The following is a 126318-nucleotide window of genomic DNA, read 5'->3' as shown; positions in this document are numbered from 1 at the left end:
ACACCCCCACTACCACAGCTATGCGTCTCGGACACCGCTTCCACCTCCACCACCGCCGCAACACACTCCGTTGGCTGACTCGCGGAAAACAAATCATCATCACTATGTTGTTCAGTATCTTCCTTCGCACCCGAGGAGATGTCTCTTAGGACTCTCAGGAAAGATGGCTTCCCGCTAGGAAGGGGGAGTGAAGACATAGATGATGGAATGGAAACGCTAGAAATACCCATATTACTACTGTCACTGTGCCAAGGAACTGTAGAGGATCTGGAATCCAACTAAACCTGGCTTGAAGCCATATCGTCAGAGTCTTCCTGCTGAGATGACCGCGAGCCGGCCAACCAGTCCACAATGGCCGTATTGTCTAAAGTAACCCGCCCACCGGAGGAGATGGACAAGTCTGGCTTGCTGATACTGCTACTACTACCAGCAGGCACATGGCTGCTGCTACTAGTGGAAATGGGCACATGTCTTGTGCCACAAATGCTGGTACTGGGTCTGGCACCAACAGATCCAACATTTGGACTGGAAGAGGACACGGCATGGGTGTTTTTTCCTCTACCCCGTCCTTTCACAACCTTTTTTTTACCAGACATTTCACTGCTGGAGTGCAGCAAGTTGAATCAAAAACCCGGGGATGAGCCCCTTCTAAAAGCGTATTCACACACTGGCTTGGCAAATGGCAATGAATGAGAATTTCTATCAGCCACGCCGCGGTGCACTCAGGGAATTGCTGGGCGTTGTAGTACTACAAAGGCTGCCTGTATTGCAAGTTGGATTGTTATGTTAACGGGGATGAGCCCCTTCTAAAAGCGTATTCACACACTGGCTTGGCAAATGGCAATGAATGAGAATTTCTATCAGCCACGCCGCGGTGCACTCAGGGAATGCTGGGCGTTGTAGTACTACAAAGGCTGCCTGTATTGCAAGTTGGATTGTTATGTTAACGGGGATGAGCCCCTTCTAAAAGCTTATTCACACACTGGCTTGGCAAATGGCAATGAATGAGAATTTCTATCAGCTACTGCACTGACTCAGGGAATGCTGGGTGTTGTAGTACTACAAAGGCTGCCTCAGCTGCCTGTATTGCAAGTTGGATGCAACGGGGATGAGCCCCTTCTAAAAGCGTATTCACACACTGGCTTGGCAAATGGCAATGAATGAGAATTTCTATCAGCCACGCCGCGGTGCACTCAGGGAATGCTGGGTGTTGTAGTACTACAAAGGCTGCCTGTATTGCAAGTTGGATTGTTATGTTAACCCATGCAACGGGGATGAGCCCCTTCTAAAAGCTGATTCACACACTGGCTTGGCAAATGGAGAATTTGTATTGCAATTTGGATGTTGAGAGTAGACTCCCGCTGTAGTGGATGAGCTCCTTCGATTGCTGGATTCCTAAAGCTTTCCCTAACTGCACAGAGATGCTATCCCTACAGCTCCTGTCTGTAAAATGGCCGCTGAGCTCCGTGCATAGACTTTTATTGCAGGCTTGAGCCCGCCCCTATGCTGCCTCCCGATTGGCTGGGAGAGCCGTTTGCAAGGCATTATGGGGTAGCCTGATGTCAGGTGATATTGTGAAATCCTTCATTTTACATCTAACATGTGGCAGGTGCCAAAATGTAGCCGGGTTCGGTCAAAACGGGTTCGGCCGAAACCGGTAAAGTTCGTATTCGCTGCGAACCGAACTTTTCCCGATGTTCGGACCGAAACCGGGTTCGGATGTCCCGGTTCGCTCATCTCTAATTACAGATCCTCTGTTGTTTTTCAACATGAGGTCAGAAGCTTTCAAATTCTACTTGTTCACCCTCAGGGGAGGAGAGTAAGACTAAAATAATGGAAAAAAGATAGAGGTATAGGAGGTGAGGGATATGGAGGCAGGAATGTACAACATTAGTAATAGAGTTATGACTCATAGGCTTGGTTTACATCTGCGTCGGGACTTTCCGTCAGGAGAACCCATGAACGGAATCCATAGGTTTCCGTTTGTATCACCAGTAATTTCAATGGTGACGGATCCAGTGCAAATGGTTTCCGTTTGTCATCGTTGTGTAAGGGTTCTGCTGTGTTGACGGAATCAATACCATAGTCGACTGCTCTTTTAATTCCGTCAAAACAACGGAACCCTTACACAACGGTGACAAACCAAAACCATTTGCACCGGATCCGTCACCTATGGTTTTCGTTTGTTTGGATTCCGTTCATATGTTTCCCTGAGGATAAGGTCCGACGGAACCCATGAACAAAGTCCCGACGCAGATGTGAACGAAGCCTTAGCTAAAGATCTTTGTCTGGGTTCAGAGTTTCTATAAACTATTCTGGCGTCAGTCTGTAACGTTATCCTATCAAAGTCACCCTTTCTTGAGTCTAGCTGGATTTGTTGGATACACCAAAACTACAATACTTTTGGATTATTGTTATGAATATATCTCACATGTCTCACCGATAATGTGTCTTTTCCTGTCATTATGACACGAATATGTTGTAAAATTCCTCTTCTCCACTGTTGAAGTGTTTTGCCAATATGGAACAGGTAAGTTGAGCCACATGCACCACTCCACTGGTCTTGCAGTTAATACATTGTTATATGCCATGTCCCCTTTTATTTTTCGGAGTCAAAAATTATTGTTTCGAAGATATATATGAGCAGATATAGAAGGGTAGTTTGAAAAATCCACCACATCTAGAACAAGTTTTTTTTTTAATAAACTATTTGCACTGGGTTTCTTTTTGATAGATAACAAGAAACTATGTACTAAGGAATCTCTCCGATTTTTTTGCTCTTCTATATGGGAAGAACTTCTTTCAGATCCGCATCATCAGTCAATAATGACCAGTGGCGAGTGAGGCTCTTCTTTATGTTGTGGTCTCCATCATCATAGATGCCAATACACCAGATAATTTTTTATTGATCAGTTTCCTTTCTCAGTTTTCCAATAAGTAATGTGTTTCTATATAAAAAATAGAGGAAGTGTTACCATAAGTTCGCTCACCACATGTCCACCACGCTTCTGTTGTGTTTCCACTGCGTTTAGTTGATGCAAGTTGGTATAGAGTAAATCCAAATGCTGTAGGTGCTCGCAAATACACCCAAACTGGTCCTGTGTCGACAGCAGGTGATCAAGGCAATAGTGGTGTATAGTAAAGGTGAATCCAGCACTCAAAAATAAAGGTTTTAAGGTTTATTTGGTCACATTAAAACAAAGAAGTTAAAACCAAAAAATCCCGGGACCACGCTTACGCGTTTCAGACCAGTAAGGTCCTTAATCATAGCTTGTGTTTCTATGTTGTGTTTTTTTTTCTATGAAACTATGTCTTATGGGGATATAATTATATACAATTTACTCCAGCACTTTTTATATTATTACTGGCATATGAAACACCTGTCTTAATAAATATTTGCTTGTGAGAATGTAAAACTACGTTCATATGTAGAATAATTTTTGCGGATGTTGCAGTTCCCGAACATCGGGGGAAGCAGGTACGAGAACAAATAGCTCTCCAATGATAAGTAGAATGGGCAGGTACGAATGATATCGGTTCTCTGTAAATACAGCCAAGCGACGCAGAGCACTGACTCATGGAAGGTCTGGTTTTGACAACCACTAGCTTATAACAGCACAGCAATGGTTGTTTCTCCTGGGAAGAGATTGAGGTTTATTAGCTTAATATCCATAGAAAACAAGCATTACAAAGCCTTACTTTGTGGGGGGTGGTTATATAGGTTGAAAAAAGATCCAAGAAATTCAACCTTTCTCAATCAATTACACGTCCTTCAGTGCTAGATTAGTTATAACCTTCAATGTCATTAATCAGGAATAAAACATCTAGTTCTTTTTTTTAAATGCTGACATAGTATCTGTCATATCTATCTTTTTGAGGTAGGGCATTCTATAGTTTGACTACTCAACTGTAAAGAACCCTTTCCTATATTGATGTCTGAAACACACAAAGAATGTCTCCTTTACATTGAATGTTCTAGTTCTTTACATTGACCCCACATATACACTCCTCAACATTGAAATTGCAACACCAAGGGCAAGCCGTAAGGTTATGCAAATCGAGGAAGTAGCAGGTGTCGCTAAGATCTGCAAATGATCACATTTTCAAGCACCTAACCCCAATCTGTGGCATGTGCGAGGGGCATAAAAGCCAGATTGAAAACAACGTTTTTTAGTCACATGAAACCTCAAAAATTGGATCAAGTGGTGTGGGATGATTTTGCGATGCCTCCTGTTTGTCGATGTGCCAGTTATCATCACTTGTCGCAAACTGAGAGGGACAGAATCCTTGAACTGAGAGACCTCGGTTTATCACTCCGGCAGATCGCTATGTGCCTTAGCCAAGATATCAGCACTGTTCAACATTGCGTGTCCTGGAGGTTGGGAGAACAATGAACGGGAATGACAGCAAGAGGTGCATGGAGGCGAACCTCTGTATAGATGGATCGTCTGATTGGAAGAATGGCGCGTAGTGATCCATTCTGTACCGCAAGTGAAATTGGACATCATATCCTAAGCCTAGGGCGGTAACCAGTGTTGACACAATCAGAAGGCGTTTGCACGACATTGGGCTAAAAGCCAGATGTCTAGCTACAGGTGTTCCATTGACCACACGCCACCGCTCTCAAAGGCTGTCATGGTGCACAGCAAGACTGGAATGGAGGTCTATCCTCTTCAGCAATGAGTCCCGCTTTTGTCTCGATTGCAATGATAGCCTGAGATCGGTCCAAGTGGGCAACGCCATGAAGAGGCCTTCACACCAGTCCTACTCTCGGGATTATGGTGTGGGGTGGCATAATGTACGGTAGCCGGACCCCTGTAGTCTTTATTTCAGGGACACTAACAGCTCGGCGTTACATTGAGCACATCTGGGACGTCATTGGTTGACAATTGCAAAAGGAGCTGCCGGCAGCCAATCTTGATGATTTGCGTGCCCAAGTACATTCTGGGTGGCATAACATTCCTCAGACAACCATTAATAACCTCATTGATAGCATGCCAAGGAGAGTAAGTGGGTGTATTTCTGCGCGTGGCGCTCATACGCGATACTGAATAAATTATGATGCTTGGAATATTTTGTTTCCATTTTTTTTACTATTTGCATATTATTAACATGTCTATCGATCCTGTGATTTCCACAATTCCAAAACTTTTCCATATTGGTGTTGCAATCTCATAGCTGAACAAGCCCAATTTTTATAGCCTTTCATTACAAGGGTATGTTCACATGCAGTGTTTCCAGGCGTATTTCGGGGTGTTTACACCTCAAAAAACGCCTGAAAACACGGAAGCTGAACGCCTACAAACATCTTCCCATTAAAATCAATTGGAAACACAGCATTTAGTTCATACAGGGTGTCTTTTTACGCCGCTGTTTTAAAAAACGGAGCGTAAAAAGAAGTAGCATGTCACTTCTTGAGGCGTTTTTTGAAGCTGATTTTCCATTGAACACTATGAAAAACACCTGAAAAGAAGCCTCAAAAGAAGCTCCAAATTCATTTTTAGCTTAAAAAACGTCTGAACATACGGACCTGTTTTCCCTTTAAAACAGCTCCGTATTTTCAGACGTTTTTGAGTTTGTGTGTGAACATACCCTAAGAGACACCTCCCATCCTTGCTGTAATTACTGGAGGAGTGGTGGGGCTGGGGAAGGCTTGCTGCAACTAATGGAACAGGGTGGTTGGTTTGGGAGAAAACTACAAAATAAAAAGGTCTTTTGGCTGTCGATTAGCTGTCACCGCCAAGGAATCTGCTGGCCGATCCCCATTTCCCTTGTAGTATCAATATGAATGACTCAGTAATACATGCCCTTCCCCCTCCAAGTCCTCTAGAGCAAGAAAGAAGGAGTGCTCCTTCTAAGACATTATTCACTTGCCCAAATAGTGTATCTAATTGCTCTGATGGGAAAACCCCTTAAGGGTATGTTCACACGGCCAAATTTCAGACGTATACGAGGCGTAATATGCCTCGTTTTACGTCTGAAAATATGGCTACAATACGTCGGCAAACATCTGCCCATTCATTTGAATGGGTTTGCCGACGTACTGTGCAGACGACCTGTTATTTACGCGTCGTCGTTTGACAGCTGTCAAACGACGACCCGTAAAAATACAGCCTCGTCAAAAGAAGTGCAGGACACTTCTTTGGACGTTTTTGGAGCTGTTTTCTCATAGACTCCAATGAAAACAGCTCCAAAAACGGACGTAAAAAACGCTGCGAAAACGGCGTGAAAACGCCGCGAAAAAATGCGAGTTGGTAAAAAAAACGTCTGAAAAGCAGGGTCTGTTTTCCCTTGAAAACAGCTCTGGATTTTCAGACGTTTTTGTTGACTACGTGTGAACATACCCTTAGGCTGGGTTCACACAACCTATTTTCAGACGTAAACGAGGCGTATTATGCCTCGTTTTACGTCTCAAAAAAGGGCTACAATACGTCGGCAAACATCTGCCCATTCATTTGAATGGGTTTGCCGACGTACTGTGCAGACGACCTGTAATTTACGCGTCGTCGTTTGACAGCTGTCAAACGACGACGCGTAGATGGACTGCCTCGGCAAAGAAGTGCAGGGCACTTCTTTGCCACGTAATTTGAGCTGTTCTTCATTGAACTCAATGAAGCACAGCTCAAGATTTACGAGCGTCTCAGACGGCTCGAAAAATGCGAGGAGCATTTACGTGTGAAACGAGGCAGCTGTTAACAGTCTGTCTTTTCACACGTAAATGCCTCTCGTGTGAACATACCCTTAAAAGGATCATCCTATCACAGAAATCTCTTTAGGATAAGTCTCTTACACAAGAACGCTCCTGACCACTCACAGTGCAGGGAACTGCAACACTGCTCTATTCAAGTGAAACAGATCTGTGGCCCCTGCCATCTCAGGATTGGTGGGGGTCCCAGACGTTCAGAAAGGAATATCCTAGCAATATGCCATTACTTTCTGAATGTTAAAACCTCTTTAAGGCTTCGTTCACATCTTCGTCAGGGCTCCGTTCTGACGTTCCGTCGGAAAGGAGCCCTGACTGACACATGAATACCGTAGTCGACTACGCTATTCATCCCGTCAAAACTACGGAACCCTTGCACAACAGAGACAAAAAAAACATTGGCACCGGATCCGTCACCATTGAAATCAACGGTAATGGAAACCTTTGGTTTCCGTTTGTGTCAGTCAGGGCTCCGTTCCGATGGAACGGAGCCCTGACGCAGATGTGAATATAGCCTAATGCAAGTCAAAAGTAATCTGTGTGTTGTCTTTGTTAGAGCTAAATAGCAGGTGTGTATTGTGTGTAAATTATACCATCAATGTTACCATTTATTTAGTACAGCTTTATTTTTTTTGTTGCAGAACATCATAAAATTTTAATCTTACTCCACATAACATGCCTTAAATGTAAGAATTAAAAAAAAAATCTAAATACACTTGTCCAAATATCACAATCAGCATCATAGTAACAACATTTGTGTACCTTAGGCCGGGCTCTCACGGGTCAGATACGCAGCGTAAAAAATTACGCAGCGTGTCCAACCTGGAACCCAGAGTACATTCCGTCCGAAAAATCGCGGTCGGGTTTCCGCTGCTGAAAGTTGAAGTAAAAAATGCTGATACTTACCTAGGCCGTTATGGTAAAGTGTCCCTCCTATGCAGTCCGGTCCGGCCTCCCTGGATGACGCTGCAGCAGTCACATGGGATGCAACGTAATCCCAGGAGGCCGGACGAAGAAACACAGACTTCTGGGCAAGTATGTTTTTTTTCTTTTTCCGTAGTTGCGTTATTTGCGGCGTAATCTCTGTGAATACACCGCAAAACTTGGCTTTCTGTTGCAGGATTTGAATGCAATGGTGAAAACCCGCAACGAAAAATCAACTAAAACGTAGCATAAATTGACATGTTGCGGATTAAAATTCTGCACGACAGATCAATTTATTAATGTTTACTCTGTGGTTTTTTTCCACATTTTCTAAATCTCATCCACTTTACTGCTACTGTAAATGCTGCGGAATCTCCGCACAGAATTCTGCAGTGTTTACACTATGTGGGAACCCGGCCTTAGTAGTCACTGGTCCCTCACCAGATACAGTATTTATAGTGCAAGTTCTATACAAGAGTTCCAGGGAAAATAAAAAGGACAGCATGTATTTCTTGTTATGTTTATTCTCCCCACACACGATAATACCTCCTTTTACTGACCTAAGAGCGACTCCATCATGCGAATAGAAACTTGCTTATGGACAGCAACAGATAGTATTGTTATACACAGGTCAACATCACTTTATAGAAGGGTCTTAAGAAACAGAAATATACATTCAGTTGATGGTGTTTTTTGGATGTGTTGTTTTTGTAAATCCTTGGTTACGATTCTGCACTGCAATGGCGGGATGGTAAAGCTATGGCGTTTGTCCCACTACAAGCTCCGTAGCCTACCTGGGGTATGTGTTTGTCCCAGGCAGCCACGAAGGTCAGCGTACCAGCAGGGGTTGGTCGTGGAAGAGGGAGAAGGGCGGTCCCTTTTTGGGTGGTGAAAGTCAAGGCAGACAGCTTAGAAACCAAGGGAGGTGTGCAGCTGGGAGCAGAACGCCTCAGCTCCAGGAAGGCAGGCTGTCCTTTGCTGTACAGGGTGGTGCATGACACATTTCACCAAAGCAATGAAGCGTGTGTGATTGTTTATTTATTGTGAGTGCCTGGAGTTTAGGAAGCGCACCCATTATAGGTGTGATGAAAGAGGCTCTGTCACCACATTATAAGTGCCCTATCTCCTATATAAGGAGATCGGCGCTATAATGTAGGTGACAGTAATGCTTTTTATTTAGAAAAACTATCTATTTTAAACCACTTTGAGCGATTTTTAGCTTCATGCTAATGAGTTTCTTAATGCCCAAGTGGGCGTTGTACAGAGGAGTGTATGACGCTGACCAATCAGCGTCATGCACTTCTCTCCATTCATTTACACTGCACTAGCGATATAGCTATATCGTTATGTGCAGCTTCATATACACACACACACACACTAACATTACTGCAGTGTCCTGATAATGAATATACATCACTACCAGCCAGGACGTGGTTTATTCAGAATCCTCACACTTCTGAATCTTTTCTGTGAGATTCCAGCAAGGCAAATGTAATCTCGTTTGAAATGACAGGTTACATCGTAATCTCACGAGATTACGTTTGCCTTGCTGTAAATCTCACAGAGACGCTACAGACGTGTCAGGATTCTGAATAAACATCACGTCCAGGCTGGTAGTGATGTATATTCATTATCAGGGCACTGCAGTAACGTTAGTGTATGTAGCTGCACATAACAATATAACTATATCGCTAGTGCAGTGTAAATGAATGGAGAGAAGTGCATGATGCTGATTGGTCAGCGTCATACACTCCTCTGTACAACGCCCACTTGGTCTAAAGTAAAAACACGCCCACTTGGGCATTAAGAAACTCATTAGTATAAAGCTAAAAATCGCTCATAAAGTGGAAAAAATAGATAGTTTTTCTAAATAAAAAGCATTACTGTCACCTACATTATAGCGCCCATCTCCTTATATAGGAGATAGGGCACTTATAATGTGGTGACAGAGTCTCTTTAAAAGTGGCTGTAATGGTACAATACAAATTACTCTAAACTTTGAAGGGAGTATTCCATAAAGACAACCCCTTTTCAAATTAATCTATGTAAACCTTTAAAAGGCATTTTTATTTTTTTTAAATAAAAAGGTCAGTGTGTTTTTTGGAACTTTCAAATTAATTTTTATTAAAAATAATTTTTTCTTTTTAAGATATAGCTGCTCTGTATTCTCTATACAGAACAGCTGTATTGTTCGCTGAATCCTGTACCTGTCAGGTCAGCAGGACTGACGGACTCAGTGAAAGCGGGTACTGTGTGTCTGACACGCAGGATGCACCTGTAATCTAAGATGTGATCGATTACAGGTGGATCCTGCGTGTCTCTTTCACTGAACCCGTCAATCCCACGGACCTGACGGGTACAGGATTCAGCGACTACAGCTGCTCTATAGAGAGTACTGTATCTCAAAAAGTAAATATTAATTTAAAAGTTGCACAAAACACATTGAAAAAGGCCCCCTGCACACGGCCATAGCCCCGGTCCGCGATTACAGCTACAGCCGGCCATGGACAGTCACCCGCATTTGCAGCCCGTGCCCCCTTCAAAAGTATGGGAGCACGGGCCGTAAAAAAAATAAAATAGGACATGTCCTATTTTTTGGCTGATGCTTTCTACGGTCCGAACACCTTCCCGTAAATATACGGTAAGGTGCCTGTGGGCAGTAGAAATTAATGTGTCCGTTGTAAGAGACTCTTTATGTTTACGTCTCTCCTTCCTGGCTCATAAGGAGGGTACTAAGCTGTCTATGACATACGTCACCCAACACCGGTCACCACCCCTCCGTTGTTTCGATTCTGACACAGAATCCATAATAACATAATTTGACCGTGGCAGCCAATACCAGGTTGGCAAGGGTCCGGAGCAGAATTTTCCAAGGTAAGTATATCACTAAGTTTATTATTTTTCAATATGGTGAACCTGCAGGGTTTTTTGTTTTTTTTTAGCCCTGTAACAAAAATTACGCATTGTGGAGTGGAGCACCCTTTTAAAACTAAGAAGAAAAAAAAAAACCACGACACCTGGCCCACATTTATAAATGTATTTGCGCCTTTTTTTGGCACACTTACACCCACGAATTTAACTGCAGTTTAGTATCTCAAGTCAGGAATTATTAGGCTAGGGCTATAGGTTGCACGGCCAAAGATCACTGGGTGCCTCACATGTAATTAAAGTCATTGTGACAACATCCCAACCCAACAGTCACAAGAAATCCGACCCTGCTAAATTCTTGTGGCTGCTGGGTCGCGGTAACCCATGGGTCGAAATGCAACCACCTTGGCTTTAACTAAGAGCGATGCCCACAGGAGCACTCAGGGATCTTTGGCCATCCGACCTGCTTAGCCCTGATCTTAAGCATAGCAAATGTATATATTACTTTTATAAAAGTAATTTACTTTTAAAGTGTAAGGATATTCAAACATATTTCAATCTCAAAAATTAGCAAAATCTTGGTAATAATATGAACAAGATCTGATTTGTTAGGAGATATCCCCGCATACCACAGAACGAAAAAAAGACATATAATAGTAAAATGATCATTACGTGGGCCTAAGATTCATAAATCTGAAGGTTTTTCAGGAATATGCGTTAGACATCATAAGAACTCCAGCCACTTCACTGCAGGTTGGGCAGAAATGCACAATTTCTGTCTAGATGTCCAATAGTGGGTAGGAAGGCAGCAGGAAGTTGTACATAAAACAGGCTCTGTCACCAGATTATTAATGCCCTATCTTCTACATAATGTGATCGGCGCTGTAATGTAGGTAACAGCAGTGTTTTTTTATTTAGAAAAACTATCTATTTTCACCAAGTTATGACCTATTTTAGATTATGCTAATGACTTTCTTAATAGACAACTGGGCGTGTTTTTACTTTTGACCAAGTGTGTGTTGTGGAGGGGAGTTCATGACGCTGACCAATCAGTGACAAATCAGAGTCATACACTTCTCTCCATTCATGTAATCAGCACATAGTGACCCTGTGTTTTTCACTATGTGCTGTCACTTACACCCACATTAACGTTACTGAAGTGTCTTGACAATGAATGGACATCACCTCCAGCCAGGACGGGATGTCTATTCACAATCCCGACACTTCGGTAACGTTTGTGTGGGATTTACAGCACAGCAAGCGTAATCTCGCTGTAATTGACAGCACAGCGTGATCTCGATGTGCTGTGTGAGTAAGTCACACACAAATTTGACCGAATTGTCGAGATTGTAAATAGACATCCCGTTCTGATTGGACGGATGTTTATTTACTGTCAACACACTTCAGTAAAGTTAATGTGTGAGTAAGTGACTGTACATAGTGAACAACGCAGGATCACTATGTGCAGAGTAAATGAATGGGGAGAAGTGTATGACCCTGATTGGTCAGCGGCATACACTTCTCTTCACAACGCCCACTTGGTCAAAAGTAAAAACACGCCCAGTTGGGCATTAAGAAAGTCATTAGCATAAAGCTAAAATAGGTCATAACTTGGTGAAAATGATTGTTTTTCTAAATAAAAAAACACTGCTGTAATCTACGTTACGGCGCCGATCACATTATGTACAAGATATGGCACTTATGTGGTGACAGAGCCTTTTTAAACTGTGTTCTCATCTATTTCACAGTACGGAAAAAAAACACAAAAAAAAAAACCTACACACACATGAAATGCTGTCATTAAAATCACCCATCACACATTGCTACAAAACACCCCCTCTACAAAGAGTAAATGTTTCTAATCCACAGGTTTATTATAGTCTTGATACCATTCTTCTTCAGAAACATGTGGAGATTATTTGCCTATTTATCTTCTTTTTGTACCTCCGAAACCTAAAAACAGAAAAGAAAATGGTTTAAAAACGTTACTATACCGAAGGAAGGTTAGTTTTATTGCTCATGCTCTAACAGCTGCCTGTGCATTTTACAGCCATGATGTTCAGGATACGGTGTCCGCTATAACACAATCCAACAGCAGAGTCAGTGGTTGGCGGGTTAGCCGATTGATGAAGTGACATGTAATGACACGTGGCATGTAGCAGCCGCTCTGGAAAATGCTCATGCAGCGGAAACACTCACTGTTCTATTCACTTCAGAAAGCAGAACCGAATTATTGAAAACCGCCAAAAACAAGTACACTGCGATCCTATTTCAGGATACAGATTATGCAAATACAGTGGCCACTAGAGTACATAGCTTAAGAAAAGCAATAGCACGTTTGGTAAGTGAATGGTATAAATAAATAATATTATTATTTTTTAAATTTTTATTAATATAGAAACATCTTTCCCCATAAAGTTGGCACATTAAAAAAAAAACAAAAAAAAAACTTTGTACAGCTAGAGCAACACCAAGACAACGTCAAGTGGTAAAAAAAAATATTATATACATAAAGTTTCTGTCTTTCTGGTCTAAATTGGTTGCGTCTTTAACCCCTTCCCACATACATGTACGTCGAGGGAAAGGTCCCCTTGCCACATTCTGGCGTGCCTGTACGTGATCGTGCACAGCTTCTGTGCCTGAATAATCTTCGCGGGAGGTCTGTGGTGACTGACCGATAACGGCTATACCGGATGGTTAACCCTTAAATGCTGCAGCCAATAATAACCGTGGCTTTTAGGTGGTTTGACAAAGGAAGGGGGCTCCCTCTGTAACCCCACGATAGTTAGCCACCAATTGGCTGCCATAGCAACTTGTGGCCTAACAAAGGCCCCCAGTCCTGCCATGGCGATATGCCTATTAGGCTACAAAATAAAGTAAAAAAGTTACACATATTTGGTATCGCCACGTTCGTAACTACCCCAAATATAAACGTATTACATCATTTAACCCGCACGGTGAACGCCGTAAAAAATAAAATAAAAAACCATGCAAAAATTTCTGTTTTCTTTGAATCCAGCCTTAAAAAAAAGGTGATAAAATGTGATCAAAAAGTCGCATCTACTCCAAAATGGTACCGATAAAAACTACAAGTTGTCCCGCAAAAAAAAAGCACTCCTACAATTGCATCGGCGAAAAAATAAAAACATTACAGCTCTTCAGGATATGGAGACACAAAAACAAATAATTTTGAAAAAAAAAAAAAAAGGGGTTTTCACTGTGTAAAACATACAAAGACTATACAAATTTGGTATTGTTGCAATCGCAACAACCCACTGAATAAAGTTAGTGTTATTTATACCACATGGTAAACGGCGTAAATGTAGGATGCAAAAAAGTGTGGCGAAATTGCTAGTTTTTTTCTATTCCCCCCAAAAAAAAAAACAAACAATAAATTCTATGTACCCCAAAATAGTGCTGTTAAAAATGACAACTTGTCCCACAAAAAACAAGACCTTATACAGCTATGTCGACGCAAAAATAAAAAAATGTGTATAGCCCTTTGAATGAGACGATGGAAAAACGTAAAAAATGGCTTGGTCATTAAGGTCTAAAATAGGGCGGTCGTTAAGGGGTTAAGAAAACCACACACAATGCATATTTTTATATATTGCTGTGCCATAGAAACTAGCAATCAAAGTCAACGGCTGCAGTCCGCCACTTATTAATCCATTTGCTATAACTGCCAGAGAAATGCATTTACTTAAAACTCGGATAGCCCCCCCCCCCCCCCAACATATTTCACTAAACCCTGAAGATACATGAGTAGCGAAACATGGTGGTGATAGTGTGGGGGGGGGGGGGTGCTTGCCAAATTTAAAGTGAAATTCTATGGCAGTTATAGCAAATAGATTAATTAATAAGTGGCAGACTGAAGCCGCTGACTTAAGAGAAGTTCACACAGAGTTTTTTTGCAGGCAGAAAATTCTGCCTCAAAATTCAGTTTGTAATCTTGAGGCAGATTTTGATCTGCCTGCACGCCGTTTACCGAGCGCCACAGGCAAAAACACATCGAAATACGCTTTCTCTGCCGTCGGAGACGTAAACGCCTGAAAATAGGGCATGTCGCTTCTTTTTCCGCTCGCGGGAAAAAAACCGCCTCCGATTGAAATCAATGGGAGGCATTTTCGGACGTTTTCCGACGCGGTTAACTGGTAACCATTTTGCTGCAATCTTTTGATAGCATAGCAAAACCCAGGAAATTTAGGTGTTTTTCACTTCCTCTGCCAATTTGCATTGTTCTTTTGATATTTGTGTGGTTCGTTCTTTGGTTATTTAACCCCTTAAAGGGGTTTTCCCATGAGAGACATTTATGACATATCCACAGGATACGTCATAAATGTCAGACGCGGGTTCCAGAGGTGGGACCCGCATCTATCTCTAGAATGAGGCCCCCTAAACCCCGTTCTAGCCTTATGTGAAAATAAATAAATAAAAAAAGAGAGGGGAAATGGGGGTTTTAACGTTATTTTTTTCAAACTTTATTTTTTATTCTTTCCTCACACACATTCTATTAATCCCCCTAGGGGACTTGAACAAGCGATAGTTAGATCGCTGGTTCAATACACTGCAATACTAATTTTTACAGGCTTCCACAGGCAGGGCTTAACAGAGTGAAGGCAGACCGGGGGGCCTTCATTAGGCCCCTGGGCTGCCATGACAACCATCGGCACTCCACTATCACATTGTGGGGAGGGGGCCGCCCCCTCTTTATAACACCTCAAATGCTGCGGTCGCAATTGACCGCAGAATTTGAGTTGTTAAACGGCCAGGAACAACGCGATCGCGGTTCCTGGCCGTTAGTGCCGGGTGTCAGCGGACACCCGAAGCAGATGAGCGGGCTCAGCATGTGAGCCCGCTCCCTACTTCTCCCCCTGCATCATGACGTTCATTTACATCGTGGTGCTTGAAGGGTTTAATAAAGAAAATATTTTAACTGGAACACCTTTACACAATAAGATAGTTGGGAAAAACAAAAAAGGCATTTTACCACTAGGAAATTCAATATTATATTTATTCCCGGTTGCCTGCCAACTACCAGGGTCTTCAAACGTGTCAGTTATAGAAATAAAGGGTAACACGTTATTTATGCTGCACAGTGAAAGCACTAATTTAAAAACGCAAAAAAACAATGCCGGAATAGCGTTTTTTTAATTCTCCCCCCCCCCCCAAAAGTGAATATATTTTATGTACCCAAAATTGTGCCTTTTAAAATTAAAACTCGTCCCGCAAACAACGGAAAAATGGAGATAAAAGTTCTGGCTTTTGGAATGCAACAATGAAAAAAAATATAGAAATAATGCTTGCTCATTAAGGTCAACATGGGCCTGGTTGTTGATGGGTTAATGATTTAGTGGCATTGTCTGAAATTACCAAATTAGCAATTTAATAAATCTGCTTTACATGTGCATTACCCCAGGTGCCTATTTCAAGGACAAGGCCTTGGAGAGGGATGCAGGATTTGCTTATCAACGCTGATCCACGGATAGGGAATGGGGTGGCCACATTAAATAAAATATACTTGGCTCAATAGTTAAATAATCATAATCTTACCTGATGCTGTTCTCACACCAGAGCTGTGGAATGGCTGAGCGCCTCCATGAACAGGTCCAGAATAGGACGGTCCACTCCATGTGTTGTGATAAGGTGTATATGGGGAATGATGTGTCCTAGTCCTAAGTAAACAAAGAGAAAAATAATTATAAAGCTACATACAGAACTCACAATACATGTATTCTCATCATAGCTATTGGACCTGGCTGTGGTAGTAATCACATTTTTGCTGGAAAACTCCTTTCAAATCAATTGAAAGGGGGTTCTCATTACTGAGATCATTGGTAGGAGAGCCACTGATCGCCGCAGGTCCGGTTCTTAAAACAGTTGCCATTGGCGGTCCACGTCGATGTACACTCCTCAACATTAAAATTGCAACACCAAGAAGGAAAAACTTTGGAATTGTGGAAATCACAAGATTGAGACGAGTTAATGATATGCAAAGGATAAAACAATGGAAATAAAATATTCCAAACATCTTAATTTATTCAGTATCGAGTATGAGCACCACGCACTGAAATACACGCACTTACTCTCCTTGGCATGCTATCAATGAGGTAATTATTGGTTGTTTGAGGAATGTTATGCCACGCTAAATGCACTTGGGCACGCAAATCCTAGAGATTGGCTGCTGGCAGCTCCCTTTGCTGACCAATGACGCTCCAGATGTGCTCGATGGAAGACATGTCCGAAGACGCTGCAGGCCATGGTAGCACAATTAGGCCACGCAAGCTGCTCACAGTAGCACGAACATGTGGCCTGGCATTGTCCTGTTGAAAAATGGCTTCTGGGACACTTTGGAGAAATGGCCGTACCACTGGTTCCACGTGTACCTGAAACGAAGACTAGAGGGGTCTGGCTACCATACATTATGCCACCCCATACGATAATCCCGGGAGTAGGACCGATGTGACGTTCTCTTGTGAAGGCCTCTACACGGCATTGCCCACGTGGTCTCCAGACCAATCTCCGGCTATCATTGCTTGCGAGACAAAAGCAGGAACTTGTCACTGAAGAGGCTAGACCTCCATTCCAGCCTCCACTGCCATCTTTCTGTGCACCATGATAGCCTTTGAGAGCGGTGACGTGTGGTCAATGGAACACCTGTGGCTGGACGTCTGTCTCGTAACCTAATGTTGTGCAAACGCCTTCTGATGGTTTGTGTCAACACTGGTGGTCACCCTAGGCTTGGGATGCAACATCCAATTCACTTGCAGTACAGAATGGATCACTACGTGCCATTCTTCCAATCTGATGATCTGTCCGTGCAGAGGTTCGCCTCCGCACACCTCTTGCGGTCAGTCTTATTCGTTCAGGTTGTTGTTCTCCCAACCTCTTGGACACACCACGTTGAACAGTGCTGACATCTTTGCCTAAGCGCGTAACAATCTGCCGGAGTGATAAACCAAGGTCTCAGTTCAAGGATTTTGTCCCTCTCAGTCTACGACAAGTGGTGATAACTAGCACATCGACAAACAGGAGGCATCGCACAATCATCCCACACCACTTAATCCGATTTTGGAGTTTGCATGTGGCCAAAAAACTTTGCTTTCAATCAGGCTTTTATGCCCCTCCCACATGCCGCAGATTTGATAATTTGCAGATTTTAGCGACACCTGCTACTTTCTCGATTTGCATAACTTTATGGCTTGCCCTTCTTGGTGTTGCAATTTCAATGTTGAGGAGTGTATGTAATAAATGGAAAACTCGAATCCACCACTGCCTGTTAGCGACTACCCACTCCGGCTCATAGATTGGAGGTCCCTGCCCTACCATTCACTATGTATCGCTGGACGCGAGGCTGTGACATCATCATGCCAGTCTGCGCCATGCCGCACAGACCAGAGAGGGATCTCCTCCACTCATCATTGAAACTGGGTTCAGTATGTATATTATTATTTTTATCAGGCACTATTAGGGGCAGCTGTGTGGGGCATTATACAGCAGGGGGGGGGGCTATAGGGGCATTATACTGCGTGGAAGTCAGTTATAGGGGCATTATACTATGTAGAGGGCAGTTATGGGGGAATTCTACTGTGTGGTGGCAGCTAGGACGAGCATTATACTCTGGAGGGCAGATTTAGGGGGCATTATACTGTGTGGAGGCAATTATAGGCCATTATTCTGTCTAGGGAGCATTATAGGGGCAATAAACTGTGTGGGGGCAGTGTTAGGGGGTATATTATATACTGTAGTATACAGCAGGCTCAGGGGATAAATATTAATTCAATAGCGTAGCATGCAAATAGGGGGTGTGACATGCATAAAGGGGTGTGGCCTAAATCATCATTATCAAGGTTACATGTTCAATTAATCGGCATTTTAATTTAGGTCACAATTGCCCAGCCCTACACGCTGCCAACATGATGAAAATGTATAGGGACGAGTGATCAGAGTAACGAGCCCTCATCCCTATACGTATGCAATCATTGCTCCGTGCGACAGAAGCAAACGAGCGCCGATCAAAGAGCTGCAGATTTTCAGGGTGGTGTTGCCAACAGAAGATCTGCAGCAGATTACAGTACCAACCATGTTGAGAAGATTTGTACAAATGTCACCCATATGCTGATGAACATTTTCCGCACAGAAATCTGGGCGTGCTGGAGATTATCGAATCCGCAGTATGCTCATTCTGTTCTGGATGTTAACTGCGGATTTCACCCTTTTAATGTAAAAGGGGTGAAATTCAAACATAACATGTGGATTTTCTGCAGAAACTCTCCAACAAATCCAGTACATATGTGGGTATCCTTATAGTCCTACATCCTAAAGATGTAAGAACAGCAGATATTTTGTGCACAAGTCAGCATGTCTGAACATACCCTTTACCAGGGATAACCTGCCAAGCACTTAACCCCTTAAGGACGCAGCCTTGTTTTGGCCTTAAGGCTCAGAGCCCATTTTTCAAATCGAACATATTTCACTTTATGTGGTAATAACGTCGGAATGCTTAAACCTACCCAAGCGATTCTGAGATTGTTTTCTCGTGACACATTGGGCTTCATGTTCGTGGTAAAATTTTGTCAATATATTCAGTGTTTATTGGTGAAAAAATTGCAAAATTTAGAGAAAATGTTGAAAAAATAGCATTTTTCAGAATTGAAATGCATCTGCTTGTAAAACAGACGGTTATACCACCCAAAATAGTTACTAGTTCACATTTCCCATATGTCTACTTTAGATTGGCATCGTTTTTTGAACATTCTTTAATTTTTCTTGGACGCTACAAGGCTTTTTTTTTTAAGATACCTCTTGAGTTCTGAAGTGGCTTTGAGGGGCCTATGTATTAGAACCCCTGATAAAACACCCCATTTTAAAAACTAGACCCCTCAAAGTATTCAAAACAGCATTTAGAAAGTTTTTTAACCCTCAGGCATTTCACAGGAATTAAAGCAAAGTGGAGGTAAAATGTGCAAATTTCATTTTTCTTGCTGAATTTCAATTTTATTAAATTTTTTTTCTGTAACACAGAAGGTTTTACCAGAGAAACACTACTAAATATGTATTGTCCAGATTCTGCAGTTTTTATAAATGTCCCACATGTGGCTCTACTGCGCTTGTGGACTAAAACACAAGCCCTAGAAGCAAAGAAGCAGCTAGTGCATTTTGAGTCCTCTTTTTTATTAGAATATATTTTAGGCAGCATGCCGGGTTTGAAGAGGTGTTGAGGTGCCAAAACAGTAGGAATCCCCCAATAGTGACCCCATTTTGGAAACTACACCCCTCAAGGAATTCATTTATGGTTGTGGTTACCATTTTGACCGCACAGTTTTTTCACAGCACGTATTTGAATTGGGCTGTGAAATGAAAAAAAAATTCATTTTTTCCAATAAAATTTAATTTGTGATCAAAATTTCTTATTTTCACAGGGAACAAAATACCCCATTTTGTTGCCCAATTTCTCCTTAGTGTGGCAATACCCCATTTGTGGCGATAAATTGCCGTTTGGGCCCATGGGAGGCCTCAGAATGGAAGGAGCGCTGTGTGTTCTTTGGAGTGCAGATTTTGCTGGTTTGGTTTTCGGGTGCCGTGTCGCATTTGCAGAGCCCCAGAGGTATCAAAGCAATGGAAACCTACCAGAAGTGACCCCATTTTGGAAACTACACCCCTCAAGGAATTCATTTATGGGTGTTGTGACCATTTCGACCCCATAGTTTTTTCACAGAACTTATTTGAATTGGGCTGGGAATTAAAACAAAATTATTTTTTTCAAATAATATGTAGCTTTGGCTGAAAATTTCTTATTTCCACAAGAAACAAAATACCCCATTCTGTTGCGCAATTTGTCCTGAGTGCGGCAATACCACATTTGTGGTGAAAAACTGCCGTTTGGGCCCATGGGAGGGCTCAGAAGGAAAGGACCACCATTTGGCCTACTGGGGATTTTCTAGTGCGAAGTCATGTATGCAGAAGCACCTGAGGTACCAGTACAGTTGAAACCCGCAAGAAGTGACCCGTTTTAAAAACTACACCCTTAAGGTATTCATCTAGAGGTGTAGTGAGCATTTTGACCGGAGACCTACACCCCATAAACTGTAATGTGGTTCTCCCATACCCTACATGTGGCTGTTATCAGCTGCCTGTGCACACAGCAGGGCCCAGAGGGGAAAGACGAGGGGGGATAAGCTGTGCGGAGTGCATCAGGGTAAGTAAAATTGGGGTAAATTATAAACCAAGGGATGTATGATAAATTTTAAAAAACACTCTTTCATACAGAGCTCTGGTTATTCGGGACACGTGTCACATTGATATATTGTGTCATCCCTTATCGCCCACTTATAGCAGACTTTGCAACTCTTTTGACTTTTTCCCTTCTTGCCAGTTTGGGGAACTTCTCCTGGAAAGTGTTGCCCTGGTACGATGCGTGTGGCCTCGCTTCCAGAAGTACTGGGTGCCCCCCCTACTTGGTCCCTAAAGATTAGGTTCTTGATAATCACCTCTTGAAATTCCAGGAAAGTTCCCCTCTGGCCTGCAGATCGATGTAGCACATACGCATTGTACAATGCCATCTGTATGAAGTGCCCGGCCAGCTTCTTATACCTCACAGCATGGCGCCGTAGGGTTTAACGATTTGATTTGACAAGTCCATCCCTCCGATGTACCTATTGTAGTCCAGGATGCAGTCTGGTTTGGGGGTGGCCTTTCCTTCATATATCCTAAATCTGTAGGTATACCCTGATGCACTCTCGCACAGCTTATACATCTTCACGCCATACCTTGCCCTCTTACCCGGCAGGTACTCGCGGAATTGAACCCTCCCTTTAAAATGTACCAGGGACTCATCAATAGAAATACACTTCTCGGGGGTGCATGCTTGGGAAAACCGGGCACTGAAACGGTCTAATAGGGGTCTCCGTTTATACAAACGGTCAAAACTGGGGTCATCTCGGGGTGGGCACGGCTCATTATCAGTATAATGTAAGAAGCAAAGTATTGCCTCATTTATTTATTTTTTTAGGTTCCAGTTCAGTTCTGAAGTTGCTTTGAGGGGCCCATATATTAGAAACCCCTATCAAACACCCCATTTTAGAAACTAGACCCCTCAAATTATTCACAACAGCATTTAGAAAGTTTATGAACCCTTTAGGTGTTTCACAGAAATTTAGAGCAAAGTAGAGGTGAAATGTAAATTTTTTTTTTGTCAGAAAATACTTTTTATACCATTTTTTTTATAACACAAAAGGATTTATCAGAGAAACGCAACTTAATACGTATTGCCCAGATTCTGCAGTTTAGAGAAATATCCCACGTGGCCCTAGTGCGGTAATGGACTGAAGCACCGGCCTCCGAAGCAAAGGAGCACCTAGTGGATTTTGAGGCCTCTTTTTTATTAGGCACCATGTCCGGTTTGAAGAGGTCTTGTGGTGCCAAAACATTGGAAACCCCCCAAAAGTGACCCCAATTTGGAAACTAGACCCCTTGAGGAATCCATTGTAGTTTTCTTGGGGTGCAAGCGGCTTTTTGATCAGTTTTTATTCTATTTTTAGGTGGCGTGGTGACTAAAAAACAGCAATTCTACTATTGTTTTTTTATTCTATTTTTTTACAGCGTTCACCGTGTGCTATAAATTACATATTCACTTTATTCTGCGTGGCGATACGATTACGGCGATACCAGATGTTTATCGTTTTTTTTTATGTCTTATGGCGTTTGCACAATAAAATACGTTTTGTAAACAATCATTCACTTTTTGTGTTACCTTATTCTAAGAGGCAGAACGTTTTTATTTTTCCATCAATAAAGCCGTGCGAGGACTTATTTTTTGCGTAACGAACTGTAGTTTCGATCAGTACCATTTTTCGGTACATGCGAATTTTTGATCTCTTTTTATTCCATTTTTTGGGAGGTGAAGTGACCAAACAATTGTGATTGTGGTACGGTTTATTATTATTTTCTTTTACGGCGTTCACCGTGCGGGATAAATAATGAAATAATTTTGTAGTTCAGGCCGTTACGGACGCGGCGATAGCAATTATGTATAGTTTAGTTGTTTGTTTATATATTTTTATTAATAATAAAGGACTGATAAGGGAAAAAGGGGGATTTTTACTTTTAAAACTTTTATTTTCTTATTTTTACACATCTTTTTTTAACTTTTTTTTAACTTTATTACTTTGTCCCACTAGGGGACTTGAGGGCAGGAGGCCCTGATCGCTATTCTAATACACTGCACTACATGCGTAGTGCAGTGTATTAGAACTGTCAGCTACTCACTGACAGCAAGCATAGTGGGTCCTGACGTTGTCAGGACCCACTAGGCTTCAGTCTATGGCATAGCCGGACGCCATTGTTTGGTATCCGGTTGCCATAGTCACCATCGCCTGCCACTATCGTGTAGCAGGCCGGCGATGGCAGCTTAACCCCTAAAAAGCCGCGATCTCTATAGAACGCGGCTTTTAAGGGGTTAATCAGCGGGGACACAGCGATCGGTCCCCGCTGTAGGTGCTGTGACAGCTGCTGTATGAGACAGCAGCTGTCACAGCTCCTGTATGTGTCGGGAGGACGGCCGAAACGGTCGTTACTCCCGAGACGTACTATTAGGTCATGGAGCGCAAACGATACAGCTACCATGACCTAATAGTACGTCCAGGAGCGGGAAGGGGTTAAAGGGTTATTCCCAACTGACATTTATGGCGTATCCACAGGATATGCTATAAACGTCTGATCGATGTGTGTCCCAGCTCTAGAACCCACACTTCGATACAAAAAGAGGACTAGCAGAGAGGGGGCCGCGCATGCTTGGCTGTTTCCGTAACTCCCATAGAACCACGTGTATGACCTTCATTCTCAATATAGGTGCAGGTCTCAGAGCATCTATCAGACATTTATGGCATATCCTGTGGAAATGTCTATGTTGGGAATACCCCTTTATTTGATTCCAGCATCCTATGACTAGTTGCATATGAACATATACTATAGACCATTACCACAAATAACCCTGGACTGCTTTAGATGGACTGCCACACACTACATTACTAGAACTTCGTCAGTGAGCATTCAAGAGCCAGGTTCTTTCGGAGGCCTCATGCACACAGCCGTGCCCGTATTCACGGTCCGCGATTATGGGCATAGCCGGCCACGGACAGCCACGCGCATTATCGGCCCGTGCTCACATATAAAGTAAGGGAGCATGGTGCGTAAAAAGCAAAAAGATAGGACAGGTCCTATTTTTGCTGAGGTTTTCAACAGCCCCTACACCTTTCCCCAAATATAAAGGAAGGTGTCCGTCATCAATAGAAATGAATGGGTCCATAATTGAAGTCCGTAATTACGGACAAGATCTACGGTCGTGTGCATGGGGTCTTAGGGGAGGGGATAGTAAGCAGTGTAGGCATTGTCATGGACTGTCTGGTGCTTACCTTTGACTGCCAAACAGGTAACCAAGTAAACCGCCAGTTCCCAAGCCAGACCAAAACCCAGGGCCTTGGCTCGCCTGGCTGCCAAAGGTGGATGCACCTCCAAAGTTACCAAATCCAGATGAAGCACCTGAATAAAATACATTAGAATTATATATATCAACTTTTTAATTACAGGATATTTTATACTCTGTTCAGATATAACTATAGTGGACAAGGAATCGGTGTCTCTGGATAGGAATCTATTTGAGCCAGAACACACTGTTTTATCTGCAATGCAAAGTTTTATCCCTTCAAAGGGGGGGTGTACATCTTTGCAGGCGTTTTATTTGCTTCAGTGTATTTAAAATACAAAAATGCAGAAACTTTGAAAATAGTCATGATTAAAAATGTCCCAATGTTCCTTCCATATACACTTCAATTTGCCCCTGTTCTAGTCCATTCCATCTGAACTAATGTATGTTACAAAGTAGAGGTTAGATGGAAGGGAGCATGTCTGCAGTATCATACTACTCAGGGATTGTTTGTAGTCTGTTACCATGGAGACACAAAGGCCTGCATAAAAGCTGTGGGATATTTTTAATCAAGCCTATTTACATCACTTTTGTATTTTATATGCATTAGAGCAATAAAAAATAAAATATATATATTTATCTCAAAGGTGTAGATACATTTTAAACATGTCCCCTTCTGATGCTGACCAAGAAAGAACCAGAAGGTGACGGCACGAATTCTACTGCTACCATTGCAAACTGATAAATAGGTATGTTCTCTTCCGAATTCATTTCTAGGTCTTCCCTAAAGAAAAGAATAAAGTAATGGAATTACCAGTGAAGCCAGACTTAAAGCCTGGAGGCGGAGGTGCATTAGCCTGGCTGTAGCTTTGGTACTCATGTCCAGAGTTATCAGGGTGCGGATGCTGTTGCTGACTTAAAGGCCCACTCAAAAATAACTTGTACACACCATAAGCCAGCCCCAAAATGACCAAAAAGACAATGACCCCACTGCCAGAGGAATGAGGAGTGTCCCAGCTACTTGATTTCCCTTGGAAAAATCCAGAACCAAATCCTGTAGAACTGGAGCCACTTTGAGATTTCCTTCGTCCTTCCTCTGTAAGCTCAAGGGTGTACTCCAACCCACAGGAGCCACGCAGAATGTATGGATCTTCAGGATAGTCAAAACCCTCACAGCTCACTTCTACTTTCCCGAATCTGTAAGTGTTGTCCATATCCACCTTGCATTCCCACTGGATTCCAAAAAACAAATATCAAACAAATGCATTAAAAAAAATAAAAATAATAATAATAATAATAATTTCACGGATGTGATCATTTATTGTACAATACTTTTCTGAATGTCACGCTTGGTCATCATCTTCTTTGAAAGAGGTCTGCCAAATGTATGCCTTCACAGTGCATGTCTCCGCTACTGAATGTATACTGGTATATTTTATTTCGTTTTTTGCATTCAGTTGTATCGAAAAACATACCACGTGTTTTTCAATAATTGAGGCAAAAGTATAGGGATTGAAACCGGCCAAACCTACATCAAAAGGGACATTCTGGTGGCATACGTTTAGCGATTGAAAGTCTATGGGTATACAATGGAAGAATTTATGAAGGTAAACAAGGGTTTCTAATCTTTACAATTCATAGAATCCATTTAATATTTTCAAATTAGCAGCAATTTAATTTTGAGAAAATCTGCAGCCAGGGATTTAAGATGCGTTGGGACTTTAACTGAGAATATTTCTGGCTGGGTGGAAAATCTTGTAAAGCCCTTGGTGAGGTGACCACCCAGTTATGTCCAGGACACCACAGACGTCCTCTGCAAACTCTCAGCCCTAGGTCCACTACCAGAGGGTACACTATTGGCAAGTATGGATGTGGAGTCTCTGTATTCTAACATCCCCCATGAGGATGGCATAGCTGCATGCCAACACTTTCTTCAAAAGAACAATCTAGCGACAGAGCCAGCCCTACAACTCATCAGGTTCGTACTCCATCACAATTATATATATCTGAAATGTATGGAAAGCGCTATGGGTAGCAAAATCTCATCACAATATGCTAACCTGTTCATGGCCAAACTAGAGGAAGAGTTTTTATCAACATGCGCAACTAAACCTCTAGCATATTTCCGGTACATTGATGACCTGCTGATAATCTGGACAGGTTCTGAACATGAACTGCTTTCTTTCCATAAAAACTTCAACAAGTTCCATCCTACCATCAAACTCACTCTCAACTACTCTACATCTCAAATACATTTCCTGGACATGACCATATACATGAGAGACAATACCATACAAACAACAATCTACCATAAACCTACAGGCCGTCCAGCATACCTGAGATGGAACAGCTTTCATCCGAGACACATAAAGAAATCCATCATCTACAGCCGGGCTCTGCGATACATACGGATCTGTTCAGGGTGCCCCTAGTGGTCATATACAACCCAAAAATGAACATCTTGAGAAAAATTGCTGCTGATCTCCAACCTATATTTAACAAAGACAATAAACTGAAGGAAATATTCCCGGATTTACCACTCCTTGCCTACAAACAGCCACCAAACCTAAGGAATCTCCTAGTCAGAAGTGCCCTCTCACCACCATCAGAGACTGGCACCTTTCCTTGCAACAGTAGAAAATGCAAGACCTGTACCAACATCTTGTCATCAAACACCAACCACATACCAAACACACAGCAGGACTATAAAATCACTGGCTCGTTCTCCTGTACATCCTCCAATGTAGTTTACATGATCCTGTGTACAAGGTGCATAGATAAAGGAATCTACATTGGAGAAACAAAAACTACAAACCAGGATGAATCTTCACAGACATACAATAAAACAGGAGGTGGATACACCCGTGGGAAAACACTTCTCTGGACCGGATCACAGTTTGGCAGATTTAAAAGTCCTAATACTGAGGGGTCATTTTAAAAATAACAGAGAGAAAAATTTGAGAATTCAAGATGATGATAACATTCCAGTTATTAACACAAGGCCTCAATCTAACACCTGGATATTGGAGCCACTACATGGACCCCTATAACCTCAGTTTTATTGCCCCGGCTTATCTTAAGGATGTATCACCTCATGTACTAATTGTCTTTGTGTAACATCTTAGGCTTCCTTCACATCTGCGCTAGGGCTCCGTTCAGTCTGAGCTTTCCGTCGGAACGGAGCCCTGACAGATACAAACGGAAACCATAGGTCTGTCGTTTTGACAGAATTAATAGCGCAGTCGACTACGATATAAAATTCAGTCAAAACTACGGAACCCTTGCACAACAGAGACAAACGGAAACCATTGGCACCGGATCCGTCGCCATTGAAATCAATAGTGATGGAAACGGAAACCTATGGTTTCCGTTTGTATCGGTCAGGGCTTCGTCCTGACTGAAAGCTCAGACATAACGGAGCTTTAGCGCAGATGTGAACGAAGCCTTAATTGTTGTGCTTTTTTCTGAGTCATTCATTTGTAAACTTGCCTGAAGAAGGAGCCTGTGTGCTCTGAAAGCTGCATATAGAACTTTTATGGTTGGCCACTAAAGGTATAATACCTACTATACTTTTGTCTTTTTACAAAAGTATTTAACATTTCATACATAAAGTGGACTAATACTTGTAAGTAGTGCTCTAACGTTATAATATTGACTGAATTAAAATATGTAATTTTAAGGACTATGGGGGGGGGGGGGCGGTGTAAGTTTACATACACCTGTGCATGGATGAGCTGGGAGGTATAAGGGCAAGAGAGCAAAAATTAGTAGAATCTAAGGTTGTCTGGGCATGGGGCGGTTTTTCATACGGATAATAATAGTATTTATTTACATGGCGCCAACATATTACGCAGCACTTTACAATTTAGAGGGAACATAAACAGACATTACATAGTGACAAAGCTAATTTACAATTCAGAAAAGAGCATTGAGGACCCTGCTCGCAAGAGCTTACAATCTATGAGGAATTAAGGGAGACACAAAGTGTAGAAGTGTTTGTTCAGTACAATGGTCAGGCCATCTTTTATGCACATGCGGTGGTAACATAAAGCTGCATGAGCCGGTCACCAGCCAGTATCCGTGTATGACAGACATGAAGAGAAGGAGTGTGAGGGAATCTTATTCTGACGACTAATGGGGCCAAGGAAAGAAGTCAGATTAGGGAATGTTATAGGCCTGTCTAAATAGATGTGTTTTCAGGGCACGTTTAAAACTGTGGATATTGGGAATTAATCTGATTGTCTGGGGTAGCGCATTCCAGAGGACGGGTGCAGCATGAGAAAAATCCTGGAGACGGGAGTGGGAGGTTCGGATTACGGTGGATGTTAATCTAAGGTCGTTGGCATAACATAGAGCCCGAGTAGGGTGGTAGACAGAGATGAGGGAGGAGATGTAAGGAGGTGCAGCACTGGGGAGAGCTTTGTGGGTGAGAGTAATAAGTTTGAAAGAATTCTGAAGGGGATGGGCAACCAGTGGAGTGATTGGCACAGGGTAGAGGCGTTGGTGTAGCGGTTGGTCAGAAAGATGAGCCTGGCTGCTGCATTGAGGATAGACCGGAGAGGGGAGAGTTTGGTGAGGGGAAGACCGACTAGTAATGAGTTACAGGAGTCAAGACGAGAGTGAATCAGAGCAACAATGAGAATTTTGGCTGTTTCCACAGTAAGAAAAGGGCGGATTCTGGAGATGGTTTTGAGGTGAAAATGACAGGAGTGAGTAAGTTATCAAATGTGAGGAGTAAAGGTAAGATCGGAGTAAAAAATAACTCAGAGACAGCGGGCGTGCTGCTTAGGAGTGATGATAGTACCACACACAGAGATGGAGACATCAGGTTTACGTAGGTTAGTAGATGGTGGGAACACAAGCTCAGTTTTAGAAAGATTCAATTTCAGAGAGAGAGGACATGATGTTAGAGACAGCGGACAGACAATCACTGGTGTTTTGTATTAGAGCAGGGGTGAGGTCATGGGAAGAGGCATATAATTAGGTGTCATCAGCGTAGAGATGGTACTGGAAGCCAAATCTGCTGATGGCTTGTCCAATAGGGGCTGTGTAGAGAGACAAGAGAAGCGGACCTAGGACTGATCCCTGAGGAACCCCGATAGCAAGGGGAAGATAAGAAGAAGTAGAACCAGCAAATGACACCCTGAACGAGCGGTCAGATAGGAGGAAAACCAAGAGAGAGCAGTGTCTTTAAGGCCTTATTCACACGAACGTGTGCGTTTTGCAGTTCCGTGTGTCATCAGTGTTTGCTGCGTGATTTTCACGCATATGCCATCCATATGACACGCGGTTTTGAGGTTTCGAAAAAGAAATTAAGAAAGTGCTTTTATTTATCGACTGTTGCGCAAATCACGAGCGACACACTGAAGTGCTTCCATGTGCTGCGTGTGATTTTCACGCACCCATTGACTTCAATGGGTGCGTGATGCGCGAAAAACGGCCAAGTATAGGACATGTCATGTGTTTTACGCAGCGGACGCACGCTGCGTGAAAATCACGGACTGTCTGAACGGCCCCATTCACTAACATAGGTCCGTGCGACGCGCGTGATTTTCACGCGCGTATCACGGACGTTAAACACGTTCGTGTGAATAAAGCCTAAGGCAAATACCTATCCACAGGATAGGTCATCATTAAATGATCGGTGGGAGTCCGAAAACCAGACACCGCACTGATCAGCTTTTCAGTTACCTCCGGCACTGGAAGTTATGCAGTGGTCGGTGCCAGAAGCAGATGGCTCCGTACACTGTATAGTGGCCGTGCTGGGTTACAGAAGTTCTTCTCCTATTCACTTGAATAGGAGCAGAGCTGCAGCACAGCCGCTATACAATGGTCAGAGCCACCCGGACCCTGCACCGATCAGCTGTTCTGGCTGCCTCCAGCACTGGAAGTCTAGCAGGGGTCGGTGCCGGAGGCAGCCAGAACAGCAGATCGGTGCGGGGTCCGGGTGGCTTGGACCACTGTATGGCATCCATGCTGCAACACTGCTGCTCTGCTGTTTCGATCATATACTGATGACCTCTCCTGTGGGTGGGTCATTAGTATGAAAAACCACCCCATGCCCAGACAACCCGTTAAACATACACACCACAATTTCCACAGTGGACAATTTACCTGAACATCAATGCCATCCCATCCTCTGTTGTGACACTGCACCACTTGTGGCATCATGGCACCACAGCCAGCACTACCACCAATGCATTTCAGCTGTGGGATAGGAGAGGAGCGCCGTGCATTGGTGTATCTGTCAGCATACAATGTGATAGCCTGGATATCCTTCAGCAAAACACGCTCTGGAAGAAATAAAATATTGTTTGTTTTTTACATGACAAATATCACTAGAACGTGTAAGGCTATGTTTACACACAGTGGAACTGCTGCGGATTTTCCTCACCACCCCTGCCGTTCCCATAGTGACGCATCCCTGGCCTACCGGCTTGTCTCTGTTGATCCAACCTATGTTGAGCCGATCCCCTGGGAGGACGATTTTTACTCATGTAATCACATGGGACGAGACATCATCACAGGCGATCGGTTCAACAGAGACTAGTCAATAGGAGCGCATCGCTACGAAGCCGCCAGGGGAGAAGTTCCAGGGCAGAAGTATGGTCTTTTTATCCCCTCTTTCTTTCCACAGAGGCAAATCCGGATGAAAATCTGCACCAGATCAAACATTTTGAATTTGTCGCAGAGATTTGTCCCTTGTGAACTGAACTCTAATGCATGCTCTCGATAATGAAGCACATACGTACGATAACATTTATGAAGCTGAACAATAGGCATTCAGCAGCTAAATATTTCAGGCCGTTTCAGACGGCCATAATACCGTGGCATTTTAATGTTCTTATTAGGGCATATGGAACCCCTCTAAGAGCCAGAGCAGATCAGCGGATCCCCCTCTCTGGCGGATCCGGACCCTTCTTGTAATACATGAATAGCCATTCATTTGAATATAAAGACGACATTTCCCCTGCAGTGGCTGCTGCAGGGGAAATGTATGACTGGATGTTACTTAGGCTTCGTTCACATCTGCGTCGGGGTTCCGTTCATGGGTTACGTCTGAGCTTTCCGTCAGGGGAACCCATGAACGGAATCCAAACTGAAACCATAGGAATCCGTTTGCATCACCATTGATTTCAATGGTGATGGATCCGGTGCATATGGTTTCTGTTTGTCACCGCTGTTTAAGAGTTCTGTTTTGACGGAATCAATGCCGTAGTGGACTGCACTATTCATTCCATCAAAACAACAGAACCCTTACACAACGGGGACAAACGGAAACCATTTGCACCGGACCAATCACCATTGAAATCAATGGTGATGCAAACGGAAACCTATGGTTTCCTGTCATGGGTTCCCCTGACGGAAAGGTCAGACGGAACCCGTGAACGGAGCCCCGATACAGGTGTGAACGAAGCCTTAGCCTGGCCATAACAGCGGATAGTCGGAAGTTTCTAAATCTGGACACGTGGCTATCAGTTCATCAGCAGGCGGTTTTGTTTCATCAGGGGTTCTCTTCATGAGACAACCCCTATAAGAGCACAACTGGACATCCGATTTAGGCAACCTGCATGCTTGCATCAAGGTTTACATTTCCACAGGATCTTCACTTTACTTATGCAATGTCCCACAATTGTTCTGAGGTATCAGGAAGCTACTTGAGGAATGGTCCGGTTATCATAGGGGGGAATTGTCGGCTATGTGTATGGAATGGAATGAGAACCTGCATGACACAAGGTGGGCCTTATTTGAATTCCTTTCGGTCTCACTCCTCCTCACGGGCACGGATGTGGTCTCCACACCTACGTTCTGTTAATAATAAAACGGTTGCGCATTTCCTGTGACTCTGATAAACCCATAGACATCATTCTAAACGAATGTCCAACCCTTCCTCCTTGCAAAAGCTTTTCGATAACCTGGATTTTCCCCCATTTAAAACGCCTACTATTTTTTCAGTGGTGGCTAGATCAATACCTCACGGTCAACTTCCACCTCACTTGAAATGAGAAGTTAACATTTTTAGAAAAAGTGAGAACTTAACTTAAAGTGTAGCTAAACGTTTCGATAACCTGCAGTAGATGTACATAAGAAAATTATTGAAATATTCAATTAACTCTAAATTTGCCAAATAAGTATGTGAAAATGTTTTTTGTAAACTAGACAGCCCCTTTAAGTTGTTTCAACAGACCGTGTGAAGGGTCCATTGAAAAATAGAACATGTCCTATTTTTTTCCGTTTTCACGGATCCCTTAATGGACTCAAGTCTATGGGGATCCGTGAAAACAAGACCCGCACGGGTGCAACTCGGACGTGAAAAACTGCTGTTTGTCACTTCCGAGTCTGCACTTGTTCGTGTGAATCTGGCCTTAGTAGGACCCGTCAGGATTTGTTACAAAGCGGATCCCTCGTACATCCTGTAAAAAAAGAACAAATATATATATATATATATTTATCTTTATCTTATTATATTTTTATTTTATCCTCAACAGAGAAAGTGCAAATAGCACCTGAGAACAAAAGAAAGATAAAACCTATATGTAAATAGGGCAGCGCATCAAAGACTTGGGGAGGGAATTTTGGAAGACAAAGGGCGGGGGGCAATAAACAGCAGAATTAACCCCTTAATGGCCAGGCCATTTTGCGCGTCAATGACCAAGGATTAGTTCCTGTTTTTTCACGGTCGCGTTCCAAGAGTAACTTTTATTTTATTCCGTCGACATAGCCGTATAAGTGTTTGTTTTTTGCGGGATGAGTTGTATTTTGTAATTGTACCATTTTTAGATGCTTATAACATATTGATTAACTTTATTTTAGGAGAGAATTGAAAATAAGCAGCTATTCCAGCATTAATTTTCATGTTATATATTTACACCGTTTACTATGCAGCGTAAATAACATGTTAACTTTATTCTATATGGTTCGGCACGATTACGGGGATACTTGATTTTTGCGGGCCAATGTGTAGTTTTCATTAGTACTATTTTGGGGTACATAGAACTTATAGATTAACTTTTATGTAATTTTTATGGGGGGGAATGGGAGAAAAGAGAAAATGTTGCCGTTGTTTTTTTTGGACGCCGTTCATCCGGCAGTTTAATTAATGTGTTAATTTTATTAGTCAAGTCGTTACGATCGCGGGGATACCATATATGTGCATGTGTGATTTGTTTTGACACGGTTACTAAATAAAAAGTTTTATTTTATTTTCACTGGAATATTATTTTTATGACAAACTTTATTTAACTGCTTGACATTTTTTTTAGTCCCACCAGGGGACTTCACTATGCGATCTGCTGATCGCATATATAATGCTTTTGTATACTCAGTATACCAAAGCATTATTGCATGTCAGTGTAAAAGGGCATGGCCTAACAGGGATTTGCTGAAGACAGACCTGGGGGCCTTTGTTAGGCCCCCGACTGCAATGGAAACCCGACGACGCCCCGCGATTTCATTGAGGGGGTGCCGATGGGGTGACAGAGGGAGCTCCCACCTTCTGTCAAACACATTAGATGTCGCTATTGACCGCTGCATTTAATGGGTTAAACTGCCTGAATCTGAGCGTGCTTTGATTGCGGCAGGAGCCAGGCTGTGTATAACAGCCATGCTCCTGCGGCTGATCGCGTGGGTACACTGGCAGTACCCGCGCCATCAGAGGACGGATATATCCGTCCTTTTGCGGGAACTAACACCTGCACAGGATGGATATATCCGTCCTTCGTCGTAAAGGGGTTAAAGCTTAGTTCATAAAAGTAATAACAATCAGAATACCGGTTATGGGTGTCTGGGAAAAACAAAACACAGCTGGTAGCCAGAGTATCCCCATGTCAACTGAAACCAAATCCCTCCGAGGAGCCCACTTTAGGAGTCGTATAATGGTTACCAAAGATCCTTGTATCGAAACTTCTTTATTCTAAGTTTGCAATAATACGTTGAAAGCCCCGAATATCTTTGTTTTCCAATAGTTTTCTGAAAGGGGATTGATTGTGATTTCCAACTTAAAGCAATAGTTCACCTTGCAGCGGAGAGAAAATGCATTAGCAGTCTATGTTGTTTCTTTAGAGACGTTAGAAACGCCAACCAAGGGGACAAGCTGACCTGGAGATTCAATTTATCTCGGATCCATCTTTCCACGTGCTCAGGACGCAGATACAGTTTAACCCAATGCTGAAGCAGGGAACCGTCAGCTCCCTGCTTCAGCATTATTTCAGAGGGTGCTCTTCCTCTCACCGGGGGCTCCCCGGGCACAGCGCTACTTTAAGCGCTGTGCCAGGGAAACCCTTGACGTCACTGTCCATATATGGACAGTGACGTCAGGGGCTCCTCCTGGAGCGGAATCCCCAGCCAGAGTGTCGGAAGCGCTCTGGCAGGGGATTCCACTCCAGAAGTAGCCCCTGGCGTCACTGTCCATATATGGACAGTGAAATCAGGGGTTCCCTCTAGGAGTGGAACCCCCGGCCAATGCTCTGGCTGGGGATACTGCTCCTAGAGGGAGTCCCAATGGCGCTATCTACAGGGACAGTAGTGCTATCTTCAAGGGTGTGTGGAACTATCTACATGGGCACTGTGGCACTAGCGCTATCTACATGGGCACTATCTACATGGGCAACGACACTTTATATGTGGGCAATGACACTAGGGGCAGCTAAGGGGGCATCTGTGTGGGCATTATACTGTATGGGGCAATTAAGCTGAAAGGTGGCATCTGTGTGGGCATTATATTTTATGGGGCAGCTATGGGTGAATTATGCTGTATGGGGGAATTTGTTTGGGCATTATACTGCATGGGGGCAGCGATTTGCTATTATACGGTGTGCGAGGCACTACGGGAGAATGATACGGTGTGGGCTGAACCGGGTGTGTATGGGCGGGGATTAGAGGCGTGGCTTAAAATAAATGTCCCCCTTTGTGATACTTGACAGTTGGGAGGTATGTGACAGGTATCCAAAAATGGCGATCACCTAACCGCTGTGGGTCAGGCTCTTGTCACACGGCAAACAAGTTGCTGCAGAAAGCCGCGGCCAGCTAGACATTTCACTGCAGGGGATATGTAGCGTCATGGGCAGCCGCAGTCCACAGAACCGGAGCTGCAGTTACACAGATCTTGGTGCAGAAGACCTGTTGATATGGGGCCTTTTGTCACCAGATCAATCCGCAATTCCGGAGTCTAGGAAAGCTGGGTAACAACCCTTCTGCGGGCATATGCCAGACATAATTACTGCGTCACTACTCATCACATATCCAAACAGACAAGCCTGCCCTAGTTACCATGCTGATTCCATCCATAGACGTCCGACAGCTGCAGTACAGCGAGTAGCGGCAGCATCAGTCCTACAGCTGCCATGTCCACGGTCGCTCTGAATACACCGGTGACGTCCGCCTTCTGGAGATGCGCGAACACTTTTATTGATGTCGCATTACACGAAGTTTCATCAGTCACTTCCTCTACCTGGAGCTTGTCAAACGTCTATTGGTCAGCGTCGGAATGGGGCGAGATTTACTTTACGTGTGTACATTTGTTAATAAAGTTATACAAAAGGATAAACAATGAAGGGCCATGGGGAAGGTGTACTTCCGGCGGAAGCGGTGTATAGAGCCGAGTATCAGCTGTCTTGTACAGAAAGCCACTGCAGAGCTGACCGGTTACAGGATAAGACTTAGTGCGCCCTGGACCGCTGTGTCTTCAGCCAGGAGAAGCTGCAATGGCTGGAATTAAAGGTAATGCCCCTTCTGCCGGACTCCTCCACCTGCTAATAGGTTATGGGCTAGGAATCCATTGCCCTAACAGCATCCCCTCCCATAGTCATTGTCCTCTTCTGTCTAGTGTGTATTAGTCCTATCCAAAAGTGACATGAAATATAAGGGGTGTCACCCAGCTTTCCCAGTCACCGGAATGTCAGATCTGCCTAGTAAGGAATGCAATACCTGGCTCCTATACAGCTACATTACAATCTGCAGTCCAGGGATCCATTGGACTTCGTGATCACTAGTAACGCTGAGACCACAGAAGCAGGTAGTATTGTCATTCAGGAGCGTGACCTATGTGAGCGCTGTCATGCTATGGATGAATTATGTAAATATAACGGAAAACATTTCCATTTTAGGACGTATATTAGCGGAATAAACTCTAAAATCTGTCTGAACTAGATGTGATAACTGTGGCTGATATTGCACTCTGTCAGTTACATGGGGCTGAGCTGCAATACCAAACATGGACAAGAGTGGTGCTGTTTGCATCAGAGTACAGGGTCAGTCCAGAAACTCAGAGGTATGGAAATTGCAGCTTTATTATAGGAATTGGTAGGGGACTGTGATCACAGGCCCTCCAAGTGTTACCATGTGACATGCTTCATTGACTTGTCAGACGAGCCAGTTTGAGAACTGTTCCGGCATTTCCATGGAGGTAAAAGATCTCTGGGTCAGGCCGTCTCTCCTCCCTGGACCTGATACAACGTGGGATAAACGTGCTATGCCTGCGAGTGCCTGACGTTCACCTCATTCATTCCATGGCTATGTACTAGTCCTTCTCCATGAATTAGAATATCATCAAAAAATACATTTATTTCAGTAATTCAATTCAAAAAGTGAAACTCATTCTATAGATTCATTACACACAGAGTGATCTATTTCCAGCATTATTTTTCTTTTAATGTTGATGATTATGGTAACAGTTAATGAAAACCCCAAATTTAGTCTCAGAAAATAGTCCTGCTGGAAAATGAAATCTGCATCTCCATAAAGCTTGTCAGCAGAGGGAAGCATGAAGTGCTCTAAAATTTGCTAGACGCTGCGCTGACTCTGGACTTGATATAACACAGTGGACCAACACTGAGGCTCAGTGGTCCAAAGTCCTGTTTTCAGATGAAAGTAAATTTTGCATTTCATTTGGAAATCTCGGTCCCAGAGTCTGGAGGAAGAGTGGAAAGGCTTCAATCCAAGTTGCTTGCGATCCAGTGTGAAGTCTCCACAGTCAGTGATTGTTTGGGGGCCATGTCATCTGCTGGTGTTGGCCCACTGTGTTATATCAAGTCCAGAGTCAGCGCAGCTTCTACCAGGTAATTTTCTAGCACTTCGTGCTTTCCTCTGCTGACAAGCTTTATGGAGATGCGGATTTCATTTTCCTTCAGGACTTGGCACCTGCCCACACTGCCCAAAGTACCAATACCTGTTGTAATAACCACAGTATCACTGCGCTTGATTGGCCAGCAAACTCGCCTGACCTAAACCCCATAGAGAATCTATAGGGTAGTGTCACGAGGAAGATGAGAGACCAGACCCAACAATGCAGACGAGCTGAAGGCCGCTGTCAAAGCAACCTGGGCTTCCATAACACCTCAGCAGTGCCACAGGCTGATCGCCTCCATGCCACACAGCACTGAGAACACCTCAGCAGTGCCACAGGCAGATCGCCTCCATGCCACGCCACATTGATAACACCTCAGCAGTACCACAGGCTGATCGCCTCCATGCCATGCCGCATTGATGCAGTAATTCATGCACAAGGAGCCTCGACCAACTATTGAGGGCATATACTGTACATACTTTTCAGTAGGCCAATATTTCAGTATTAAAATCATTTTTGATATTGGGTTTATATAATATTCTAATTTTCTGAGACACTAAATTTTACCATAATCATCAACATTAAAAGAAAACAATGCTGGAAACAGATCACTCTGTGTAATGAATTGATATAATATATGAGTTTTACTCTTTGAATTGAATTACTGAAATAAATTAACTTTTTGATGATGTTCATTGAGAAGGACTAGTATATTCTTGACTGACCTAATACATGATAACACCAATGCTACAAGTCAGTGAATGAATATCCTGCAGTTGTGGTGTTAAAAGTTCACAAGCTTCTGATTCTGATGTTCTTCAGGGGGGGCACAAAAATACTGAACTATGCCACAGTAAAAGCTTTGTAGTGCCTGGAGGGATTACAGCGGTCAGATGACTGCCTGCTGACTGGTGCCAGGCTCATCCGCTGATGTTCCCATCCGCCAATCTTTAGCTGCCGCCTGGATTTTATAATATATATCCCAGCGTGACCAGTTACATTTCTGTTTTACAAAAGTCTCTTCCCAGCTATGGAGACTGCCAGACAGAACTGTGGTAGGAATCTTTTTACTTAGTTTTCTACGTGTCTGATTAGGAAGAGGATTTTATGTTGGCCGTTCGCTTCTTTTACCTAGTTTAGAGCTGCACGATATTTATATATTATTATTATTATTTTTTTTTTTTTAAATAGAAGAATGAAATGGGTGTAAAATGCCCAAATATCCTTTTTATTTATTGATCGCCATAGCAAATAAAATTTCACGTAGTTTTTTTATTTCAATCTGTGTGATTTATTTCTTTATTTTTACGTCTTCCTCCTCCTATGAATAATTCTTTGAGATTAATTTTCAAAAATAATTGTATTTATTTTTTTATTCGCGTTTTAGCTCTAATCAGCCTCTCGTTTGGAGGAGCGATCGGACTGATGTTTTTAATGCTTGGCTGTGCGCTGCCACTGTATAAGTAAGTGTTCTTCATATTCTCGCCTTGTAAAATATTTGTTTGGTCCATGCTAATAATAATCTACACAGAGGTTGAAATAAATGGCTGTTCTGTAGGCTGTATGGCCCTCCATGTCATAGGAAGCCTCTTCTATGTGGCGTGAAATACAGCCGTGTAAACCAGTTCTAAGGAAAAGTATCCAAATGTATAGCTAAATCCTGTGACATTATGGAATGGTCCAAGCTTACCATCACCTGTGTGATCTTCTGATGTGTGTCTATGGCCTGTCGTTTTGGGAGATTTTTTATTTTTTTTTGTCCCCTTTTAAAAACCTTTCCACTTTTGGAAGCACGTTAACCTAGCAAAGTGTCATAGTCCTCCTCCCCCCATCCCCCACCCTCACGGAATACTTGTTCAGTTCATTTTGAGTAGAGAAATGGCTGACATTGTGGTCCTTGTTGTCCGTAGTACCTGCCACCCTGTGCTTATTTATGCCCAGCGTTCTCCAAGTCTTTGAATTTCCCGTGTTCGCATGAATCGGGGATCTATGTTTTGATGGCAGGATGTCATTCTCGGCTCGTCTCATCTGGGTTTTTTTTTTTTTCTTCCCATCTGCACAGTCAGTATTTGCCATTGTTTGTACTGTTTTTCTACATATTGGCACCGATTCCATACTGCATAGCAAAGCGAGTGGTAGATGACACCGATGCGGCAAGTAATGCGTGCAAGGAGCTGGCTATCTTTCTCACAACGGGGATTGTTGTGTCTGCGTTTGGACTGCCTATTGTCTTTGCCAGAGCACACTTGGTAAGTGCCTTCAACAAATTTTGCAACGTGGTAACACATCTATTTTTTTTCATTTTTGTAACCAGTGTGATTTCCTGCTCGTTTTCTACATGCGATTTCCTGTACTAGACCTAGAAACATACTTAACCCCTTAATGACTGGGCCTTAATAACCAGCCACCTTTTTTAGTTTTTACCGCTGTCTTTCAGCAGCCATAACTTTTTTTTTTTTTTTCTCATCGACGTGGCTTGTGTTATGCGGGAGAAACTGTATTTTTTTGTTGTTGTTGTTGTTTGGGGGTAGAAAAAAATGTATTTTTACAGCGTGAATATAGAAAAAAGCAATTCTCTGCATCATTTGTCTTGTGTTTTTTTTGTTTTTTTTTATCCCATTCACGTCAAATAACCTGTTAAATTAATTCTTCAGGTTATTACGGTCATTTAGATACCTAATACATGTAGGATTTTTTGTTTGGATTTAATGTAGAAAAATATATTTTATGCAAAATAAAATAACTTTTTTTTTTTTTTTTTTTTTAATCCTACTAAGGGACAACTTTTTATTTACAACTCAATTTTTTACTTAACCCCCTCAGTGACCACTAATACACCTTTTTCATGGGGGGTCACTAAGGGGCCTTAGGCTAGGCTGCCGCCATCAAGGCAGACCAGTCAAAGTCCTGCATGGGTGTCCCGTTCAGGCTGGAGCCGGGGCTCCTGCTCTAACAGCCGCAATCGAAGTTTACTTCGATCGTGGCCGTTTAACCCGTTTACAGAGAGGTAGCTCCCTCTGTCACCCATCGGGCCTCCAATGGGATGTCCTGGCAGCTGGGGGACTGATAAAAGCCCCCAGGTCGGCCCTCAGCATATGCCTATTAGGACGTGTCAGAGGCACGTCCTAATAGATTGCCTGTCAGTTTTACACTGACAGGCAATAATACTTTGGTATACTAAGTATACCTAAGCATTATAGCAGCGATCTGAAGATCGCACAGTAAAGTCCCCTAGTGGGACTAAAGAAATAAGTACCGTAAGTAATGTGAAATAAAAATTACAGTAAAAAAATGTTTTCCCATGAGTGTTTTTATTTAGTAAAAGTGTATAAAATAAATAAAAGTACACATATATGGTATCGCCACGACCGCAATGACCCAAACAATAAAGTTAATACGTAGTTTAAACCGTAAAAAAAAAACAATGGCGAAATTTCAGTTTTTTTCCATTGCCCCCCCCCCCCAAAAGTCATAATAAAAATTAATCAAGTCCCATGTACCAATCAAAACTACGTCCTGTCCCACAAAAAACAAGCCCTCATATCACTACATTGACGGAAAAATAAAAAAAAAATACGGCTCTTGGAAAGAGACTATGCAAAACAAATAATTTTAGTTCAAAATTATTTTTAATGTTCAAAAGCGGTAAAACATAAAAAACCTCTACGTATGTGGTGTTGTCGTAATCGTACAGACCCATAGAATAAAGGTAACATGTTATTTACATCGTACAGTGAACGGCGTGAATTTAAAACACATGGAACAATGTCGAATTTCAGGGTCTTTTTTCTATTTCCCCCCCCCACCCAAAAAGTGAATAAAAGTCAATCAAAAAAATTATATTGAACCCAAAACGGTGCCGTTCAAAAGTACAAATAACAAGTCCTCATACAGCTATGTCGACGGAAAAATAAAAAAGTTATAGCTCTTTGAATGCGACTATAGAAAAACTAATAAAATAGCTTGTAATTAGGGCCTAAAATAGGCTGGTCATTAAGGGGTTAAAATGTAGTCGCATACTCTTGGTTCTTTTGGATGTTACAAATAGTTTTCCACCTTCTTTAAAGGGGTTTTCCCCATGAAGGACATTTATGACACATCCACAGCATATGTCAGATGCGGGTCCCACCTCTGGGACCCGCACCTATCTCTAGAACGGGGCCCCCTGAACTCCGTTCTAGCTTTTGGTGCTAACGCTGCCTCCCGGCCACTTCCTGACTTTATGGTCCGCAGTTACGGAAACCGCTTAGCGAGCTACGCTGTTTCCGTAATTACCATTCCGTTCTATGGGACTTATGGAAGCAGCGTAGCTAGGTAAAAGCATTATTGACGCATCTCCTTTGTGTGTGCACTCCTGCGTTTTGATGCGGTTTTTGGCTCCGTTTTTTGAGCCAAACGCAGGAGTGCACACACAAAGGAGATGCGTCAGTCTTTTCTTTTAGACTTTTTCTTCTTTTTGGATCCACTTCCTTCTATAAGGCTGGGTTCACACGACCTATTTTCAGACGTAAACGAGGCGTATTATGCCTCGTTTTACGTCTGAAAATACGTCGGCAAACATCTGCCCATTCATTTGAATGGGTTTGCCGACGTACTGTGCAGACGACCTGTCATTTACGCGTCGTCGTCGTTTGACAGCTGTCAAACGACGACGCGTAAATCGACTGCCTCGGCAAAGAAGTGCAGGGCACTTCTTTGCAATGTAATTTTGAGCCGTTCTTCATTGAAGTCAATGAAGAGCAGCTCAAGATTTACGAGCGTCTCAGACGCCTCGTATATTACGAGGAGCAGCATTTACGTCTGAAACGAGGCAGCTGTTTTCTCCTGAAAACAGTCTGTCATTTCAGCCGTAAAAGCCTCTCACCGTGTGCACATACCCTGACTCACAAAACTGAGGCAAAACCTTTATCAAAACTGTGTGATCTGACTTTTAAAGGGGTATTCCAGCCACAAAGATTTACCACCTATCCACTCCCATAGTGTTCGAACGGAGCGGCAGCATCAACTCCGCCACTCCTCCTCGCCCCCTGCCATTCGCACCCCTACCGATTTTTAACATTTATCACCTCTCCAGTGGATGTTTGTGGTTGGAATACCCCTTTAATCATCTGGGAGTGCATTAGTCACAATGTTGGGCTCATAAATGGACCCCAAATTGCAGCTGTTATGTAAATCTGGCCTGTTTTTTGTACTGGTTGTAATGAAAATGCTATAAATTTCAATTTCTCTCTAGATTTATTGGGGATCGTGCGCACTGGTCCTGACAGGAAACACCGTCATCTTTTCTACCATATTAGGCTTCTTCTTAGTGTTCGGAAGCAATGATGATTTCAGTTGGCAGCAGTGGTGAAGTATGTACCAGAACTGAACTACAAACGGTCATGATCCTGACTCCAGCCAGTGAAAGGACTTGGCACAGATAAAACTGGCGCCGGCATGTGGAGTCTCGTCACATTGTTTAATCATGCTTTTGCCATGGACATGCAGAATGGCTTACCAGGATATTACGTTAAGAGGAAGAAAAAAAAAAAATCAGCATTCCTGATGATTTTTTTTTGTTTTTTTATACCGTCTTGGTAGCTTTATGTTACATCTTTTTTTAAATGATCTCTTCTTTTTAATACTGGGATTTTTTATTTTTTTTTTGGTCATTCCGTGTTGGGGGTTTCAATGCATCAAGTAGTTTTAAAAAAAAAAAAAATGCCATAGAAAATGCACTTTTTATTTTATGTCGATATTTTTATGTCTTTATTTTATCGTAGCTCGCCATGTGACTGAAAAAAGCATTGTATTTCTGATTTATTTATTTGAAGATGTTTTCTGTATGAAACGTTGTCCTACTTTGGTTTTTGTTTTTGACACCTGCAAATGAAATGAACTGGCTTTTTTCCCCTTCGTTAAAGGGCGGTGGCGTTTGTGGCTTCCGAGCTCATTTTAAATGGACACAAACAATGATTCTCGGATGAGGGCCTGGGGGTACTGAATACGCTGCTACTCTGAGCAAGGACTGTTCACATCTGCCATTTTCCGACCTCCATGAGGGTCAAAGTGCTGCATCTGTAAAAACGACCCTAAATGGGGCCAATATTGGGCTGGAATCACAAATAATAACACAGTTGATCCAAAAGAGAGGAGACATATCAGCCTTTCCTTTTATACTGTTCTTTCTTTTTGTATCGACTCCTGTGTTTGGCTAAAAGAAACAACCATGTGTGATTCCAGCCTAATATGGCCGCATTTTACACTACGTTCAGATGACAGATCTTTCACATGGACAAACCGCCTCCGATCGATTTCAATGGGAAATCCGCATTGCCGTTTTTTTTTTTTAAATTTACAGTTTTTGAAAAATGTGGCGGATTTCCAAGGAGCTAATCTGCATGCAGATCCACGGACCGTGAACTGGAAATCTGCATCAGCAATCTGTCAGTAACATGCTGATTTATTTATTTTTTCAATCTTCTGTTAGATTTTCTATATATATATTTTTTTTTGCCTCCCTAATCCGCCGTGTGAACATAGCCTTAGTCTGTATTATAGCAGCAGCGCTTTGACTCCTAGGAACCAAGTCTTGCAGCTGTAATACAGACCCTAATATTCAGCCACCTATATATTCAGTAGCCTGAAGCTTCTGTATCTTTAACCCCTTAATGCATTTTCATGTATGTGACAAGCGTTAAGGGCAAGTATGGAGTTCGCTCAAAGGCCGAGCGGATGTCAGTTGTATGTTACAGCCAACATCTCACTGCAATGGGAGGAATCAGGGCCCCCAGGTCCGCCATCTTTGTTCTCCAATTAAGCCCTGCCAGAGGGCTTAATAGGTTAAAGTTCCCTAGGGGGACTTAGAAAAAAAAATATGGGTGAAGGTGTTTTGTTTTTTTATCTCTCTAAAGTGATGTTGAAAAGAAAAAAAATTACTGAATTGGTATGGCTGCGTCCGTAAAAGTCGGAACTATTCCAATATAACGTTATTTAAGCCGCACAGGGAATGCTGTAAAAAAAATGAATAAAAAGTTGCATGTGCCCTTAACTGGTACCAATAAAAACTACAGCTCACCCTCCAAAAAAATAAGCCGTCCTCCCACTCAATTTACTGAAAAAATAAAAAAAGTTATGGCCCTCAGAATGCGGTGACAAAAAACAATTTATAAAGTGGTAAAACATAAACTAAATTAAGCTTAGCATTGCCGTAATCGTATCAACCCGTAGAATAAAGGTGACCTGTTGTTTTTGCTGCACGATAAACATCGTAAAAACGAAACCCAAAAAACAATGGCGAACTTCCTGTTTTTTGAGCATTTTACCTCACAAAATATATTTTTTCTGTTTCCCAGTACATTCTATGGTACATTAAATGGTGCCATGAAAAGCTACAATTGGTCCCGCAAAAAAACAAGCCCTCATACAGCTAGGAAGGCGGGGAGGAAAAAACTCAAATGAAAATGGGCCTGTCATTAAGGGGTTAATGGTTCCTATACTTGCATACATTTTACATTTGGTGGAAATGCACATTAAATACACATATTCCTTTGCGTGTACCATAAGAATCCGGATGTATGTCTTCTCCTTCAGATCTTGCTGGTTCGCGGGGTTAATCTGATCCAACAGTTACTGTACGATCTCTATATCTTTTACTAGAAAAATCCGAAGACCGACCGGAATCACATGATTATCTCATGAGGAGCTATTGCTGCCCGTGCCTCTGAATGCCAGCGTGCCGGGGTTAAATACCAGTGTCCTGATTTTCTTGGCGGTTTACGTGATTCAGTTTATACTGTAACGTTGTTGTATGAATTGGCTGAATAAAGCATTGTGTTTTAACAATGTGACCTCATATAGTTGAATGGTAGTTTGGGCTATATAAGTCATGTGCAATGACATTTTAGCATGATGAAAGGATTGAATTAGGACTTCCAGCATTAGGTGGGTTCTGTCGTTTTTTTTTTTTTTGCGCGCTTGTGTCCCGAGATGATCTGTTGAGATGCCATTGGCCATTATGGTTTGGTATTTGTTAAGGTATTTATTAATAATGCCACTTTTTTTAAAAACGTGTATATTTCTACACACACACACACACACACACACACACACACACACACACACACACACACACTCTCTGCTTTTTAACAAATCACTCACACAATCCCAGTGTATAAATGCAATCAAACCTAAAATCTAGGTTGCCCTAAAGTACAATATATTTTTACAGTTCTGACCATATAGTCCATATAACTGCAGTCGCTACTTCCATTTCTTATGTACTTCTAAATGGTGGACATTTTTCTGCTCAGCAATGTGTCAAAAGTGAATGTTTTTTTGTGTTGCAGCTATAGCTAACATTTTCATTCCTATCTTTTAGCTTGCGCGCCTGTGAGAGATGAGTGAATTTTCAGAACTTTTTTTTTGTTTTTTTTATCTGATACGATTTTATCGAACTGGCCAATAGATTAGATTTGGACCGAATAAATTTGTTGCCAATAGAAAGTGCCCCGATTGCCCTGAAAAGTAGTGGATGTCTCTCTGAACTATTATTATTGAAGATTTGGGAATAACGGGATGATGGTTGGTGATTCACAAATCAATGTAATTATTGTATAGCTGCAGCAGCACTCACTCGCAGCAATGGCTGCTTCTGGCTGCATAACACACTGACTGACTGCTATCTCTCTCTAAAATATATCTCTCTATCAAACTATTGTAGATCTATCTATTCTCTAAATCTCTTCTCCCCACGATGAAACACACTCCATGACACTAATCCACTATCTGCAGCAATATTTCCTGGTTGGGCTGTTTATAGTGGCTATGACATATGACTCTCATCCACTGAGTCATCAGTGACACACCTATACCACTCATGATTGGCTGTTCTAGAGGGTGGGCTGCCTGCAAGGCATTATGGGAAAGCCCGCCTGGCTGCCACTGAAGGTCATGTGATTCTTGTTCTCTGTCTTCTTCTGATCTGTAAAATGGTGTCTGCCATTTTGAGCATTCATGCAGACGGATTTTAGCATCCATATTACAGCTGCAAGTACCGACCCCACCGCAGGTTTATTGCCCCGGAATAACAGCCATCTGAATGAGGCCGAAGGAATGGTCATTGCTGTTGTATAGTATAAGATCAATGAAACACATAATGTATTTTAAATATAGAACAGCTTTGAATACCAGTCAAGCGATGTTGGTGTCATAGTCTAGCTACAAGAGTCAAGCCTTCACACCCCAAATCCATATATATATATATATATATATATATATATATATATATATATATAAATTTCAGGATCATGAAACGGTGTTTAGGGTTTCCCTCCTTCCTCTTAGTGTTACATATGGCAAGCTGCAATTCATGTATAAATGTCAAATATTCTACCATTGTTTGAAAAAGGCGCTATATATATATATCTATACACACACAAAAATACTTCACTTTCAGCATTCTCAATGACTGTAGAGATTATGTAGGAGTCTGATATCCCCCCCCCCCCGTCCATGACTATAGATCCCCTGTATATAGTTCCAGGTGTATGTGCTCTGTATAAGTACATTATGTCCTGTGTTTGCAATTCCGCTTCTACCACATCTGCGCAGCACAACCTCCTATTCAAAATTCTTTCGTCTTTTATGCTGAAAGAAACGATGAGACGTTCTCAGGGCTGTGCTGAATGGCTCTCGGCTTTCATGAAAAATAATGGCAGTACATGTTTTGTGTGTGACCAGCAATAGAGCCATGGATTGGAAGCACAGCAGCTGTTCACACGTTACAATTTCTAATGGCTTGCATGTATTGATTTCTTTTTATATTACTGGCTATAGCTTGCTATATACAAAGTCGTCGTCTTAGTCAAGATCTATTTATTCCATAGGCTTTTAGTTTTATCCCTCAGGCCCTAGATATAAAACACTAAGGCATTGAGTTTATGCAGACGCATCAATTACATGACCTATTATAGGGATTTTTCTACCATGATCTAATTTGACAAATCAGTATATCTTTATTAGATAATGTGTTTATATCCGTTATGAATGTCTGTATGGGTTGGCTTATTTATGGATCGACCGCTGCTTTGTTCAATAGAAAGTCTATGAGCCCGTACTCCGATACATCGGCTTTCCGGAAAAAGCCGAACAGAAACGAAGCAGCTGAGCGCTCACATGAACTCTTCAGCTGCTTTGTTCTAGCGATTGGTGGGGGTCTCAGTGCTCGGACCCCCACCAATACAAACTTCTACACTTTAATATTACATTTCTCTATTAGATCATGGAAATCATAAAACTTTTTCAATTGGAAAACCTATTTTAAAAAAAATGGTCCTGTGTGTAGATATTGCAGTTACATACTTGTTATGGCGCCCCCTAGTGTTCTTTTCATTTCCTTTACAAAAACTCCACCCTATGTGTTCAGTGGCGGTGAGGAGAAGAAGCCGCTTGTAGTGAGACCATTCTTATTGACCGACCTGCACTATAGCACGAATCACTCCAGGGCCCGTGTACAAGAGGGTTCAGCCTGAGCATGTGTGACCACCAGCACTGGACACACTAGGTGAACATTCTAAGAAGGAATCGTAAGAACACCAGGGGGCGCCATAACAAGGATGTACCAGCCATATCTAGACACAAGCCTTTTTTTTTTGGGGGGGGGGGGGGGGGGTGTTGTTTTTTTTTTTAATGATTCCAATAAAAATATATATTTTTTTGTGGCCTAACAGACAAATTTAAGATATTATAGTGGGATAACCCTTTTAGTAAACTGAGAAAAAAAATTCTACTCTCTCCCTGAAACAATGTGTATTATAGTTATGATACGTCTGTGTCCTGTACTTAGATATCCATGAGGGTTTCATGTAATATTCACTGAAATATGCTTATCCGTCACTATAATTACATTTTGGAAATAATAAAGATTACAATATTATTGTTTTAAGAGTTGTGCCTTATTTCCGCTCTAATAGATAGAAATATAGTATATGCTCACTGGCGCAGTAACTTCTCCCCACTCCTGGTACCACTCCAGACTGGTGGCGGTGGTATAATGGTGTAGGCCCCTTAATACCATTTAAGCATGGTTTATATGCCACAGCCGACCTGTGTTGTATAGTTACATGTATCCATTAACCCCTTCACGACTGCCATACAGCTATATACGTTCTAACTGCCGATGCCCCGTGCAGTTAGCACGTGTATAGACGGCGGCAGCCTGGAAGGGATTTAATGAGTGCAGAAGCTGCTTCAGCGTGAGCAGCTCTGCACTAATCTATGTGTCGGCTCTCTATACAAGTGCCGACACCGCTTTGACTTAGTTTCATAAAACAAACGTGTTTTTTTTAAAATGAAACTAAAGCTACAAGTGCAGATCTGCTAACAATGATGTAGTCTGTACTTATCCACCTCCCCCCTCCATCTGGCAGAAGCCGAGCTAACGGAGCCAGTGTGCTGCTATCTGGGCAGATAAGGTAGTAAAAGTTGTGTTTTAACTCTTTAGTCTTCTTCTCTCTCCTGGAGAGTGAGGACGGCTAAGGGTATGTTCACACGCTTAAAGAGGCTCTGTCACCAGATTATAAGTGCCCTATCTCCTACATAATCTTATTAGCGCTGTAATGTAGATTACAACAGCGGTTTTTATTTAGAAAAACGATCATTTTTGAGCAAGTTCTGAACAATTTAGATTTATGCTAATTAGTTTCTTAATAGACAACTGGGCGTGTTTTTACTTTTTACCAACTGGGTGTTGTACAGAGGAATGTATGACCCTGACCAATCAGTGACCAATCAGCGTCATACACTTCTCTCCATTCTAGTACCCAACACAGCATGTTTGTGCAGTGAAAGAAACTGGGCTGGAACAATGAGAAGTGTATGACGCTGATTGGTCACTGATTGATCAGCGTCATACACTTCTCTGTACAACGCCCAGTTGGTAAAAAGTAAAAACACGCCCGGTTGTCAATTAAGAAACGAATTAGCATAAATCTAAAATTACTCATAACTTGCTCAAAAATGGTTGTTTTTTCAAAATAAAAACCACTGCTGTTATCTACATTACAGCACCGATCAGATTATATAGGAGATAGGGCACTTATAATCTGGTGACAGAGCCTCTTTAACCAAAAACGTCTGAAAATACGGAGATGTTTTCAAGGGAAAACCGCACCTGATTTTCAGACGTTTTTTAAGCCACTCGTGATTTTCACGGCTGTTTTTCTATAGAGTCTATTTAAAACGGCTCCAAAAATGGATAAAGTGACGTGCACTTCTTTTTTGCGTCCATTTTTTTTACAAGTCCGTTTTTCAAAGCGGCCACGTAAAAAAAAACGGCCCGTTGGACAGAACACGGTTTTTCACATTGAAATCAATGGGCAGATGTTTGGAGGTGCTCTGCTTCCGATTTTTCAGTCGTTTACGGCCCGAAAAATGGCCAAAAACAAGCCTTTTGAACTTACCCATACTATTAAAGAGCTGCAACTGTGTGTATGTGTGTGTGTATATATATATATATATATAAAAGAATCAATGTGATGTACATAACACACGCACACGATAAATATATTAAACCACATTTTTAGTGATTTGTCTGCTCATAATAAAAGTTTAAAACATGGAATTAATTAATCGAATCTAGAAAATGAAAACCTCATGAGGCTTCTAAAAATAGTTAGAATATTCCAAGCGGTTGCAAAGATATTACCTATTGAGGGTATGTTCACACGTAGTCAACCAAAACGTCTGAAAATCCAGAGCTGTTTTCAAGGGAAAACAGACCCTGCTTTTCAGAAGTTTTTTTACCAACTCGCATTTTTCGCGGCGTTTTTCGCGCCGTTTTCACGGCGTTTTTTACGTCCGTTTTTGGAGCTGTTTTCATTGGAGTCTATGAGAAAACAGCTCCAAAAACGTCTGAAAGAAGTGTCCTGCACTTCTTTTGACGAGGCTGTATTTTTACGAGTCGTCGTTTGACAGCTGTCAAACGACGACGCGTAAATAACAGGTCGTCTGCACAGTACGTCGGCAAACCCATTCAAATGAATGGGCAGATGTTTGCCGACGTATTGGAGCCGTATTTTCAGACGTAAAACGAGGCATAATACGCCTCGTATACGTCTGAAATTTGGCCGTGTGAACATACCCTTAGAAGTGCACGTCAGAAATGGAAAATTTGACCTGGACACAGGGGCATCAATGATCCTTGGTCATGAAAGGGTTAATGGCCACAACTGATTCATCTTCCATCAGGGCCATATTACAAAACACACGTGAAACTGGAGATTTGTATCGTGAATGTTTGTCGGTTGCAACTGCGTAATGGATCGGAATCTCTTAACAAATGTTTCCAGCACCTTATTGTAAGGCATTGGTTGGAACATGGCGGTGCCTGATACAAGGTTATGTAGCGTCTAGATGTCTTTCTATCTATGCACATTTATAATCTACCAATGAAATATGAGACCGTAGTCCAGATACAAAACACTTGAAGACCACAAAATAACTAAAACAAAGTACAGCCATATGGAGTACCAGTTTATAGTGTTTTGCGCTGAGACATATATACTTTACAGTGGGTATCGGAATAGGATAGGACTGGCTAAATATCACATTAGATATTGCGTGCTACAGAGTGACGATGACCTGACATGGCTATAGTTGTCAGCAGTGTTCTGCCTGGAATAGTCTTAAGTATATTGTATGCTGTGACGGGACTAGATGTTGTAGCTATTCAGCCACATCCGTAGTGCAGGGGTGAAAATTAAAACAGAGCCAGAGATAGAAACAGTGAGGAAGAGCCAGAGAAAGATACGATCCAGAACCTGAGCCACAAATTTCCAATCTTGGACGACCTGCAATAAAAGAAATGTCAATTAATGAGGAGATCTCTGATTATATACAATTAGAGCTTCATTATAGTTTTCCCTGGAAAGAGTTTAACCCATTATAACTGGTGTGTAAGCATGATGGCTGCATAGGGAATCTAAACATGAAAGCAACGCTCGTTCCCAATAATTGCCCTGTGTAATCAGGGCAATGACCATCCGATGAACGAAGAGTGTGGGAGACTACGAACTACTTTACTAAAAAGATTCGATGCCTGCATGTTTACTTTTTTACACATTTATCCTAATTACCTGTTTTCTGTACAGCATGTTCATACATCATGTGCCCTATACTTGTCAGAGATGGAACGATAGAAAGTATAAACACCAGAAGGGGGCACTGTTATACAGATAATTTGGCTGTTGGGTTCATTAATTTTGAGGTGGGTGTGCCAAGTGCCAACTCTCACTATTCTTATCTTTCTGGATGTACACACAATGCTCTAGCATATCCCATGACGTATTTTAACTTCCATATTTTTTCGTGTACTAGAACATTTCTATCATTCCAGAGGTGATAAAGTCAAGTTTTGTACTTACAGGGCATTCGGAAAGTCTTCAGACCCTTTCACTTTTTTCATATTTTGTTATGATGAGGCCTTCTGCTCAAAAATAAAAATTCACGGTTTCCCCATCATTCTGCACTCAATACCCCATAATGACAACGTGAAATCAGAATTTTAGAAGTTTTGCAAATGTATTAAAAACTAAAAACTTTAATTTCGCGAGGACATAAGTATTCAGATCCTTTGCTATGACACTTGAAATTGAGCTCTGGGGATCTCCCATTTATCTAGACCATCTTTGAAATGTTTCTACACCTTGATTGGAGTCCATCTGTGGTAAATTAATTTGATTGGACATGATTTGGAAAGACACACCCCTGTCTATATCACAACTGACAATGCATATCAGAGCAAAAACCAAGCCATGAGGAGAAAGAACTGCCTGTAGAGCTCAGAGACAGGATTGTGTGGGGGCACAAATCAGGAGAAGGGTACAAAAAAAATGTCTGCTGCACTGAAAGTTCCCAAGAGCACAGTGGCCTCCATAATTCTTAAATGGAAGAAGTTTGGAACCACCAGGACTCTTCTAGAGCTGGCCGCCCCACAAAGCTAATTAATTCGGGGAGAAGGGCCTTGGTAAGAGGTGACCAAGAACCCAATGGTCACTCTGGAGCTCCAAAGATCCTGTGTGCAGATGGGAGAAACTTTCAGAAGGTCAACCATCACTGCAGCACGCCACCAATCTGAGCTTTATAGCAGAGTTGCCAGAAAGAAGCCTCTCCTCCGTAAAAGACACATGAAAGCCTGTCTCGAGTTTACAAGGACTCTCAGACTGTGCACAAAAGATTCTGTGGTCTGATGAAACAGAGCTTGAACTTTTTGGCCACAATTCTAAGCGTCATGTATGGAAGAAACCAGGCACTTATCATCACCTGCCCAATACAGTCCCTACAATAAAGCATGGTGGTGGCAGCATCATGCTGTGGGGGTGTTTATCAGCAACTGGGACAGGGAGACTGGTCAGGGTTGAGGGAAAGATAAATGGAGCAAAGTACAGAGATATTGTTAATGAAGTCCAGATCCAGAGTGCTCTGGACCTCAGACTCGGCCGAAGGTTCACCTTCCAACAAGACAATGACCCTAAGCACACAGCCAAGACTACACAGGAGTGGCTTAGGGACAGCTCTGTGAATGTCCTTGAGTGGCCCAGCCAGAGCCCTGACTTGAACCCAATCGATCATCTCTGGAGAGACCTGAAACTGGCTGTCCACCGACGGTCCCCATCCAACCTGACAGAGCGTGAGAGGATCTGCCGAGAAGAATGGCAGAAAATCCCCAAATTCAGGTGTGCAAACCTTGTGGCATCATACCCAAAAAGACTGGCGGCGGTTATCGCTGCCAAAGGTGCTTCAACTAAGTACTGAGTAAAGGGTCTGAATACTTATGTCAATGCAATATTTTCATTTTTCCTTTTCCATAAATTAGCAAAGATTACGAACATTCTGTTTTCACTTTGTCATTATGGAGTATTGAGTGCAGAATGATGGGGGAAAACAAAATAACAAAATGCAAAGAAATTCAAAGGGTCTGAAGACTTTCCAAATGCATTGTACATATAGAGAAAAAATTTGGACTCATCATAGAGCTCCTAATTAAACATTTTCTATAACATTTCATCCATAAAATCTTATGCAACAAAACATTTATTTGGTATCCACGTAAAAAAAAAAAAGCTTTTAACGTGTATCTTGGCCCTTCACTTGATCTTTTCATGTATCGCTAGCTCGACCATTTTGACCATCTTTACAATGTCATGTGTATTCACTGTTATGTGTTTTCTCTGGACTATGGACTAAACTTGATGGTTTTTTTTAGCAGAAAAGAGTGCCTGTTATACTCTGAAAGTTTGAATTCCTGTTAACAGTGATTTTAAAACACAAATCTGGAATTCTGCTGTGAACAAAATGAGTTTGCTGACTTTTTGGTTTTCAATGTCAAGGAATATAGTGCAAGCAAATCGAGAGTGATCCACATGTGAACCATATCATTTTATCTAAATAAAGCTTGGTCAGTGTACTGTGACAAGTTATACAGCTTTCTAATATACTTTGTGTTTCATTGTTTCAATTCCTCATAAGTTTCAAGATCCCTGTTTGCTGTCAGTGAAAAGAAACATTACCGTTTAAATCCAGAGGCTGGAATCCTGTAGTGATCGTGACAAAATGACACAGTTGATCAGCTTTTTTGTAAAAAGACATGTGCCTTTGTCAGCTGGACATGAGAAGGACAGGTTTTCAGGACAGGTCAGGTTTTCAGTCTCTAGATGAATAGAATCTGCTTGCTGTAAGTGAATGGAGTATTCACTTACAGCAAGCAGAGAACTTTGGAAAATATGATCACTTCAAAAATAACTTTCCATAATACAATGATTCAGCTTTATTTACATAAAACCAGAAAATCTTTTTAGGCTTTGTTTAGAAATCAGATTTTGCGTGTTGTTTTTTTTAAGCCAAAACCAGGACTGGAGCCTATAACGGAAGGCCTCATAAGTCTGCTCTCCTGGATCCAATTCTGGCTTTTGCTTAAAAAAATGCATGCAAAATCTGCAGCAAATCTTCCCTATGTGAACAAGGTCTTAAGGACCAAGTTAATCTCACCATGGCTGCATGGATTATTGACATAAGGCAATGATCACCATGCTTTACACTTACCTGTCTTATAAAATGTTCCTTTTTAACATGAGTTGAAATATATTTAATAGAATCAGATGCCTTTTCCAGGAAAATCAAAATCTGCAGCAAATCTTCCCTATGTGAACAAGGTCTTAAGGACCAAGTTACTCTCACCATGGCTGCATGGATTATTGACATAAGGCAATGTCCACCATGCTTTACACTTACCTGTCTTATAAAATGTTCCTTTTTAACATGAGTTGAAATATATTTAATAGAATCAGATGCCTTTTCCAGGAAAGCAATTAGAATTTTTTCTCCATCATTTGCTTGAATGTGTTTTCTTTTACCAGATATTTTTGTTTTGGCAGGAGGGGCAGTATTTTCTGAATCCAAAAAGGAGAATCGATCAACATGTCCCTTCATACATAACAGTCTTGGAAGCTTCTGCAAGAAAAGTCCTTTTACCCATGGAGCCATTGGATGGTACGTTGCCGAGGTTCGGTGGTGAACATTAATAACAAATACAGTTACAATTATTGACAATGTTACAAATATCATGATAAATAAGAGATACTCTCCTATCAAGGGAATTACCTTAGAGGAGGATGGAATAATCTCTTCAATAACAAGAAGGAAAACTGTAAGTGACACCAAGACAGAAGTGGAGAGGGACAACTTTTCTCCTTCATCAGAAGGAAGGTAAAATACAAGGACAGTTAGGAAAGACAATCCTAAGCAAGGGACTATAAGGAATAACGTATAGAACAGTGGCAAACGCCTCAAAACAAAAGAATATGTGATGTGTGGGTATGAGTATATACCGTCATTCCTCATACCTTTTAGACCTGTAGCATTCAGGATATCCCACTCTCCATTATCAAAAAAGTCCTTTCTATCTACATTTGCATCTAAAAGAATAAGATCAACCATGTTCCCATCATAAGTCCATGACCCAAATTTCATTGAGCAGTTCTGGCGATCAAATGGGAAAAAAGTGACATCCATATTGCAGGAGCTTTTATAACTTGCTGGTGGAGTCCATATTACTGTCCCGTCATATTTTATTATTGCTTTAGTCATCAGAGATCCCTCAAAACGTCCATCTGCACTAAAAACAAATGAGCAGAGCAAACATGTGAGTCATACACGCTGTAAAGTACAGGTCATACATTTTTTTATTTTTTTGGGAGATGTTAAATAGGTGATCCTAACCCCTTTTGGCCTTGAAGACGAAGCCAATTTTTTCTAATCTGACGTGTCACTTTATGTGGTAATACATTTGGAATGCTTTTACCTATCCAAGTGATTCTGAGATTTTCTCATGACATATTGTACTTTATGTTAGTGGAAAAATTTGTCCGACAAAAAACAACAAAATTTGGAGAAAGTTTGCAAAAATGTGAATTTTTTTTTAATTTAAATGTATCTGCTTGTAAAACAGATAGTAATACCACACAAAATAGTTACTAATTAACATTTCCTATATGTCTACTTTATGTTTGCATCGTTTTTCGAACATTCTTTTATTTTTCTAGGACGTTACAAGGCTTAGAACTTTAGCTGCAATTTCTCACATTTGTAAGAAAATGTCAAAAGGCTATTTTTTAGGGACCAGTTCAGTTCTGAAGTGGTTTTGAGGGCCTTATATATTAGATAGACCCCATAAATCACCCCATTTTAAAAGCTGCACTTTAGGCCTTTCACAGAAATTAAAGCAAAGTAGAGGGGAAATTGACAAATTTCATTATTTTTTTTTGCCGAAATTCATTTGTAGTACATTTTGTTCTGTAACACGGAAAGTTTTACCAGAGAAACGCAACTCAATATTTATTGGCCAGATTCTGCAGTTTTTAGAAATACCCCACATGTGGCCCTATTGGGCTAAAGGACTGAAACACAGGCCTCAGAAGCAAAGAAGCACCTAGTGGATTCTGGGGCCTCCTTTTTTTAGAATATATTTTAGGCACCATGTCAGGTTTGAAGAGGACTTGTGGTGCCAAAACAGTGGAAACCCCTCAAAAGTGACTCCGTTTTGGAAACTACACCCCTCAAGGAATTTATCTAGGGGTATAGTAGCATCTTGACCCCACAGGTATTTTGCTATATTTATTGGAGTTAGTCTGTGAAAATTAAAATTACTTTTTCTCTGAAAAAATATAGAAATTTTTAATTATTACAAGGAATAAAGAATAAAAAGCACCCCAAAATTTGTAAAGCAATTTCTCACGATTACGGCAATACCCCATATGTGGTAATAAACTGCTGTTTGGACCCACCCCAGGGCTCAGAAGGTAAGGAGCGCCATTTGGATTTTGGAGCGCAGATTTTGTTGTAATGGTTTTTGAGTGTTATGTCGCATTTGCAAAGCCCCTGGGGGACCTAAACAGTGGAAACCCCCCCAAAGTGACCCCATTTGGGAAACTACACCCCTTAAAGAATCTATCTAGGGGTATAGTAAGCATTTAGACCCTACAGGTCTTTTGAAGTATTTATTAGAATTAGACCGTGAAAACGAATATCAAAATTTTTTCCACAAAAATGTTGCATTTTTTCATTTTCACAAAGAATAAAGGAGGAAAAAGCACCCAACATTTGTAAAGCAATTTGTTCCAAATACGGCAGTAGCTCACGTGGTAATAAATTGTTTTTCATAAGAAAATAATTAACCCTTTCAGGACTGATCCATTTTTTGCTTTTTCATTTTTGTTTTTCCCTCCCCCTTTCCAAGTGCCATAAAATGTTTTCTTTTTCCGTCAATTGAGTGGTGTAAGGGTTAATTTTTTTGCGGGAGGAGTTGTAGTTTCTAGTGACACTATTGAAAGTACCATTTAATGTACTGGGGAACTGAAAATAAAATTCTTTACAGGCAGAAATTTGAAAAAAACTGTGATTACTCTTACTACTTACATTTTTGGGTTTAGTTTTTACGGCTTTCACCTTGAGGTAAAAAGGACAACTTTTTTCTGCGACTCAATACGATTACAGTGATACCAAATTTATATAGTTTTTTTTATTTTTATATTTTACCACTTTTACAAAGTAAAAACTTTAAAAAGAGGCATAACTTTTTTTTATTTTTTGGTCGATTGAGCGGTGTGAGGGCTTATTTTTTGCGGGACAAGCTGTAGCTTTTATTGGTACTATTTTTTGGTACATACAACTTTTTGATCACTCTTTATTAAAAACATTTTGAGAGCTAAGGTGACCAAAAAACAGCGATTTTGGCGTTTTAAATGCTTTACTTTTTACAGCGTACACCGTGCGAGTTAAATAATGGTTTATTGTAATAGTTCAGAGGTTTACGGACGCAGTGATTACAATTTTTATTTATTTTTTGACATTACTTTAGAGACAAAATGGGAAAAGTTTTTTTTTTTTTGGACTTTAAATATTAATTTCATTTTTTTCACTAATAATAACTTTATTTACTTTTTTTTTACACATTTCATTAGTTCCCCTAGGGGACTTGAACCAGCGATCATTAGATCGCTGGTACAATACACTGCAATACTAATGTATTGCAGTATATTGTCATTTTTACAGGCTTCTGTAACAGCACGATCGCAGCATGACACCCGCAGCGTATGGCAGCGGCTCAGCGTGTGAGCCCGCTTCATACATCATCCCCCGCACCACGACATACTATTAAGTCGTGGTGCGCGAAGGGGTTAATGCGCAGCGTATGGTGCTGAGTGAAAATTAAAATTTTCCACTGATATGCCAATTTAGTGCACAATATGTTGTGCCCAGTTTGTGCCACTGAAGACAAATACCTCATAAAAAAGGTTAAACGGGTTCTCCTGGGTATGGCGATGCCATATATGTGGACGTAAGCTGCTGTTTGGACACGCTGTGTAATAATGGGGTAAATAATAATAATTCATAGATATGTGGCCAGTGTCGCACTGATAAATGGTGGCTGATCTTATACGCTTTTGGAATGCTCTGCACAATTTGTCGCTATATTCTGAGAGCCAGAACTTTTTAATTTTTTCTCTACCGGAGCGGTGTGAGGGCTTATTTGTTACGGGACAATCTGTGGTTTTCATTGGTACCATTTTGGGGTACCTTAGATTTTTTGATCACTTTATTTTTTCTTTTTTGGCAAGCAAGGTGACCAAAAAACATAAATTCTGACCATGTTTTTTTTTACCACTGTTTACCGTGAGCTATAAATGACAATTATACTTTATTCTGTGTGTCAATACGATTACGGTGATACCGTATTTATATAGTGTTTTTTATGTTTTGCAGCGTTTCCGCAATAAAATCACTTTTTTATAAAATAATTTATTTTTTGTGTCACCATACTCCGAAAGACATAGCTTTTTTATTTTTCAGTCAGAAAAGCTGTGTAAGGACTTGTTTTTTACGGAATGGGTACATGCGACTTTTTGATCACTTTTTATTCTATATTTTGGGAGGGGTGGTGACCAAAAAATAGTGATTCTGGCATTGTTTTTTGCTTAATTTTTTTTGCGGTGTTCACCGTGTGGCAAAAATTACATTACAGTTTCATAGTTTGTGTCGTTACAAACGCGGTGATACCAAATATGTGTACTTTTTTTTTTAACGTTTTAATTTTTTTCCTAAAATAAAAGACATATAGGAAAAAAAGCATTTTTTGTTTTTTTAACTTATAGCTTTTATTTTTACATTTTTGTAAAACATTTTTATTACCTTTTTTTAAACTTTTTTTTTTTGTCCCACTAAGGGACTTGAAGACTTGCAGCACTAATTGCTGCTAGAATACATTACACTACCTAGGTAGTGTAATGTATTCTGTCAGTTTGAGGCTGGTCCACATAGGCTTCCGTACATGGCAGACGTAGAAGCTATTGTCTGGCCTCCGGTTGTCAATCATCGGCAGCCCCCGAAATCGCATTGTGGGGGCTACCGATGTGCTACAAACCCCCTAAATGTGGCGATCGCAATCGATCGCCGAATCTAAGAAGTTAATTTACTTAATCAGCAGCGATGGGCCACTGATCGGCAGCAGGGAGAGCAGGGCAGACACCCTGCACAGTTAATCGCCTCTGCGGTGTAGCTGTCAAACACAAGATGTAACTGCACTTCATGGTGCAGAAAGTAACTGCTCGTCTGGACGTGCAGTTACGTCAAGGTACGGGAAAGGGTTAAGCAAAATATATTGGTTAAGGATTTTTTGGGTATTTAACAGTATACTGTTACTTTATTTTTTTAGCCATTTACAATCAATTACAAATAAGATTCAGATATTTTAAAAAAAATTTTTTTAATAAATAAGGCCAGGAACCTATATAATTTGTATTTTATTTTTTAAACTTGATAATGCTTGCTGTCAACATTTTTATTCTCTCCCGTATATCATTTTTTATTTTTTTTGCTATTTCAGCTAGTAGATAGAAGGTAAACACCATGATAGTTCTCAGCATGTGAGGACTCCTATTTTGTATATTTAGAGTACTATGCAAAAGTTTTAAGCAGTTGTGAAAAAATGTTGCAGTAAGAATGCTTTTAAAAATAGAAGTGTTGATAGTTTTTTTTTTATCACTTAACAAAATGAATGAACAGAAGAGAAATCAAAATCAACAAATATTTGGTGTGACCACCCTTTGCCTTCAAAACAGCATCAATACTTTTAGGTACACTTGTACACCGTTTTTGAAGGAACTTGGCAGGGAGGTTGTTCCAAACATCTTGGAGAACTAACCACAGACCTTCTTTGGATATAGGCTTCCTCAAATCCTTATGTCTCTTCATGTAATCCCAGACAGACTCAATGATGTTGAGATCAGGGCCCTGTGGGCGCCATATCATCACTTCTTCTTTACGCTGAAGATAGTTCCTAATGACATTGGCTGTAAGTTTGGGGTCGTTGTCCTGCTGCAGAATAAATTTGGAGCCAATTAGACACCTCCCTGATGGCATTGCATGATGGATCTGCCTGTATTCCACAGCATTGAGGACACCATTAATCCTGACCAAAAAAATGGGAGATCAGAGAGCACTCTACGGGTATGTTCACACGGAGTGTTTTCAGCCGTTTTCTGGGCCGTAAACGTCCAGAAAAACGGCTGGAAAATCGGAACCACGGGGCGTTTTTTACGTGGGCGTTTTCTTAAAAAAAGCGCATGTCACTTTTTCAGCCGTTTCTGGAGCCGTTTTTCATAGACTCTATAGAAAAACAGCTCCAAAAACGGCTGTTAAAAACGCAGTGAAAAACGCGAGTGGCTTAAAAAATGTCTGAAAATCAGGAGCTGTTTTCCCTTGAAAACAGCTCTGTATTTCCTGAAGTTTTTTTATTTTGTGTGTGCACATACCCTAAAAGTAAAAGTGATCCTTTTATTCCCACATGCAACGTTTCATGTGGGAATAAAAGGATCACTTTTACTTTTGGAGTTCTGTCTGATCTCTCATTTGTTCTTCATCAAGGGACCATTGGACCATGTCCCTAAGGTGTGCAACCACCTACTTATATTTATATGTCTTTTGATCTAGTGCTGCTTATATCCATTGAATTAATCCTGACCAAATCCCCAACTCCATTTGCTGAAATGCAACCTCAAACTTGCAAGGGACCTCCACCACTCTTCACTGTTGCCTGCAGACACTCATTTGCTAGGACAACACCTGTTTAGGGTATGTTCACACGGCAGCGTCCGATACGGCTGAAATTACGGAGCTGTTTTCAGGAGAAAACAGCTCCGGAATTTCAGACGTAATGGCAAGTGCGGCGCTTTTCGCTGCATCCATTACGGACGTAATTGGAGCTGTTTTTCCATTGTGTCAATGTAAAACGGCTTCAATTACGTCTCAAGAAGTGACATGCACTCCTTTGATGCGGGCGTCTTTTTTATGTGCCGTCTTTTGACAGCGGCGCGTAAAAAAAATGACCGTCGGCACAGAACATCGTAAAGCCCATTCAAATGAATGGGCAGATGTTTGCCGTCGCTTTGGGGCCGTATTTTCGGACGTAATTCGAGGTTAAAACGCCCGAATTACGTCCGTAAATAGGGTGTGTGAAACCAGCCTTAAAGGGAATGTGTCGCTAGAAAAACATTTTTTTTTTTTTTTAGTTAAACAGTTAGTGTATAGGTGATTAAACATTGTTCTAATTTTTTTATTTTTTTCACGAGTCAGGAAATATTATAAATTAGATTCTAATTTATAATATTTCCCAGCGCTGGTCACTAGATGGAGCAATTCCCAAAATTGCAGCATTGCATGTGGAAAAGCAACCACATTGCTTTATGCTGCAAAATTTGAGAAGACTCACTCGCTCTAGTGAGCTCTCAGAATCCCCCCTCCTTTATCCTGGCTTGTGCCGGGAGAAACGAGGGGATTGAACGGTCAAACCTCCTACACTGTGTGTCGCCATTTTTTTAGCTAACACACAGTGTAGTAGGTTAACATACAGTAGTAAACACACAGTAAAACACGTACATACACAGACCTCCTTTACCTGCTCCTGCCGCCACCGCTCCCTCTGGTCCGTCCGCTCCGTCTGCTACCTCCGCTCCAAGTGCACAAGTCCGGAAGCCGCGACCGGAAGTAGTAATCTTACTGTCCGGCCACGACTTCCGGTCCACAAGAAAATGGCGCCGGACATCGCACAGTTCTATATGGACTGTGTGGGAGCAGCGCATGCGCCTTTCCCACACAGACGGCGTACAGCATAGTGGATGGAAAGGGCCCCGTTTGCATTCACTATGGGACTGTATGTGCCGTATTCCATGCCTGTATGTGTCGTTAATCGACACATACAGAGATGGAAAAAAAAATGGCAGCCCCCATGGACAAGAAAAAGTGAAAAAATAAAAAAAAGTAAAACACAAACACACAAATAAATAAAAAAATGTTTAATAAAACACTAAAAGCAAATTGGTCTAAAAATTTTTTTTCCCGTGACACTGGTCCTTTAAGGTCGCTATGACAACCTGTCTAGCTTCTGGGCGGTTCTTCTTTTGCTTTGAGCCTATCTCTCTTCTCTGTCCTTCTGCCAATCTGCTTTTCCCAACTGTCTTTGCTTGTGAATATTCCTGTTTCCTGGTTCCTGATCAAGCTCCTGACTGCTCCTGCACTTCTGTTTTCTGGACCTCATGTATACTGACCTCGGCTTGTCTCTCGTTAACCCCCTGCTTACCGATTATGATTATCCGCTCCTGGCTGGTTTGGAGCGTGGCTTGTCTGATTACCTCTACTCCGTTTCTGGACTTTCAGTTAACCTTCTGGCTGTGTGATTTCCAGCTCAGGTTTGCTTGCACTGCACCTCTTTTCCAAAACTGCATTCTGGATTCTAAGCAGCAAAGTCCATGTCACCTTGCGGTCAGCTCGGGCGAACACCTTAGAGTAGCCTTAGATTCTGTGAACTAGAGTGGTTACGGGTTAGAGGTTGCAGGTTTATGTGCACTCTCTTTTCCAGCAGACTTCAGCAGATTTGAGGTATCGCTCCACTTACATTTACATAACATCATTATTGTACTGCTCTCCAGCCCTTTGGAGAACAAACTGCCTAATATTTTAAATTTTGACTCATCAGTCTAGAGCACCTGCTGCCATTTTTCTGCACCCCAGTTCCTGTGTTTTCATGCATTGTTGAGTCATTTGGCCTTGTTTCCACATTGAAGACCACTTCTGGCCAGACTTCTCCGAACAGTAGATGGGTGTACTTGGGTCCCACTGGCACTGCTAGACATCTTCCGATATTGAAGGGAAGTAAGCATGATGTGTTTTGATCTGCTGCACTAAGTTTCCTTGGCCGACCACTGCGTCTACGGTGCTCAACGTTGCCTGTTTCTTTGTGCTTCTTCAAAAGAGCTTGAACAGCATATGTTGAAACCCCAGTTTGCTTTGTAATCTTTGCCTGGGAGAGAATTTGCTGATGCAGTATAACTACCTTGTGTCTAGTTGATGTACTCAGTCTTGCCATGGTGGGACCTGTAAAATGAAACTGTCTTCCACAATCTCACCTTTGTAGCAGAGTTTGGCTGTTCCTCCTACACAATTATTTCTGTTATAGTTAATGAATGTGTTTCAACCTACATATGAAATTGATGATCATTATAATCTGTTTGGTATAATTGGTTAATCCTACACCTGACTATAATCCTACAAAATCCATGACTTTGTGCAAGTGCACCCAGAAGAATTGATGCTGCTTTGAAGGCAAAGGTTGGTCACACCAAATATTGATTTGATTTAGATTACTCTTCTGTTCATTCACTTTGCTTTTTATTAATTGATACCAAAAAACTATTAGCACTTCTATTTTTGAAAGCATTTTTAATTTGCAGCATTTTTCCACAACTGCCTAAATCTATTGCACAGTACTGTATATTTGCAAAAAGAAGAAGTGATAATACTGGCCGAGTAGCCGTGTCAACTCTCAGTGATATAGATCTGACATGGGTGGAAAGTCCCTTCTATACTGTCCCCAGTGTTATTGGTGCAGAAAAGTATACACAGCTGGCAACATCTAGAGTCATATGTAGGGTGCTGGAGCCACTGATTGTGGAACGCAGCTGTCTATAAGCCACAGTATCCATTACAAAGACAAATGGGGCAGCTACATAGTAATGCAATACCGTAGAGGGACTTGGGGCCATACAGTAGTGCCCTCATAGTAGTTCCCATAAAACAGATCCCACCTATTGGTCCTGCCCTCATTTATTATATGATGGCTTATGAAAGCTTACATGATATTTCTGAACTTTGAAAACATTACAAGTTCTGTTATGGTGCGAGATACATATCTGTGGGATTCTCAGAAAAGAAGACATGACACTCGTAAAACAAGCAAGAGAGAGAAAGAAAGCCATGTGATAACAGGTTTTTTTCTGTCCTTCCTTGCTTTGTAATTCAATAGCACTTCAGGGGAGGGAAGGGTGACCTCCTGTAACACTGGTACACCAGATAAGACTATTATATATTATACTATATATTCTTACTTTTCAAACAGAACAATATCAGGAAGCCACAAGGATTCAGACGGTACTCTGATGTAAGTTATTCCTCCGTAGTCTTTCGGATTCCATCGCAATTTAAAATCTACCCATTCCTATTGCAAAGAGAAAAGTAATGATCAGCAGCAGCACAGTAATAAATAGTAATAATATCCCTGAATACAAATTTTACATTGGCAGCATATACTTTCTGTAACGTCTATGGCCGCGGACTCTCGTCCTGACTTACCCTCTGGTGGCCATGGACGAGCGAGTTCCCGGCGGCATTTCCCTCCTGGTCCAGACACTATCTCCCGCAGGGCACGCGCGTGCATGGCTTTAAAGGGCCAGTACGCGCACATTTGCAGTATAGCTGCAATTACCCCAGAATGCTTCTGGACTATAAAAGGGGCTCTGCCCTCTCGTACTTTGCCTGAGCGTTGTTGTGTTACCTTAAGTTTGTCCTTGCAAATGGTCTCCTAGTGTTTTCCAGTTCCCAGTGTTTCCCGGTCCTGCTGCCTGTACCCTGTATCCCCTGCTACCGTGCCTCTGTGCCTTCAAGAGTTAGAGTTGTGTTGTACCTTCCGCTGCATCTATTGTGTCGCACCCCGCCGGGTGTTTGTCTGCTGTTCGAGCCTCATCTTAGCCTGAATCCACCGCTACTTTCTACATTGCCTCAGGTACCCTTTCAGAACTTTAGACATTGTATTATACCTATTTGGCCAGCTGCTATCCCGCTACGCAGTACGGCCCTGTGGGTTCACACCCCACGCCGTGACAGTACGCTCAGGCTATGGACCCCGCTGGTCAATTCAAGGGCCTGTCCCCTTCTTAAGCCATGCAAGCGGACCTGCAGGACCTGCGAACACGACAGGATCAACTCCTTGTGGTAGTAAATTCCATGGCACTACAGCTAGGGGAGCTAGCTGCTTCCCCCTTTGCTCCTGTTCCAGCTTCTCCGACTGATCCTCCTGCTACACCTCCTGTCAGCACCAGTTCTGATCCTCGGTTCTCGCTGCCACTACCACCTCGTTTTCATGGAGATGAAAGCGCGTGCATGGGATTTATCAACCAGTGTCATATCCACTTCACCCTGCACGCCAAAGCATTTCCCTCAGATGGCGCCAGGATCGCCTTCATTGTGTCTCTGCTTGCCGGCAAAGCCCTGGTGTGGGCGAACCCAATCTGGGAACGGCAGGGACCCGAGACTTCCAGGGGTTCCTGCAGTTATTCCGCACTGTGTTTGAGGAGCCTGGACGAGTTTCGTCGGAAGCAACTTCTCTACTGAACCTGCGCCAGGAGGAGACCTCCATGGGCGGGTACACCATCCAGTTCCTGGCAGGAGAGATGTCCTGGAACAATGAGGCGTTAGTAGCTGCCTTCTGGCATGGTCTGTCATCCGAGATCAAGGACAAACTAGCTGCTCGTGATCTATCACCTACCTTGGACGACCTAATTTTACTTTCCACCCGGGTTGACATGAGGCTCAGAGAAAGATCCCAAGAGGTTCGTCGAGAGAGAAGGCTTCCTAGGTTGGCTCGCAACTTCCAGCAACCCGTCTTGTCCTCATCTGTTGCTCCATCCGAGGTCCCGATGCAAGTAGATCGGCTTAGACCGAGCAGGCGCTCTTCTGGACTCTGTCTATATTGTGGCCTCGCTGGCCATGTCGTGCGTCTGTGTACCCAGAAGCCAAAAAACTCCAACGCCTAGGATTGGTTGGAGAGACAACACTGGGCGACACAGCATTTGACAGAGAACTCTCCTCCAAGCTGTCCATCCCTGTGACTATTATCGCTGGCGAGAGGTCCCATCTGGCCTCTGCCTATCTGGACTCTGGCTCTGTAGCCAATTTTATACACGGAGACCTTGTGGATCTTCTTCACTTGCCCACTACCCTTCAGGAGAAGCCGTTGATCGTTGCCTCAGTAGATGGACTGCCGCTGCCCGACCCAATATTGTCTGTGAACAAACAGCTGAGTGGGAGCCTTTCATTCTGAGCTCATCTCCCTTTTTGTCCTACCCAAGGCCATCAATCCCGAGTTGCTGGGTTTGCCTTGGCTCAGTCTACACGCCCCAGTCCTGGATTGGAACTCCGGAGAGATTCTCCAGTGGAGTCCCAAGTGCCTCAACCGCTGTCTGGGGCATATCCATCCGCTTCAGCCTCCTCCGCATCTGTCATTGGCAGGGTTGTCCTCTTCCTACTCTCAGTTCTTGGATGTCTTCGACAAGAAGGAGGCAGAGATGTTACCGCCAAACTGAACGTATGATTGTCCTATTGACCTGGTCCCTGATTTGTCTCCTCCTCGCGGTAGAGTATACCCTCTGTCATGTCCATGGCCGCGGGCCGTCAGGCTCACTTGCCTCCTGATGGCTGCAGCCATGGTTGTGCGAGCGCTGGCCCCAGTCTCCTCCTCAGGAGACGCCATCGCTCACTTCCACTTACCTCGGCCGGGTCCCGTAGGGTGCGCGCGCAGGCGCGTACCCACTCTTAAAGGGGCAGCGCGCACACTGGACTTTAATAAAAAATTAGCCCATGAGTACCTTGGACTATAAGAAGGCCCAGCCCCTTCCTTCCATGCCTGAGCGTTGTTTGTCGTATCCTAGTTTGTCTATGCAAATGGTCTCCTAATGTTTTCCAGTTCCCAGTGTTCCCCGTACCTGTATCCCATATGCCGTGCTATCCTGGTCAAGTACCGTTTTGAGCTGAAGTCGTGCTGTGCTGTATTCCACGCCTGTCCTGCTACTCCACGCCTGACGTTTACCTGCTGCCTAGTCCCAGCCGAGCCTGCTACTGTCCGAGCTGCCACAGGTACATTACACGAACTATAGGCTGTGACCTGTGCCCTGTTGGCCAGCTGCCATACCGTCAAGGCGGTACGACCCACTGGGTCCACGAACCCAACGTGACACCCTCTCCTTGTCTGAAACCCAGTCGATGTCTGCCTATATCAAGGAAAATTTAGAGAGGGGCTTCATATGCAAATCCTCATCCCCTGCGGGCCGGATTTTTCTTTGTTAAAAAGAAAGACGGATCCCTCCGACCCTGCATTGACTACCGGGGTCTCAACCAGATCACGGTAAAGAACAGATACCCATTGCCTTTAATCTCTGAACTGTTTGATCACATACTGGGAGCAAATTTTTTTTCAAAACTAGACCTGCAGGGGGCCTACAATCTAATCCGGATTCATCAGGGTGACGAATGGAAGACGGCATTTAATACACGTGATGAGCACTATGAATACCTGGTTATGCCCTTCGGCCTGTGTAACGCTCCAGCTGTCTTTCAAGAGTTCATCAATGACATCTTCCATGATCTCCTCTATGTCTGCGTTGTGGTGTATCTCGATGACATTTTGATTTTTTTCCCCAGATCCAGCGACTCATCAGAGACATGTCCTTTCGATTAAGGGAGAATCACCTATATGCCAAGCTGGAAAAGTGCATGTTTGAGAGAAAGTCTCTGCCCTTCCTGGGCTACATCATCTCCGATCAGGGCCTCAAAATGGATCCTGAAAAGGTAAAGCCTATCTTGGAATGGCCACGTCCTCAAGGCTTAAGGGCCATACAGCGCTTCCTGGGATTCGCCGACTTCTACCGGCTGTTCATCCCCAACTTCTCACTGACAGCTCCCATCTCTACCCTCACCAAAAAGGGCATGAATGCCAAGGTGTGGACTCCAGAAGCAGAGGCCACGTTCAAGAGCTTAAAGAAGGCCTTCATGTCAGCCTCAATTCTTCATCATCCTGATGTATCCTTACAGTTTTTGTTGGAGGTGGACGCCTCCTCTGTTGGTGCTGGTGCACTTCTGTTCCAGAGAGGTTCCAAAGGCAAGACTGTGGTATGTGGCTACTACTCTAAGCTTTTTTCTCCCGCAGAGCGCAACTAATCGATTGGGGATCGGGAGTTACTGGCCATCAAGCTGGCTCTGCAGGAGTGGAGACACCTACTAGAGGGCGCAGCTCATCCAATCCTGGTCTTCACAGACCACAAGAACCTCACCTATCTCCAGACGTCCCAACGGCTGAACCCTCGTCAGGCCAGGTGGTCGCTGTTCTTCGCTCGGTTCCAGTTTGAGCTCCACTACCGCCCTGCTGACAAGAATGGGAGGGTCGATACCTTGTCTAGGTCATTCGAGACAGAAGACACTGTGGAGTCCCCACAGAATATCATTGACCCTTCTTGCATCATCTCTGTCAACCCTCTGCAAGTTAGAGACATTCCCCCGGGGAGGACCTTTGTACATCTGGCAGACAGAGGAAGAATCCTTCGCTGGGGACACAGTTCCAAGCTGGCAGGTCACGCGGGTGCCCGTAAGACCCAAGACCTAGTTGCCCATCACTTCTGGTGGCCCATGCTGCCCAAAGACGTCGCAGATTTTGTCTCCTCCTGCACGGTGTGTGCAGCAAATAAAGTAGCCCACTCCAGACCAGCTGGTCTGCTCCAGCCACTGCCTGTGCCCGATGCCCCCTGGCGACATATTGCTATGGACTTTATCACGGACCTGCCTCTCTCTGCTGGATGCAGTGTGGTCTGGGTGGTGGTGGATCGATTCTCCAAAATGGCTCATTTTGTTCCACTGACTGGTCTGCCTTCTGCTTCCCGACTGGCCGGCCTCTTCATCCAACACATCTTCCGTCTGCACGGCTTGCCTCTGCATATTGTCTCAGATCGAGGGGTTCAGTTCACCTCAAAGTTCTGTAGAGCCCTCTGCAGTCTCCTTGGTGTGAAGTTGGACTTTTCCTCGGCCTACCATCCCCAGTCCAATGGTCAAGTCGAGAGGGTTAATCAGATCATGGAGAACTATCTGCGGCACTTTATCTCCAGGCAGCATGATGACTGGGTGCAGCTGCTTCCATGGGCTGAGTTCTCTTACAACAACCATACTAGTGAGTCCACCACCTCCAGCCCATTCTTCATTGTCCACGGCCAACATCCACGAATACCTCTTCCTGTTTCCACTATGTCCCAGGTGCCTGCAGCTGACTACTTTCAGAGACTTTCTGCAGATATGGAAGCAGACCCGATCTTCTATTCTGCTGGCGGTCGACCGCATGAAGAGAAAGGCAGACACTAGAAGACAAGAATCTCCCCAGTTTCTTCCAGGTACTAAGTTTGCTCCCAGGTTCCTCGGACCCTTCGATATTCTGCTGCAGATAAATCCTGTCTCTTACAAGCTTCGTCTGCCTCCCACCCTCAAGATCCCAAACTCCTTCCACGTCTCCCTGCTGAAGCCTGTGGTCCTGAACCGCTACTCCAAGACTCCTAGTTCCGCAGTGGCTCCTAGCGGCTCATCAGGGACATTCGAGGTGAGGGAGATCTTGGACACCAAGAGAGTAGGAGTAAGAATGTTTTATTTCATGGATTGGAGGGGATTTGGCCCAGAGGAGAGGTCTTGGCAGCCAGAGGAGAACATCAATGCTCCTGCCCTTGTGAAGAAGTTTCTCTCCCGCTCTGGTCCCAAGAATAGGGGGCGTAAGAGGGGGGATACTGTTACGTCTATGGCCGCGAACCGTCGTCCTGACTTACCCTCTGACAACCGCGCCATGGACGAGTGAGTTCCCTGCGGAATCTCCCTCCTGGGAGACACTGGCACTCACTTCCTGGTCCAAACACGGTCTCCCGCAGAGCATGCGCGCCAGTGCGTGCACGGCCTTAAAGGGCCAGTATGCGCACATTTGCAGAATAGCTGCAATTAGCCCAGAATGCTTCTGGACTATAAAAGGGGCTCTGCCCTCACGATCTTTGCCTGAGCGTTGTTGTTTTACCTTAAGTTTGTCCTTGCAAATGGTCTCCTAGTGTTTTCTAGTTCCCAGTGTTTCCCGTTCCTGCTGCCTGTACCCTGTATCCCGTGCTACCGTGCCACTATGCCTTCAAGAGTTGGAGTCGTGTTGTGCCTTCCACTTCATCTATTCTGTTTCACCCCGCCGGGTGTCTGTCTACTGTCGGAGCCTGAATCCACTGCTACTGTCTACATTGCCTCAGGTACCCTTTCAGAACTATAGACATTGCATTATACCTGTTTGCCAGCTGCTATCCCGCTACGTAGTACGGCCCAGTGGGTCCACACCCCACGCTGTGACACTTTCAAACTGAAAATATGCATTCTGCTTCCATATTCCGATCTGCAGTAGAAAAATTTATCCTGGAGCCTGGCTGGTTGATCCAGTATTTTTTTTTTAATATTCCTGTATGTACTAATCATCAATATTTAGTTTTTAAAGGGTTATTAAGTTTACTACAAGTTATCACCTATCCCCCATAGATAGCGCCAGGGAGCTACAGTGGCGCTATTTATGGGGGATGGGGGGGTTGCTATCTTCAGGCAGGGGGTTGCTATCTACATGGAGGGTGTGCTATCTACAAGACTGGAGTCCCCGGCCAGAGATCTTGCGATGCTCTGGCCGGGGACTCCATTGTTGAAATCCCTGACTTCACTTTCCTTATATAGACAGTAATGAAAAGGGCTACCCCGGGATCAGCGCTCAATGTAGCACTGTGTGCGGGGAGTCCTCGGCCAGGATCAGTTTTTACCGGCCCTTACAAGGATTGTTTCCTGATAAACGGCCGGTAAAAGCTGATCCATTAACTTCTATGGGAGCCGTCTGGCCGTGAAAATTGCCATAAATAGGACATGTCCTATTTTTTTGACACCCAGTATTCACAGGCCGTTAAAAAACGGCCATGTGAATATACCCATAGAGGTTCATTGTTCTGAAAATGACCGTGTGACAAACAGACGTTTTTCATTGTCATCTGAATTTAGCCTTACATTTATTGAAAAAAAAAAGCCTCCTATATCTGCTATCAATCAAACAATTCATGTTTACATACCACAATGTCAGAACGACCGACAATTATTTTTTTGTACGCACAAATATTTGCATGATCAACAAAAGTTTTCTCGCGAGTTGTTCAGTCTCTACACCTATTCACATTAAGCGATTATCGCGCAAAATCACTTGTTAGCATTGGAATCTGACTGATTAACGGCCGTGTAAATGGGCCTTAAATCATTTGACACCAGGTCTTTAACCCCTTCACCACCCTATATCACCAGGGAGGTACATAATGGCTTTTTCATTACCATAGAACATCAGGGATGTTGACATTCACCCCTTCACTACCCCAGATTACTACGGATCTACCTATTAACCATTTCATTACTCTAGACCACTAGGAATGTACTTCTTAAATGCCATCTCTCCTCTTTATTGGGCTGCACTGCTCAAGCCACGCAGATTGGGACCCGACACGGCGTGTTATGTCACTCCTGCTGGAACCTTAAAGTGAAACTGCTGGTGGAATTCCTTGCTTGGTTATCAACCCTGGTGGTGAGTTTCTTGGTGTTTGAACTTGTTGTTCCCTGTGATTTTCCTGTGCTTGACCCGGTTTTCATCTTAAATCTGATTGATCTGACTTATCCATGTACTAATCTCTGGCCTGACCCTGACCTTGCCTCTGGATACTGATAGCCTGACCTGACATTGCCCGCCCATTACCGACCAAGATCTGTTTGGTCAGAAAGAGTTTACACCGGCCAACTGCAGCTGACCGTCTATTGGGGACCATAACCTGGGAATCTTACCGGCAAAGTCTGAAAAACGGGGGATTTCTTTGATTTTGCACTCCAGGTTAGTCTGCGCCAACTGAATAACAGACCCAGTCATTCATTGTAACTGCCGGCCGCTAAACTGCTCCTGCGCTCTGCGCAACTCCTTCTCCAACAAGTTGAAATGGTCCCACTAAAGTATGGTCCTGCTACGCTGTGCTACTCTGCTTTACCATCTCTGAGACATCCCGGTACAATGTGTTACTCTGTTTCACTGTCTTCAAAAACATCATCCAAGATCCGACTCTGCTAGCCAGGGACCGACATCCAGTAATGCTCTTGGGCTTAAAGTCTAATAAAGAGTGTTACAAAGAAGTTATTACATTATCTTAACAAATTATCCCCTCTGTCCCCTCGGTCTGATTACAGCCAACAGGAGAGAAAAATATAAGATACGTTCACTCGTACTAAGCCAATTTTCACCATGACCAGTGAAGTGTTCACTAATGGATTATAAACATTCATCATAGGGCGAAATCTCTCTGCTTTGTTTTTTTTTGGGGTCAATCACAGCATAAACTTTGTTGCAATAGTGATGCGGCTCTGAGTCCCAACACTACCACAAAATGTGAACAGGTCTAACAAAGATTTTACCTCAGTATACCTCAGAAGGTGTGAATAAATGTGTCTAAGGTCTATGGACAAAGATAGAATTTCCCTTACCTGCCTCAGCCACACGTTTGTTGTCATCAATTGCTTTTTTTCATCCTGCCAGAAACATGAATGAAAATTGGTGTTAATTCAGAAAGAATAGTGTAAAGGATCTGCCAGGCACAGCTTCAGGGTTAACTTCCTTAGGTAATCAGTCTTCACCTGAGTCTATCTCTCTGAGACTGACTCCAGCTTCCACCACTCAGGCTGGCAGGCTTAGGAGTGGGAGAGCCTATCGCAGCCTGGCCAGACTCAGCTAGCTCCCGCCCTCTGTCTATTTATACCTGCCTTTCCTTTTCCTCCTTGCTTGTGATTCTTTCCGTGTGGTTTCCTGGCCCAGCTACAGCTCATAACAATTTGATCCTGCTCCATTCTGACCCTGGCTTTCTGACTACTCTTCTGCTCTGCGTTTGGTACCTCGTACTCTCCTGGTTTGACTTGGCTCGTTCACCACTCTGTTGCTCACGGTGTTGCCGTGGGCAACTGCCCCTTTCCCTTTGCTTTATATTCCCTTGTATGTTTTGTCTCGTGCACTTACTGAGCGTAGGGACCGCCGCCCAGTTGTACCCCGTCGCCTAGGGCGGGTCGTTGCAAGTAGGCAGGGACAGAGTGGCGGGTAGATTAGGGCTCACTTGTCCGTTTCCCTACCCCTATCATTACATAATCACAAGCCCATATACCTAGTCTACCCTGGTCCCTGACACTACCATGGACCCCCTTGAGACCCTGGCTCAGCAAATGCAGGGTCTCTCCCTACAGGTCCAGGCCCTGGCTCAGAAGGTCAACCAGCCTGAGGCTACCTTGGAGGTTCCCCTCACCTCAACTCCTGAACCCCACCTCAAGTTGCCCGACCGGTTCTCAGGGGACCGGAGGGCTTTTCTCTCCTTTCGGGAGAGTTGCAGGCTTTACTTTCGCTTAAAGCCCCACTCCTCAGGTTCTGAGAGCCAGCGAGTGGGTATAATTATGTCCCGGCTCCAGGACGGGCCCCAAGAATGGGCCTTCTCCTTGGCTCCTGACGCCCCTGAACTTTCCTCCGTTGATCTTTTCTTTTCTGCTCTCGGACTCATTTATGACGAGACTGACAAGACTGCCTTTGCCGAGAGTCAGCTGGTGACCTTACGTCAGGGTAAGAGACCTGTTGAGGAGTATTGTTCTGACTTTAGGAAGTGGTGCGTAGCTTCTCGGTGGAATGACCCTGCCTTAAGGTGCCAGTTTAGGTTGGGTCTGTCGAATGCCCTGAAAGACCTGCTAGTTAGCTATCCCTCTTCTGACTCCCTAGACCAGGTTATGGCTTTAGCGGTACGACTTGACCGACGTCTCAGGGAACGACAACGCGAACGTTTATGTGTTTTCTCCTCCGACTCCCCCATGATGCCTCCCGAGGTTCCGTTGCTTCGTTCTTCCCCGGAAGACTCAGAGGTACCTATGCAACTCGGGGCCTTCGTGTCCACCCAACAACGTAGAGATTTCCGCAGGAAGAATGGTCTCTGCTTCTACTGTGGGGATGACAAGCATCAAGTGAACAACTGTCCTAAGCGTAAGAATGCAGCCGGAGAACTTCTGCGCCTAAGTGATCATCGGGGAGGTCACTTGGGCGCACAGGTATTTCCCGTAAATATGAAACGTAATAAGATCTTGCTTCCCTTTCAGGTCTCTTTTGGTGGTAGGTCTGCTACCGGCAGCGCCTTCGTGGATTCAGGGTCCTCTGCTAATATCATGTCTGTGGAATTTGCTATGTCTCTTGCTATGCCTTTGATTGATTTGCCTAAACCTGTCCCAGTAGTGGGTATCGACTCCACTCCTCTTGCTAATGGTTATTTTACACAGCATACCCCTGTTTTTGAACTCCTTGTTGGCTCCATGCATTTGGAGCAGTGCTCTGTACTGTTGATGCAGGGATTATCGTCCGATTTGGTTTTAGGCCTTCCCTGGTTGCAGTTGCATAATCCCACGTTTGACTGGAATACTGGGGAGCTTACCAAATGGGGTAATGAATGTTTGACGTCATGTTTTTCTGTTAATTCTATTTCTCCCCCTGAGGAGGTGAACACGCTACCTGAGTTTGTTCGGGACTTCGCTGATGTTTTCTCTAAGGAGGCCTCCGAAGTGTTACCTCCTCATAGAGAATACGATTGCGCTATCGAATTGGTACCAGGAGCTAAGCTTCCTAAGGGTAGGATATTTAATCTTTCTTGTCCCGAATGTGAAGCCATGAGAGAGTATATCCAGGAATGCCTGGCCAAGGGTTACATTCGCCCCTCTACTTCTCCGGTAGGTGCTGGCTTCTTCTTCGTAGGGAAGAAGGATGGTGGTCTTAGGCCATGCATTGACTACCGTAACCTGAATAAGGTCACTGTAAGGAACCAGTATCCCCTTCCTTTGATTCCTGATCTCTTTAATCAGGTTCAGGGGGCCCAATGGTTCTCTAAGTTTGATCTACGGGGGGCGTATAACCTTATCCGCATCAAAGAGGGGGATGAGTGGAAGACTGCGTTTAACACGCCCGAAGGTCATTTCGAATACGTCGTCATGCCCTTTGGGTTGTGTAATGCGCCGGTGGTCTTCCAGAATTTCATAAATGAGATTTTGAGAGATTACCTGGGGATATTTCTTGTAGTGTACCTTGATGACATACTGGTGTTTTCCAAGGACTGGCCCTCCCACATTGAGCATGTCAGGAAGGTGCTCCAGGTCCTTCGGGAAAACAAACTGTTTGCAAAAACCGAAAAATGTGTGTTTGGGGTACAGGAGATACCATTTTTGGGTCAAATCCTCACTCCTCATGAATTCCGCATGGACCCCGCCAAGGTTCAGGCTGTGGCAGAATGGGTCCAACCTGCCTCCCTGAAGGCGTTACAGTGTTTTTTGGGGTTCGCTAATTATTACAGGAGATTCATTGCTAACTTCTAGGTCATCGCTAAGCCTCTTACGGACCTCACTCGCAAAGGTGCTGATCTCCTCCACTGGTCTCCAGAGGCTGTCCAGGCTTTTGAGGTCCTTAAGAAGTGCTTTATCTCGGCCCCGGTGCTGGTTCAGCCCAACCAAATGGAGCCATTTATCGTGGAAGTTGACGCATCCGAGGTGGGAGTGGGGGCTGTCTTGTCCCAGGGTACCAGGTCCCTCACCCATCTCCGCCCCTGTGCCTACTTCTCCAGGAAGTTTTCGCCCACTGAGAGTAACTATGATATTGGCAACCGCGAACTCTTAGCCATTAAATGGGCATTTGAAGAGTGGCGCCACTTCCTGGAGAGGGCTAGGCACCAAGTAACGGTCCTTACCGACCACAAGAATCTGGTTTTCCTAGAATCTGCCCGGAGGCTAAACCCAAGACAAGCTCGATGGGCGCTATTTTTTACCAGATTCAACTTTTTGGTTACCTATAGGGCTGGGTCTAAAAATATTAAGGCCGATGCACTGTCGCGTAGCTTCATGGCCAGCCCTCCTTCGGAGGAAGATCCTGCTTGTATTTTGCCTCCCGGTATAATCATTTCTTCTATTGATTCTGATTTAGTCTCTGAAATTGCAGCTGATCAAGGTTCAGCCCCCGGGAACCTTCCTGAGGACAAGCTGTTTGTTCCCCTGCAATACCGGCTAAGGGTACTTAGGGAAAATCATGACTCCGCACTATCTGGTCATCCAGGCATCCTGGGTACCAAACACCTCATTGCCAGAAACTATTTGTGGCCTGGGTTGCCTAAAGACGTTAAGGCCTACGTCGCCGCTTGTGAGGTTTGTGCTAGGTCCAAGACTCCCAGGTCCCGACCAGCGGGCTTACTACGTTCGTTGTCCATTCCCCAGAGACCTTGGACACATATCTCCATGGATTTTATCACCGATTTGCCTCCATCCCAAGGCAAGTCGGTGGTGTGGGTGGTAGTAGACCGCTACAGTAAGATGTGCCACTTTGTGCCCCTCAAGAAGCTACCCAACGCCAAGACGTTAGCTACCTTGTTTGTCAAACACATCCTGCGTCTCCATGGGGTCCCTGTCAATATTGTTTCGGACAGAGGGGTACAATTTGTTTCTTTGTTTTGGAGAGCCTTCTGTAAGAAGTTGGAGATTGATCTGTCCTTCTCCTCTGCTTTCCATCCTGAAACCAATGGCCAAACTGAGAGGACTAATCAATCTCTAGAACAATATTTAAGGTGTTTTATCTCTGACTGTCAATATGATTGGGTCTCATTCATTCCCCTCGCTGAATTTTCCCTTAATAACCGGGTCAGTAACTTGTCAGGGGTCTCCCCCTTTTTCTGTAATTTTGGGTTTAATCCACGGTTCTCCTCTGTTTCACCTGGTAGTTCCAACAATCCCGAGGTAGAGGTCATTCATCGGGAACTGTGCACAGTCTGGGCCCAGGTTCAGAAGAACCTAGAGGCGTCCCAGAGCGTACAAAAAACTCAGGCTGATAGAAAACGTTCTGCTAACCCCTTGTTTATGGTCGGGGATCTGGTGTGGTTATCAACTAGGAACTTGCGTCTTAAGGTCCCGTCCAAGAAGTTTGCTCCCCGGTTTATTGGGCCGTATAAGGTCATTGAAGTCCTCAATCCTGTCTCCTTCTGGCTGGAGTTACCCCCATATTTTCGTATACACGACGTGTTTCATGCCTCCCTCCTTAAACGCTGCTCCCCGTCCTTGGCTCCCTCGAGGAAACCTCCTGTTCCCGTTCTCACCCCTGAGGGGGTGGAATTCGAGGTGGCCAAGATTGTGGACAGCAAGATGGTCCAAGGCTCCCTCCAGTACCTGGTCCATTGGAGAGGATACGGGCCTGAGGAGAGGACTTGGGTACCCGCCCGGGATGTTCACGCTGGGGTATTGGTCAGGAAGTTCCACCTTCGTTTCCCCAGTAAACCAGGTCCGCTTAGAAAGGGTCCGGTGGCCCCTCATAAAAGGGGGGGTACTGTAAAGGATCTGCCAGGCACAGCTTCAGGGTTAACTTCCTTAGGTAATCAGTCTTCACCTGAGTCTATCTCTCTGAGACTGACTCCAGCTTCCACCACTCAGGCTGGCAGGCTTAGGAGTGGGAGAGCCTATCGCAGCCTGGCCAGACTCAGCTAGCTCTGTCTATTTATACCTGCCTTTCCTTTTCCTCCTTGCTTGTGATTCTTTCCGTGTGGTTTCCTGGCCCAGCTACAGCTCATAACAATTTGATCCTGCTCCATTCTGACCCTGGCTTTCTGACTACTCTTCTGCTCTGCGTTTGGTACCTCGTGCTCTCCTGGTTTGACTTGGCTCGTTCACTACTCTGTTGCTCACGGTGTTGCCGTGGGCAACTGCCCCTTTCCCTTTGCTTTATATTCCCTTGTATGTTTTGTCTCGTGCACTTACTGAGCGTAGGGACCGCCGCCCAGTTGTAACCCGTCGCCTAGGGCGGGTCGTTGCAAGTAGGCAGGGACAGAGTGGCGGGTAGATTAGGGCTCACTTGTCCGTTTCCCTACCCCTATCATTACAAATAGTGCATAGTGTTTAAATCTTATTGTGTGACATGTCTTGTACACCGCCAACCACCAAAATCCTACTTACTCGAGGTTTCTACACATTCAATTCTTCTATTGTTGGCCAGTTTCTTTTTAATTTTTTATTCACCAAAGGGCAATTAAAACCATTGTACCTGCATGCATAACTTACTGGCACATTGTATGCATTAGCGTTTAATCTGTTTCTGCCATGGCATCGCCTATCCTCTGCTGCATCACTCACAAAGCGAGACCCATAAAGTAATGGTGTGACGAGTTTGGTGTGTAGGAGTGGCCCGCCCAGAGCCCTGACCTCAAGCCCATCAAACATCTTTGGGATGAATTGAAACGTCACTTGCAAGGCAGGCCCTCTCCTCCCAAATGCTCTTGTGGCTGAATTCGTTTAATTTTCCACAGACACTCTGAAATCTGGTGGAAAGCCTTCCCAGAAGAGTGGAGGTTGTGATAGCCGCATCAAGGGCCCAACTCAATATTTTCTCCGATGGTTTTGGGAGATGTGATGGTCAGGTGTCCACATTCTTTTGACCAGATAGTGTATGTTCATTATATATTGTATCCCACTATAACATAAAATATCTCTACTTCACTTGCAAAGTTGTCCACAAGATCAACATATATTAAGACCAAATTGGTACACAAAGTAAATTACAAAGTTAGTGCCATTTATGTGTGCACTCAGTATAGCATTATTTATGAAAAACGATTTTTAGGGATACAGGACAAAACTCTATTTATGGTTCATTCACACATTGTGGTCATATCACGGTTTTGGTGAAAATGCCACAATTTGACAACAATGTGTGAATAAACCCTCAGGGTATGTTCACATGCTTAGCAAAAAACGTCTGAAAATACGGAGCTATTTTCAAGGGAAAGCAGCTCCTGATTTTCAGGTGTTTTTTAAGCCACTCGCTATTTTTGCTGCGTTTTTTACGGCCGTTTTTGGAGCTGTTTTTCTATATAGTCAATGAAAAACGGCTCCGAAAACGAGGCATCAAAAAACGCCCCGTCGGAACAGAACGCCGTATTTCCCATTGAAATGAATGGGCAGATGTTTGGAGGAGTTCAGCTTTCGTTTTTTGATGCGTTTTTCGAGGCGTAAACGCCCAAAATACCCCATAAAACACTCTGTGTGAACATACCCTCACTGTTCTTCACCGAGAAAAAATAAAAACTTTTGATTTTGCTTTATCAGGTCTCCGTAATATATCTTGTTTCCGAGCTGCTGACACAGTTAACAGGCTTTTCTGATAATCTGCATTGAATTGGTTTTAAAGGCACAGGAATGATGCATACGATGCAGTATTTGTCACATAGGGTTCGTGGACCCACTGGGCCGTACCGTCTTGGCGGTTTGCCATCTGGCCAACAGGGTGCAGGTCACAGTCTATAGTTTGTATAGGGTACATGTGGCAGCTCGGACAGTAGCAAGGCAGGCTCGGCTGGGACTAGGCAGCAGGTAGACATCAGGTGTGGAGTAGCAGGACAGGCGTGGAACACAGCACAGCATGACTACAGCACAGCACGGCACTTGACCAGGACAGCACGGGATACAGGATACAGGAACAGGGAACACTGGAAAACACTAGGAGACCATTTGCTTAGACAAACTAGGATATGACAAACAACACTCAGGCATCGAAGCAAGGGGCTGGGCCCTTCTTATAGTCCAGTGCACTCATTGGCTGATTACATGATTACTACGGGATCTGGCCGAGGTGAGTGGAAGTGAGCACTGGCATCTCCTGAGGAGGAGACTGGGGCCAGCGCTCGCAGACCCATGGTTGCGGCCATCAGGAGGAGAGTGAAACTGACGGCCTGCAGCCACGGACATGACATTATCCCTCATCTTATGCCCCCTCTTCTTGGGGCCAGAGCGAGAGAGAAACTTCTTCAGAAGGGTAGGAGCATTGAGGTTCTCCTCTGACTCCCAGGACCCCTCTTCAGGACCAAACCCCCTCCAATCCACCAAATAAAAAGTCTTTCCTCTTACTCTCTTGGTGTCCAAGATCTCCTTAACTTCGAATGTGTCTGAAGGGCCGCTGGAGGCAACCGCAGGGCTAGGAGTCTTGGTAAAGCGGTTCAGAATCACTGGTTTCAGGAGAGAGACATGGAAGGAGTTGGCAATCCGGAGGGTAGGAGGCAGCCGAAGCTTGTAGGCGACAGAGTTGATCTGCTGCAGGATCTCGAAGGGTCAGAGGAACCTGGGAGCAAATTTGTACGACTTGAAAAAGACTAATGTACCGGAGCACACTAAAACCCAATTTCCGAACTACTAACTGATTAGTGATAATAAAATATAACTTTTATTGATTTGCTATTAAGATGTCCATGAAAGGACACACAATGAACACGAAGGGTTAAAAATTATAGCCAATGTCAGTTCGCACACGCTCTGTATAGACTCTGCCTGCACTGTTGCAGGATAGAGTATAAAGTGGAAAAAGTCTGAATGTATTCGAACAGCAGCTGCAGACTGCTGAGCCTACGTAGATACAACAATTATGCGTGCTATAAATGCCAATGAGACATGACTGTTTAAAAGTAACTTAGCCCCCCCGACATGTTTCGCTGTCAACACAGCGTCCTCAGGGGATCAAAAATGTGAGACTGACTCCATCTTCCACCACTCAGGAGGGCAGGCTTAGGAGTGGGAGAGCCTATCACAGCCTGGCCAGACGGAGCTAGCTCCCGCCCTCTGTCTATTTATACCTGCCTTTCCTGTTCCTCCTTGCTTGTGATTCTTCTCGTTTGGTTTCCTGGCCCTGCTGCAGCTTCTGAACTATTTGACCCTGCTTCATACAGACCCTTTCTTACTGACTACTCTCCTGCTCTGCGTTTGGTACCTCGTACACTCCTGGTTTGACTCGGCTTGTTCACTACTCTCCTGCTCTGCGTTTGGTACCTCGTACACTCCTGGTTTGACTCGGCTCGTTCCCCACTCTTGTTGCTCACGGTGTTGCCGAGGGCAACTGCCCCATTTCCCGTTGCCTAGGGCGGGTCGTTGCAAGTAGGCAGGGACTGAGTGGCGGGTAGATTAGGGCTCACTTGTCTGTTTCCCTACCGCCATCATTACAGGCGTAAGTAGTTTTCAAGATCTGATTGATCCTCTCGACCTGACCATGGGACTGAGGATGGTTGGCCGAGGAAAAGTCCAACTTTATACTTAGGAGTCCGCAGAGGGCTCTCCAGAACTTCGAGGTGAACTTCACCCCCAGATCAGACACAATATGCTGCGGCAAGCCATGCAGGTGGAAGATGTGTTGGATGAACAGCTTGGCCAGTTGAGGAGCAGAAGGAAGACCGGTCAGAGGAACGAAGTGGGCCATCTTCGAAAATCGATCCAACACCACCCAGACAGTACTGCATCCAGCAGAGAGAGGTAGGTCAGTGATAAAGTCCATAGCTATATGCTGCCAGTGAGCATCGGGCACAGGCAATGGCTGGAGCAGGCCAGCAGGTCTGGAGTGAGCGACCTTGTTAGCTGCACATACTGAACAGGAAGAAACAAAGTCCATAATGTCCTTGGGCAGCGCGGGCCACCAGAAATGACGGGCAATCAGATCCTGGGTCTTACGGTCCCCGCGTGACCTGCCAGTCTAGAGGAGTGTCCCCAGCGGTTGATTCTCCCTCGGACAGCCAAGCGCACAAACGTCCTCCCTGGAGGAATGTCCCCAACTTGCAGGGGGTTGACAGAGACAATGCAAGACGGATCAATAATGTTCTGTAGAATTTCCATGGTGTCTTCTGTCTCGAAAGACCTGGACATGGCATCAGCTCTCACATTCTTGTCGGCCGGGCGATAATGGAGCTCAAACTGGAACCTTGTAAAGAACAGCGACCACCTGGCCTGATGAGGGTTCAGCCGTTGGGCCGTCTGAAAATGGGTGAGGTTCTCGTGGTCCGTAAAAATCAGGATGGGATGAGCTGCGCCCTCTAGTAGATGTCTCCACTCCTCCAGGGCCAATTTGATGGCCAGTAACTCCCGATCCCCAATTGAGTAGTTGCGTTCTCCGGAAGAGAAGAGCTTAGAGAAATATCCACGTGCCCTTGGAACCTATCTGGAACAGGAGTGCACCAGCAACCGACAGAGGATGCATCCACCTCCAACGAGAACTGTAGGGAAACATCTGGATGATGGAGGATAGAGGCTGACGTGAAGGCACTCTTCAGGCTATTGAATGCGGACTCTGCCTCTGGAGTCCAAATTCTGGCGTTCATGCCCTTCTTAGTGAGGTTAGAGATAGGAGATGTCAGTGAGGAGAAGTTTGGAATAAACTGTCTGTAAAAATTGGCGAATCCCAGAAAGCGCTGTACGGCCCTCAAGCCTTGAGGGCGTGGCCATTCCAGGACGGACTTTACCTTTTCAGGATCCATCTTGAGACCTCTATTCGAGACAATGTAGCCCATGAAAGGTAGAGCATCCTTTTCAAACATGCACTTCTCCAACTTGGTGTACAGACGATTCTCCCTTAACTGCAGCAAAACTTGACGGACATGTCTCTGATGAGTCATAGGATCTGGAGAAAAAATCAAGATGTCATCAAGATAGACTACAACACAAACATAGAGGAGGTCACGGAAAATGTCATTAACGAACTACTGGAAGACCGTGGGAGCATTACACAGGCCGAAGGGCATTATTAGATACTCATAGTGTCCATCATGGGTGTTAAATGCAGTCTTCCATTCGTCACCCCGGCGAATCCGGATTAGGTTGTAAGCCCCACGCAGGGTCTAGTTTGGAAAAAATCTTGGCACCACGTATACGATCTAACTATTCTGAGATCAGTGGCAACGGAGACCTATTTTTCTCCATTATTTGGTTGAGACCCTGGTAGTCAATACAAGGACGCAGGGAGCCATCCTTCTTTTTGACGAAGAAGAACCCGGCTCCTGCCGGGGAGGAAGACTTCAATATGAACCCCCTCCCCAAGTTCTCTTTAACATAGGTGGACATGGACAGAGTCTCTGGCAAGGAGAGAGGATATACCCTACCACGGGGAAGGGATGCTCCAGGAATCAGCTCGATAGGACATACGCCCAGTGTGGGGGCAGTGTCTCCGCCTTCCTTTTGCTGAAGACATCCCAAAAAGCAGCATAATGACCAGGCAATCCTGCCAATGACGGAGGTAGAGGAGGCTGAGTCGAACGAATCTGCACCAGGCATCGGCTGTGACACTCGGGACCCCACTGGAGAACCTCACCAGAGTTCCTGTCCAGGACTCGGGCATGTAGTCGGAGCCAAGGCAGGCCCAGCAGCACGGGGTTAATGGCCTTGGAAAGGACATAGAACGATAGAAGCTCGGAGTGGAGAGCCCCTACTTGGAGCCTCAGTGGCTTGGTCACAGCTATAATTGGGTCTAGCAGAGGTAGTCCATTTACCGATGCAACAATAAACGGTCTCTCCAGAAAGGTAGTGGGTAATTGAAGAAGGTCCACCAGGTCTCTTTAAATGAAATTAGCAGCGGATCCAGAGTCCAGATACGCAGAGACCTGATGCGTTTTCTCACCGGACACTATGGTCACGGGTGTGGACAATTTAGACGGGAGTCCTTCTTTGCCCAAGGTTGTCTTTCCTACCAACCCTAGGCTTTTGGATTTTTGGGGACACAGACACACATAATGGCCTCCGAGGCTGCAATAAAGACAGAGTCCCGAGATGCGTCTGCGTTGTCTCTCCTGGGTAGATAGCTTACATTGGTCCATCCTCAGAGACTCCTTAGGAGGATCAGCATCTGAGGACAGCAGGGGTTGCATCAAGGTAGGGACCGGACTAGGAACACCTCCTTCCCGATGAACCTCTTGGAGCCATTCTCGGAGCCTTCTATTAATCCGGGCAACCAGAAGGATGAGGTCATCCAGGGTAGACGGCAGGTCTTGAGTGACAAGTTCATCCTTAATTTTAAGAGACAGTCCATGCCAAAATGATGAAAGCGACCCTTGCGCCATCAGACGAAAATGCCCTTGAATACAGGCTGAAGTGGATCTGGCACTGATTCAAGAATCCACAACAGGTACCTGCATCTCCATCATAGCAGTCAGGAAGTGGCTAAGAAAAATGAGGATCAACACTGCCAGGAGGTGTACACCGTGTTCCAAATTATTATGCACATTGGATTTAAGTGTCATAAACATTTAATTATTAGTTTTTCAATTAAACTCATGGATGGTATTGTGTCTTAGGGCTCTTTGGATCATTGTAATCAATCTCAGACACCTGTGATAATTAGTTTGCCAGGTGTGCCCAATCAAAGGAAAACTACTTAAGAAGGACGTTCCACATTATTAAGCAAGCCACAGGTTTCAAGCAATATGGGAAAGAAAAAGGATCTCTCTGCTGCCGAAAAGCGTGAAATAGTGCAATACCTTGGACAAGGTATGAATACATTGGATATTTCAAAAAAACTTAAGCGTGATCATCGTACTGTGAAAAGATTTGTGGCTGATTCAGAGCACAGACGGGCTCGTTCAGATAAAGGCATTATGAGGAAGGTTTCTGCCAGACAAATTAATAGGATTAGGAGAGCAGCTGCTAAAATGCCATTGCAAAGCAACAAACAGGTATTTGAAGCCGCTGGTGCCTCTGAAGTCCCGCGAACCTCAAGGTGTAGGATCCTCCAGAGGTTTGCAAGTGTGCATAAAGCTATTATTCGGCCACCCCTAAACAATGCTCACAAGCAGAAACGGTTGCAGTGGGCTCAGAAATACATGAAGACTAATTTTAAAACCGTCTTGTTTACTGATGAGTGCCGTGCAACCCTGGATGGTCAAGATGGATGGAGTAGTGGATGGTTGGTGAATGGCCACCATGTCCCAACAAGGCTGCGACGTCAGCAAGGAGGTGGCTGAGTCATGTTTTGGGCTGGAATCATGGGAAGAGAGCTGGTAGGCCCCTTTAGGGTCCCTGACGGTGTGAAAATGACCTCTGCAAAGTACGTAGAGTTTATGACTGACCATTTTCTTCCGTGGTACAAAAAGAAGAACCGTGCCTTCCGTAGCAAAATTATCTTCATGCATGACAATGCACCATCTCATGCTGCAAAGAATACCTCTGTGTCATTGGCTGCTATGGGCATAAAAGGAGAGAAACTCATGGTGTGGCCCCCATGTTCCCCTGACCTCAACCCTATTGAGAACCTTTGGAGCATCCTCAAGCAAAATATCTATGAGGGTGGGAGGTAGTTCACATCAAAACAAAAGCTCTGGGAGGCTATTCTGACATCCTGCAAAGGTATTCAAGCAGAAACTGTCCAAATACTCACAAATTCAATGGATGCAAGAATTGTGAAGGTGATATCAAAGAAGGGGTCCTATGTTAACATGTAACTTGGCCTCCTAAGTTTTTTTTTATTTGAAAGAGATTTTGATTTCTGTAAATATGACCTCCTGATGCTGCAAATTCAACACATTACCATTTTAGTTCTCTTTACAACCTTTAAAATGTTTTGATCTCTGTTGTGCATAATAATTTGAAACAGTGCATTTTGAGTTTTTTTACTTCTAAAAAAATAATCTATTATCATTAGGAGATTTGTTCAATTAAATTCGCATTATACTCCAACGGTTGATGGCTTGAAGATTATACTGACTGTCATTTGCATGGACTATTTAGGAAAATCAGCGAAAAATAACATTTGCATAATAATTTGGAATGCGGTGTAGTAGGAGGAACGGCAGCTTGTGCCTCCTGCCGACGTGTGAGAATGTTCATGGCCTGGAGGAGTTGGTCCTGTCGAAACCGGAGGTCCAGCATATCCGCCCTCATCTCTTGTGACGTCATCTTGGTCTTGGATCGACCAGCGGGGTCCATGGCCTGAGCATACTGTCACGTAGGATTTGTGGCCCCACTGGGCCTTACCGCCTTGGCGGTATGGCAGCTGGCCAACAGGGCGCAGGTCACAGTCTATAGTTCGTATAGGGTACATGTGGCAGCTCGGACAGTAGCAAGGCAGGCACGGCTGGGACTAGGCAGCAGGTAGACATCAGGCGTGGAGCAGCAGGACAGTCGTGGAACACAGCACAGCATGACTACAGCACAGCACGGCACTTGACCAGGATAGCACAGGATACAGGAACAGGGAACAATAGGAACTGGAAAACACTAGGAGACCATTTGCTTAGACAAACTCGGATCCGACAAACAATGCTCAGACATCGAAGCAAGGGGCTGGGCCCTTCTTATAGTCCAGGGCACTCATGGGCTGATTACACATAAAAGTCTGGTGTGTGTGCGCTAACCCTTTAAGAGCAGGCATGAGCATGCCGAGCGGCCGAGGTGGGGTGGAAGTGAGCGCTGGCGTCTCCTTAGGAGGAGACTGGGGCCAGCGCTCGCAGACCCATTGCTGCGGCCGTCAGGAGTAGAGTGAACCTGACGGCCCGCAGCCACGGAAAAGACAGTATTATCCGGTTACCGACCCCCGGCTGTATATAAACGTCCAGTGGTCAGAGTCCTTATAACCCGCGCCATAGTGTATTAATGGCGCAAGTTTTAGCTTGCTGTCTGAGCGATCGGGCAGCTGAATGTCGGGTCTCCGGCAGTCAGTGACTGCTGAGGACCCTAAGGAGAAGTTTGAAGCAGCGAAAGCTGCTTCAATTTTCTCTGATCACTTGTACACTTGCTCAATGAGTGCTGTGTATATGAATAGAGGCAGCGGCAGCGCTGCTGCCTCTATTCGTCCCGGTGATCATGTGACTGGTCAAATGATCGCCGGGATGCCGTTAGTGAGAGGCTGCTGCTGAGTCTAACTAGACACAGCACAGCCCTATTAGTGACAATAGTCAGTATAAGAGGGCTAATTTCTCCTGTAACTTGGGCTGCTATGTGGCCCTAGTTACAGTGGAAAGATAAAGTGTAAAAGATTTAAAAAAAAATCTGATCTTTGAGGGACAGACCATAATAATAAAAGTAAAATAAAATGCAAAATAACTATATAATAAATATACATAAAATACCCACCCCCCAAAAAAGTCCCCCTCCTCGAATCATTGTCGTAACTCTAGCCCAGACCCAATTACCCTAAAGTAGACATGTAATGTATCAAAATGAAATATATCTAATAAAAGGTCTATTTTAGAGTAAAACTAAATTATTACTAGATAAACAAAATCGCTGAAAAGTGAAAAAGCTGATTTTTTTCACTATTATTTTCAAATTTAAGCCTAGAAATTCGAAAATAGCAAAAAAAAAAAAAAAGGAGTGTATAAAAATAATAATAAAAAAGAAACCTCCATCGTCAATGAAAAAATAAATAAATCGCAAAAATCACATTGCTAGCCCAACAATTAAAAAAGTTATAGCCATTTAACTGATGCGTGCTAAAAATGGCTAAATGGTGTCTGGTCCTGAAGCGGTTAAACTACAAGCTCATATTTTGTCAGTATACTCCTGGTAATACAATCCTTTCACCTCAATATATTGAAGTGATTCAATTCTTGCCATGTTCTGTCTGCAGCAATATCTTCCCAGGAGAAATGAGTTGGATTTTTGGTTTAAAAGGAAAAGGTAACCATATAGTGTACTGTATGTTCCAGTACTTTGACGGTTTACTCTGGTCTGATGTTTATGTTTTATTCACTAGTCATGTTTTATCATTTAAATTGTTTTGTATTTTTAGTGACTTTTCGGTACAAAAATGTTGTAATCTTGCGTATATTATCTATGAATGATACAATATGTGTATTAAAGGGCATTAGCAATACAGTAAGAATATCGTACAGTAACAGGCCGGACAAGGAGCTGATGATTTGTACATATCTCACTGATACAAGGCAGGGAAAGAGGTGAAACACTAAGGGTCTAGGTGAGGAGTTGCGATGGCCTAGATATCAGCAGAATAGAATATTGATCACACTTTTTTTTAATTAGAATATACTATAACTGTATATTTTTTGTGACATTGATATGGTGACCCAATCTGCCCATTTGAATTATTTTCTTGAGCTGCTTATTTCTGTGGAAACAAAGGATACAGGAACAATCTAGTTTGTCCAATCTTTGTTCCCTCCTATGTCAAGAAGTAGTTGGTTTGTCGCCATACAAATTAGACTGATAAATACTGAATGGATATAGCCAGCTTATTCTAGAAGAGCGAGATCCCTCCAAGTTAGTAAAGTTCCTGATACCATTGGAACCTGAATTGCTATTGCCCTAGTAGGAATATCAAACTATCGAATAGATAAGGACAAAAGAAGTTCCAGCCTGACTTTTGTAACAGATCTCTATCATGCTATTATAAGTATACAGCTTTCTTACCACATCCACGAGCTGTGATATTTTCAGGCCAAAATTGACTTTTATTGTCTTGTTGGGGTTGTGCACAGGCCTTACCCATTTCTGGTACCCCATAAAAAGGTTCCGTAGGAGAGCATCTTCTCTTTCTGCCAGGGGGTGGTTTTTGGAAAATACTAAACACAAGGAGGGACAGATAAAAACAAGGTACAGAATTAGACAAAGTTGTCATTGTTCTTCCGAAGAAGCTGTTGTGACTATGGGGCCACATAACAAACAAGATTTAGCACATTACAGAGTCCCTATAAAAAGTTTTTGTTTTCCTATTAACATTTATTCTATTTTATTGCACTGTCACTGAACTATCTTTGGTCTTGTTTATTAATAAACGAGGCACCTAATGGCCAATATGACATTGCCAATAGTGGAAGTCAAGTATGTACATAGCCATAGAAAAGCACATGAATCTCTGCTGCATAGCATGGAATTGTGGGAGGAAATATAAAAAACAAAGGGTAATGATAGTCTATAATTTTTGGCTTAATAAAACATGCCATGGTGAAAGGGGTATTCCCATTTTAGGCATTTATGGCATATACCTGATAGATGGAGTACCCATTTTCTGGAACTCTCACCTTGTGGGTGAATGGGGGTCCCACAGCTGTCAGAGGCCACAACGCTACTTGCAATATATGGGTATTGGCTCCTGAAAGAGATCTTTAGCATGTAAATATTGCAGTAGTGTTGAATTCATACACTGCCATGTCTTTGGCCCAGTTTGGATGCTGATTAGGGGGGTGGGAGCCTGTTAAATGAAAATTCTAGCTGCATGTACCCCTTATCATCAACCTGAAATATGGTCGCTGTAAACCTTGTTTGAAAAAACACACGGAAGTGACGTCACAAACTGGAATAATAATGGTCTCTTTTAAGATCATAGAAATACAACTATGTAGGCTTTGGAACCCTGAATCTGCAACAAATCTTGGATCTTGGAGTATGTTCTTCTCATTAAATAAGACACGAACAGTAGACAGTAATTTATACACTGATTATTTTGTTTAGTAAAAGAAACATTACAGTAAAAGGATTTGTATCTAGATTAGAAAAATATTAAATAAATTGGAAACCGCACCACTTTTGTCTGTAGGCTTTGCTTGGTTTTGCAGCTCAGCCCAATTCACTTGAATAAGGGTGGGTTGTAATATCAGACACAGTCCATGGACAGGAAAAACAGGACACTTTTTTTTTCAAAATACTTTGGAGCTACTTCGACTGATCCAGTATATTTGTGACTGATCCAGTATATTTGCGACTGATCCAGTATATTTAGGAATTCTATTAAGTGCAAAGCCCTGATATACTTCCTTTAGCAGAATCACATCTGTTGCAAGGGCAATCCAAAGCTACAATGAGAAATCCACGGGGATTCCCGAGCGGTGTCTCTGCCGCTTATAGAACAATCGTCTATAGCCTATTGAACAAATGCATAGAATTTGTTCTTCTCTTGGCTCATGGAAGTATATAGAAGAACTGCACCTAATGCAATATATAACAATGCAATACTATATATTGTCCATAGTACTTCCATACTGTATTCACACCTTATTTTATGCCTGAAATAATTGTATACACTGTAGCCTTTATTCTGCAACAACATAATAACTCATTCAGTATTTATAAATATACATTATTATAACATTTGACATATTTATTATTGATTCTGTCATTTGGGCATATCTTTAGTTTATGTAATACCCCTAACATAATACAAAGACAGCAGATTGCTTTCCTTCTGCAGAGCTAAGGCACTTGAACATCGCTGAAAGTAGCTTATTTGACATTATTTATTCATAGAGTTTAGCAACAGATGAAAACTGAATGAACATCAAGTGCTGTCATACTTAGTCTTTCCTGCTCTAAAATGTAATTGAATTACTGGGGCATGCTAACTCATAAAGCAACTACATCATCTTACAAAAAACACACGAGTATTTTAATTGTGACTCATACCCAAGTGCAAAGGAAATATCCCTGGACTGTTGTTGGAGAACATGTGGTGTATCAGCTCAACAATGATGATTCTAAAATGGGGATCTACAGTCTTAGATCCCTGTCAATAAAACACGCCCTAAAGCATGGTTTCCCAAAGGCTGGTTTCACACGACCTATTTTCAGACGTAATGGAGGCGTTTTACGCCTCGATTTACGTCTGAAAAAACGCCTCCAATACGTCGGCAAACATCTGCCCATTACGTCCAATGGGCTTTACGATGTACTGTGCCGACGACCTGTCATTTTACGCGTCGCTGTCAAAAGACGGCGCGTAAAATTACAGCCTCGTCAAAAGAAGTGCTGGACACTTCTTGGGACGTAATTGTAGCGTTTTTTCATTGACTCCAATGAAGAACAACCCCAAATTACGGCCGTAAAAGACGCCCCGCAAAACGCGAGTACATGCAATTACGTCTGAAATGCAGGAGCTGTTTTCTCCTGAAAACAGCTCCATAACTTCAGACGTAATTGCAGTTATCGTGTGCACATACCCAAACTGTGGGTCGCCACCCACTCTGAGTCGTGTGAAGATCTCCGGTGGGTCGCGAGCCACTGACTGATATCCCGGTTTTAACTGTAGCTGCGTCGTCAGGACGCAGATACAGTTGAATTCAATGCTGGAGCAAGGAGCTGACAGATCGGAGCAGACAGGCGTGATATACTGACGTCATCGCCCTGTCTGCACTGAGCCACACTTCACAGACCGGAGGAACAGACGGATCCCCTCCACCTGTCGTGGGAACGGGCATAGGTGAGTATGTATTTTATTATTTTTATCAGGCACTATTGAGATTGTGTGGAGGCAGCTATGGGAGCATTATACTGTGTGGGGGCAGGTGTGGGGCATTATACTGTGATGTGGCAGCTATGGGGGGCTTTATACTGTGTGGAGGGCAGCTATGCTGGCAGTTATGGTTGCATTATGCTGTGTGGGGACAGCTATGGGGGAATTTTACTGTGTGGGAGCAGCTATAGGGGCATTATACTGTGTGGGGTGCAGCTGTGAGAGCATTTTTTTTGTTGGGGCAGCTATAGGACATTAAACTGTGTGGGGCAGCTATAGGGGCATTATACAGTGTGGGGGCAGCTATGGAAGCATTGTGTATGGGGGCAACTATAGGGCATTAAACTGTGTGTGGGCAGCTATAGGGGCATTATACTGTGTGGGGGCAGCTATAGGGGCATTATGCTGTGTGGGGGCAGCTATATGGGCATGATACTGTGTGGGGGCAGCTATAGGGTCATTATACTGTGTGGGGGCATCTACAGGTACATTATACTGTGTGAGGGCACTAAGGGGTCATTATAATGTGTAGGGGCAGCTATGGGGGCATTATAAATTGTGGGGGCAGCTATAGGGGCATTACCCTGTGTGGCGGCAGCTATAGGGGCATTATCCTCTGTGGGGCAGCTATAAGGACATTATACTGTGTGGGGGCCACTAAGGGGTCATTCTACTGTGTGGGGGGCCCACTCAGATGTGTTTCACCCCTCTGTGCGCAATGCCTAGCTGGACGGGTCGGGTCACATGACCCACCATCAGCAGCCACAGTCGGGCCCCAGCGATGCACAGCAGCAGGATACCTTGAGCCTGCCCCATCACATGCCCACACAATTGCCGTTGTTTTCGATGTTGCAGGGACTTATTTTTCTAAAGTACCGGTATCTAACTATGAATGATGTTGACATATGTCAGACTAAATGGGGCCAAGTACAGTAGTGGGGGGTCCCAAACAAAAGTCTCGGCCAAAAGTGGGTCCCGGCCTCAAAGTTTGGGAACCACTGCCCTAAAGGATTCTTCAACTGTAATGCACCATTTGCTTTAGGGCAAAAAGTTTAACAATGTTTTCTATTTTATTCCAAAAGTACAACTCAATAAAATCTCTACATGGTTCTATTGCTATGGAAAGTATATTGTGTAGTTGTTTTGAATATAGTTTTTCCATCGGAATGGCACCACAATACCTTATTAGGGGCCAGAATAAATCTAATGGCCATAGCTGGGTGCTCCATTCATCTCAGTGAATTCTCTCTGAAAGGGATCATGTGACTCAATGTCCAAATTCCCAGTGGACTCTCCTGGGTACATTTTTTCAGTCTGTGATTCACACTGGACATACCTATCACTTCCTAAAAAAGTAACCATAGGACACCACAGGCTGACATTGTACAGGCATTGGTGTCATTTGTAAATATATAACTATGAGCAGGTTCTCTGGTAATTTTATGAAACAAGAAATCTCCAGTGGGCACCACACAAATGACTGCCACATACCGTAAAACCAACAACAAAGATTGGGTTTGTATATAGGCAAAATAAAGTGACTATCATAAGTTGAAATAAACAAATTTTATTGTTAGACACATTAAGCCAACATGCTGTATGCAAAGAACTTGGGAGCTGCCACCACGATAAGTGGCCAACAATAACCGTGTTTTTAACCGTGTAATTGTGGCTTAATGTGTCTAATAATAACATTTGTTTATTTCAACTTATGATGGTCACTTTATTATGTCTATATACATACCCAATATTTGTTATTAAATGTTGCTGGTAATTTTATGAATTACCTTTTGGAAAATGTAATTTTATTATTGACTTGGCAGGAAATACTATGATAAGGAATTTTTTTCAAGTTCTGAATGTAAAGAAGCACAATACCATTTAAATACTATCGGTTACTAGTGGCATCTGCATAGTAGGGAACTATACTATAATATATATGTATTACGCAAATCCCTCTCTTTACAAGCTGGAGCAATTCCCATTATAGAGCAGAGCAGTGCTGTGAAAATTTGTAACACCCAATGACCTCTCTGCTCACTCATTCACAGAATACAGGCTGTTATAGTGGAATCTGTATTCTGCTTATGGCAACCAAAGAAAAATGTTGTTCCCCTGCTACTGATCGGCTCTATTACATGAATTCCTCCCCAATTTTCTCATATATTTGTTTAAAGTGTATCGAAACGTTTGACAAACTTCTGACATGTCATAGTGACATGTCAGAAGTTTGGATTGGTGGAGGACCGAGCACTGAGACCCACCAATCGCTAGAATGAAACGGCAGAAGCACTCGTGTGAGCGCTCAGCTGCTTCGTATCTGTTCGGCTATTTCCGGAAATAAATGTATCGGTGTACGGACTCAATAGAAAGTCTATGAGCCCGTACTCCGATACACCGGCTTTCCGTAAAAAGCCGAACAGAAATGACACGGCTGAGCGCTCACACGAGAACTTCAGATGCTTCGTTTTAGCGATTGGTGGGGGGGCTCAGCGCTCGGACCCCCACCAATCCAAACTTCTGACATGTCACTATGACATGTCAGAAGTTTGTCAAATGTTTAGCTACACTTTAAGTGACTCTAAACATGGAGTGTCATATTTAAGTGAAATATCACATTAAAATAGCTATGTAACAGGAAGTCTAATTTTAACTATACACTTCTGCTTTATTTGTATTTATTTTTTGTGGTTGACTTTGCTTTTCAACACAGTTGAGACAAAGGTATACCAACAAATACTGGTCAAGCGTATGCCAAAAGGACACTCTTTTGGCATATATCTGACTAATAATAATCTATGGGCATGTTAGACATATACGTCAGGAAAATTTCCTGACATATACCCTGTACAGTAAAAAATTGTGTAGTAAAAAATATACCCTGAATGCATAAAGTGTCCAAATGCAGTGTGACTTTAGCCTTTCATGCTATTGATGGTCTCTGTACAACAGTGGTCTTCAACCTGTAAAACTCCACCTGTTGCAAAACTACATTTCCCAGCAAGCCTTGACAGCTGGAAAAAATATAAAGGAATAGTACAGATTTATACGCCATAGTCTGGATGGAAATATATCATGCGCACAATGCACCACAAACTCTACTTATTATACCCTCTACCATAGTTATATATTTACGAATGACACCAATATAATACCAGCAGCCATAGTGAACATATAAAAACATCAGCTATCAGACATAGTGCAGATAATGACATCAACCAACCATAGTGCATGTATGAAAATGTCAGCCACAATCCTTATATAAAGCTGCCATATTCTAGATATAGCTACAAGGCATATATAGCAACATAAAACTATCCGTTGTGATCATATAATACAAGCCAGAGTGTCTTCAGACTGGCAATATGCCCACAACCATACAGTTCACATAATGCCAACTCTAGTGCATGAAGCATTTAGTGCCTCATAATTATTATTATTTATTTATATTGTGGCCTCAACTTCCATAGCGCTCTGCATAACATAATATTAGGATAAAAGATTGTAACAAAAGACGGTGTGGTACAGACAAATGAAACAATTGTTTACAAGATACATTCGGCAAGAGTCCTGCCGATATGAGTTTACAATCTATAAGGAATAAGAGTAGATACAAGAAGGTGTAGGTGTTGAAATACCAGTTGGGGGACTCTTTAGGCCACTTTATGTGCTTGTTGGAGGAGGTAAGTTTTCAGTGAGCGTTTGTAGGTTTGGCTGGTTGGAGAATGTCAGATGGAATGAAGGAGGGAGTTCCAGAAGAGAAAAGTCTTGTATCTGAGAGTATGAGGAGGTGATTGAAATGATAGAGAGGAGGTAGTCATTGGTAGAGAAGAGGTTGCGTGTTGGGTGCGGTATCTCACTGAGCAGAATTGGATAGAGCTTTGTAGATTAGGGTGAGGATCTAAAATTGGTTTCTTTGTGTCATGGGCAGACAGTAGAGGAACTGAAAGAAGGAGGTGAAGTTGTTTGCTGGCAGGCCACTAAGGAGGGTGTTACAATAGTCTAGCCTGAATATTATTAGTGTGTGTACTAATATTTTGGTAGTCTCCTGTGTGAGAAAGGGACGTATAAGGGGCATAATAGAGCACAAAGCAATAATACCCACATTGTGCCATAATGCCAGCCATAGCGCCTACAGCTATAGTGACCCATAATGCCAGCAATAGGGCTTATAGTCATAGTGATCACAGCCTCTGTGCCCCATTATACCTACAGCCACAGTACCACATAAAGCCAGCCATAGAGCCTACAGCTGTAATGCCCATAGCCACCATACACTATAATGCCAGTCATAATGCCTATAGACAAAGTGTCCATAGTCACTGAACCCACAGCCACAATGTCCCACAGCCACAGTGCCCCATAATGCCATCCATAGTATCAGCCACCATAGTGCCCCATAATGCCAACTATGGTGCCATTAACGAGGTTGTCCCTTTCTATTAACGAGGACTTGCTGGCGATCATCTGATCACTGCAGGTCTAGCAGCTGAAACCTCTAGAGATTAGCTGTTATTGCATCAGAAATCTGATATTACATGGTGCCCATTCAGATTATGGTTGTGCTTATTCTTTCAAGGTGGACCCCCCCCCCTATGATGTCCCTATGGGACAACCCTTTTAACTGACTCCATCCATGCACTTGAGCTACTCTCTTTCACTGACTGCAAGTCACTTCTGACCAACCAATCAGCAGCTGATCACATGTGGCTTCCCCTTCCTGGCGGAACTCTTCAGAGCTTTTGTGGGGCATCAATGGCCTTTACTGATCTAATATAGTTACATCGATTTGTCATAATAATAATCTGGTGAAATGGTCTACAGCACCCTACACCCAAATCTACTGGTAGTAGGAGGACAACAACTCAGTGACTTATATTTCCCCTATATGAGGGAGAAAGACTATTTTTATCCAGTTAGGCCAGGAGAAATAATAATAATAATAATAATAATAATATTTAGAACAATTATGGCCAGATATTGTAGTTATTATGGATCATGCCATTTGGCATCTTACAGCATTATTACACCTGGAAAAATAGTTTGGCTCCCAATTTGTACACTAGCCCTACATTATAATAGGACTTAAAACAGAATAGAAGTTGTGATATGTTTAGCTGCACAGCTGTTACAGTTTTGAGGAATTATTCAGGCGTGCCATCAAAAGTATTCATCTTGTATTTGTGATGAATGTCTCCTGTAGGCATCCTCCATATGGGCTGGCATCCTCCATAATATGTGCCATCGTTTAATTGATATACAGTATACACTATATACAATGTTTAGACATTTAATCACACCTTAGAATTTTACCGGAATTTCTACATCAATATTTCAGTTCTTCTCTGACACATTACCTTAAACATATTTGTTGGTTCCCGTCTTTTGCTTTCCATCATGTATTAATATATTTTAATGATCTGACTGTAAAACACAATGGTTAGTGATAATCGTTATGTCTATGGTCCTACAATGTTTGGATCGAATATAATTTTTTTCGTACTGTCTGTAATGCATCCGAGAAAGGAGATTGTGGGGACAGGGATTGATACAATTTGTCGTTATCTTTTAAATTTTTTCCTTTTTACTGATGAGCATCTTAAAACACTGGTCGGATAGTGGAAAATCTACTCTGAACAGTATACCATTATAAAGTATAGATAATGAATATGTAATTCTGTTCACAATTAAAGTTTCAGCTGAACGCCGTTGGTTGCCCGGTGGAAGCCATATTAACCGTACAATTCAAGAAAAAAGTGTTACATTTTCAGGTTACTCACCATAGTTAAGAGAACACACCGTGATGAGAAGAACAAGACAATGAGCCCACCGGATCATCTTCACCAAGAGTCCCCTTCAGTGCCAGCTTCAGCGATGTCCTGTCATAGAGCAGATGTATGACACCACAAATTAATCCTTGAAAAGACAGGACGGTTTTAATGCAGTTCCATCAGCATGAGAAATCATCAGAGCATACTTTACTGTTTCAGCTGCCTGCTTCTCCGAGCGTGGATCCTATCCCCGGATCCTAAGCCCTGCCTCATTTAACCCTTCCAATTCCTACCATCTTCTGAGGTGATATAATATCCCAGCAAAAATATTAATGCAGTATGCTATTATATAACTGAGCTACTAACATAGATCTCTTTAGATAAACATTAAACCGCACAATGGTAAAGTAACACAACACCTTTCAACATTTAGTAGGAAAAATTAATTACTCACTAAGGCTGAGGTGATGCAGATGTTTTTGACAAAACTAACTATAGCAGTCATGCAACATAAGTCTCACACACATGATCTGAACATAACTTAAGCCAATGAACTTTTTTCCCCCTATGTCTTAATTTTTTCCACAATAAATTATATATATATATATTTATTTAAGAAATAGGCAGCACTCCGAACGTAGATGAAGATAAAGAGCTACTTTATTTGCCCTGGTCCTACATATATAACATTCCATACATACATATACCAAGATGTGGACCCTGCATGTCTCAGTAGGGCTAAACCGGGCACATGTTAAAGAGGAACTAATACTTAATACCTAAATACTTGTATTCCCCAAGAAATAACAATTCTGGAACATATTTTCTTAGAATACTGCCCTTTGCCATTCCTCAGTTATTGCTCCTAGAAATGTATGAATAAATTAACAAAATGGGTGTTACCATTCTCCCTGTCAGTCCCTACACAGTCTCATCTGTCAGCACTGATTGGACATTGTCAGTCTATGTAGGTACACACCACACCCACAACCGGTAACACCCGGTTGTCAATTTCTTATAAATTTGTAGTAGAAATAACAGAGGAATGGCGCAACGTAGAGTTTTAAGAAAGATGCTCCAGGATTGATATGTCATGGGAAATACAATTATTTACTCAAAAAGATATATCAAGAGAGGTAACAGGTCCCCTTTAAGGCTGTGCTCTTTAACTTGAGACTTTCCAGCTGTTTTAAAACCCCATCTCTAAATGCCCCTACTACAAGTTGGAGACTACTGGTCTAAGATAACCTCACATATCATACCCTTATCTCCTGTTAAGAGGAGTGAACTCTGCCAATCAGGTTCTTACGTTTACCCAATGGTGATGACAACTGACCTGAATGGAAAAGTCTGGAACAAGGTACCAAAGTCATGAGCTCTGGTGGGGTTGTTCAGTGAAGCTGGTAAAGAATTAGTAGCAGTTATAATCAGAAGAGTTAGACACAGGGTCAGTAACCAACCATCTTTGCCGTGACAAGAACCAAAGGATCAGGCACAGGTGAAGTGTACCACGTTAATGTTTAAAGCATGGTTTTATGATGATCTACAGAATCAGGAATTTCACAACACAATTCCTTTTTAGACCCAGCACCTAAACATAGAAGAGGGCCACCCAGTGAGTGAGAATGGCAGTCGGGTGGAGGATGATGATACATCCCAAATATACAATGTTTACACTATAAATATGTCAAGAAAAGCTGACACAGAATACAAGTTTGATACAACAGTTCTGAGATACTAGGGCAACATACTTCAAGAGATTGCTGGTGAGGTCAGCAGGTAATATATTACACCAAATGGATCTGTGCATATCTGTATACATTATTAATGATTCTCGCATCAAACCACCAGATGTCACTATTTATTGCCTGGAAAATGAAGAGAATTGGAAGTCAATTGTGAATAACATGCACCGTATTTATCAAAAGTCAGCATCTTCTATAGTGTATTATTTTCTGAAACATTTTCTTGAAATTATCCATTAGTGTATATGTATATATATATCTATACGCCCTGATCAGACATAACATTAAAACCACTGACAGGTGAAGTGAATAGCATTGATTATCTCGTGACCATTGCGCCTGTCAAGTGGTGGGTTATATTAGGCAGCAAGTGAAAAGTCAGTTCTTGAAGTTGACATGTTGGAAGCAGGTGAAATGGGCAAGTATAAGGATCTGAACGACTTTGACAAGGGCTAAATTGTGATGGTTATGGGTAGTACCTACAAAAACTGGTCCAAGAAAGGACAACCGATGAACTGCCAACAGAGTCGTGTGCGCCCAAGGCTCATGGATGCAAGTTGGGAAAGAAGGCTATTTTGTCTGATCGTAAAGATTATCTAGTGTAGCAAAAATTGCAGAAAAATTTACTGCTGGCTATGATAGAAGGATATCAGAAAACACAGTGCACTGCAGCTTGCTGCGTATGCTGCTGTGCAGCCACAGACCTGTCAGAGTGCCCATGCTGACTCCTGTCCACCAGCGAAAAAGCGTACAAAGAGCACTTGAGCATCAGAACTGAAACATGGAGCAATAGAAGATGTCATGACCTGATGAATCACGTTTTGTTTCATCATGTGGACGTTAGGGTGGGGGTGCATCGCTTACCTAGGGAAGAGATGGCACCAGTGTGCCCTATGGAAAGAAGACAAACTGGTGGAGGCAGTGTGATTCTCTGGGCAATGTTTTACTAGGAAACCTTGGGTCCTGGCATTCATGTGGATGTTATTTTGACACGTACCACCTACCTAAACATAGTTGCAGACCAAGTCCACCCCTTCATGGCAACAGTATTCCCTAATGGCAGTGGCCTTTTTCAGCAGGATAATCGCCCTGCCACACTGCAAAAATTGTTCAGGAATGGATTGAGGAACATAACAAAGAGTTCAAGGTGTTGACTTGGCCTTCAAATTCCTCAGATCTCAATCCAATCGATCATTTGTGGGATGTTCTGGAAAAACAAGTCCGATCCATTGAGGCCCCACCGCATAACTTACAGGACTTAAAGGATCTGCTGCTAACGTTTTGATGCCAGATACCCCAAAACACATTCAGAGGTCTTTTGGAGTTTATGTCCCAACTGGTCAGAGCTTTCTTTTCAGCATGAGTAGGACCTACGACCTACAGACAGGGCCGGATTTAGACAAAGTGTGGCCCTGGGCAAGGTTAAAAGTGGGGCCCCAAATGCTGAATTAGGGCCTGTTCACATCTGCACCGGGGTTCCATTGATGGCTTCCATCAGAACCTTTCCGTCAGGGGAACCCATGAACGCAAACCAAACGGAAACCATTACTTACGTTTGTATTACCATCGATTTCAATGGCAATGTTTCCATTGCAAATGGTTTCCATTTGTCTCCGTTCCGTAAGGTTTCTGGTTTTTTTGCGGAAAAAATAGCGCAGTCGACTGAAATCATTGGTAATGCAAACGGAAGCTATGGTTTCCGTTTGCGCTCATGGGTCCCCCATGTAGTGACCATATAGTGGTAGATGGCAGTTATACGCAGGAGCTCTGCAGACCATATAAGTGATTACAGCACATTTATATCTAGTGACTCACAGGTGATGTTTTCTCTGATTAGAGTCATTCAATTTCCCTTTTTTTCTCCATCCAGGCCCAGACCACTGTGATGACTTATTCCAGCCATGACTCGTCTTTGCAGAATTTGACACACAGACATGTTGGTTTCTTGCTTTTCAAGCACTCTCCACATCTATACCCCGTCCTCTTAACAAACTCATAACCTACAGTGCCCCATATTGTAATATTAATCCCTCAGTGCTCGACACAATAAAAGTGCCCCACCAGTAAACGTTCCCCCTTTGTGCCACCAACAGCAGTAATGCCCCCTGTAGATAGCGCCACACACAGCCCCCCTGTAGATTGCGCCACTGTCCTCCCCCTTATATATAGTGCCACACAACCCCCCTTAGTTTATAGTGCCACACAGCCCCTCTTGTATATAGTGCTACACAGCGCCCCTCCATTTGTATATATAGTGCCACACAGCCCCCTTGTATAAAGTGCCACACAGCCTCCCTTATTTATAGAGCCACACAGCCCCCCTTGTATATAGTGCCATACAGCTTCCCCTCATATATAGTGATACACAGCCCCCCCTTGTATATAGTCCCACACAGGCCCCCTTGTATATAGTGCCACACAGCTCACCCCTTATATATAGTGCCACACAGCCCCCCTTGTATATAGTGCCACACAGCCCCACTTGTATATAGTGCCACCCAGCCCCCCCTTGTATACATTGCCACACAGCCCCCTTGTATATAGTGGCACACAGCCATCCCCCTTGTATAAAGTGCCACACAGCCCCCCTTGTATATAGTGCCAGACAGTCCCCCCTTGTATATAGTGCCACACAGCCCTCCTTCCTTGTATATAGTGCCACACAGCCCCCCTTGTATATAGTGCTACACAGCCCCCCTTGTGTATAGTGCCACACAGCCCCCCTTGTACAGTGCCACACTGCCCCTTAAATATAGTGCCACACTGTCCCCCTTGTATATAGCACCACAATGCCCTCCCCTTTTATATAGTGCCACAAAGCCCCCCTTGTATAAAGTGCCACACAGCAATCCCCCTGTATATTGCCACACAGCCCCCCTCCCTTGTAGATAGTGAGAATAACCATTGTATATAGTGCTACACAGGCCCCCTCCCTTGTATATAGTGCCACACAGCCCCCCTTTGTATATAGTGCCACACAGCCCCCTTGTATATAGTGCCCCACAGCCCCCTTGTATATAGTGCCACACAGCTCCCCTTGTATATAGTGCCACACAGCCCTCCTTCCTTGTATATAGTGCCACACAGCCCCCCTTGTATATAGTGCTACACAGCCCCCCTTGTGTATAGTGCCACACAGCCCCCCTTGTACAGTGCCACACTGCCCCTTAAATATAGTGCCACACTGTCCCCCTTGTATATAGCACCACAATACCCTCCCCTTTTATATAGTGCCACACAGCCCCCCTTGTATAAAGTGCCACACAGCAATCCCCCTGTATATTGCCACACAGCCCCCTCCCTTGTAGATAGTGAGAATAACCATTGTATATAGTGCTACACAGGCCCCCTCCCTTGTATATAGTGCCACACAGCCCCCCTTTGTATATAGTGCCACACAGCCCCCTTGTATATAGTGCCCCACAGCCCCCTTGTATATAGTGCCACACAGCTCCCCTTGTATATAGTGCCACACAGCCCCTCCTTATATATAGTGCCACACAGCCCCCCTTGTATATAGTACCACACAGCCCCCCTTGTATATAGTGCCACACAGCTCACCCCTTATATATAGTGCCACACAGCCCCCCTTTGTAAATAGTGCCGCACAGCCCCACTTGTATATAGTGCCACAAAGCCCCCCTTGTATATAGTGTCACACAGCCCCCCTTGTATATAGTGCCCCACAGCCCTCCTCCCTTGTATATAGTGCCACACATCCCCCCTTGTATATAGTTCCAGACAGTCCTCCCTTGTACATAGTGCCACACAGCCCTCTTCCCTTGTATATAGTGCCACACATCCCCCTTGCATAAAGTGCCACACAGCCCCACCTTGTATATAGTGCCACACAGCCCTTCTCCCTTGTATATAGTGCCAGCCCCCCTTGTATATCGAGCCACACAGCCCCCCCCTTGTACATAGTGCCACACGGCCCCCTTTGTATATAGTGCCATACAGCCCCCCTTGTATAGTGCCACACTGCTCCCCTTATATATAGTGCCACACTGTCCCCCTTGTATATAGCGCCACAATGCACTCCCCTTGTATATAGTGCCACACAGCCCCCCTTGTATATAGTGTCAAACAGCCCCCCTCCCTTGTATATAGTGCCACAAAGCAATCCCCCCTGTATATTGCCACACAGCCCCCCTCCCTAGTAGATAGTGAGAACACCCATTGTATATAGTGCTACACAGCCCCTCTCCCTTGTATATAGTGCGACACAGCCCCCCCTTGTACATAGTGCCACACAGCCCCCCTTGTATATAGTGCCACACAGCCCCCCCTTATCTATAGTGCCACACTGCCCCCTTGTATATAGTGCCACAATGCCCTCCCCTTATATATAGTGCCACACAGTCCCCCTCCCTTGTAGATAGTGCGAACACCCCTTGTATATAGTGCTACACAGCGCCCTCCCTTGTTTATAGTGCCACACAGAACCACCCCTTGTATATAATGCTACACAGCGCCCCAGCTTGTATATAGTGCTACACAGCGCCCCCCGTTGTATATAGTGCTACACAGTGTGCCCCCCTTGTGTATAGTGCTACACAGCCTCCCCTTGTATATAGTGCTACACAGTGCACCCCTTGTATATAGTGCTACACAGCGCCAACCCTTGTATATTGCCAGACAGCCACCAAAAATAAATAAAAAAATTTGTACTTGCCTTGCCCCGTTCCCGCGACGGACGTAGCGATGCACAGCCTCCAGGAGGGACACATGCCCAGACCAGCGTGATGCAGTGATGTCATCACACTGGCCTGCGCAGGGATTCTTTCAAGCGCCTCATAGGCAGCAGGCCTAACGTGGCCTTCAGCCTATAATATTCATTTGTATCTGCGTCCTGAGGACGCAGATACAAGTGAATGTTGCTGTCGCTAGAGCCGTGGCCCCCTCCGGTGCTAGCGACCCCACCGGGCATGAGGGGGCCCATAAATCTTAGGGGCCGGGTGGTGCAGTCCCCATAGCAGCCGCGGGCAGGGGCCCCTAAGAGGATAGAGGCCCTGGACAATCGCCCAGTTTGCCCCCCTATCGCCGGCCCTGCCTACACACGACCTACACAATAATAGGCAGGTAGTTTTAATGTTATGGCTGATCAATGAATCTATTCCATTGGATTATCTTTTATACAAGAATCCTCTTTGTTTCTGAATACAAATATAATACACAGTAAGGGCATGACCAGACGTGGCGTATTTCTGCGGACACTGTCCGCATCAATGCCGCACATAATCTGCGTTGCAGATTCTGTTGCGGCTTTGCCTAAAATGGGCATTAAATTGATGCGGACTAGCCGTTGCGTATTCAGGTGAAGAGTGCTCCCCTTCTCTCTATCAATGCAGGATAGAGAGAAGGGACAGCCCTTTCCCTAGTAAAAGTAAAAGAAATTCATACTTACCCGGCCGTTGTCTTGGTGACGCGTCCTTCTTTCGACATCCAGCCCGACCTCCCTGGATGATGCGGCAGTCCATGTGACCACTGCAGCCTGTGATTGGCCTGTGATTGGCTGCAGCCGTCACTTGGACTGAAACGTCATCCCGGGAGACCGGACTGGAGGAAGAAGCAGGGAGTTCTCGGTAAGTAGGAACTTCAATTTTTTTTACACATTGATCTATATTGTGATCGGAAGTCACTGTCCAGGGTGCTAAAACAGTTACTGCTGATCGTTTAACTATTTCAGCACCCTGGACAGTGACTATCTCCTGACGTCACCTAGCAACGCTCCCGAAATTACGGGTGCACACACGTAGTCACCCGTAATTACGGGAGCCCCATTGACTTCTATGGGCCTGCCCGTGCCGTAATAACGGCCCATGATTACGGGCGTTTTTACGTTATGCATGGGGCCTCACTCTGGCTATAGACCTAGAAATACATAGGTCCAGCCAGAATGAAGAAATTTCATGTTCGTAAAACCAATACGCTACGCAACACACATAACATCTGCATACTTCATTGCGGAATTTTGACTCTCCATTGAAGTAAATGGAGAAATTCTGCAATGAGTCCGCAACAAGTCCGCTACACGTCCGCTACACGTCCGCAACAGCCAGTGTATGCTGCGGACACCAAATTCCGAACCGCAGCCTATGGTCCGCAGTGGAAAGCAATGGAGAAACGTGTACGCTGCGGATTTCCGCAGTGGACTGTGCGCAGCGGAGTTCCAGAGCAATTCCGTCATGTCTGGACATGCCTTAACATTCCTTTAATCTCACATTAACAGGACCTAAATGTAATGCATAAATGTAGATCAGTGTAGCTCCAAAAGTATATTTAAAGGGTTTTCCCATCTTATAAAGTGATGGCATATCCCTATGAGTGGGGATCTGACCTTTGGGACCCTGACTGATCCTGAGAATGAAGGGCTGCAGCATTGATTTAACGTTTAGGCTCTTTCTACCTTTTCATTGCACAGCGGCGCTCAGAGCCACCCAGCTTTCCAATCTGCCATCACTTTATTTATTACATTATTTATAAGATGGAATACCACTTTAAAGAAATAGCAGTGTGCTTAGAATGTTGGATAGCAGCCTGGTAGCTTTGATCATAGAGCCCTTTTATTCTGGAAGTCAGAGGTGGTACAAGATCACAGACTTCCAATGTAATTTACCACTTGTAACTATGACATATCCAAAGATCAATGTGACTATATTTGATCTTTAAAGCTCATTAAGGTAAAATGAAAACTTGACTATGCTCCTGAATACTTATGACAACTCTGTGCTTTGCCTTTCCCTTGTAAACTCCAATCTTGCCCTGCCTTTAGTTCCTGGAGCAGGTAGTAACAACCTGACAGCTACCATTGTCAGCGACATTAGCTCTTATAGGGATATCTTCTCTGTCACCAAGTCATCCAGACGGTCCTACACCTCCCTATTTCAGCTATCCCTGGCAGTCAAAGTGGTTAACGCACCAATCCCCACACTGTGCAAAGAATAAGGGTTGACATGACTGTGGAATGCTAAATTTTTCTGGTATTAGTGGCCAAATGTTTACTTGTCTACCATGTCCATTACGTCTAAGGCTAGATTCAGACGGATCTCGGACGTGAAAAACACGATATCACGCATCCCCCCATAGACTAGAATCTATGGAGGGATGCGTGAAGTGTGAAAAAATAGGACATGTCCTATTTTCTCACGGATGCTTCACACGGTCCATTGAAACAACAGCTGTGTGAACGGCCACATTGAATTATATAGGTCCGTGTGACGGTGGTACGTTTGTGTGAATAAGGACTAATACACAGTTTTAAAGCTTATAAGGTTGCAAGGTAGGTAGGTGTTTCTAGGTGTGTGTATAGGGAGGTGTGTGTGTGTGTGTGTGTGTGTGTTGTGTGAGGTTGGTGTGTGTTGTGTGGGGTTGGTTTGTGTGGTTGGTTGGGGTGTGTGTGCATGTATGTTTGCCTATTTATTAACACGTTAAAGAACAGGAAATGCTGGGAAGTTTAGTTTAATGGTGATATCTGTTAGGAAGGAAGTAGCTAGCTTCTCCTCTCACTTGGTTCCAACAGTAATCGATATAGCTATTGAGTATAACTGCATGAAACTAGCATGCTTATGGTGTGAGACACATGACCTGAACAGGTTTTTTTGTTTGTTTGTTTTTTGTTTACTTGTTTTAAATATTTAGTATCTACTTATAAATTATGTACATAATATGCTGCTCATTTAAGACATGTATTTAGACTAATATGTTGTATTATATTTTTATACCTTCATCCGTTTTATGGGTGAAAGTTTAAAAATATAATACAATGCGTGTTGCTTGACATTTATTTTTCTGCATTATTGTTAAATCTAAGAATTAGCTTTTATTACATTCAGGATTAGAAAGAAATTGAAGAGATATTATTCAAAACGGGTAAATTACGTTTGTAATAGTCATTCCTAGCTGTGGCTGGTGATCTTCATGAAATAAAGGGATTATGATCAATATCATAATAATCACATCAATACATAATATTTCAATGCCACCCATCAACAATTTCATTTTCCTGATACAAAGGTTGTTTCACTGAAGATATGATGAATCAGGCTTAGATGATAAAACCAACTCCCCATCACAGCTTGTTGTCTGAGCTCTTCAAAGCATTCAATTGACAAGGAAAAATGATATAGAGACTTTGGAAATATTAGTATTATTACCACCCTCACCATTGGCAAACCCATAACAACATGTTCTAACAGATAAACGTTTGTGGATATATATAAGAAATGTATGCATTCTACATTTCTTTAAAATTCTTGCATTATCTGACATGAAACATGTATCAGTCCAGTCTTTGTAGCCCTGGACCAACTACCGGCAACATCCATGGCTTTGAATTAGTAGCCAACATTTAATTGGCAGCCTGCTTAGCCTTCCTACTGAGTAATATATTAAGAGTACAACTGGACGCTGGAGATAATTTGACCTATGGAGTGAGTGTGTGTGTGTGTGTGTGTGTGTGTGTGTGTGTGTGTGTGTGTGTGTGTGTGTGCGAATGTATATATTACATGTTTCCCCTGCCGCTACATTAAGCGTCTGCTGGAGGAGAGAATGGAAAGGGGAAGCACTGTGACTGGCATTGTTATTATGGCAGTGTGGCTACAACCCTAAGGGTATTTTACGGAGCGTCTTTTTACGCTCTGTTTTTTTAAACAGAGGCGTAAAAGGACGCCCGTATGAACGAAATGCTGTTTTTACCATTGATTTCAATGGGCAGATGTTTGTAGGCGTTCAGCTTCTGTTTTTTTCAGGCGTTTTTCGAGGCGTAAACGCCACAAAATATGCCTGAAAACACTGCGTGTGAACATACCCTCAGGCTACATACACACGAACGTGGCCAACCTCTGATGTGAAAATCGGCAGTTTTTAACTACTGAGGTGCACCCGTGCTGCATCAGTGCAGGACGCGTTATCACGCATCCCCAACTAGAGTCTATGGAGGGATGTGTGAAGCGCAAAAAAATAGGACATGTCCTATATTTTCACGGACCCTTCACACGCTCCGTTGAAACAAGGGTCCGGTGAACGGCCCCATGATTCGTGATACACGCTCGTCTGAATAATCCCTAAGGCTGCGACCTTACGTCACAGATTAAATGCGTTTTTTCACGTTTCACAGCAAAAAAAGCATTTAAACCGCGATGTGAGATCCCATTTTTAGGCCATTCTCAGACATAGTGAATTCATTGCAGATTTTCTGTGTTGATTCTGCACTGAAAGTCTGTGTCCCTTGTAGGTTTTGCAAATACAAGCAAGATTATATAAAATTTCAATTTTTGCCCAGGGCTCTATTTTCTCTGAAAAACCTGCTGTGTTTTATTCCAAGAGCTACTCATGCAGTATTAAAAAGTAAAAATATACAGGGCATGCAGTGTCACAGAGCAGAATAATTTATGCCCTCATGTTTTCCTGAATGTTGTCAAATAATATGAAGCACACTGTAAACTTTAAAAAGAGCCTATTTTTCCTATACTCCAGTAAGTGCAGTTTTGTATCAGGCCATGATAGTAGAAAGGAAATCCTTATTGCTGGTTATCCCAGCTGCTGATTGATGTTGGTCCTGGCAGTCGTTCAGCCTTCTATAATGAAAAGGTTTAGTGTCAGGTTCACTGGTACAGGGATGGCGGAGACAGGATTTCAATTATTCACTGTTATTCACTTTGACCTTAATGACCTTCGTGAAATCTGTTTCTAAAGACCAGAAATATGAAGGAGAGACCAACTATTAAAAGAAGAATTTAACGCTCAGCATTTATCTAGTAAACACAAACAAGAAGGAAAGAATAAACTGTATCTAAATGATTTAAGGAATTTTTCTCTTTCGATGCATGGGACCAGGATTTTATTGGTATGGATAACCCGATGCCTCAAGAAGAATATTGCTTTGACACTGCCAGCACTGGAGGCTAGATTTATCAATTTACTTGTCATATCTAGTATTCTCTTGTCATTATTATTGGCATTATTTTAATTATCAAGACCTAACAATTATTTAGATGTAAATGAAGTATAATTAAGAATACATGATTTCTTGTGCCTACCAATAATATTGGTTGAAAGCAGACCATACATGAGATCGTAATAGGCATTACGATTATTTTCACTATCTGGTCACCTGCTGGGAAAGGATCAAACATGAAAAGGTATTTTCCACAATAGAAATACATTTTCCCATGAAAAATAATTTCAAAGGTGGAAAATATTATACCCCTGTTTTGTCCCCCTTGTATTTTTGTCAGGGGATAGTAAAATTAACCTCATGGAGACACAGACAATTTTGAAATGTTGGTCTTGTGGACACAGCCAATTTTATTCAAATCTGACTTGTGTCACTTTATGTGATAATAACTTTAAAATGGCTTTACTTATCCAAGCGATTCTGAGATTGTTTTCTCGTGACACATTGTACGTTATGTTAGTGGTAAAATTTGGTCGATACATTCAGCATTTGTGAAAACCAATATTTAGCGAAAATTTGGAAAAATTAGCATTTTTCCAAAATATAAATGTATCTGCTTGTAAAACAGATTGTAATACCACACAAAATAGTAACTAGTTAACATTTACCATATGTCCACTTTATGTTGGCTTCGTGTTTTGAACGTACTTGATCGTTCTTCAATATCGTTTTAGCTCCGATTTTTTTCATTTTCTTCAGAAATAAAGGTGGAAAAGCACCTAACATTTGTCAAGAAATATCTACCGACTATAGAAATACCCCATATGTGGTCATAAACTGCTGTTTGGACACACGGCACAGCTCAGAAAGGAAGGAGCGCATTTGTCTTTTGGAGCTCAAATTTTGCTGTAATAGTTTTTGTGTACTATGTCGCATGTGCAAAGCCCCTGAGGTTACCAAAACATTGGAAACCCCACAAAAAGGACTCCATTTGGCAAACTACACCACTCAAGGAATTCATCTAGGGGTATAGTGAGAATTTTGACCCCACAGTTTTTTTGCTGAATTTATTTGAATTAGGCCGTGAAAATGAAAAACAATTTTTTTCCCAATAAAACATTGAATTTTTTCATTTCTGTTTCGACACATGGCAGGGCTCAGTATGGCAGGAGCAATATTTGGCATGTTGATTTTGCTTGATTGGTTTTTCGGTGCCATGTCACATTTGCAGAGCCCCTGAGATAGAGTAGAAACTCCTGAGAAGTGACTCCATTTTGGAAACTATATCCCTTAGGGTTTTCATCTAGGGGTGTAGTCAGCATTTTGACCGCACAGATTTTTCATAGGTTTTATTAGAATTAGGCAGTGAAAGTGAAAAATTAAACTTTTTCAAAAAATATGTAATTTTAGCTCCCAATTTCTTTTATTTTTATAAGGGGTAATAGGAGAAAATACACCACAAAATTTGTTACTCAATATCTCCCGAGTATGGAAATAGCCCATATGTTGTCCTAAACTGCTGTTTGGGCACATGGCAGGGCTCAGAAAGGAAGGTGCGCCATTTTGCTTTTGGAGCTCAGATTTTGCTGGATTGGTGTTCAAGCGTCATGTCACATTTGCAGAACCCCTGAGGTACCATTGTCCAGTGTAAACCCCCGAGAACTGACACCATTTTGGAAACAACACACTTCAAGGCATTTATCATTTGCCTGCACATATGACAGGGCTTAGAAGTAAAAGAGCACCATGCGCATTTTAGGCCAATTTTGGTGATTTTCCCAGCATTGGCCCTCAATTGCAGGGCTCCGAGGTCAAATAGTGAAACAAACCCCCAGAAGTGACTCCATTTTTGAAACGGCACCCCTCAGGTATTTTTAAGGGTGTAGTGAGCATTTTGACACCACAGGTGGTTTTTTTATTAGAAATTAATGCGCAGCGGATGGTGAAAAGCGAAAATTTAAATTTTTCACAGCTTTCAGTGCCCATTATGTGGTGCCCAGCTTATGCCACTATGAAAAGACAGTTTCATCAATGGGCATTACAAGCTCCCCGTGCACAACTATTACTATATCTAAGTTAAGGTATACGACCACATATAATTTGCGCAGGCCAGATATGAGAAATATCTTAACCAAATTTTGGCCCGTGCTTCTTACTGATCCAATTCTACAGAAAGTATTACCAAATTATCCAGCTATGGCACCACGTAGAGCGCGTAACTTACATGACACAATAGTCCACAGCTATTTAACACCAGATAAACCAGGCAAATGCTTTCGAACGATTGGCCCAAAATGGGGGTGTAAACCTTGTGGTCACTGTATCAGTTGCCCTAATATTGAATACGCTCAAGAATTTACTGACCCTAGTGGGTCGCATAACTTCAAGATCACATGGCCAATTACATGTGGCACTACGGGGGTGATATACCAACCGAGAATTACGCATACGCGTAAGGGAACATGTCAGAGATATCAAAAATGCCAGAACTATAGAGGATGTGGATAAATTAAAGATGATTCCCAAACATTTTCGCTTGCATCATGTCTGTAACTCTGGACTTTTGAGAATCAAGGGTATAGATCATATTAATCCTGGTAGGGAATTTGAAAAGGGGCTGTTGCAATTAGAATGCAAGTGGATATGGAGGCTTAAGAGAGCACAACCAAGGGGTCTACATGAGAACATTGGTTTTGCTGCATTTATCTGACTGCCAACGAAAAAATTAATACATTTTTAGTGGTGTTCAGTATATATTTATGCTTATGTTTTTATTCTGATTTTAATTCATATTTCTGTATTTATATACACAGATTAGATACTCCAATGTTGATGATGCTGATGTACAACTCTTTGTATTTTCACGATTTTCATCTTTAATAATGATGCTGCACTTCTGTCAAATCTCAAAAACGAAAACAAGAAGAAAATCTGTATATTTAAAAAAATATTTTTTTTATCCCTTGAGGCTTAGTATATTAATATCACAGATATTGACATGCAATAAAAAGTTATTTTGTATAAGTGTATTCTCTTGTTTAAAGAAATGTTTTATCTTTTGGTATGTAATACACACTTTTTCACGATTTTTTGAACCAATTTTCTTTACTGTGTTCACACATTTTCACATTATTATTATCACCCCCTTTTTTTTTTTTTATCACAACAAAAGGAAAGTGAGATATTTGTTTCATTATTTTTTTCACATTCATAAACCACACTTTATCGTGTTTTAGTCTCATTTTATCACTCATATGTTATCCATTCATATGGTCCGGATTTCACATTAATACACACACATTGGATCTTTTTGCATATTATATCGGTCACAGTGTTCACCACATTTCATTTGTTCACATCAATTGGTATACATCATATTATGTATATACATACATACACGTGTGCATAGTATTTATTTTTTTAGATTATAGACGCACTATATCTGCTGATATGTGTTTTGTATATATTGTTATTTGCATGTCATTTAATATTTTGTATGATATATATATATATATATATATATATATATATATATATATATATATATAGCATTTTGCACATAATTACTTTGTCTTCATGTATCTTGAGCTCTGCCCCGTAGAAATATAAATATACGACTACAGTGTTATCCACAAATGGTTTAAATCCTTCTGATGTAGCTTCTTTGTCCTCTATCAATGTGCCACATTCTGATTGGCTGTGACTGACAGGCCTCCGATCCGCCTTCCACGACGCGCCAGCCTGCTGACACACGTGGCCGTGTCATTTGATGTTTTTCCACCCCCGGCCCCAAACAGTGAGTACATTAACTTGAGTTGTGGGTTTATTTATGTCACCTAGATATCCTAAATTATCATTGGCTAGCGCCTATTTAAATACTGCCTTATTAATGCCACCCCCAGACTAAGGCATTTTGCGCCGAAACGCACGGTGGGGTGGACACTCCCTGTGGTTGTACTCCTGTAACAATTTGCTATGGGTATGTTATATCCCTCCACACTTGTTTGAATAATTGTTTATATTTATTCTCACTCATGCATTGACCTCTTTGTCCACTTGTTACATTATTCTATATAGAAGCAAATGCAACACGCCATGAATAAGGACAAGTGATTTGTCTGAAACGCGTAGGCCTGCTATCTGATGCATCCACCCCTTTGTATATGGACTTTTTAATATATTTGGAATAAAGTTAGAATATTACTTCCTTTTAAACCCAGCGCTGGATCAAGTTTCTCTTTTTCTGCATTATTCTACATACTAAGATATTATGTAGGTCTGTGCAGTTATGGGGTCTGACTTTAAATACCACTCTTTTTGTGAGTTGCACAGTGAGCTGTCCTTTTCTTCTGTACATCTGTGGTCTCTTTTTTAACTGCAATTTGAACATGCTTATTTCACTAAAGGATTTTTCCCATTTTCTATACTCTTGGTTGTAGCATCAAGTTTCTTGTAGGTTATATATGAAAAGACAGTTGTCTCGTTATTATGCTGTTTTTCTTTCCTTTAGATACACCCTATAGTTGGCCCTAATCTTTTGCCAGGACATATGACAGTGTCCAATCTTATCCCCCTTTTGGAACATACTCTGAAACTTTTGTTTCGCCATATTCTTAGAGCCATAATTTTTCTATTTTTTCCGTCAACGGAGCTGTGTGTGCGCTTATATTTTGCGGGACAATTTGTTGTCGACAAAGCTGTGTAATAGCTTGTTGTTTGCGGGATGGGCTTTAGTTTTTATTGGTACAATTTTGTGATTACATTTTTTGGGAGGTGAGGCCACCAATAAAAAAACGATTCTGGCATTGTTTTTTTATTTTAAAAAAATTCACGGTTTTCAGTTTTTTTTTTGCTATAATAAATGACTTCTTATAGAAAAAAAAGGCGTTTTTTTGTTTTTTTTTTAACCTGAAACCTTTTTTTTTATATACAACTTTGTTATTAACTTTTTGAAATTTTTTTGTCCCACTAGGGGACTTGAAGGCATTAAGCCCTGATCGTTACTGTAAAACATTGCACTACCTAGTGCAATGCATTAGAGCTGTCAGTTATACACTGACAGCAAGCCTATAAGCTCCAGTGCCTAATAGGCTTCCATACTTGGCAGACCAGGAGGCCATTGTTAGGCCCCCTGTTGCCATAGCAACCATCGGCTACAAATCACCTAGATGCCACGGTCACTATTGCCTGTGGAATCTCAGGGGTTAATTGGCGGGGATAGGACTTCGCTCTGGTCCCTACCTTTACAGCAGAGTGTCACGTGTCAGAGTGTAATATACAGCTGACACCTGCTGGTGATGGCTTCGGCTCAGCTCCTGAGCCCACTCCATCACTGTCACATACAGTTATGTGACAATACACTAACCCATTGGCGGCAACGAAGTAACTGTACGTAAGATGTCGCCAAGGGGTTAAATATTTAACTGCAGCATTAAGCACAAAAACCAAGAAGAATTCTGAAGAATAAAATATAAGTTAACTAATCATTTTAGGAACATGCACATAGAGATAATCATAGGGTCTTTTCCAGTTGGATTGTTTAATGAATGGGGCAGAGCCGCAATACCAGACATAACTCATGGATAAGAGTGGCGCTGTTTCTGGAAGAAAAAAAATAAGAGCCTTACTCCTTATTTTAGGCAACCCCTTATGTTTTTTATTTACTTCCATGTCAACCTAAAAGCAATTCTCCGGGCTAATCCATACTAAGGCCCATTTTTCTTAGTATATGTGTGACAAGTACCTGCAATTTTTTGAACCAATGATGGATAGGAGGTAAAGCATAACACTGTTTCAAATTTGAGAAGAATTGTGGCATTACAAAGATCAAAGAGGATTGTTTTTTTCCAGAAATAGCACCACTCTTGTCCATGGACTGTGTCTGGTATTGCAGCTCAGTCTAATACCAGATGGAGCCATTTGAAACGAGTGGCAATGCTTCTTGATAAAAACAGCCCTTATTTAACTCATAGAACTTCTTTAAATCCTAAGTGACTACAGCAGGATTTTGCGGGATGCCACAAAATGAACACTAAGCCTAAAAATATTTGATGTGGAAAATATCTTTAATTGTAGTACATATCATTTTTCAAAGTGAAGGAAATAGAATAGGTATTCATGCATTCATTTATGAAGCTTGAAAAGTCAGAGAGAGAGGAAAAATTACTCCTTGAACAGACGGTGTTAATTGAAAGTGGCAAATTGTCTGTTTCCTTCTCTCCCGGGCAGCAGATGTGTTAGATCTAGAACTTTCCTTTTATGTTTAAGTCCAAACACACCTGAGGCCTATCGCTAAGCTCAAAGCCAAATGGACCTGTGTGAAATTCCCTGGACTCTGAATGACATTACAGAACTATTGAGCACTGTCCATTATCTGTCTGGAACCAGTCCACACGTACTGTGTGGTGGGATACAACGCTTTCTTGACATTTTATAAGCCAGACAACCCTGTCTGTCTTGGGACCAATTTCAATCAAGTATTTCCAAACACCACAACCCAGACTTAATTCTCTGTAGTCATATGGGAAGGAAAAGACATCAATATGCATTCATTATTATTACTGTACATAATAGCTTTTTAGCACTTTGATGTATTGCTGAATATATATATATATATATTGGCAATGTTCTAAAAACCATTCCCGAAATAGTGAATGTGCTGTCATTCAGGCATTGCCATTGCAATTTATGTTGTATTATTAAGGGGTTGTCCTTGAGTTAAAAAGAAATTGTGCTGAAAAATATATAAAAACATAACTGAAAACACATTACTCACCTGTTAAAACCTGTGCCGCTCCAGCGCCAATGCTCCCGCCATGTACCTGCAACAGCCGCTCACTGCGGCACGTGACTGCTGTGGTGAGTGATTGGCCACAGCGGTGACGGGACAGCACATCAGTTCTGCTGGCATGTAAACAAAGACCGGCGAGGGAGCATTGGTGGAGGATTTAACAGAGTTATATGTTTTTTGTTATTTTGTTACATGTTCTGCTGCCAGATTTTTTTTTTAACGGTTAGAAAATCCCTTTAGTATAAAATATAGCTGCATTATGAAATAATAGAGAAATATGTATACATTTTGTATTGTATAATTGCAGAAATCAAAATGTATTAAATAAAAAAAGGAAATATGTGGAAAAGAAGTTACGTTGAATTGCTAAAATATACGGCGGGTGGTCCTTAAATCTGGGAGTCCAGGCACTTGAATATCCACTAATCAGAGACTGCTGAGCACCCAGGAGAGAAGACAAAATCGCCAAGATGCCGGTACCCAGAGACAGCCGCTGTATCTAGCTGGACCCAGCCCAGCCCTAGCAGTAAAATGATAGAAGGGCTAATTTCCCCTAAATTAAGTTGCTATACTGTGTGAAACCGGATCATTAAAGATGACTGGTTAGCTCTCCTGACATGTCTGTTTTAGTAAATACTTGTATTCCCTATAATGTAACAATTCTGGAGCATCTTTTCTAAGAACTCAGCGTTGTGACATTCCTCCTATAAATGTAGGAATAAAGTGACATCTGGGTGGTACCAGTCGTGGGGGGTGTCTCTACACAGGCTGACACTGTCCAATCAGTGATGACATTGCCTGCTTGTGTAGCGACATGCCCATTTGACAAGGGAAATAGTAACACCCAGTTGTCAATTTATACATACATTTTAGGAGGGATAACAGAGGAACAGCGCAACGCAGAGATCTAAGAAGGGATGCCGCAGAATTGTTATTTCATAGAGAATACAAGTTTTAACTAGACATGTCAGGAGAGTTGACAGGTCCTGAATAAAACAAAATCCAAAATAATACAATCCCCCAATTGCCGTAGCGCTAGTACCAACCCAATTATCCTAATATGTACAGGTAATATAGCAAAATACACAATAAATAACAGCAAATAAAAATATAAAATCTTTTTAGTGTTGCACTATATGCTTACTAGAAGAAATAGCATATTTTTAGCATATTTACCATATTTTTTAAATTATTATTACTATTTTGGTGAGGAAGTAACCAACCTCTCCTCTCACTTGAGTTTTATATATGCTTTTTGAATTATTTTTTTTCCAAAAACGTACTTTATGGTGATTTATCTGTGTTTGAATATTGCCAAAATAGTGCTTTGCTAGTAATACACTTAAACAAATATAATAAATAAATTAAGAATAAACATGGCATTAAAGGGTCTTACATTTGTAATCAGTTAGGCTCTGTTCACACTTGCATTATTTATCGGCAGGATTTCATTGCTCTTTGCCAGTCATAACAGTGTAGCATTGTGAACTATTCTTTCCAGTAATTACAATCTAAACCTGATATATCCATTATAAGTCAATAGAAGCCATCAAGATCCAGTAGGTTAGATTATCAGCTTTCCTCCCACACTCCAAAAACATACTGATAGGGTAAAGGAGTTTTCAGGGGAAAATACAGATCCTTAGGATCGGGTTTTAATCGGTGGGGCACTAACCCTTTGATCCCTGCTGATCAGCAGGATGAAAAGGCTGCAGTACTGCAGAAAACCCCTTGTTCCCTTCATTGTCTACAAAGGCAGCTTGTTTATATGTGCTTGGTACTCCTTACTTTCTGCTGATCGGCAGAGGTCCTGTTGGTCGGTACCCCACTATTCATACACTGAAGCGATAATCAGTAGAAGGGATACTCAGTAGTATGGTTAATTGTCTTCCTATAAAACTGGCCTAATGTGTGTGTCTGAGATAGGGGAATCAGATGGTGAGCCCCATTGGGGACAGAGACTAATGTAAGTGATTGCAATGTACAGCGCTGTGGAATATGTTGGCGTTATAGCAGCAACAAGAAATAAATAAGAAAATTAGACAACAGATATATCATATACATCATGGTGCCTTTAAAAACAAAAGCCACAACGCCAACGCGGACAAAGCAATTTACAAACTAGTTTAGACTGTTAACGCAATCATGGGCCAAAATATATTAGACTGAAATTTGTAATGGGTATGTCAACCGATACCCGCCCTCCAGTGATTTATCCAGCTTCCAAATCATAGGTGATAGATATATATATCTGAGAGAAAAGATGACACAAGAGACCATGCTTGTATGCTCAAAATCCTTCTCTGCTCTTTATTGATCCAAACAAGTATATAAGTATAATGACAGGAAAGGTGTAGGCTTTGGTTTCAGCCAATCATCTACAATATGATAATGACTCTGATTCAGCCAATGAGAATATTTCAATGCATTATAATAATTCTTCACCCTCCAAGCCCCAGGTGGCCTGAACCTTGTCCCATGGAGAAGACACACATTTCAGAGACACAAGTTAATTTGTCTCCTTCTTATCTCACTAGAGAATGGAGACTGCAGATAAGTTTAAATCATTTAAACAGAGGGCTGAATCCCCTTCCCTCATGGTAAACAATGTCATTGTTCATTCGGCCAAGGCTATTTGATCTGCTCCTTACAAGAGTAATAAAACATTCAATTCAAGAACACATAACATAGAATTGCTTCAGGACATCTGCTGACATATTACTTTTTACTTATTAATCTCAAGATGGCTCCTTCAGGCCAAAAGATGGATTCCAACGATCCAAAATGGACGCCTACCATGCAAAATGTTATCTTTTAAACATATTCTAATCACTTTCACATTTCCCACCTTTTGTTTATATGAGGACATTTTGCATCCACGCCAGGTACTTAAAGGAGGGCTTATCCCCCCTTGAGGACTTACCTAACCTTTTCACCTCATCCCCTGGTCATTTCAACAAAATTCCTTCCCATAATTGTTTCACTCATAGGGTACACTTGATCAAAAGATCCAGTATGGCGGGTAATCATTTTAACCTTTGCTGCGAAGCATTGCCAAAGTTTTGTCAGGCCTCAAAATATGAGCCTCAGAAGCAAATATAATGCAATACATAATAAACCTGCAGGACACTCTGGAGCAGACCCATTACCCATCCCCCAACACCCTTAAACCAGTTAGAGGTATTGAGCCATGACAACCAATCCGGCCACTCCAGGGTCCAATCATCTTAAGAATTGGCTTTCCTGAACTCTTCCTTTATTTTCTCAGCTTTATCTACAGTTATACTTGTCCTGCCTAATGCCAGTAGGGTCTATATAATGGCAACAGGCTGTATCAACTACTTGGCACATGCACATACCCCCTTGGGCAGCATTCAAAACATCAAACATATAATCTGTAACAGTGTCCAATCTGTCGGCCACTTTCTCTATATTAAGAGCATTTTTTACTGTTAAACCTACTAATATTGGCAAGAATCCAAACTTCTCCTCTACGGTACTTGTATTGGTCATAATTGTGACTTTTACCCCTGTAGATATAACAAGTCATGGGCAGCATCTTCCTCAAACCGAAAGACACCCAGGTAACATAACCTCCGGGCTCTCATTGCTGCCATGTACTTCTTACTTATGAGTGACAACAACCAGTGACCTTCATCTCATACCTCAGATCGTAATTTACAGTACCGTGGCATGTTTACATACATTATAATTATAAACCTCAGACAATATAAACAATAGGGCCTCAATTAATAATATAATGCTATCACCAATCTCATGCTATCAACTCTCAGGTTTTGGGTCCCATCAGTTCATTGCAAGTCCTTTACATCATCGTCATCGTCTTCTTCTGTCTTCTGCTACTGCTGACGGATACACTCAGGTCTTTGGTCTTTACTTTGAACTTTGCTGATGTCATCAGGACTTGGTTTGGTCCTTCTCATCTGTCTGACACCATCTCTTTTAGTTTACGTTACCGGGCTGTACACAGCACCTCATGCTGTGAGCCTGGGGTGAGATCCCACGTAGACGGATTAGTGGGGTTTTATTGTGACCACCACAAACCCTCCGTATCTGTCCTCTTCCTCCGGTAAGTTACTTGTCTGCAAGGCTGCCTAGAATTGTGACACTGCCGTCAGTTCATGACAAACGCGTTATACTGGCTCAGGCTGCACCTGCCGCATCTCAGTGATGGAGTTCATCATATTAAAAGTCTTCTAGTTCATGTTTACTGGCACTTGCTGGGGACCCAACCCTTGTCAATTGTTAGAATAAATTCTCATCTGGTGATAACATCATCCGCATACATTATAAAAGTTGTTCTAAGTACATACAATAACAATGACAGGCCCTTAAACTACATCAAACAAACACCTTTATGTAAGAAAAACTTCTCTGTTCCACTGGACAGTTACCTAGAAGATGTGTAGTTACTGGGCACATTATATTTGCACTTGGTGTTACACTTTTCAGCAGTATTTATACCTTATTCTGAGCTGATTACTTTTAAAAGCTTCTACTCACAGAAATATACAGATATCATACGTTTTATCTGACAAGTGTCTCAAACCAATTTTCTCCCCCTATTCTGGTTCGTTTTACCTGGGAAGGCCTCCCAAGGTCTGTTCTCTTCGTGGGAGGCGGGTATGATAAGGTTGGCACTGGTCTGCCAGGTCTGTTCTGTAGGCAAATCAAACAGCTCTAACAGAATTTAGCAGCAAAAGCTGTAAAAACCTGGGACATACCAATTAGATCTTACCAAATCGATCCTTGCAGTCTTGGGGCATATGTGAGGTCATACCCCATCAATACAAGTGCCATCAAGAATGCCTTGGGTGGTACCGGTTTACCTTCCTTTATCCGTCCACATTCTGTTAGAATCTGGTTTTCACGCCTTCCGCTCTCAGTTGGACTCTTCCTGTGGAGAACAATCTTTTTCATCACATAATCATTAATTGATCTTAATCAGATAATTCAGTTGAAGAAAAACATTAACAATGGCAGATTTATGTTAAACGTTCACACTGGGTAGTAACTAAAACTGATACATACAAACTGATTCTTCTTCTTTTTATTTATATATCTATATACTGCACAGAATTCTCTGCTCTAAAATTTTCCTTTCACAACAAAAATATTTTCAAATGGAATCTACTTGCACTGAGAAGTTATCATTTACACAAACATAATACTGACGCTCTCGCCTCCAATAGTCCAATGCTAAGGCTGGTCCAGAACTTTACATAAAACTTAACTTCAGTAATTAATATTCCCACAACACTTCTTGAATACCCTTATTAAACAAACTAAATTTGGAATAACATCTAGAGAACTGCTGATATCTTATTGTACAAACACCACTTCAATACTTGGGATAAAAACGATTCCCCTGTCACTACACACAACTTCTGCAGTGGGGAAGATACAGGCCGGGCTTCAGGCCCCCCTGAGAACAGGTCTACACATACGAGCACATTGTCATACACTTCTACCTCGGGTAGTTGCCTCCAATAGTCCAATGCTAAGGCTGGTCCAGAACTTTACATAAAACTTAACTTCAGTATTTAATATTCCCACAACACTTCTTGAATACCCTTATTAAACAAACTAAATTTGGAATAACATCTAGAGAACTGCTGATATCTTATTGTACAAACACCACTTCAATACTTGGGATAAAAACGATTCCCCTGTCACTACACACAACTTCTGCAGTGGGGAAGATACAGGCCGGGCTTCAGGCCCCCCTGAGAACAGGTCTACACATACGAGCACATTGTCATACACTTCTACCTCGGGTAGTTGTATGGTCTGCAGTCGCTGGGACGGGTAATCTGGCCGGGCTGCACTTTTCACAGGTACCTTTGCTGTTTTACCTATGTCATGCCGTGCGCACATCATGCCGGCTGCTACAAACCTAGCGGTGGCGTTATTGAATCCAGGGACAAGCTAATTTGCTGATACCTGGCTGCACATACTCTATTTGCCAGGTCTTTCATCTCTTACGCTCTCAATTGGCTTACCCGATGATCCAATAAAGTTTCTACTACCAATTGGCCCATAATCGTGGGCGATACCAAAAGCGTACCTAGAGTCAGTGTAAATGTCAGCCGGCTTACCTTCTGCCAGGTTACAGCCTCAGCGAGCACCTCCAGCTCTGCTCCTTGAGATGAACAAGAAGGTGAGAGTGGTTTCTGGGTAATTTACCTGGTGCCTCGTATCCTGTCTTGTACATACTGTATGAAGTATTTCTACATTACAAATTTACATTAAAAACCCATGTCACATATAGATAGAACATTTCAAAGGGGTGGCGTCTTCATTCTCAAAAATAAAAACAAATGTTATACACTTCTCCACACTCATCTGAAAATCCAGAACACTTTGAGAATCTCACTTTTATCAGGCTCTGTAAATACTTGATTAATACCACAATAAAAAAATATTTTTACTAAAAATCTTGCATAAAATTAACAATGTTCAGATAATTTTCACCTCCTTCCCAACTAAATCTGTAAGGACACATGGTCTCTTACACAATACCTCATATTGGGTGGAGACTACAGCACAGCATACCCAGTGCCATATTAACCATTCAGGAAAAATCTAAACACAAATACCTCAACATTTAGGTTACTGTCATACACATTTAATGTGGTTACTCATTGGGGTCTAATACACATTTTGTAGACCTCCTCAAACCAAATTCATTAATTCCAAACAAACTGAAATTGTACCTGATCAGTCCCCTCACTACTCCTTCCTTTTTGGACTCTGCGAAAGTAATGTAGCAGGGTTCAAAACTACATCTCTCAACATAATAAGGTTGGGCACTCTATCTAGGGGCACTAGTTTGCCCCCTTTTAATACACAATAGCCTAAAACAAAAGTGACTTTCTCCTGGCAAAACAGCATGTTCTTTTAGATACCTTGCAACCATTTACTTTTAAAACCGCATACATTTTCAAAAATGACATTTAGTCAGTACTATAGCACTTCCTATGCAGATGTAAAAACAAAAATAACAACTATAATTCTTTATCCAATAAAACAGAAAATAATATATCTGCTAATATTAATTTCTGCAAACCAATAAACTATATGTGGGAGTAGGGAACAGTAGGGGTACATACATCTTCAAGACCCCGTGTCTCACAATATCTGTATTTTAATTCATTTGAATTAAGTTCAAAACATCCCAACGTTAAATCATTATCACATCATAACACATAAATATGCAACGGAACTTTTATCTTCTATGCAGACAAATTCGGACATAATATTTTACACACTCGGTACTTATGGACAACAGCGCACGCGCAAAGATAAGAAACATTCCTAACCACTGCAACCAGCGAGCAGCCTTCTCCTGTCTCACACATAACCCCCCTTTTCTTCAGGCCAATGCTTTTTCTAAAATGACTCCAATTTAACCCTATACACTAAAAATGTTACACAGTACTGCTATTAAAAATGAGAACTTACAATATACATCTAAAATCAGTGCAATATTGTAATCCCTTGTCTAATCAGTCCATGCTCTATATATAAGCTTACATCAGTCTGCTTTTCAGACTTCACACTGCACACGTTATATCACACACATGTTACATCACACAGCCCCTCTCCGTCACAATCGATATTTGTCATCATCATCATCATCATCATCATCAATTCCTTATATGCAGCACTCCGGATTCATTTTCTGTCTCTGTCTATTCACAAACAGCCATTTATTAACATCCACCTACATTTTTTGAACAATCAACTAATTTGATTACATTTCTCATCCTCCCCACTCAGCCATTTACTCTGTGGGTTGTAGTCTGGGGATTTGCTACGTATGTTGGTGATTATTTCTTTAAAGGCCTCGGGTGTGCACCAATACCAATGTCCTTCACTATAATTGTGTAGGTAGTTATACTACTACGACACATGTGGGTCATTCTTTGCTTTGAACACAGATTGTTATGTTACAACGGTATTCATTTCCAGCGGTCTCATATTAATACAGACTGACTGACTTGGATGTTATGCTACATCAAAAGTCCATGCCAGATTATCAAATGCGTGCTAGAAATCAGTCTGTACTGATCCCCACCTTATGCCAGTCTGACAATGCATACAACTTGTTGTTGTTAAGGACCCTTACACATAATATTACAAGATGGCAGTGTGTGCTAAAAGTGTATCAATGATTATTCAAAACAACATTCAAAGTTTTCCCCATTGCACTGGGTAATGGTACATACCCCCTTATCACACGTCTCACATGCACTTTCATATATATTCATTTGACTACTACAATTCTGACAAAGAACCTATTATTACAGAACCCCTTTTAGTTGTTATAGCGTTTTCTTCCCCTGTTTATCACAATAATCTTTGGCTGTATGTCACACTACGGAGCTTCCCCTGTTGCTCTGCTCTCCAAGTTCTTTATTATCAGGACTTAACCGAAGAAGTCCTAATGATACTACTGGATATCACCTCTGAATATCCAACTTTTCTGTCCCAGACTCTCTGCTCTAAACGCGCAGTCTGTCTATCCGCGACTCTCTGCTATACTCGTGCAGTCTGTCGATGTACGCAACTCTCTGCTATAAACGCGCAGTCTGTCTATTCGGACAGTTGCCAAGTCAGGCGTCCCTGATACTCGGCTCCCTCAGAACAACCAGGCAACAGGAAAACATTCCCCTTTGATCCTTAATAGTTTCTACACAACAGCCAAATAATAAATACAATTTTCAACAGACCTATAACAATACACAGTTCATTGCAGGTTCACTACACCACATTCAGCTTCCTCATCTTACACAGACAGATGTACGCCATGGATTCACACTACTTCTACACAAGTTTCTCTCTTTTTTTTTTTTCCTCTTCCCACATCATCACATTTCACAGGAGGGGGTCACGCACTCACTCCTCACAGCTTCTGTTCTCAATCTTAACAATTTCAATGTTCAATGCCGGCAAAAATGTTCTCATAGTCACACATCTGTACAACAACTCAAGATAACGTACGTATCTGCAATCATTCATCACACTAAAAGCGTTCAACATACCTGCTGGATAAACACTGCGTATCAGGAGATGTGACGTCATGACCGCTAATTCCGGCCTCGGCAATGAATGAGTGAACCATGTTTGTAAGAATAAGCTTCTTACGTACCGGCCGGTTTTTGATATTCACTGATGCAAATGCCGTCAGGCCTCCAGCGACAGCGTATCAGACGAGCAATCTCCCGGGTTTCGGCACCAAAATCTGTTAACGCAATCGTGGGCCAAAATATATTAGACTGAAATTTGTAATGGGTATGTCAACCGATACCCGCCCTCCAGTGATTTATCCAGCTTCCAAATCATAGGTGATAGATATATATATCTGAGAGAAAAGATGACACAAGAGACCATGCTTGTATGCTCAAAATCCTTCTCTGCTCTTTATTGATCCAAACAAGTATATAAGTATAATGACAGGAAAGGTGTAGGCTTTGGTTTCAGCCAATCATCTACAATATGATAATGACTCTGATTCAGCCAATGAGAATATTTCAATGCATTATAATAATTCTTCACCCTCCAAGCCCCAGGTGGCCTGAACCTTGTCCCATGGAGAAGACACACATTTCAGAGACACAAGTTAATTTGTCTCCTTCTTATCTCACTAGAGAATGGAGACTGCAGATAAGTTTAAATCATTTAAACAGAGGGCTGAATCCCCTTCCCTCATGGTAAACAATGTCATTGTTCATTCGGCCAAGGCTATTTGATCTGCTCCTTACAAGAGTAATAAAACATTCAATTCAAGAACACATAACATAGAATTGCTTCAGGACATCTGCTGACATATTACTTTTTACTTATTAATCTCAAGATGGCTCCTTCAGGCCAAAAGATGGATTCCAACGATCCAAAATGGACGCCTACCATACAAGATGGAGTCCATGCAAAATGTTATCTTTTAAACATATTCTAATCACTTTCACAAGACCAAAAAACATATCGCAAACCAAAAAACATAGACTAGGCTCCAACTACAATAGCGTTAGCTGCAGTTCTATTCCATCTTGTCTCTGCAGGTTTTTGATGGCCAGAAGAACAGCTCTATTCTGACTGGTAAAGAAAATGGAAACCTGATGGATCCATTAGAAGTCAATGGGATCCATTAGAATCCATTGCAACATGGATCAAAACGGCTCTGTCATATCTTACATGGATCTTGAAAAATATCAAAACCTAGTTAGACTTAGCATGTCAATGTCGAAGAGCTGTGTTTGTTACTGGATACAACTCCTCATAATATTGCCATGTGTTATCTGTGGTTTACCATAGGACTGCAGGTGGACCCACTACTCACCGTTATTATGATGGATAAAATAATAGTTACTATAAATTCAGCTCTGCTACATTTGTATGTACCATCTATCATCTATGAGGACAAACCAGAGGGATCTCCTCAACCATCTCCAGCCTTAGTAACACTGCAATTTTCCAGATTCTGCCATTGTAGACATAGCTTTGTAAGTTTAACCTTTTAATTAGATCTTCTGATGTTCTTGAAGACTTTCATTTGTAAGGTCACACAAGCAATTTCTAATTTCAGTTGTTTCAGCATAAGCTCCATTGAAGGGATAAGCTTCTTCTAACTTTCTCAATCAGCTTCTCATTTCAGTTATTCTTTCTTACTATATTAATGAGGTTTTCACCACAATGATATCTGTGAGCGAAGAGCGGAACATACTTCACCCGTTGTTAAGGGGGTGCTGGGTTGTATGTTTTTTTTAATATGTAGAACGTTGTGCCAATGATTCCTTCTTGCCATGGAATAAGCCTTGGGAATCAGGGATTCCCGGAAATGCTGATCAACCATATCTAAAGTAATGGATAATTTCCATATCAATGCAGCTTGGAGGTCAGATGCTGGTGCTGCGTTCAGGACATGATCGGCTAGTAAAAAAAATAAAGGGTTTTTGTGGGATTAAAGATACATGGTTGGTTTCTTACAAAAACAGCACCACTTTTCAAATGAATAGGGCTGAACTGCAATACTAAACACTGCCTATGTAGAAGAGTGGCACTGTTTCCGGAAGGAAGAAGTCATGTTTTTCTAATCTCATTCAAGCCATTTGAAGGAGCATGCCACAACATTTCTTAGTTAAAGACTCTACGTAGAGAGTTGGGAAACTTTGTAAATACTTTCCTTTGTTTGTCTTGTACAGATGTTGAGCGATATCTCATTCACTTACTGTGTGTGCTACATTGTACTTATTAGATAAATAGGAACTATACGCCTGGACCAACTAGTTAATATTACCATTAATAAATCAAGTACGATGTACTGGTAATAAAACAAG

The 126318-nt window shown here is 42.6% G+C and overlaps 3 protein-coding genes across 3 annotated transcripts; 1 reads left to right on the top strand and 2 right to left on the bottom strand.

The window, feature by feature from the left end:
• Positions 1 to 12344: 12344 nt before the first annotated feature.
• On the bottom strand, positions 12345 to 35439 carry SARAF (store-operated calcium entry associated regulatory factor). Its single transcript, XM_075861821.1, has 6 exons — positions 35187 to 35439; positions 30033 to 30211; positions 24733 to 25150; positions 23908 to 24034; positions 16049 to 16170; positions 12345 to 12448 (listed from the first exon to the last, which is right to left on the bottom strand). The coding sequence occupies exons 1-6, from the start codon at positions 35260 to 35262 to the stop codon at positions 12423 to 12425; spliced, it is 948 nt and encodes a 315-aa protein (XP_075717936.1). The 5' UTR covers positions 35263 to 35439; the 3' UTR covers positions 12345 to 12422.
• Positions 34880 to 43836, top strand: LEPROTL1 (leptin receptor overlapping transcript like 1). Its single transcript, XM_075861833.1, has 4 exons — positions 34880 to 35636; positions 38369 to 38444; positions 39044 to 39230; positions 42215 to 43836. The coding sequence occupies exons 1-4, from the start codon at positions 35621 to 35623 to the stop codon at positions 42329 to 42331; spliced, it is 396 nt and encodes a 131-aa protein (XP_075717948.1). The 5' UTR covers positions 34880 to 35620; the 3' UTR covers positions 42332 to 43836.
• Positions 43837 to 50480: 6644 nt separating this feature from the next.
• On the bottom strand, positions 50481 to 96767 carry CHRNB3 (cholinergic receptor nicotinic beta 3 subunit). The gene is made up of 6 exons (XM_075861807.1): positions 96535 to 96767; positions 87940 to 88091; positions 72223 to 72267; positions 63954 to 64063; positions 54250 to 55132; positions 50481 to 50810 (listed from the first exon to the last, which is right to left on the bottom strand). Exons 1-6 carry the CDS (start codon positions 96590 to 96592, stop codon positions 50673 to 50675), a joined length of 1386 nt encoding a protein of 461 aa, XP_075717922.1. The 5' UTR covers positions 96593 to 96767; the 3' UTR covers positions 50481 to 50672.
• Between the last annotated feature and the right edge of the window lie 29551 nt (positions 96768 to 126318).

The sequence above is a fragment of the Rhinoderma darwinii genome, chromosome 1 (genome assembly GCF_050947455.1).
Source record: "Rhinoderma darwinii isolate aRhiDar2 chromosome 1, aRhiDar2.hap1, whole genome shotgun sequence".
Taxonomy (NCBI): Eukaryota; Metazoa; Chordata; class Amphibia; order Anura; family Rhinodermatidae; genus Rhinoderma; species Rhinoderma darwinii.
Note: the sequence above shows the minus strand (reverse complement) of the source record. Positions and strands in the feature narration are given on the sequence as shown.

Coding starts and splice junctions, on each gene's coding strand:
- LEPROTL1 (XM_075861833.1), top strand. Junction 38,445..39,043: donor TGTGCGCTGCCACTGTATAA/GTAAGTGTTCTT, acceptor CCATCTGCACAG/TCAGTATTTGCCATTGTTTG. Junction 39,231..42,214: donor TCTTTGCCAGAGCACACTTG/GTAAGTGCCTTC, acceptor ATTTCTCTCTAG/ATTTATTGGGGATCGTGCGC.
- SARAF (XM_075861821.1), bottom strand. CDS start 35,262: ATGGCAGCTGTAGGACTGATGCTGCCGCTACTCGCTGTACTGCAGCTG. Junction 30,212..35,186: donor CTATGGATGGAATCAGCATG/GTAACTAGGGCA, acceptor TATTTCTTCCAG/AGCGTGTTTTGCTGAAGGAT. Junction 16,171..23,907: donor TACCTGTTTGGCAGTCAAAG/GTAAGCACCAGA, acceptor TTGTTTACTTAG/GACTAGGACACATCATTCCC.
- CHRNB3 (XM_075861807.1), bottom strand. CDS start 96,592: ATGATCCGGTGGGCTCATTGTCTTGTTCTTCTCATCACGGTGTGTTCT. Junction 64,064..72,222: donor CAAACGTGTGGCTGAGGCAG/GTAAGGGAAATT, acceptor TCTTTGCAATAG/GAATGGGTAGATTTTAAATT. Junction 55,133..63,953: donor GATATTGTTCTGTTTGAAAA/GTAAGAATATAT, acceptor ATTTGTTTTTAG/TGCAGATGGACGTTTTGAGG.